At 49.7% G+C, this 143,277-nt stretch overlaps 1 protein-coding gene and 1 pseudogene across 1 annotated transcript; both read left to right on the forward strand.

The window, feature by feature from the left end:
* Positions 1 to 35,213: 35,213 nt before the first annotated feature.
* LOC134434097 (cytochrome b-like) lies at positions 35,214 to 92,044 on the forward strand (annotated as a pseudogene).
* A 10,375-nt stretch (positions 92,045 to 102,419) lies between these two features.
* LOC134434098 (olfactory receptor 14J1-like) lies at positions 102,420 to 103,189 on the forward strand (the record flags this gene model as incomplete). Its single annotated transcript, XM_063182793.1, has 2 exons — positions 102,420 to 102,881; positions 103,148 to 103,189. Coding segments are annotated over 2 exons (504 nt in total), but the record flags the coding sequence as incomplete, so codon positions are not given.
* Positions 103,190 to 143,277: the final 40,088 nt, after the last annotated feature.

Raw genomic sequence — 143,277 nt, forward strand, 5'->3', positions numbered from 1 at the left:
ACTAAAAATCAGGCAGTTGTTTTTCCTGACTGAGGGTGTCAGGCACAACCCGGATTCTTGGCCGGGGCTTCGTGTGTTCAAGTCCCAATAGATGTAAGACCTGACGCTGGGAAGTTGGGCAATCAAGAGATTGGGCAGTTGTTTCAGTATAAAGTCCTGAGCATCAGGCAGAAATTTGAAGTTCAGTGGAGGAGGCTGGAGCTCCTCAAACAAGGGTTTTTTTAAATTCCCGGTCAGTAGAGGCACCTTTGGGACTTTTTTTATTGAGACTTGAAAAATGGGATGTTGTAGTAGTAAAAAGACCGGCAAGAGACTGAGGTATATACATCCCAATAGTCCCTTAGGAGAACTGTTAGTAAAATGGGATTCTATAGAGGCCACGGAGGGATTAGATAAAGTGAAAATGATCCATTATTGTATGGAAGTCTGGCCAGAATTAGAGGTGCAAGGAGGATGGCCTTGGTGTGGGACAAAGGATAAGTGGATGTGCCAACAAGTAAATAATTATCTGACAGCTCGAGGTGATACTGATCCTGAGCAATTACTCTATGTATCTTGCTGGGTAAAGAGCACTGTTGAGGATGAAGGGGTGCGAATTTGTAAGGTACAGAGGAAGAAAGAGGGGAATGAAGGAGGGGATGATAGGACTAGTAAAAGATGGAACCCCCTGGATTATTTGCCTCCTTCTGCCCCTCCACCTTATAATCCTCTTCTTCAAGCACTTCAAATGGCAGGTCCGGTTCCTCCCCCGGCTGCCATCTCATTGCCACCTGCTCAAACTCCTCCTCCTACCTCTTCAGCTTCTGCTATGATGAACCCAGTATCTCCTCCAGTTCCTTCTGCACCACCACAAGTGCCTACTCCACCTGCTGCATTCTCCACCCCTTCTCCAGCTCCGCTTAATATGTACTCAGGTCCCTCTCCCCCTCCTATTGCTGTCCCTTTACCTCCTTCTACCTGGGACACAAATGCCTCCTCGCCCGATAGACAGCTATCAGCAAATACACCTGCTGATGGGCAGAAAGTTCAGGGTAACCCAGATGTCCCTCAAAGTAGTTTGGCATCTGAAGATGGGCCGTACTGTAGCACCAGATCCAAGACCTCCAAGGCAGAGAGACTCTTTCCCCTCAGAGAGGTTCCTATGGGAGGAGTGGCGGGAGGTGTTGGCTTTGTGAATGCTCCCCTAACTGCTTCTGAGGTGAGAGGATTCAAGAAAGAGTTGGGGCATTTAGTTGAGGACCCAGTTGGCATAGCCAACCAAGTGGATCAATTTCTAGGTCCAAATATCTACACTTGGGGGGAGATGAATTCCATTCTGAGTATATTATTTTCCCCAGAAGAGGTCCAGATGATAAGGGCGGCTGGCATAAGAATATGGGAGAAAGATAACAGTCCAGGACCCCAGGTGCCAACAGGTGAACAGAAATTGCCACTAACGGATCCCAGCTGGAACCCTAACCAGGAAGAGGGCCATGAGGGAATATAGGTCTTTGATAATACGGGGGATCAAAGAGTCAGTTCCCAAAGGAACTAATACCCAATTGGCATTTGAGGGTACACAGGAGAAGGATGAAGCTCCTGCTGCCTGGCTTAATCGCCTAAGGCAGAATTTCCAGTTGTACTCTAGAATGGACCCAGACACCCCGGAAGGTCAAATGCTACTAAAAATTCAATTTGTTACCAAATCTTGGCCTGATATACAGAGAAAACTGGAAAAGATGGAAGATTGGCAAGAGAAGGACATTAATGAGTTATTAAAGGAGGCATTGAAGGTGTATTTAAGGAGGGAGGAAGAAAAAGTAAAGGCCAAGGCTAAGATCATGGTTGCTGTAGCTAGAGAAAGTGCAGGGTGGGCAGGTCCACCACCAGGAGGAGGCAGAGGTAAGCCAGTACTGACCGGTGCACGAAGGGTTGAGAGACCTCAAGAAGTCCCTTTGAGAGGACGACAGTGTTATTACTGTGGGGAGGCAGGACACACCAGGAGGTTTTGTAAAAAGCTCAGTCTCGATGAGGCAATAGCCAAGGAACAGGACAATTTAGGAAGGATTCTTAAGGGGGAGGACTAGGGGTGTCAAGGGCTTTTTACTATAGGAGACCCGATGAAACATCTAGAAGAGCCCTTGGTAAATTTTGAAGTGGGACCCCTAAATGAGGAATTTGAATTTTTGGTTGATACAGGGGCAGATAAGTCCTGTCTCAACAAAATACCACAAGGTATGGAAATTGGGAGACAATTTTGTGAAGTATTGGGTGCAGAGGGGAGACCATTTAGAGCATCGGTGATTGAAGAAGTGAAAATAATTGGAAACTCAAGGCAATGTAAAGCTAATTTTCTTTATCTGCCTAACTTAGAAAAAAGTTTGTTAGGAAGGGATCTGCAAGTCCATTTGGGGGTTGGGATTGTTCCAAGGGAAGGGAGAATGGTAGTACAAGTGATGAAGCTGTCTCAAGGAGATGTTGCAGAAATAAACCCTGAGGTATGGGCTGAGGGGGGAAAGAGAGGCTTATTAGACATTCCAGCGATAACAATAAAAATGCAGGATGATACCTCACCCATACGGGTTAAACAGTATCTGATTTCCCTAGAAGGAAAGAAGGGGCTTGCTATAGTCATGGAGCAACTGTTGCAGGAGGGAATTTTAGAACCCTGCATGTCACCACATAATACCCCTATACTGGCAGTTAAAAAGGCTGAAGGGAAATATAGGCTGGTACAAGATTTGAGGGAAGTCAACAAAAGAACCATTGCCAGACATCAGTTGTGCCCAACCCATATAGTCTGCTAAGCAGAATTCCACGAGAACATGCTTGGTTCACTGTCATAGATTTGAAGGATGCTTTCTGGGCATGTCCTCTGGCAACAGAATGTAGGGATTGGTTTGCCTTTGAATGGGAGGACCCGAGTACGAAAAGGAGACAACAGTTAAGGTGGACCCGATTACCACAGGGGTTCACTGAATCCCCCAATCTCTTTGGACAAGCTTTAGAGAGTTTGTTGGAACAATTTGTCCCTGAACAAGAAGTGCAGATCTTGCAGTATGTTGATGACCTGATGGTATCAGGAAAGGAAAAAGATCAGGTCAGACAAACTAGTATTAAACTTTTGAATTTTCTGGGGGAGAAAGGACTAAAAGTTTCCCAAGGGAAACTACAATTTGTGCAATCAGAAGTAACATACTTGGGGCACATAATAGTGGGGGGGTATAAGAAACTAAGCCCTGACAGGATTTCAGGTATTTTAGCTCTCCCGGCCCCAAAAACGAAAAGAGATGTGAGAAAACTCCTGGGCTTGTTCGGGTATTGTAAGTTATGGTTGGATCAATACACACAGAGTGTGAAATTTCTGTATAATAAACTAGTAGATCCAGAACCCCTAATTTGGACAGCTGAAGATGATCAACAATTGGAAAACTTAAAAAACAAATTGTCTTCTGCCCCGGTCCTAAGCTTACCAGGCCTCAGGAAGGGCTTTGACCTGTTTGTGAGTGCAGAAGGAGGTATTGCCTATGGAGTATTAACTCAAGAGTGGGGAGGGTGCAGGAAACCCGTGGCTTACATATCCAAATTGTTAGATCCAGTGGCTAGAGGCTGGCCAGTTTGTATACAGGCAGTAGCAGCAACTGCAATCCTGATAGAGGAGACTCAAAAATTGACCTTACAGGGAAAAATTAAAGTGCATACTCCTCATGATCTTAAGGCAGTACTGAGACAGAGAGCTCCGCAGTGGTTAACCGATGCTAGACTATTAAAATATGAGATAATACTAATGAATACAGAGGACTTAGAATTTATCACATCAAATGCCCTCAATCCAGCACAATTCCTAATGGGAGAGCCTATAGAGAATTTAGAACATGATTGTCTAGAATTGGTTTATCTCCAAACAAAAGTAAGAGAAGATTTGGAAGATCAGCCTCTAGCAACTGGAAGAAGCTTATTCATAGATGGCTCTTCGAGGGTAGTAAATGGAAAAAGAGCTTCAAGTTATGCCATTATAGATGGAGAAACATTACAAATTGCAGAAAAAAGGAAACTATCCCCAAGCTGGTCAGCCCAAAGTTGTGAAATATATGCCCTGAAAAGGGGACTGGACTTACTGGAGGGGGACCGGGGAACCATTTATACGGACTCCCAATATGCATATGGGACAGTTCATACATTTGGGAAAATACAGGAGGAATGTGGGTATTTAAGTTCAAAGGGAAAGAGCTTAGCCCATGAGAACCTAGTCCGATCAGTACTAGAGGCCCTACAAAAACCTATAGAAATAGCAGTGGTCCATATAAAGGGGCACCAAAGAGGAGACAGTTTAGAAGTTAAAGGAAACCGACTGGCTGATCAGATAGCCAAAGAAGCAGCTCTAGAACCAGGGGATCCAGTAAAAATTTTGAAGACAAAAATGACACCTGAAAAAGGGGAGGAACCTATATTTAGTGAAGAAGAATTAGAAGCAATAAAAGATTTAAAGTTACATCAAGGACAACAGGGAGAGTGGTTAACCTCAGATGGACGGGTGTTTTTGAATAAAGCACTGGCTCGGACAGTGCTAACAGAACTACATAAATTAACTCACTGGGGAGTCCAAGGACTATGTGATCATTTCCTAAGAAATAACCTATGCATCGGAGTATATAGCCTGGCTAAAGCTGTTACCAGAGGGTGTATCATTTGTCAAAAAGTGAACCAGAAAGTTATGAGAAAAGTAGCACCTGGAGGAAGGGAATTAGCCTTGAGACCCTTCCAAAGCATACAGATAGATTTCACTGAAATGCCCCCAGTGCAAGGATACAGATATTTACTGGTTATAGTTGATCATCTCACACACTGGGTAGAAGCCTTCCCGACCAGGAGGGAAACAGCTCAAGTCGTGGCAAAAGCAATCCTAGAGAATATTATCCCCGGATATGGTATTGTGAACACCATAGACTCAGACCGAGGTCCACATTTTGTGTCCCAAACATTACAAAATATAATTGAGGCTTTAGGAATGAAATGGAGGTTGCATACTCCGTGGCACCCCCAGAGTTCTGGGAGGGTGGAGCGAATGAACAAAACTCTCAAAAATGTAATAACTAAATTGATTGAGGAAACAAAGATGAATTGGCTGAAGTGTTTGCCCCTAGCACTATTGCGCATCAGAACAAGACCTCGGGCTGACATAAGAATTTCACCTTATGAAATGATGTTTGGGCTGCCATTCTTGTTAACACCTTATAGCACAGGAGACTATCTGGAAGGGGAAGAAGCTACCAGAAAGTATTTAGAAATAATTGGAAGAACTCTGGAGGGACTTAGAAAGAAAGGATACCTTCCTCAAACTTCCCCTCTCGACACAAAAGTTCACAACATTAGTCCAGGAGATTGGGTTTTGATAAAATCATGGACTACGGGAACATTAATGCCTAAATTTGAAGGCCCCTTCCAGGTGCTCCTGATCACAAATTCAGCTGTGCGGACCAAAGAAAAAGGTTGGACTCATATCACAAGAATAAAAGGGCCAGTCTCACCCCCAGGTACAGGACTGGATACAACATCAGCTTCCCCGTCTGGCATTGGACCAGAGTCTACACCACTCTCACCCCCCGGCGCTGGACGAGATTCATCTGCTACACAAGCTAAATCACCTGAGTACACTGTGGTAAAAGGACCAAAGGATTTAAAGTTGACTCTCAGAAGGAAGAGTCAAAAAGACTGAACTGTGTGGGAAAAAAAATGTTTGTTAAGAGTTCTAATATTGCTTAAAATGTTTTAAGACTGTTCTGTGTTAATTATGTTGGTAAAAAGTTTAAGACTGTAAATAAGTAATTCTGGTTAATTCTCCAATTTATTTCTAAAGACTCCAGGTTAATCCTCTATAGAACACTCCCCTGGGAGGGGAAACCAAAATTGGTAGGGAACAGACCAAGAGAGGTTTAACCAGAGAAACGGGTAGAAGGGACTCTGAAGAGCTTGGAAGCTTCTTCTCAGTAAAATTCCCCAAGAGGCAAGGCCGGGTGGGCAGGCTGTGTGAGATGACCCATACCGGACTCTTGGGAAGGGTAGTGCTGATGGCTCTGATTGCTGGTAGTGCTCAGGGGAGCCCAGCTGAGCCGTGCAATGAATGCTACCAACCCCTCTATGAGGAGGAAGTGAGCTCCTTGTCGAGAGTCCACATCAGTTCTAACCCTGATTGTGTTAACCTCTCCCAATTGGTCCTTTATCAAAAAAATAAGAGAGTGTATTGGATAGTATACAATACTGCCACTTTTAGGCAGCCACTCCTAGGAAAGTGCCCTATAGGGGAAGCCTGGTTTTGCTTTGAATGTGATGCTGCTGAAACAAGCTCAGCAGATCTAGTAAAAAGCAAAGAAATGGTGAAAATGGTAAGAAAAATTGTTTGTTACAAGTATTTATATGAGTGTACTGGAAAAGAGATAGACTCCTCTTGGAACACATTTCAGGGGAGCCTTAAACCCCTAGATTTGATCTCGTCTGGCAGCTGCACCGCTGGAGTGATAAAACCAATTTTCTTATTACCCAAAGAAACTGGATCAAGTTTGGGAGTTCCTATATATAATGATTTAAGAGAAATTAAACAGAACAGGCACAGTGAAATAGAAATTGAGAAAATCCAAAATTGTAAAAGCCAAATTCGGATCCCAATATCTATGTTAAACAAAGTTATCCGGCTCCAGGCAGTATTAAAAATTAAGAATTCAATTATTAGGAACATTTCAAACGAAATAAAAAGGTGAGCATGTGTAAATAATGAAGATCAAACTCCTACACTGGATCCCAGTGGGTGGGAGAACCTAAAGATTTTCAAAAAAGATGTATGGGAGAAGGTAGTTTTTCTCACTGTGTGTGTACTTGGAGGATTGCTCTTTTTACTATGCTTGTTTATCTGTTTTAGTAAAATAGTACTGGCCGTGCAGACCAACATGAAGAAACCAAGGAAAGTAACAAGGTTAAGTAACCATGACCACCAAAGTGCACAAGGGATTTATAGTAGATTCAAAACAAAACATTGGGAGTTGATGCGAGCTTAGAATTTAAGCTCGATCAAAGAAAAAGAGGGGGGACTGTTATGAACAAAAACTCGGTTAATATTTTTTTTATGAGAAACAGTTTCAAAAAGGCAGCCAGACCACTGGCCCTGCCCAAGTTCTGTGTGTTTTGTTATTGTAATCACGGGTCGTTGAGGCTAATCGCTCCTTTTGTATCAACAGAGCCTTGCCCGAGGCTAAGTTTTACCTTTCTCAAAATAGAGAAGACACCTGAGAAGGTGGGGGGGGTTATGCAAAGTGACTCCAAGACCAATGCAGCATGGTCCTCTACTGTACTGAGAAGACCCCAAAAACAACGAGCCAAATAAGAGTTGAGAGACTAGAGTGATGTCTGGATGTGAGGAGCAGAGCGCTGGGCCTGCAGAGATGCGGGAAACCTTCATCGTTCCTCACCCTGTCCTCGAGATCCCCCGGGCCAGGACTGGGAGGTCTGGGAGAGCCGGACCGAGGTACCATCTTATGGGATCAGGAGACCCTGAAGGCTCCCAAGAGGATCTGATCCCCAGCTCTGCCCCTGGTGGACAGAGCTGTGCATATCCTCCTCCTCTGAGTCGCCCTGGGAGAGACGACGGACGCTGCAGACCCGTCGAGCTGCCCAATCCTGAGCTGATCACTTTTTAATAAAGGCATTACACAGGAGAAGAAGTCTCCTGGCCCTTTTTGTTTATTTCAGGTTTGCTCCACTATTTGCTATGGAAAGTAGGGTAAAAGCTTTAAATTCCCAGCAGAAGCTGACTACCAGCCCAGACAGACCTGAATGAGGCCCAGGTGGGCTTGCTGCACGCTGGTCCAAGGGAAAAGCTGGAAAAAAGTCCCCTTGTATTGCAGATGGGCTGTCTGTGGTACTACACGGCAATCCAGCCAGAAACTGTGGATATGAGAGTTCCAACAGCAACCTGCTTCTCCAGGGTGAGGGATGACGCCGGTCCAAAAGCCTGGAAGGTGCTCTGGGCACTGGAGACCGCCAGGCTGTCCTTGTGCAGGGATGGCCTTCAAAGGGTACCTCACACCTTGTGCTGCTGACCAAGGGCAGCTGGTGCCCTTCCACAAAATGCTTCTTTTGTCCAGCTCTTGGAATAGTTCCAGCCAGCAACAATTCCTGCTGCTCACACCAGCCCTTTCCAAGCAGGAGGAATTTCAGCAGCAGCCTGACAGCTTAGTGGCAGGAGAATAAAATACTCAGCTGAGTGTTATCAACTCTCTGTCAGAAGCCACATCCTCAGCCCCTCATCTCCTCCAGTTGTCTCAGACGTGGAGGAAGCAGCAGGAAATCTCTGATCCTGGAAGGGAAAGCAGAAGGAGGAGAGGCAGTGGCTGGTCCCTGGGGCCTTGGGAGCAGTGAGAACCATCCAAAACAGGATCTCTCCTGGGCTGTGGAGATAAGAGTGGCCAATCAGCAATGCCCTGTGTCAGACTGGAGCCATCTGTGTCGACGGAAGGGAACCAGGACATCAATTTGATCATCACAGGCTCAATTTTATTGATCAGTACGGCGGGTTAAATACAGTTAATAATGAGCTTCATACATATTGCAAAAGTTGAGCTCAGGATTGGTCAGCTTGCATATCAGCACCTATGCCTACTTCTACATTCCTATGGTTCTACTTTTGATACTTTCTACATATTCTTAGGATGTATTCAGGACTAATCTCAACTCCCTATCCTCATGTTGCAGCAAGGTCGCTGCTGACTCTTCCTTTTAGCTTGCTGACTGCTGACTTTTCTCCTTCAGTTTAACCAGTGGCATTATATCAGTGTGGCCTTTCTCAGCCAACCAATTATTAATAATGCTCTCCACATTTCCCCCGTTTTCTTCTTGTGCAAGGAGATTAGTTTGCCATGTTTTTGCTATTGAACGGCTGACCATGTTTTGGATACAGTTAAAGATACAAGGCAAAATAAGCAAAAACAGTAAAATTACACCCAGCAATCCTATAGCATAGATCACAAGGTTCCTCAGCCACGGTCCGAGTCCCAAGCCTTTAAGCCATTCGTCAATTCCTAAACCGTCTTCTTCTTTAAGTTTGTGAAGTCCCTGTTGTAATTCTTTTATCTTAGTGTGAATGGACACTGAATGATCAGACAGATTCGTGCAACACATTCCCTCGAACTCTTCACATCCATGCCCTTGTGCCAAGAGCAAAAAATCTACAGCAGCTCTATTTTGCAAAACAGCATGGTTAACACTTTGCACATCTGCAGTTAACATGTCTAGAATTTGTGATGTCTTGTTCAGCTCATCCCTTGCCCAGCATCCTAATTGTTTTGCCAAATTCATGGCTTTATTGGCAGATCCTCCTGGTAAGATAGTTGAAACCACCACCTGTTTGAATGTGCCCCAAAACCGTGGATCTCCTATCTGGCTGCAGTCTAAGTCATGTATGCTACGTTTTCTCCTGTTTGAATTTCGACTCAGCTGCATTAGCAAGGACACATTAGGATGAAACAATGACAATTTTCCCAAAAAACAGGGTCCACCTTGTGGTTTAGCTGGTATACCATTCCATGCCCTGTCTCCACAAATCAAAAATATTCCTGTGGGTAATTTCATTGGTGCTGTGATATTTGTGCTGTTACATTGACTGTAATGCTGTGGAGAGAATTCACTCACATTCAGGGATGAATCTAGGGTGGCCCATGTTTCTTTAGGTTGGTTTAAATTCTGAGCACCCGAAAGTTTGAAGCTAAACCATCCACCAGCTGTAGTGTTAGATATGCTGGCATTTGTACTTCCAAAAAGATCCAATTCTTCAGGAGGAGAATGCAAAGAGGTGTTAAGTGATTGGATTAGTAAGCATTGACGATAGCCATCACTCTGACCTGCAGTATACCCCTGTTGCACTGGCAATGTGATGTTTAACATGTTAGACATACATAAGGTTTGATTGTTTATCAAACTGCAAAATTCTCCAGGAGACCACACCGGAAGTCCCACCAGGCATGTTCGAAATGGGTTAGTGACTCCTCCAAGACTAAGACAAAGTGATGATTGGTTAGTTTGATTAGCAAGCGTTACCCATAAATTTTCCCTTAGTTGACTAAAGTGTGTTACTCCTACTGCTTCACTTGCTACAGCATTGAGCAGTATTACAAAAACAAACCTCATTTTTCTTTCTGCTTACTTTGCTTCTCCTTTTCTTCCTTCTGCTTACGTTGTTTTTTCTTTCTTCGCTGTCTTTTCCCTGGTTTGCTAGATTGTCTATTGTAAGGCTGAGTCAATTTTTGAATATACTGATCTAATTCTAAATCAGCATCCTTGCTCACAAGTATAGCACGAGGTAAGTTTGAAGGCAAATCAGCTTTGCAGCGAGCTGCTATGATGCGTGAGGCTTTAGTAATTTCAAATATTCTAAGGTTTTCCTGTAACTTCCACCTAAGATATGCTATAACCACCTGTTCTGCACTCTCAAAGAGCTGTAATCCTGTCCGTCCTGGCAGGCCAGTACTTTGTTCAAGAGCTCTAACCCAGATATGATTTCGAATCCATTTTCCAAAACAAGATGTACACCATAAATATCCCAATGACTTCTGTGAATACCAATAAACCTGATTACAATCTGCACAATGCAAAGCTACCCATGCATAGCATTTATCTTTATCCCTTTTGCAAACATAACAAGGAAGCGAATGTAAGTAAGGACCAGTATAAAATTGTGTATCTTCAACCCAAAGCAACCAATTCAATGGTGGTGATCGCAAAGCCTCTTCAGCCTTTTTACTATATGAGGCTAACAGCTCAAGGTCTTTCTTTAACACAAGGCGTATCTTATTTCGTAATCGTAGTTCTTGTTCGTTATCCTCCTCAACAACTATATCCTCCCGAGGGTCCCACAACAGTAAAATTGTTCTAATCATAGAAAATTAATTAGCAATCACTGATACCCCTTTTCAAATGAGACCATTCCCTTTTTTGCCTTCTTTTTCTTATCTGTCTTCAATCTTGCTGCTCCTAATTTCACTGGTCCTGCCACTTTCAAACTTAATTTTTTCAACTTATCAATGCAGCAATCTAATGCTCTATCAGGATCCCCTTGGAAGGGTCCTACAACTGAATGCTGTGTTAAAGGCACTAATTTCCTACACCTTATAGAAAATATACGTGATTTACTTTGAACCTTAATTCTGTTTACAATACATTGTATTTCCCATCGATAATAAGCAAGAACCTTCTGTTCAGGAGACTCATAAAGATTTAAAGCTATATATGCGTTTTGCCCCGTTTGTCTCCTTAATTCATCTTGCCAGCTTTTTCCCCACGTATGCTCGTGTTCACAAGTATGACACCACAAATCCCGTAATAATGATTGTTCTATCCAAAAAGTTCTTTTACAACCCCCACAACGTAGAGCTATCCAGGCAGCACAATGTGGATTGTGACAGTCAAGGCAATGTAGTTTCGCTGGATCTGTTAAGTGAAAAGTTGATAATGAGTCAATGAAACCAATCAACTCCTGGGCTGTCCGATAGTGACGTGTCAGTGCTCTGTCCACCGCTTCCGAGTACCCCTTCAATTGTAACAGTAGTGGTTGTAGGACTAGAAGCAGTTTCTTCCCCAGTCGCTCCTTGTCCTCCTCCGTAAGGTGATCCACCAGAGGCTGCATCAAAAACAGGTTTAGTCCACTTAGCAGGCACCCACAAAGGCCCTGTAGGTGAGGAAACACAAAGATACCCCCGACCCCAATATAATACTTTTGCAGGTTTTTCCCATAATCCTGAACTTGGGTTCTTATACTTAACCCAGACCTCTGTTTCCTTAGTATTTTCCTGACCTGACCTCGGATGATGTTTCATTGCAGGGGGGGTATCATCTTCCCCAAAAATGCATAAATGATTAATCACATACAAAACCTTAGCCAAACATGCTTGTGGATCTGTCAAATCCTGATGTTTCTCAATATACTGCTTAAGGGTACCATTTGCTCTTTCCCGTAAAGCTTTCCTTAACTGTATCAGTAACTCATACAATCGTTTATTATTCACTTCCTTAATTGCTGCTTCCTTTATTCGTTTGACTACTCCTTCAACATACATAGAGTCTGTGACCACATTTAAAGGCTCCTGTAAGTTGGACACCGCCCATACTACTGCTAACAATTCCAAAGTTTGTAAGCTATCTGCAGGGTCTGCTATGAGGAGTTGATGCTTCCATTGTCCTTTTTCTTGCCAGGTAACAGCAGCACGCCTTGATTTCTTTCCTGCATCTGTAAAAACTGTAATAGCTCCTTCTATGGGGTTTTCTTCTCTCAAAGGTCGAGTAATCCAGTTCCATTCTGTCATCCATTGCAAAACTCTAGGCACTAATTTACTAGTCTCTACTTTAGCAGGTGACATCAATAATGCTTCTTGTAAATTCTTTGAATTTATCAAGTACCAGTCCAAGGTTTCTTTTTCCATAGGCAATCTAATAGTAGCAGGTTCTCTACCATCCACTTCAAGAATTCTGAGACGCCCCTTTTTGATTAATGCAGCCAATTGTTCAATTTTTGAAGATATTGTTTTCTTATGCTGTAGTGGTGGTGACAACCATTCCAACACCCGTATCTCCCCCGTTTTCTTTTGCAACTGAGAGAGAGCACCAAGCAAGTGGCAAGGGCTATTCCAAATAGTAAGGTCAATGGGGTGGTCGAGTTGTCGACGAGACACATACCCTTGCTGTACACAGTTACTAATTTGCTGCAAGGCAAGATGATGCTCCTTTGTCAGGTGTACAGGAGTAGTAGGGTCCACACCTTTTAACAAAGGCCGTAGGGCTTCTAATAAGTGATTTGGTATTCCCACAATAGGCTTCAGCCACTGTAAGTCTCCCAGCAACTTCTGTGCATCATGTAGAGTTTTAATGTCCAATTGTAATTCCAATTTTTGTGGTATCACTATTTGATCCGCCAAGTCCATCCCAAATATTTCCAGGGCTTTGTAGTCTGAATTTTCTCTGCAGCAATAACAAGTGAATACGCAGCAAGAGTATTTATAATGGTGTTAATCTGTAAAGAGGAGAATGGCTGTTGCTGTGCAAACAAAATATCGTCCATGTAATGATATATTATAGTTGCTGGCCATTTACGACGTAGTGGCTGTAATGCTGCATCAACATAAAGCTGACATAAAGTGGGAGAGTTGCGCATGCCCTGCGGAAGAGATGTCCATTCAAATCTTTTATCTGGTTCCCCACGATTTATTGCTGGTAAAGTAAAAGCAAATCTCTTCATGTCATCAGGATGCAGGCCAATAGTGAAAAAACAATCCTTTAGGTCAATAATTAAAAGTGGCCAGTGTTCTGGGATCATAGCTGGATTTGGAAGACCAGGCTGTAAGGCCCCCATTGGTTCCATTTGGTCATTTACAGCCCTCAAATCATGTATCAAACGATATTTCCCTGATTTCTTTTTGATTACAAAAATAGGTGTATTCCAAGGGCTTGTGGACAGTCGAAGGTGTCCCTTTGTATATTGTTCCTGTACCAATTCATGGGCATGCATAAGACTCTCCCCTTTTAATGGCCATTGCTTAACCATCACCGGTGTATCCGTTTTCCAGGTGAGTGGAATGGGGAAAGTCCAAGCAATGGCAATTACCCCAAAGGGTGCTGATTAGTTAACACCACTCCCAATTGTGTTAAAATGTCCCTTCCAATTAAGCAGGAAACTGTAGGAGGCAGTTGAACAATTGAAAACACAGCAGATATTTGTTGATTCTCAATGCACACAGACAAAGACGGCGACCTGCTTGCCAATGTAAATCCTCCCACTCCTGTGAGCATGTTTGATGAGGGAAATAGAGGCCAATGTTGTGGCCAGGCTTCTGGAGAAATGATGCTAGTATCTGCTCCTGTATCCAATAATCCATAAAGGGTTATGCTTTGATGCCCATAGGTAATTTCAACTTTTTGTTTTGGTCTATTTTGTAAATCCACAGTTAAAAGTGTAACACCAGTAGAGCCAAAACCCTTTTCATCCCGTGCTTGCCCAGTAAATGATTGTATTCCTGATGTCATTTGTGACAGTGGTACCAATTGTGCAATGCGTTGTCCTTTTGTAATTTTAATCGGAGGATAAAGGGTGTAAGCCATAATTTGTATTTCCCCTGTAAAGTCCGCATCGATAACACCAGGCAAAACAAATAATCCCAACATAGTTATAGAGGAACGTCCCAGCAATAATGCTCCACATGTTTGTCCATTTAGTATAAGAGGACCCTTTATTCCAGTGGGTATCCTCTCAGGCCGGTTCGTCATTAGTGTGACGTCTACTGCTGCTGATAAGTCCAAGCCGAGGCTCCCGGTTGTTGCAGGTTGCAGACAGGAGGTAGCAGCGATGTCACGGCAGCAGCTGGTGTCTCCGATGTCACGGCAGTAACTTGTGTCTGTCCCTCATTGCCGCATCGGTAACACTTGATGAATGGTCTCCAGCCTCTTTACGTGACTGCCATTGAGCCGCTTTGGAGAGGAGCAAGAGCAGCTAACACCTGATTTTGAGTAGACTATGCTTTTGCAACCCTAATCCTAATTCCTTTAAGGCTTCTGCTATAAATGTCTGTGAAGCTGTTGGCATTAATGCCATTCACTCTAATGCTTCCTCAATAGTCCAATTTGCCCCTAAAGTAGCTAACACTCTTTGGGTTGCTGGATTGCTATTTTGCAAGGCACACCTGCTTCAATAGCGCCCTGCAACACCAGCCCGATCTATAGCAGTAGCTGTTCTATCGATAAAATTTCCAAATGATTCTTCCCTTCCTTGCTTAATACCCATATAAGCCGGTAACCCTCCTGGCTCTTTAACCATATCTATTGCAGCACGCACTAACCACATAGACTCTCTAAGTTTATCTTCTCCCGATATCATCTGTGCCTCTGTACGTAAAAATGCCTCTAAGCCCATCAGCTCCTTTACTGTTAGTCCATGTAATGGGTCGTGTGCATTAAACAATAACTGCTGATGCTGAGTGAATATCAACCGAACTATTCCTCTTAAATCATTAGGAAATAAAACCTGAGTATTAAAAAGATAATCTAACATTTGCTTAACAGGTTCACTTTTTACTCCAAACTGACTAACCGTAGAACGTAGCTGAGTTAACAGCTTCCAATCTAAGGGAGTATATTCTGCTATATTATGCGTAAGGTTCCCCTGTGCATCATACTGTGGTGTGTATGTAACTGGACATGCAAGACTAGAAGCTATTTCCACCGCCTCACCATCCCCCATTTGCATTACTTCTTTCGCCAAAGCAGCCCAAGCTTCCCTCCTCTGTTTAGCCATCTCCCCCCATGGATCACGGTGTGCCTCTGGGATGGGATCTGGCCCTTTAAGGGTGCTATGCTGCTGGCGCTTCGGTGCAGACACCGAGGTTTCGCGCGGGGGGGGCAGTGAAGCAGAGGCTGGCTCGTGCGGGGGAAGCGGGAGCCCCCCCTCCCCCGCTGGAGCTGACAGTGAAACCGGAGCCGGCTCACGCGGAGCCAGCCTGCGAGGGGGAACCAGCCCCCCCGCTGGAGCCGGCTCGGGCGGGGGAGGTGACCCCCCCACCGAAGCTGTAACCGGAGCCGGCTCATTGAGGGGTAGCGGCGAAGGCAAGGCTGGCGGCGGAGGCGAAGCTGGCTTGCCCCTCCCCCCACCATCCGACCCGTCTGAAGCTGGTGGCGGAGGCAAAGCTGGCTTGCTCCTACCTCCACCATCCGACTCGCCCTCCCCCTCTGACAGAAAAGGTGCAGACGGTTCCACTGCGCCTATAGAGAAATCCTCCACACCACTTTGCTGGGGACTCTTAGGCATAAGTACTTTAGTTACAGAGGGTGCCAGGAGATCATCTTCACGACCATACCCTATATTCCTCTTATGAGCTTCTGTTGCCCTTTCTGCTGCCTTTCTCTCAGAGACCTGCTGAAGTAACGTGTTATACACCACCCGCCATAACTTCCCGAATTTCTTTGCTGACTTATCATCGTCTAGTACTGTATCCCACAATATTTCCCCAAACTTTCTCCACTCTGATAACTCATGAACTGTATGAGGATTAGAAAAGATACCCTTAGCATGGCCATAAGCTAATAACCCTGGTAACTCCTTTTTTAAATCTAACCCTTTTATCCCACGCCGCTCTAAATAGGCGGTAAATAAATCATATGCCGCTTGCCTATCCATACCTATTAATCAGCGCGCGCTGTTGCAGCTCTCCAGGCTCCGGCGACACGTATTGGCTTAAGTCACAGTTGTGAACCTTAAGGGTGCTTCAAATTCCGGCACCGTCCCGGCTGCTGGGACCCAAACCCAACTTCCGGACCGTGGCGTAATCCCTTTTTCTTTTAATCTGAGAAAAAGGGCAGAGATTCGGTTATGCCCGCATTCTCCACCATTTGTCGACGGAAGGGAACCAGGACATCATTTTGATCATCACAGGCTCAATTTTATTGATCAGTACGGCGGGTTAAATACAGTTAATAATGAGCTTCATACATATTGCAAAAGTTGAGCTCAGGATTGGTCAGCTTGCATATCAGCACCTACGCCTACTTCTACATTCCTATGGTTCTACTTTTGATACTTTCTACATATTCTTAGGATGTATTCAGGACTAATCTCAACTCCCTATCCTCATGTTGCAGCAAGGTCGCTGCTGACTCTTCCTTTTAGCTTGCTGACTGCTGACTTTTCTCCTTCAGTTTAACCAGTGGCATTATATCAGTGTGGCCTTTCTCAGCCAACCAATTATTAATAATGCTCTCCACACATCTGTGAAAGTGAGCATGGAAATCTGACCTTGCAAAACAGAGGAAAAGGTGTCCTTGGGTATTTGCCAAAGCTTGCAGGGGCTCTGAGCCACCTGGTCTAGTGGAAGGTGTCCCTGCCCATGGCAGAGGGGTTGGATCTAGATGGTCCTTAAGGCCCCTTCCAACTCAAGTCCTTCTGTGAGTCTGAATTACAAACCCACAATGACAAAGAGAACACAGCAAACCTGGCCTCCACTGCATTATTGGAGGTTGCTGCAGTCACTTGTGTCACCTGGAGACTAGTTTGGATCTGGAGACATTTTCATGGTCTCACAGTATTTCAGTGTGACTTTCCTGGTTCAGGGCCCCAAAAGATGCCAGAACAGATTATGTGCAAGCACAGAATTGGTTAAGCTGCCCGTGAACCTGATGGGAGAAGTGTATTCATGTTATTGCAGCATTTACCCTGTACAGGTGATATTTGGTTTCCATTTTGAAGATGCAATGTTCTTGCACAATGCTTGTATATGCAAAAATACTGGTTTTAAATCCTAATTCCATCTTCACACAAGGATGTGTAATCCATCAGAAATGTTTAACATGGAGCCATATAAGCTTTGGGCTCGGTGGTATGGGTTGTTTAAAGTGTGTGATGAGTAATGGCAGCTCTTACAAATACCCCTCTTGTTAATTTGGGTCTGCCCTTTATCAGCCCTGTTGCATAGAAATCACTTCTTTACAGCAGAGACTAAATGAAATTCCTTCATACAGATGAGAATCATGCAATTCAGGCTGATTAAAGGGGAAGTTTCCTGTTATTAAGAAAGGACAATCTAGATAACCTGCTTGCTGTTCATCCTGGAGGGGCTTTGCAGTTAAGAGTGAAAAGGAAAAAGACATTTCTCTTAAGAAGTGTCTTGAAGGAGCTTTTTGTATTACCAGAAGCAGTTACACTGATATTGACCTCCACAATTAGAAATGCACAACAACCACTTAGGTGACTAAATCTGGCCATGACTTTTAGCTGCAATTCCAAAATCTCATCAAATATGTTGCTATCCTTTAAACAAGGAAGGACAGCACAAATACCAACAATTCTCATCAGCCTTCTGGGTTGGAAAGACCATTTAATTTACGCTCCCTTAGCTGTCAGCCTAAACTCTGCTGTGCAAACCTTAGGTCTATGTTGGACCTTATAAACTTCTTGAGCATCAACTTAGGTGCAACCCTGCTACAAAACCCTTCAGGTACCACACTGATTTAGAGTGGCAGGACTTCACTGTTCTAGCAGAGAATTTTATTTACTTGCTCCTGCAAGTCATTTCCAGAGTGGAAGTGAAATCAGTGCCTTGCTATCTGGATGTGATAGGATGTTCCTCCTGTCCCAACAGACAACAGGGGAAAAGATTTGTTTCTATTATACCATTACATCTAAATCTTTGGTTTGAGAGCAAAAGGAAAATGCTCCTTTAAGAAGTAAGTTCTGCCTGGACTTTTTGGCATGAAGACAAACTGTGGTGTGTTGGCAGGAGCAGCACTGTCCCTGTGGGTGCAAACCCCCTGAAGGATGAACAGGCTGCTGTCACTGGGGCCACACCTGCAGCATGAAAACCCACCATGCCATTAACTCGATGCAAACTAAACACAAGTGACTCAGCTCTGCATCCTCTGCAAGGACTTGCCTCTGCAGAGATGTTACTGACAAACTCAGCTCTTGTTTGCAAGGGCTGTTAGATTGTCACACAAATCAACCACCTCTCCCTCTCTTGTCCTTCTTGGCGTCCAGCTGCTGAGCTGCTGCTGAGAAAGAAGAGGCAGAGTCCTTCAGGGCAAACGGGGACTTTCCAATGGGCAGAAACTTCCTCCTTTCTTTTGGTTTCAGTGACAACAGAGGGGTTTGTCATCAGTCCCTGTGTCAGCAGGGAAATTGTGCCTGCCCATCACACCTAGGTGTCGAAGGAAGGAGAACAGGACACAAGATTGTTCCTCACAGGTCCAGTTTATTGAAGAAAGCATCAAACACTTATACAGCAAATAATAAGCTTATGAATATTCTGTAAGCCAAGCAATCTATTGGTTAAACTATACCATTAACTCTTCCTCATTCCTTAGGGGCTACATCTCTCTTTTCTCGTGTATCTTTCACTCTTTGTTATCCTACTACAGCTAGGCCCAAGGACACACTATCTAGCAGGTGCAGAACTTGGAATTAGCCACGGCTTTGTACTTTTCCAGTCTCTAGTCAGCTAAATTTGCCAACACCTAGGATCTGAACAGCCTGGATTTTTATTGGTGTAAAACCCACAGTGACCTGACCTTCTGCAGGAATATGGAGAGAAGAGTCAAAAGGGATTCCTGGAATGTTGCAATAAGCAGATAGTGGTATTAAACATATATAGATAAAAAGGCATAAAAGCTCATAAAAGCTCATAAAAGCATCTGGAACTGATGTAAACCTAATAAAAAAAAGCATTTTATTGTAATAAAGAGTGAGGGTTGCAGACCACAGTGTGAGAAATAGCTACCCACTTTTCATAGTTTAGGAAGGTTTATTAAAGCTTATCAAAAATGCAACAGAAGATTGAATGAAGAAAAAAGGTTACAGCACCAGGAGCAAAAGATTTTCCTCGCCGTGTGCTCAGCCCCCTCACAATGGAGGTTTTCCCTTTTTAACCCTTTAACCCCTCCTGAAGTTCTGTCCATCAACCCCTTCTTCGCTGTCCACTGGTGGAGATCTCTTCCTCAAATCCTGACTGGGGGTCAGGTGTGGCCATAGCGACACGCCAGCCCTCCCAGATGTCCCAACCCCAGCTGTCCCTTGATAACCATGTGAGGGGTACAGCACAACTATAAATCTATAAACTTTTCTTAACCTATATACATTGTGAAAAATGCCAATCACTTGTTTTTAAAATTTTAAAAGTTTAATAGTAATAAAATGGTTCTAAAAATAGTAATGTGATTAGAATAATTTGGCCGAGTTGAATTAGGACAATATGAGACAATAGAGACAAAGAGTTACGGATGTCCGGGTACCTTTTTCTGGGCAGCAGGAGCCTGAAAAAGGACCCCCGTTAACGAAGGATTAACCCTTAAAAACAATAACCCATTGCATATTCATACACTTCACACATGATGCATAAATTCCATTCAAATACAGGATTCTGTCTGGTCATCATCAACTTCTTCCTTCTAATCCTTACACTGCCTTCGAGGCAGGAAGAAGTTCGTTTCTTCTGATAAGAGAGCAATAAATTCTTTTTCTCTGAAAGATTCAGGTGTCCTGTGGCTGCTATCTGGTGCAAGTGCCTCATTCCCTCCTTAAAAAACTCCCACTGACATAGTTCTTATTTTAACTACAAAAGCTACCTTTTAATTACAAGACTACATTTATCATATTATTAAAATGTTAATACAGCACTACTAATCAATACATCAAAATACATATGGTAAATATCTGCATAGAGCCATATAATATGCGTTTTTCACACACATTATCTTTCTCTATTAATTGTGAGAGTCAATCATCACATGACTCAACTGCCACAACAGGAAAAGAAGTTTCTGGTGGGAGGAACACTGGTTTTTAAGGTAGGACCTGTTCTTGAGGTTTGATTTGTTCCCTCTTTCAGATTATAAGGAAGTCATGGTGTTCCAGAGTAGAAGCTGGTGCCAAAAGTTTGAGAACAGGGTGAGATAAGATCACCAGAGTATTTTATCTGTATCTAGGAAGAAGCCCTGCAGAGCTTCTTTTTGCCTTTTCCTGAAAGTAGAAGTCCTATTTTTACCAAGAATTTTGATCTCTTGGTGTTTTGAGGAAGGAAAAGAAAACAACAAAGTACCTGAAGTGTGCATTGAGGTGAGGTATATCACAGAGGGCTGAGGGCTCACCAAGGCAAGAGAGACCCTCCTGTGACCGTGGTGACAGGGGTTTTCAGGTGAAGGGAGAGACGAGAATATTGACTCCATGTTCAGAAGGCTTTATTTATTATTTTATGATATATATATTACATTATAACTGTACTAAAAAGAAAAAGAAGGTTTCCTCTCAGAAGCTAGCTAAGCTAAGAATAGAAAATGATAACAAAAGGCAGCTCTCTCGGACTCTGTCCAAGATAGCTCGGTCCTTGATTGGCCATTCATTATAAAGATCCAAGATGGGCCAATCACAGGTGGACCTGTTGCATTCCACAGCAGCAGATAATCATTGTTTACATTTTGTTGCTGAAACTGCAGCTTCTCAGGAGGAAAAATCCTAAGAAAGGATTTTTCATAAAAGATGTCTGCAACATGTCACCTTTTTTATTTAGTTAAATTAAAAAGAAAAGTGTTTGTAATTTTCTCTGCTGGGCTCATGCAGAGGAAAGGAACAACACTTGACAGGTTATCTGTTGCCCATCAAACTTCACTCAAGTGCTCCTGTGGAATGAACAGGGAATTTCTTCACCTGTAGAACATAAAATTCTATTATATCACTAAAACAATTTTACAATATAAGAAAATGCAAAAACAATGCAAAGAAAATCCAAGTCCAAGGAGCTAAGTTTCAGGAAAAGTCCATGGACGGAATATGTTCCTCTTTGCCATCTCTGAAAGTCCCTTTTGGTCCTGAAACAGGCTTGCTACAGAAAAGTCCATTAATAGTTATCAAAATCCGAGAAAATTTCTGGAACGTGGAATGTCTTAGCCATAGCCCTTTACTGAACAACTTGGGCTGAAGCTCATTTTTGGCCCCTTCAATGCCTTTGAGCTGCTGCCAGCTCTTTCAACACTTTTTATTTAAATTTTTTTTTTTGTTTTTTTTTTTTTTTTTTGGTTTTTTTTTTTTGGTTTTTTTTTTTTTTTTTTTGTTGGAAAGAGCAGCAGCAGAGCAGCCAGAGAAAGACCCTGGGGGCCCTGGCCCATGTGGAAGGATCAGGAACCCCAGGCCTGGCCCACAAAACGGTGTCCCAGGACCAGAAGGGGGAAGCAAAACCCCCAACCCATCAGGAGGCCGGGAGGTGGCCCTGGCCCAGGGACCCGAGCCCAACAGCCCAGGCCCAGCCCACGAGGCAGGCTCGGCCTTGCCACAGGCCTGCACCCTGCTGCCAGGACGATGGCAGAACGGATGGGGAGACGCTTCTTTTCCCCAAAATCACCAAGGCATGCCAGCAGCGGGGGAATTGAAGCTGCCCCAAGGATCTTCATCTCGGGTCTGGAAATGTTTGTTCCCCACAATTGTTCTTTTTATGCTTTTCTGCAGAAATATTGTCATCATCTATTCCTTCCAAAGAATCTTTTCCTACTTTTTGGAGAACTCCTTTTGCTGCCCTCCCAGATCAAGCCAGTTCCCAGGGTTCCTTCCCAAAGTGAGGTGCAGCCCATGGCCTCCACTCTCCAGCTAGAACAGAAGGAAGCACAGAGTTTGCTGTTGTGGGAGAGGAGCTTCTCTTTCCTGCCTGCTTTTCGCTCTGGGACAGGTTGGTGTGTGCTCATTTGATAAAGGCAGGTTTAAACCCTGAAGCAGTTGGGTTTCAAACTGCTCACTTCTCCAGCTCTTCTGTGGGTATCCTGGTTTCTGGAGGTGTCCAGAACTGGAAGTGGCTCCTTTTCTCACCTGCCTGCAGAAAAGGAAGTTGCAAAGTGGGAATTTCATTTGTGGAGATGGCCACCAGGGGTGTGTGCCAAGAGATGGGCTGGCAGAGAGGCAGGTCTCATGCTAAACTGGCTGTGTGTTTGTTTTGATGGTGGAGAGGGTCAGAGATGCAGACACACCAGCTGAAGGAAGAGTGTGATTTCCTGTAATGCAGAAGTGCAAAAAACAGTCAGGAAAGGATAAGCTAAGCAATGCACCTCAGCATTATTACAAAAGGGTGCCTCTGGTGATTAAGTAAGATCCACCACCAGGTAGCCCAATGGTTTCCCCTTCATCCAGAGCTGCACATCAGCTGGGGGAAGCTGTCCCAGCCCAGCCCTGCAGAGCCACGGCCGGGAACCGGGAAATCCTGCGGTGCCTCCACCTTTGGCGGCCACGAGGCTCCCGAGTGCGCTGTGAGAGTAGCCCGGCTCTGACAGTGCTGGACGAGCAATGTGCCAGAGCTTCTGCTGGGGCACAGCTGGTGTCAATCTCCTCTTGGTTTTCTCCCCGAGCCTGCCCAGGGCTCAAGGAGGAACCAAGGCCAGGTGTGGCCTTGTCCATTTTCCTCATGCAGAAAGGTGAAGACGTGTTTCACCAGTGAATGGATGCAACATTCCTTTTGATAATAACACTTGGTTAAGGAGCAGGTACATAGAACATTGGGTTGGGAAGGTGATCTAGAGGGCAGCTTTGGCTCAGGTCCTGTTGTTGAGGCTTCAGTCAGGAACTGTTGTTCAGGCCTTAGTCCTTCAGTATTTTGTGGTGCAAATTACACCTGTGCAGAGCTGCAAACAAACAAGTCTGTCCATAGCACATTTGAGACAGGAACAGCATTAGCCCTGCAAGGCCAGGCTGGGGCCAAGAGCAGAAGGCCAGCATCCTGCTTTGCCCACAGGCAGCCCTGCAGAGCAAGCAGCCCCTCCTGCCCAGGGGCTGAGGTGCCCGAAGCTGCCTCCCCGCTGTGCAGCTCTGCAGAGCCCGCGGGGCGCAGGGTCCTGGGCAGCCAGGGCAGCCCGGCTGCCTTGGAGCACAAGGAGTGGCCCAGAGAGAAGCTGCTGCCCTTTGCTTTGGAACTGTTCCTCAGAGTCTTGCCATTAATCCACAGTGTCTGATGTGTTTTCCTTTCTTCTCCCAAATTTAACACAGCTTTTTGAGAAAATTGAGTGATGTAGCTGGTGCTGGTGGTGGTGCTTTTGTCTGCAGGTGAGGGCAGGTGATTTGGACCAAGGACAGAGTCCATTGTTAACACCCCAGCTTTGCCAAGTCAAGAAAACCATTCACAATTGGGCTACCACTACTGAGCTGTTTTCCTAGGTTTTGGAAAGCTACCACCTTAAGAAACCCAACAGATTTTTTTCTCCAGGAGGACACCAGCAGTAGCATGATGCCAATGTTTTCCACCCTTTTCTGTGTCTTTTAAGAGTTCCGCAGTGCCCAGCAGGAATGAAATGACCTGTGATAATGTGATTTGAGATCTCTGTGTTGTTCATTGCCACATGAGTGTTCATGACAAGCTGGACATCCCACTCGTGGCTCTGTTGAGTTAAATTGATCCCAATTGTGTGCAAACAGCAGCCATGAGATGCTGAGAAGAGCAAGCACAGTGGGTGGGTGTGCATGCACGCCCCCGGGGGCTGACTGCTCTGTGGGCAGATGGTTTTGCACTGTTGTAAATCTTCACTCTCCCAAGCTTAAAGACTATTTCAAATATATATCTTTAATGAAAATATATATAAAAATATGAAATTGTCCAAAAATACATGTGCATTAAATTTCATGCATATTATATATTATATATTTTGATTAATATAATAATAACTTAACATAACATAATATAATGTAATATAATATAATAAATGCATGAGATCATTTTTGAAGCCATTGCTTGTGGGGGATATTAGATGATCTCCTAGTGTTTGTACATTTTAGTTTCTGCTACTGCTGATCCTAGCAGCAACTCCCTGTCAGTTCCTCCAGGTCACTTGACACATAGGGATTCCATCATTTCAGTGCCTGTGAGAGCTTGGCACTGAAATGCCAAGTTGATTCCCAACTCTCCAGCCTCCCTCTGGATTTTGGGGCATCTCAGCACTTGTGTCCATGGCCCTTCCTTCATCCCCAGCCTGCAGCAGTCACAGTCGCTGCTGCCTCCCCCTTGCTGCAGCTCATTTGCCAAAGTGCTGCCAAAGGCAGCAGGGCTGGCTCAGGATCCCTGCTGGCTTCTGGTCTCTGGGATGAGCTTCAGGGGGACACTTGGAGCACTTTCCTAAAGAGCTGCCTGTGGGATGAGAGATTTGTCCTCCCTGGGTGGCTCCTGCTTGGATTCTGTGCTCAGTGGAGCCCCAGAGTTTTCTCAGCTGCCTCTGCAGCGAGTTCTGAGCCAACGTGGGGCTCTGCTGCCAGCCCAAATCTGCGCTTCCCCTGCCCAGCCTGAGTGCAGGTGGGGCAGGTGCTGGGCATGGCCGGAGATTGGCATGGCCAAAATCCTCCAGCATTTACACCTGCTCATGGCTTTGGGTAGGATAAATCTACACTTACTTCAGCTGAAACACTGCATTTATTGCAGATAGTTACACCCGCACTACTAATGTACAAATACACAAACATTAACTTACGTTTAAAAATGAAATTTATTTTAAATTAAAACACCTGTGTTACCAATATAGAAACACAGAAATATCAATTTATGATTAAAACTTAATTTATTCTGAGAATTGTGCTATGTAAATATATAGAGATATCAACTTCAGTGAAAAAAAAATTACTTCATTGCAACCCTCTGCAACAACTCACTGTACACAAATATTGAAGTTACTGAATTGAAGTTTAACAAATAAATTTATTACATATTACTACAACTGTACAGCCCATATACAAATACAGAAACATCAATAACCCTCTTTAAAAAATCTCAGATTCAGAACTAAATAAATAGAATTTTAGAACTATACAACTCCATACATAATAAATAGAAGTAAATGTATATATAGGCATAACAATATAGAGATGTAAACATGCATTACATATTTCATGACATATAACATGACAATATAATACAAACATAACAAACCTGTCTATAAGTACACAAATATCAATGGACCAATAGAATATTCTATACATCCCCAGCAATAGAAATGCACAGCTACAGAGCTGTACAAGTATGTAAACAGATGAATATACACGCATCAATATAACAATATACACACATACTATCCCTACACAAATATCAGTCTGTGTATATAAATATCCCTATACTTGTAACTATCCAAATCTAGCTACACATCCATAAACAGCGCTAGATCAGGAGGGATTGCAGCCGCCGATGTTCCCAGGCTCTCGCTCGGCTCCTCCTCCCGAGCAGAGCAGCTCTCCTGGGCAGGGACAGCAGATGGGACATCAGGCAAGCACAGGGAACACTGAGTGAGTGTGGGGACGTTTCCCTTTGCAGCAGCTGTGCTTCCATCAGGGAAGAGGAAATGTCAGAGCCTCCCCAGGAGGGTCAGAAGGAAAAGCAGCCGAGCGGGCCAGGCTGTGGTGAGCTGTTCACTTCTTTCTGGCATCCCAGTTGCTCTGAGGGAACTCCCTCATGTCAAGTCATTGAACCACCTCTGCACTTACCAAGACTGTGGCCCCCAAATCAATCAGCATTTATGTCTCCAGCTGCTTGCACCAATGACAGGGAATGTCCTCTAACAGTGCTGGGGCACAAGGTTACCTTGCACAGATCATCTGACAGGGCCTTGTTCTTTCTCTGCTTCCTGTCTTTCTCCCTACCTTCCACTTGGAATTTCTACAGCATTTCTTTTTCTTTCCCCTTGATCAGTGCTGAAATGCGTGTTTCTCTTCCAAGTTTCAGATTGTTCAGTGATCCTGTCAAGCCTTTTCTCAGAAACTTTTATCATGGAATTGTGTGTTAATTTCAGCAATTTTGGTGATTTTCTGTGAGATTTATGCGAGTGTCCTGTTCATTGGGCACCATTTAGGAAGGTACAAAAGAGAAAAAGGATGCTCTGTAGGTCAGTTCACTAGTGGAATATCCATGGATAGAGAGAGTGATTAGCTGAATTTTACATCTACTCCTAACCTGAAAGTGCAACAGGTAATTTGGGGAGAAATTTAAGCCCGATTTCTGCTTCTACCAGCCTGTATTCAAATGTAAAATAGAGCAGGGTGAGAAGGTCAGTGTTCAGTTCCTGAAGTGCCTTATTAAGGTGTTCTTAAAGTAATGGAGATAAAATCTGGGTGGGCATTCCTAATTTCCAGCCACTCATTGTCAATTTCATTGACTCTGAAAACAGCAGAGATGAGCACATCATACCTTATCAATCCATTTGGGGATGTTTTAGGTTCAGATTCTCTGAGGCTTTAGATTTTTAGATCTCTAGACAATGCTTCCAGCAATCTAAATAGCATTCAGAAATTGAACTTTTTTCCTTTTTTCCTCAGTCTTTGCACTCGTGCACCAGAGACCTTCAGTGAATGGATTCCACTCTAATCCATCTCCAAGCTGGATCTCCCAGCTGTGTTCACACTGGTGGTTCGTGTGTCTCTTCTGTACAGCGCAATTTTAAAATCTTTGTTCCTTATTATCTCTGCCCTTCTTTTTCTGTTTTAGCTTGCAAATGCATGCAGATGTATCAGAAATGATACATCTAATTTCTGATGCATCAGTTCCTGTCTGGCAATTTCATTTTGTCCTGTTCTGATGTTCTGCTAGCCTTATATGTTTTATTCTAAGTGGACTCCTGTTTTCTTGCATGTGGAAGTTTTACAGCGCAATGCTCTCATTCACCTGCTTTCATGAAACCCTTCATTAACATTAGCACAAGTAACTGTGTGGTTCCCTTCTGCTTTGTAGAAGATTTGGGAAACTCAAGTCCTGCTCAGCTACAGAAAAACATACATGGTGCTTGGTCATTCCCCTAAGGGCTTAAGCTAATGGTAAACAACTGCAGCTTATTCATTTCACAGAAATTGGGAGAAAAACATTGCAAATATTGAGGAATGTAGTGCAATATTGATGGGCATCCCTCAGTTATCCAGACAGACTGATGTCACTGGCAAAATTCTCTCTTTTCCAAAGGTTTTCATTTGCTTTGGCTGTACTTCGTATGGCTGCAGGTCACATTTCCCTTGATTTAAGGAAGTATCTTGGCAGGTATTCTTGGTGATATATCTTGCTAATTCTGCCTTGGAGGAATTATTCAGTTCTGCAGTCCTTATTACACGCCCTGTTCTGTTTTCCCTCTCTCTGTGTTTTCACACTTGTTCAACAAGGTTTTCTTTCTAAGAATATTAATCACAATATCCCAAAGGATTAAAAAATGCTTAGGTATTTTTTTCCTAAGTATCTACTAAAGAAAAATAATAATAATAAAAAACCCTGTATCCATGCTGGATGTAAAATACAAACAGAAATAAACTTGAGAGTTCTCCCAAAAACCCTTAAGAAAAAAACACCATGTATTCTATAAAATCCAGAGTATTCATCTACAGAATACAAAAATGGGCATGCTCTAGAAGAGAAAATTTGTGCAACGGTTCTACACAGAATTCTATGCTTTCAAGCTTTTTGCCCTTCAGGGGCAGTGCCATTCTCTGAACTGCAATGCTCTGAGCATGTTCTGCTCACCATGGCAGCTTCTGCTCTGCCCTGGTACAGATCATCCTCCCAGCAAAGGGGGAGTGCAGCCACCACAACTCGCAGCACCTTCCCACACAGCAGGAACCTGAAGGAGAGAAATGGCTTTCACCAGCTGCTGGCGGGTTTTAATAGTGCCACCTCTCAGCTGCTGAAAGCCTGAATTTCTGTGTTGCAGTGTATTAGTTTATTGAGTCAAATGTTCTGTTATATAGTGGTATGTTCAAGTGTTCCCTGAGATATTACAGTTAGCTTCTCCCCTGTGTTGTGCCCTCCTACCCAAGTGTCCCTCAAGGAATCCCCTCCCTCCTCACCAGATTTTTCCCTGTCTGTCAAGACAACCTGGCCCCTTTGCCCCATCCCTCAGCCCAAACCCTACCCTTTGTTCCAGAAAGTTTCCTGTCCCTCACCCCAAGATCCAATCCCTATCCCAACGCTCTCTTTTCCCCTTGTTCTGATTTGTTGTAGCCCTCAAAATCACACCCCAAGTGTCACTTATTGGTTACTATATGGTGTCCACCCCCTGTTGTGAAAGATTTTAAAAATGCATGCACAGGGGTGGTGGAGGTTCTTTCAACATCTGTTCTGTTTGGGAATTCTCTCCTGTGAACCTTTGCCCCGCCTCTCCTGATGAATTTGCTGCACTTTACGCCGCAGAAGAGCCTCCTCTGCTTCCTTCACTCGGCCCTCCAGGGGTCTCTACTGCTCGGCATTTGGCCTAGAGGTTCTGGCTCAGGCAAAACCCCAACCTAGCCAGTTCCCTGCTCTTGCCATTGTCCCTGGAGCATCACAGAGCTAGCCAGGGCTGCGGAGGGCAGTGACAGTGACCCATGCCCTGGCATGTCACAGCCGCCAGAGCCACACCTGCCAGGCCACAAGCCCCAGCCCTGGTCCCCACTGCCGGCCTCAGGGGCTCCTGGGCATCCTCACCCTGAGTGCAAAGGCAGCCTCAGGAGCCCCCTAGGGCACTCTGGATCCAGGCTGCAGACACCCTAAAGCCAGCACTGAAACGGACATGGATGGGGACTGCAGCTGGATCTTGCAGTGCTCACCGCTCCTGACTACTCTCTAAGTGAACCCAAACCTCATTGGCAGCACCTTGAGCACATTGACCCTGCTCGCCCCTCCTGGAATGTGTTCTCACATCATACAGCAGCCCTTTGCAGGGAGTGACCAGCTCCCAGCTGCTCTGCTACCCTGGCCTTACTTTCTGTTTGCCAGCAATGAACTTAACAGATACGCTCCTGAGAAACCTAGCACAACATTTGCTTCTCAGGAGCTCTTTGGCAAAAAAACTCCACTAATCCCTAGTTTTGCACTGAGAAGGAGGTCCTGACATAAGGCACAGGCACAGGCAGGGCTCTGGCATACGAATTCCTGAGCCACAGGATTCCACCCATTGTTGTTCCTAGCTGCTTTGCTGATATTTTAGAGCCAGTTCTGGACAGGGGCTGCTGCTGACAGGGTAGGAAAATTTGGAGAAGAAAAGGTGCAGGAGACAACTAAAAACAAACAAGGGGGAAAACCCTTAGAAATACAGAGCACAACAGAAGTCCTTGGAGATGGTTCAATAGAAAATGCCAGCAGCAGTGAGCAGAGCCCGAGGTTGCTCACTGCCACCCCAGGGACTCCTCATTCCCCGTCTGATGCAGCCCTGCCTGGAAAGGGCTCCAGGCTCTGGTGTTCCCAGCTTGCTCCAGGCTACATTCTTAGCAGCACTGAAAGAAGAGGTGAAACAAAGAGACATTTTCTGTGCTGCCTGCAAACTCTTCTCCTTCAGTGCCACTGCCAGAGATCATCCCTCTGTCAGCTTGGCACTGTGCCTGCTGCATCCTCGTCCCTGTCCCTTGCATCAGCTCCTGCACCTCATCAGGACTCACTGTCCCACATCATGAACAGAGAGAGCTGTGTCAGAAGAGCAGGGAGTGCATTTTCTTGGCCTTTTTAACAGACACAAGAAGCATAAGTCCAAATAACTTTGTTGTTTGTTCTGCCCTCCTTTTCTATAACTCTTTACTCTTTTTTGCTTTAATGTAAAAGCCTCTTTTCCTGCATGGATGGAATGATCTGGAATTGGCAGTTGCCTCAGGCTGTCAGGCACCATGGGAGTTTTCTCTTGTCTCTGATGAGGATTTGGTGAATTTTCCATTGGTCCCTTGGTGGTGTCACCATGGGCTGAGGTCAGCGGCCAACTCTGCTGTCCCCAGGGGATGCATTGGAACGCCAAGCCCCTCAGGGCTGGGATTCGGGGTTGGGTGTGTTATGTTTTGCCCAATTACCCCATCATAAAAAAACCAAACAATATTTAAGGTAGCAGCAATTTTAATTGAATAGTTTAGGAAATATATAAATATGGGAGAGTTTGGTTCCAATAATAGCGCATAAGCAAAAGATATTGCGTGGTACGGAGGGCAGAGTTCAATGACCCTTGCCACTTCACGTACAAGCTTGCCAAGTGAAAATCACCCCTTATATGCCATATGTGAATACCATTTCCTCCTATTTTCGGTTCGTCACTTTTCTGTCTCTGCCCTCCTCACCACTTTACCACACATGCGCCATCACTCGGTATGGTGGTCGCACAAGTCTTTGCTGGTCATCACTGATGAAGGCCCTGTAGTCTTCTTCGTTGTCCTTCAATTCACCTTTGGGTTACACATGTGCACCAAGCCAGTATAATGTAAGCCAAAACTAACGTATCACTGCATCTACATATCAAGGCAATAAATCCCTTATAATTAGCATTTTTTGGGACCGAACCAGGTTCTTGGTCATTTTTAGCAATTGTATCTTCAGCTTCTTTCCTGTGGTGCTTGATGAACATCTGCTGGGAAGGGGGGGGGTGGGGTGGAGCCCCTATAGCCCCTATAGCCCCTATAGCCCCTAATAGCATTACTATTTTTGACTTATTTTATTATTTCCAGATATTAGTTACTGTACCAATATTGATTACTGTTTCAATTTTTATCAGCATGAATCATACCTCTTTACCACAGGTGGGCTCGGAGCGCCTGGAGCCTGGGCCTGTGAGGAGCTGCTGCTGGCGTTGGCTGTGCTCAGCCCACTGTGCCGAGCAGCCGCGGCCATGGAGAAACAGGCGGGAGCTGTGGCCGAGGCCGGCAGGCGGCCCGGGCCAGCTCTCAGCTGCAAGGACGCCGGCAGCCTGTGCCCTGAGGCCGAGGCTGTGGCGGGCGGTTTGCGGGCAGGGCTTTTCCGAGCCGGCCGAAACGTGCTGCCTCCCGTGTGGGCCTGGCTGCGGCAGAGGCAGGCGGGAGCGCGGTGGGGCTGGCAGCGGTGGGCAGAGGCCGCAGAGAGCAGCAGCCCGGCCGGGCCCGCTGAGCAGCGGCAGGGAGCTGCCGGGCAGCCCTCGGCCGTGTCTGTGCGCACAGGGCAGGAGCAGAGGCCGCAGCAGAGGCAGGAGCCGCGGCAGGAGCCGGCCATAGCGGCAGCTCGCCGTGCCCAGGGCCGCAGCCGCAGCTCTCCCCTGCCGGCCACAGCAGCAGCCGCTCGCCTCCGAGGCTCCAGCGCTTCCTGAAGACGAGGGGCCCGGCCCAAGCACGCCCTGGAGCCCCACAGCGAGAGGAGCCGCCAGCGCCGCAAATGGCAGCGCAGAGGGTGCAGGGTGAGGAGGAGGACATGAGGCTCACTCTGGGCTGCGCTGGGGCAGTTCTGCCCTATCAGCCTTTGCCTTGAGCCCTTTGCTTCTTTGTCATGAGCCCTGATCCCCGTCCTTGGCCAAGGGCCCCCACAGCCCTTTCCAGGGCTGCAGGAAAAGCTGCCTCAGGCACAGAATCACAGAATCACTGGCTTGGAAGACAGACACTCTCAAGATCATCGAGTCCAACCCATGCCCTAACATCTCAACTGAAGCACGGGACCGAGTGCCACATCCAGTCGTGTTTTAAAGGCTTGCAGGGATGGTGAGTCCACCAGCTCCCTGGAGGGGTCTGTCCCAGAAAGAACCAGGATAACACTGGGGCCTTCTACCCCTTGCCACTTGGAGCTCTGGAAGTTTGTCTTTCTGCTTAGGCAAAGGCCATGGAAAAGGACTGGGAAAAGTAGTCACAAATCGAGTAGCCTACAGAGCTCTAAATTTATGTGCAAGGAATACAGAAAAGATAGAAAAGAAAAAATGGCCAAACCCAAATGGCATCAGCAAAGTCTTGTGCATGAACACATAGCTGCAGAGGGTCTTCTCCGCCCTATTTCTTTGTATTTCTGGGAACCAGAGAAATCCTGCTTGAGCCTCTGGGGAGATGGGTTTGGGAGGTAAAAGTTCATTTCTTTTTTCTCCTTGGGGCAGCTCCTGTTCCTAGCATCAGCTGAGCCTCTCTCCAGCCTGATGCCTGTTCTGATTGTTGCAGCAAAACAACTGATGTCAGACAGAAGACACTGCCGCTTGCAGAGATGTGACTTTTTCCAGTGCCAGCTGTGAGTGGGAGTCAGAAGAAAAACTCCTGAAAGCACAACTCCATTGGAAGATTGCCTTCCTTTTCATTCCCATGCTCTAGATCCACTTCTGAATTGTCAGTTGTTCGTTAAGGATTGGAAGTTCTCTTTCATTATTTTTTTCATGTGGTTTGGAAGTGGAGGAAGCTCTCGTTCATTCACAAACTCCAGACCAAAGTGCCTTTGGAAGATGCCCCTCGTGGCAGTTTTTGCCCAGCCATGGTACTTGTGGATATAAGAAAGAAAGGGCAATGGTATTTGCAGCCAAAACCCAGCAAAGCTTGGCTCAGCCAAAACATCCTGGGGAGATAGAGGCCTCCAGCTGTTCCTAGAAATCAGCAGAGTTCCAGCAAATGGTTGTGTAGCACTAAGTGCAATCTCTTTGCCTGGATCAGAGCCTTGCTCAGCTGAAGAAGCAGAAAGATCAGCAAGGAGCTCCCAAAGGCCTCTCACATCATTTTGATTTTGCTCATCTTGTGTAAGTTCGCAACTAAACGTGCATTTGCATTTGAGCTAACGAGAGAAAAAAAAAAAAGTGAAATGAGGCTTTATGGCAGGGCCATGACATTGCACAAGAGGAATCACTGGTGTGCATTTCATTGGACCTCTCTCAATCCTATAAAAGTATTGTAGCCCTGATTTGAAATAGGCTGGTATGAACCAACTTGGAGAGACAGAGACTAAAATGGCGTATGGGTTTTTTTTTTTAAAGTGAGAAAAACTACCCAAAGGGTGTTGTTTTGTGACATTTTAAAATATATTACCTCAAAATTACAAACTGCAATAAATTAAGAATTTAAAAAGGTGTGTTTTGGTATATGAATAATAAAAACTACAAAAATGTGCAGATATGAATGCATGTTTTCATAAAAATAATGAAATTCTAGACAAAAAAAAAATACATGCCCTGAAATACAATACAAAGGCAGATAGAACTGTACTTGAATGATCTCTTTTTAGATTGCTGGAGTTTATTCCTTGTGAAGAGAAGCTAGGGTATTGCTGAAGAAAAGTGGCACAAGCAGGACGGGGCAGCGCACCGTGCTCCGTGCAGAGGCTGCCAGGGGCTGCCCGAAGAGTGCCCTGCTGCAGCCAGAGCCCTCCTGGCCTGGGGCCCGGGAGCAAAGGGCCAGGGCAGCCACCTCCTCCTCGTCCTGACCCTGCCACCGCTCCCTGCTGCTGCTGCTGCTGCTGCTGGGGGAAAGAGAAGACTCTCCTAAGGCCCCATGAATGAATGCACTTACACAGCCCTGGGGATGCCAGCGAAGGAAACCATGTGTCATGTAATGCATATGTGACCAGAGTCACCAAACACCACCTAAACATGGAATTGTTGCACCTCTCTCGGACAGGCAGAAATTTAAAGAATTAACTGGAGACTTCAGGGCACAAGAGGCCAGAGGAGGGAAACAACTCTGAAGGGAAAAACCATCATATCTGGAGGGGAAAACATCTCCGCCTGCTCAGAATTGGTTGAGGGAACATGTCTCTAATCCTCTCCAGAAAGGGATGCTTTAGGTGACCTTTGCACCTCCAACTGCCTTGGACCAGAGCCAGGAAGATTCAATTATGTAAATGTTACATAGATAGATAGATAGATAGATAGATAGATAGATAGATAGATAGATAGATAGATAGGTAGATAGATAGATAGATAGATTTCGTTACTGAAATCTCTCTTTACTGTCCTCTCTGTTGCTACAGATATCAGAACTTGGTAGCCAGTGCCCTGCTCAACTACAATCCTGAGATTGCTCTCCTGTTGCTTCAAAAAAGCACACTCTTGGGGAATGTGGAGCATGTAGGTCCTTACAGAAAGGGATCAGACCCAGAGCATTGCACTGGGAACGGCACTCTTTGTGCATCTGTGCTCGGGCAAGTTCTTTTCTTGGACTTGACCACACTGGTAGAGCTAAACTGGCTGGAATCAGAAATGCAGCCCAGCCCCTTCCAGCTCCTGTGACCTCTGAGGAGCAGCTGGAATGCAAGGGCATTGACCTCCTGCTGAATTCCCAAACACTGATTCCCTGGGCTGCAAAAAGGCATGAGCACTACTAAGCTCAAAGTGATCTGTAAGGCCATACTGGCTGGCCTGGAACCACAACAGTTCCTTCTGCACCAAGGTCCCTGCACAGAATGATGTGTTCTCATGCAAAACTACTGCATTCTCCAGAAGTGATACCTTGGAAATTAAAATTCTAGCAGACTCAGTCCCAGTGCTATAAAAGGGCAGAAAATAATGATGAAAAGAACTTCAGCTGGGAGAAGAAGAAAATGAACAGCCTCTTCCTCCAAGCAAACAAACAAAAAAAAAAAAAAAAAAAAAAAAAAAAAAAGAAAAAAAGAAAAAAAGAAAAAAAAAGGGAGAAAAGTCATTTCCAAAAGTGGCTCAAATATTTGGATGCACTGAGGAGATGCTGAAGGCCCCTCATGAGGCTCCTGCTCCTGTTGTCCAAGCTAAAGCTTTCTCATCCTGACCAAACAAGCCCCCTTCTCAAACTTCTCAACATCCCTAGGATACTTTAACCCCCTATCCCACCGCCTAAGTATAACCAACTTCCTCAAAGGAGGACAGAACATCGCATCCCACCTAATTGACCTCTCCTGATACAAAACAGTAGGTCCAGAGGGGCTAGCCAGCCTACAACTTACAGCAACCAAAACTGCCACCACCCTCCACTGAGGCCTAATCAAAGCTTACTTAGGATCATTCACCTTATCCATTCTCAATATCCTCGTAGCCACATACAGAAATAACCAATGGCCCTCAACCTTCGTAAAAACCACCAAATCCTCAAAATCATCAACAAGCCCTAATCGACCTCCCAGCGCCATCAAACATCTCAACATGATCAAACTTTGGGTCTCTAGTAGGCGTTTGCTTAATTACTCAAATCGTCACAGGTCTTCTGCTAGCTATGCCCTACACAGCAGATACCAATCCAGCCTTCTCCTCTGTCGCTCACATATGCCAAGACGTACAATTCGGCTGACTCATCCGCAACCTCCACGCAAACGGAGCCTCCTTCTTCTTCATCTGCATCTACCCACACATCGGCTGAGGACTCTACTACGGCTCATACCTAAACAAAGAAACTTGAAACATTGGAGTCATCCTCCTCCTAACCCTTATAGCAACCGCCTTCGTAGGATACGTCCTACCATGAGGCCAAATATCATTCTGAGGAGCTACTGTAATCACAAACCTATTGTCAGCCATCCCTTACATCGGGCAAACACTAGTCAAATGAGCCTGAGGAGGGTTCTCTGTCGACAACCCCACACTGACCCAATTCTTCGCTCTCCGCTTCCTCCTTCCCTTTGTCATCGTAGGCCTTACTCTCATCCATCTCACCTTTCTCCACGAAACAGCCTCAAACAACCTGCTAGGCATTCCCAGAGACTGTGACAAGATCCCCTTCCACTCATACTACACCATCAAAGACATCCTAGGATTCGTACTAATGCTCTCCCTACTCGTCTCACTAGCCCTATTCTCCCTCAACCTCCTAGGTGACCCAGAAAACTTCACCCCAGCCAACCCACTTGTCACCCCTCCTCACATCAAACCCGAGTGATCTTTCCTATTTGCTTACGCCATCCTCCGATCCATCCCAAACAAACTAGGAGGCTTACTAGCTCTAGCCGCCTCAATCCTCGTCATATTCCTCACCCCACTACTACATACATCAAAACTACAATCAATACCCTTCCGCCCCCTATCACAAATCCTGTTCTGAACCCTAGTCGCCAACGTCCTCATCCTAACCTGAGTAGGCAGCCAGCCAGTAGGACACCCCTTCATCATCATTGGCCAACTAGCCTCATTCACATACTTCACAATCATTCTAATTCTGTTCCCTCTGATTGATGCAATTGTCAGTGGGCTGTTGCACACTCACAGGAGCCTTGCTTTTTCCACTGTGTGAGCACAGCCTGCAAACTTGCAGGGCAGTGTTAAAATGATTGAGTGAATTGCTCCTTTGCTTTTCGCTGCCTATGCCATTACTTATGGTGCCTATTTTATGACACATTTCACAAGTAAGTAGATGTTTCCTCTCTACTTAGGTTAGGGTGTATCCTTACCTGGCTTTTGTATGTCTTCCTGCTCTTTCTTAGTGACTGAGTTTCTGATTTTGAAAGAGAAAGAGCATTAGGATGCCACTGGTTTGGTAAAGCTCCTGTCAAGGCGTTCAGCTAAAACGGGGGTGTCTGTAGCCACAGGGGCAGCTAGGTATATACATGCAAGTATCCGCGCTCCAGTGTAGGTGCCCTGGAAACCCCAGTCAGGCAGATAGGAGTGGGCTCTGACACTCAGGGCTTCCGTGCACCAAGGCAACCTTCTGATGTCACTACAAGAAGGTGGCAACCTTTAGGTTTTTAAAGATTTATTAAACCTTAAGAAAAGACTGTAAAAGGAAAGATTGCAGCACTGGGAAGTCTCCATGATTAGCAGCCACATGCTCATCTACAAAAGGGATACCCTGCTTTTTTTACCCTTAGCCCCTCCCAATGTTTTGTCAGTCAATTCTTTCTCTGCCGTCCAGTGGTGGAGATTACTTTCTTGCATCTTGATTGGAGGTCAATTGTTGTTACACCCCGCCTGCTGGTCATAAGCCAGCCCTCCCCAAATGCCCTGACTACCGAGACTATTACAAGGGGGATAAGAAAGAGGACTATGGGAGGACATATTACAATAACAGCACTTTACATTTGAACATAATATCTCTCCACATAATATCTGTCTCTTAATTGTGAGAGCCAACTATTACATTACTCACCTATAATGCACAGAAGCAGGAGAGAAGGCACTGGCTTGGCATAACAGCTGAAATAATTGCTAACAAATCTCCCCACATATTTGCACCTTTATTGGACATGACCTCCTGTGAATGTACATCTCTGCCTTTCTTCCCCTTTGGAAGCAGTCAAACTGGCAACTCGTGGGGAAACCAAGGGCTTTCTGGGGGCTGCATTGCTCTGCACACACCCAGGCCACCCGTGGAACAGAGCTTTGGTGCCTAAAAAGATCAACCAGAGGAAAACAGCTGAAGGAGGTTTCATTTGGACCTTTCTTAGCCGCTAACAGAAGTTGTCAAAATGAAAATGACCAAGCAAGGCCTGATCCCTGCTGCCAGCTCAGGGTTAGAAAGGAGGCATTACTTGATTTCAGTGCTGGGTGCGCAGGGAATCACTTCCCTAAGCCCTGCACACCCAGCAATCTCACCTAGTAGTTTGTATCCATGGAACTAAGACACATTCAATACTTTGCTGAAACTTACTGGCTAAACATTACCTCCAATTTTTTGACATATTTCAATCACTTCTCAGAATTTATTGACATCAGAGTAGGAGTGTCCTGTAGCTCCCTGCTGGTCATTGTCACAGGTTCAGGTGACCCATGCACAAAATAACCCAGGACAAAACTGGGCTTGCAAAGCAAATTCATTCTATTAGTTGCAGTAGCATATAATACATACTGACCTCTGGATTCCCAAAAATCCACTGAACAGGAGAAGGAGTTGGAGCGTGGTGCTTCGCAGCAGGAGCAGGTAGGCAGTGCACTTCCAGGACATCCCCTGGATCAAAACGCTGTGCATCTCGTCCTTCTCCACCCTTCAGCCCAGAACTAGGCCTTGTATCTCCTGCTTAGGAGTGGAATTTTACAGCAGGAGTTAGAGCAGCAGCTCACACATGCCTGGCGTGTGAGATGAGGCCATGATGGCTCAGGATGACTGCATGACTCCCTGCCACCAAGGGCTGCATTGTGCATTGTTCTCCTTTCAAAGCTTGACTGCTCACCCATTGACCAATCCATTGTTTCTCTTTCAAGGGTCATGGTCCCACCTGCTAAACAAGACACTTTTCTTCATTGTCTTGTCAACCTGCTCAAACATGGATCAAATATGGCAGGGCCTGGGACATGACTCCAGTTCCTGACACAGTCATTTGGGAAATATTCCCATTCCTCAAAGTCTCCTTTGGTGGTCAAGAGCCTCCTAAAACACTTTCTTCCTTTTGAATGCATTCCAGCTACCTTCTTAGCAGGACCACTCTCCTTATTCTCAAGGCCAAGATAGCCACTTGCACACAGTAAGCACTGCAGTGGGGGAATACATGGTTCAGCACTCCTGTTAAAGCTAAAGGAATTCAAAAGACTATGCCCTGTTTGTTAGACTAAATGCCTCTCCTTCCTATTCTGAGAATCAAACATCAGTGTTTCATCAATACACCCTGCAGGTGCTCTTGCTGAGTGAAGCCACATTGCTGTGTCAATAAAGCAGCCGGGACTCAGTTTCTTCATGCAGGAAAAGCCAATTCTTTATTCACATAACTAATTTTTATACTGTTTTCACAGACTTGTGTTCAACTTCAACTGGCTGGTAGTTTCCTTGCCACACAATTTATTGCTTAGAAGGTGTATTAGTGTGTACATGTTAAGACTCTCTCTTTTTAAGACTCACTGTTACTCAGGTGATTACATTTTTCTTTCGTGGATGCTCATGGGACAGGTTTCTTGTTTATTACAGATGCAAACAGTTTTCTTAGCACAATAGCTTGTGCTAACTGCACTCATGACTGTTCCCATGGGAAGTTAGCTGGCTGCACGTAGAAGATGGAACAGGCCAGCTGGGAATTTACCACAGTGTGGTAAATAGGTATGATTCGTGCTGATAACAATTGAAACAAGAATCAATATTGATACAGTAATTAATATTTGTAAATATTAAAACAGGTAAAATTATTAATGCTGAAGAAAAAGGGAGAGGAGGGGAACCATGCCCCCCCCCCCCCCCCCGCAGATGTTCAGGAACAGGAGGAAAGCAAGAGATAATGGTTGCTAAAAATTAACAAAGAAGGAACTCTGGTTGTGTCCCAGGAAAATGCTAATTATAAGGGATTTATTGCCTTGATACTCTGTTGAAGGAAGGAGGCCAGGACACCAGATTGTTCATCACAGGTCCAGTTTATTGAAGAAAGCATCAAACACTTATACAGCAAATAATAAGCTTATGAATATTCTGTAAGCCAAGCAATCTATTGGTTAAACTATACCATCAGCTCTTCCTCATTCCTTTGGGCCTACGTTCTCTACTTCTCACGTCTCACTGTCCATTTCTTTATCATACTCAGCTAGGCCCAAGGACACGTTATCTTGCAGGTGCAAGATTTGGAATTAGCCACGGTCTTGTACTTTTCCATTGTCTAGTCAGCTAAATTCCCAACAGACACCTGCCTGCAAAAAGGCCTCTGCCCTAGTTAGGACATCTTTACCAAATTAATTCAGCTGTGTCCTCTCTCCTCAAGCCACTCTTTGACAAAACTCTCCAAAATACTCAGATGTAGTAATTATGTTAGTTTTGGCTTACATTGTATTGGCTTGGTGTAACCCAAAGGTTAATTAAAGGACACAGAGGAGGACTACAAAATCTTCATCAGATGACCCCCAAAGACTTGCGTGACCACCAACCAAGTGGTGGCATATGGATGGTAAAGGTGATGATGAGGGCAGAGGTAGAAGTGTGAAGAATCGAAAATGGGAGGAGACGGCATTGACACATGGTATATAAGGATGAATATTCACTTGGCAAGCTTGTATGTGATGTGGCAAGGGTCCCAGAGGCCTGCACTCCGTACCCCGCAGTTATCTGTTGCTTATGCGCTATTATTAGAAACAAATTATCCCTTATTTTAATCAAATTCTATTCTATCCAATTTTAGATTTTTATATTTTAAATATTCAATTAAAATTGCTACTACTTTTAATATTGTTTGGGGGTTTTTTTATGATGGGATAATCGGGCAAACATAACAATAGGTAGGCCTGATTTTATAAGGCCTTTCTTTTCTAATAACCCTACCTGTGTGCAACACATTATGACTTTCTTTCAGAAATTAATGAAGAAAACGCAAATAGCCTGCTGAAACCCTTCTGCTCCCTTCCAAATCAGTTTACTCCTCAAGCACATGCCTCAGGCACATCCCTGATGTGCCTCTCTCCCAGCAGCTCAGAGCTGCATTGCACAGCGCTTGCTGTGTGCCACAGAGCACAAAGCAGGCTGGCCTGGTGGGCCTGAATATTTCTGCCAAACACTCTGCATCTCTCACCTTTGCTTTGGCTCAGTGCAGAACTGCAGGGTTGCAGGCGCTTCCTCCCAGAGCTGCGTGAGGCACTGGCTCCTGCAGATGGGCCCTGCCAAGCTGTCCCTGCCTCACGCTGGCCTCGCTTCCCCTGGCACAAGTGCCGGGCCTGAAGGAGCTGCCCTGTGTTCCAGCCTGCCGAGCAGCCCGGCTCCCTGCCCCGGTGCCCAGAGTGCTGCACACACTGCTGGCCTTTGCCAGGAGTTGCAGGGCAGCCAGCAGAAGAGGAGGAATCCTCACCCAGCCCAGCGGCCCGCGGCTGCCCTTAGCCTTTCTCTGCTCCTGGGCACATTCCAGATGGCCATGGCCCCCAGGCCGGGCTATGCCCAGCACGGCTGTGCTTCCCCTCGGCAGCAGCCAGCTGCCACCTGGGCTCTGAGAGCGGAGGATTCGCCCGCTCCCAGCAAGAGGCACCCAGGTCTCGGCTGCTGCCTCTTACAGCTCCAAGGGCCTCCTTCCAGCCTGCCTCTGCCGGGGCTCCAGCCTGGGCAAGGCCGGGCCCGCTCTCGCCTCACAGGCGCTGACAGCTCTGCACCACAGGAGACCTCCCCAAGCACCCTCTCTGATCTTTCTGCTTTCTCACTTGAGCAAGGCTCTCCTCCAGCCAAAGAGATTATTGCATTTAGGCAGCCCAAATGCTCTCCAGTCACAGCTGAAGGCCTGCATCTGTATAAGATGTTTGGGCTGCCCCATTCTTCCTGTGCTTTTGCCTTTAAATGCCATTGCCCTTTCTGCCTAAAATAGAAGTACCAAAGATGGCCGAAAACAGACCAGTGGGCCATATTCCAAAGGCAGTGTGGTCTGGAGAGGATGAATGAAGAACATCCTTCCCCACTTTCACACCATGCCAAAGACACTGTTTCACTTTCCACCTTTAAGAAACAACAGACAATTCAGAAGGAATTCTCGAGTTTATTCGCAGAGTGAGAAGGAAGGGAATCTTCAAGGTGAGTTGTGGTTTCAGAAACTTTATTGATTCTCAATCCTACTCTGCAGTCCTATTAGACAATCCTACTCTAACCCTAACCCTTACCTTAACCCTAATCCTTATCCTTATCCTTATCCTTATCCTTATCCTTATCCTTATCCTTATCCTTATCCTTATCCTTATCCTTATCCTAATCCTAATCCTAATCCTAATCCTAATCCTAATCCTAATCCTAATCCTAATCCTAATCCTAATCCTAATCCTAACCTACAATCCTACTCTAAACTGATTGAGGAATAAATGGTCCTGATGTGATTATCACATTCTTGTCTCCCTCCTCTTCTTCACTGAAACAATCAGTGGCACCAGGCTGGACGCAGGCTCAGCAAATCTTACAAATGGATGCTGCCCAAAGGGAAAAAAAACAGATCAACAAAAAACAATGAACAATGACTTTCCAAACTCAGTGCTTCACAGGATTCCTCCTGCTCCTAGAAGGATGCAGGAAGAAGAACAATGGGACTGTCTACACCTCCATCTTTATGTGCAGACTTTTCCATCACAGGCAAACCTGGCCCAGAATCCCACTCATCCATTTATACAGGTGTCTTCATCTTGCTGAGATTTTAGCCCTGCCAGTGCTCTAGAAATGGTGCTTTCTGTCCTTGGAGTTTCTTCTTTTCAGGAAACTCCAAAGCCTCTCATTGGTCCCTCTCTTTGAAAGACAGGCACTGTGCTGATTGCCACAGGGACAGAAAGCAGTGTCTGCCTTTCCATGCCCTGCCCCTCGTGTGCTGGATGGCACCTTCCTTCCCAGCAGGGCCAGCCCAGTGGCACTGGGCCCTGCAGTTCCCTCTCTGCCACACAACCTGCCAGTAACCCTGGCACAGTTCCCGTCTGCTTGAGCGTGCCAGGCCGCAGATGGGGCTGGGACAAGTCCCTCCCAGCTGTCCCTGTTTGCATGGCAGAAACCTCTGAGGGTGGGCTGGGGGGCACCAACCAGGGCCCCTCAGAGGCTCACAGTGAGCCCCCCACAGCCCCTCCTGCCCACAGCCAAATCTCTGACTGCTCAGCTGGGACTGGCTTCCTTGGGTTCCTCCACCACCATTTCATGTCTCTGTACCCTGCATTGCTCTACTTCAATTTTTTTGCCATTACATAAAACTGAACACCCCACCAAATTACAAAAGAAGGTGACAGAAACAGCCAGAGGACCTCTCTGACTCAGGAAATGCAGAGAGAGGTGGGGTTGCTCAGTTTTGTGAAGAACAGGCCCCAGGGAGACTTTATTGCCACTTTCCAAAACTTCAGAGTGGCTTTGAGGAAAGTAGAGGACATCTTTTTTAACAGGGCCAGTTACAATAGGATGTGGATGAATATTTTTTAACACAAATAGGATCTAATCAGAACTTGTTTACTTGGAGCATGGTGTGACCCTGGCACAGCTTGCCCCAAGAGCTTGTAGGTGCCCCATCCCTGCAACCATTCCGGCTCCAGTGGGAAAGGGCTCTGAGAAACTTGATGTCTTTAAAGATGTCCCTGCTCATTGCAGGACACTTGCACCAGAGGACATTTACAGGGCCCTGCCAGCCCAGCCCAGTCTAGGATTCCTCACTGTTTTCATTTGAAGAGCACCAAGAGTGGAGGTGAGGAGGAAGGGGGCTCATCTGCTGCCTTGGGCTTGAGTGGAGGAGGAGCCCATCCCTCAGAGCCTGTTTCACCTGCAGCCCCTTCACATTTTACCTGCAGGAGCTCCTTGGCAGACCAGCGCCGCGCCTCGTCTCTCTGCAGGCAGCAGCTCAGGAAGTCACGCAGGCAGGATGAAAATAGGTTGGGCTGCTTCAGCTTTTGTCTTCCTCCTGTGGCTATCAGGAGTTGGGGCTGGGGAAAAAGGAGACACCAGGCTCCACCTGCTTCTTTCCCATCTGTCACTGCTCTCCCAGATCCCACTGATTAAGCTCCACTCTGTAGTGGCAGTTTCTGCCCTGGCAGAGACCCAGAGATGACTTTCCTTTACCAACCGAAAAACCCAAACCCTGATGCAGCCACAGCCTCTCCAACATCTCACAGATCTTGCCTTGGCAGCTGATTACATTGACTGACCTAATTAGTGGGAACTACATCAGCACAAGCACATTTCCTTCCCTGAGGATTCATACCAGCTTGAGAGGCTTTTTCGAAGAAGGACTTTGCTATACTAACTCTACTGTATCCAAGGGTTAGTACATGGAAAGTATTTCTGCAGTGCTTGTTGGTCCCTTAAGCACCGCTGCCACAAAACAAACCTAATCAAGCTTTTTGCTTTGTTCTTGAAAAGAATGGGAATTGGAGGGAAAGAAAGGAAATCCACCAGGTATTCCTCAGGTAAGGAAACAAATCTTTGGAATCTCATCTTCAACACAGACACATTATGATCCATGCACAAATGTACTGGGATGAAAACGCCTGCTTGGACACACAGGAGCCAGCTGCAGCTCTGTTTCTCAGCAGTCTGAAAATTTCTGCTTTCCTTACATGGAAAAGAAAAACCTTTCATGGTCAAATCAGAAGGAGAGGTTCCATCCCTATGATCACCCTCTACTCATTTGGCTACTCAAGTCAATGCATGAATGCTAGGCCCATCCCAGAAAGTGCCAGGAAACAAATGGGAGGTTTTGGCAGGCTCTCCACATCACCAGGCTCTGGCTTGGTGACGTGCAGAATGTGGCTTGGGCTGGGAGAGAAACACGGTCACTGAGTGTTTCAGCAGCACTGCACAAGAAGCAGAAGAGACTCTGTGGCTTTTACACCCTCATGCCCAGGTTTCAGGCACGTTTCCCAGTGAGAAGAAACTGCACAGGGGGTTAAGTTCCTCTCTAAAAACCAGTGCCTTAGCAACTTTCTTGTGTTTGGGCTTCTTTTCTTCATTTCTGGAAATGTAACACCAGTTCTGAGAGGCTTGCCTTGTGGTTTTAGGGGCATCTTCACAGACAGACAAGTGGGAACAACTTGAAACCCAAAGCAAATGTTGCCTGAGAAGAGCTGGGGAGTGTTTGCCTGTGGTGAGGCTTGAGCTGTCTGGCAATCCCCTTCCATGATGTGCAGAAACATCCAGCTGCTCCCCAGAACTCAGTCCCTCTGGGCACGCAGGCCTCTGGAAACACCTGACGATTCCAGCCTTTCTCCTGCTCAAGAGCATCTAACCTAAGCTGAGCTCCAGTTTCTTCAGCAAGGCCAAGGATGCTCACTTCCATGCAGCTGACAGTGTCCATGGAGCTCAGCAGGTCTTTCTGATACTCCTCAGGCCAAGGAATTACAGTGTAGATTGGCAAGACATTGGCTGATCATTATCCAGTGTGGTTCATGTGGAACCAAGCTCTAACACGCTGACAAGTCAGAAGGAGAGAGCTCATTCTGCTTTTGCAAGATGGTATTTAGAAACATAAGACACCGACTTGGAACTATTCAAACCTCAACTTGCAGAATCCATCTCAAATAGACAAAAATAACAATGGCAAGAGGCCTTGGCGTCTCCATAAAAATGCCCACCACTGTCATGATAACTCTGTGCTCATGGCACTGAAATAGATGGTGACCAAAGAGACTTTGCTATTATCCTCTTCAACCCAAAGGAGAATTTCAAAGCCAGAAATGGCAATGCACTCCCCTTGTGTACAAATAATTTATGCGGCTTTCTGTCCTTTTCCCATAAAACCCACACGAGGGTTTTATCCTGACTCTCAGCTGAGCTCAGCCACTGGCCATGGTGGGGAGCTGGAGCCCTCCCTGTCATTATAACAGTGCAGGCCAGGGATGGCCCTGCTCCTGAGGTAAAGAAACACAGTACTGGTGTCAACTGTCCACGCTGGATCCCAGCCCAGGCACCTCCCTGCAAGCTCATCAACTTGTTAAAGTACCAAGAAACAGCCAAGGGTTTGGCAAACAATTCTAACTGCAGTCGGAGAAAAACACATCCAAAACTTATCCAGGCCACCCACACATGTGACTGAACAATGTACAGATGACTTGAAAGCCTGAAAGTTTCAACAACCACAGGATTTGGAAAAGATGCTACAGAATGGAAGAGAAGAGCTGCATTTAAAAAATGAAAAAGCAAGCAGAACTGCTTGGGCATTTCTTTGGTAGTAGGTTTTTTTCTCTTTTCCTTTTTTGTTTACTTTTCTTTTTCCTTTTTTCCTATGTTTTCTATAAAATTGAAACTGGGAAGGTCTAACCTCTATTTCTCAGGATATTTATCACATGTCTACCCTGTCCACTGAAAAATTCTTGTCCTTCAGAAACAGAGTTCCAACATTGTTCAAAAAACAAGTGAGAAATGCCAGGCATGGCTGGAGGCCAAAATGGCAGGTTTCTGAACTGGTTAGGTATCTGAACCGCCACTTCCCTTTCTGATACAACCAAAGCTACAGCAGATGCTGGTGTGTTGCAGGGGCATTTTTAGAAGGGGACCTTGGTGGAAGTGGTGCCAGCAGATGGCAATGGGATTTTGTCCAATGGCACACAGAACACGGGACAGGTGAGAAAGACAGTGGGATCAGTGAGTATTTACACCTTACCAAGACAGGAGTTGCATTCCAGGAAGGAACTTCTTGTTCCACCATTTCGATGCCCACAATTCCCAGAGACCATATGTCCACTTTGGGGCCACATGGTTGACCTGTCACCACTTCAGGCGCCAGCCACCCAGCAGTGCCGGCCACGGAGCTCCATCTGCCCTGCTCAGGGCTGAGCTGAGCAAAGAGGCCAAAGTCAGCTGTGGAGAAAACAACAAACCATGAAAGCCAGCTCCAATTAGGAAACCAAGCAAAAGAATTCCTCACTCTCAGGCTAAGAATGTGCTGTTGAATCTCCTGGAGAACTGTCCACGCTCGATTTCCTTGGGGCTTTAGCCAAGGGAGTATGGAATTGGCCACTTCCAAAAAAACCCAGGTTTCTTAATGCTGCTTACAGCAGTGGACTTCATTCCCCTGAAGCTTTAGATTGTAGATCCCTCTGTCTAGAAGGGACACACACAGAGCAAGGCCACTCTTGACTGCTTGTGGTTCCTTATACCTCTGTGCACGTTCCAACTGTGCCCTCAGCTCGCAGCAGGGGTCCCTGCACTGCCACCAGCACCATTTTTGGGGAGCTGGCAGTCACGCCAAGCAGCCCCACACCCACATCCCTGGAAAGCTGCACCTGACCAAGAATATACTGACCCAGCTTGACAGAACCGTCAGTTCTGAGAAGGATGTTGCTGCTCTTCACATCTTGGTGGATGACATGGTTTGAATGAAGAAAATCCAGTCCTTGCAGGCACTGAGCGAGAAAACAGAAACAGGAGGGCAAAAATGAGTGATGTGATTTCATCACACAAGAAAGGAGACAAAGAATCGAATGGGGGAATGGGGAGTAATGGCAGAACAGTCATGGCCACTGAGAGGAAGAGCTTGCTGCTCCAACACTTGCAGAGCAGGACCTTTCTGAGGAAAGGCACATCAGCTTTTGAAAGAGCAACAGCACCTGCTGTTGTAGGCTGTCCCCTGCAAACCAGCCAGGACGACTCCTGCTGCAGTGGACCTGCTTTTTCCATGCAGAGGACAAAGGAGGGGTTTGGAAAGGAAAAGTCCCTCCCTTTGGTGTTTAGTGGATCACTTTTGTGTGGGAGGCTGCATGGAAAAGATTTTCTTGATGGCCTCAGCACAGGCTTGGAAGTATCACACCAGTCACTTTGCGGAAGCAAAGAGCATTTTGGCTGCACTTCTATCCTTTTCAGCTGAGGACTGTGAGAAATGAGTCTTTTTTCTTTGCTGGTCTTTTCAAATCCTGCCACCAGCACTTTGCTTTTACAGGCAAGGAATGCAGCGAAGACAGACTCCAGGCAAACATTTAGAGAGGCAAGGTAGAGAACAGAAAATACAAATAAAAATACAAGAGACAGAGCGAGAATACAACAGCAGGAGATAAGAGTACTGGCACTGAGTACAGGGAGTGCAGGGGCACTGGCAGGCCTTTCCCTTGAGATGCTTTTACTTGCCCATAGCATACCAGCAACACAGAAACAAAACTCGGCACAGGAAATCACTGCAGCTCTGAGCCCGTTTCCCAGACAATCCTGCCCAAGCCCCTGGAAACACAGATGGGATTGCTGACCTCCCGACTGATGGCTGCCATCTCATCTTCCGACAGGTAGGTCTGGCTGATGACATTGCTCAGAGTGCCTCCATCCATGTACTCCATAACCAGGGACAGTTCCTCACCCACAAGGTAGCTGAAAGAAGGAAACAAGGGCATGGAGATGAATGTACATGGCTAAGTTGCTGTTTGGAAAAGACAGGTTGGTTCTTCTTTTCAGGTCCCTTTGAGACAAAGACAAAATAAAGGAAGAGACATTCCCTCTTGGCTGTGCATTGTTTGCCATCTGTGCAGTCTCAAGGAGAAAGGCGCAGCTGCAAAAAAGGAGATGTCTTAGATGGGCAGCAAGCAAAATGTGCAGTTTAGTAACAGCCCAGATAAAAAAACCTGTCATGCATGGTGTTTCTGGAAAAAAAGTATCTAGTCTTCCTGGCATGCATAGCAATGGAAAACAGTGGCAACAATCCAAGGGAAATCCTTGTTAGTTTAGAAGACACTTGAAAAAAATCAAGCTCCAAAACAAAGTGGTGGCTGTGAATGTAGAGATCATTGATTTAGTAAGACACAACTCATCCGGGTTTTTGAACAATTTTCAAATACCATGTGCCAGCGAAGACTAATGCAGACAAAATGCAATCTCTTCCCACCCACTGGAGATGAAAAGAGCAATAATAATTAGCCAATAATTACAGCTCTATTTTCTGCCAGTGACCAAAGTGGGATTTTACCTTGCATGTTTGCAACATGCAAACAAACATTCATGGGACAAAAGCACAACTCACCTGTCTAAACAGTTGACCAGGTTGGGATTTCTATTCACCTTCATGACCATGAGTTCGTTGACTTTTAGTTCCTTCTTCCTCAGTCCTTCAAGCTGTATTTTCTTGATGGCCACCTAAAACGACATTGAAAATCAGTAACTTGAGACGTTGGTGGCATGAGACCACAAGGCACGTGGAGCAAGTGATTTTGCAATGACACAGCTGAGCTGTGCCAAACTGCCTTGTGATTAGGCACTGCAGTAATCAGGAACTGACATTCCAGCAGCCCATTTCTCTGCTCCCTTGGGAGCCAGTTACAGGACACGTGGGGCCACTGACATTTTGCCTTGACCACTTGGTAACAGCAGTGTCTCAGTTATCACCCACAAACCTCTGACCACACTCTCTGCTGCTTTCTTTGGGACTCAGAACTTAATAATCTGTGGATACATCTTGGGCTATGGGCAGGGCTTAGGGCTTTCAGGGACACCTTGCAGATCTCTCCCTATGTGCAGTTCCCAAGTGCAGCACTGCAGGTGGCTAAGGAACTACCAGTAACTTTCAGATGGATTTGCTGGCAGCCAGAAATGAGAATTCAGGACTCCGAAGCTGTAGCCCCAAAGAGCAGTGAGGTGCTTGCAGGCACCACCTTTGTTTTAGCAATGGAGAGCGAGTGAGCGCGTCCTTCTCTGAAAGGAACTGCTGCCCTCCGTGCCTTCCTTCCAGCAGCTGAGGAGGACAAAGTCCCAAATGTGTTCTGTGGGCTGGCACCAGTCTGTGCTTCTTGTGCCTTTTCAGCACAGCTCTGCCCAAAGCTCCAGCCACAGCTCACACCAGAGGGGAAAGCCCTCAAGTGCAGCAGAGTCTGCAGGGGCTGTTGACATTTACCTCTCCTCCTGTGGCAGTGTCAAGTGCTTTACAAACATCTCCAAAAGTCCTAGAAACAAAACAGAAGCAGAGAGAGGAGAAGCCATTTAGATCTTGCAGTGAAAGCCAGCCCACACAGGAGATCTGTGCTGTAAATACCGCAGACCTGCAGGACACTGGAAACATTGAGATGTGTTTGACAATGCCTTCTGAGCACACTTAGAAATTCTGATCAGCACTGACAATCTAAGCCCAGTGCCTGAACACATTTGCAGCTTGTCTGACTTCACACTTGATACCTATTCCGCCAGCAAAACATCTGATGCATAGTTTTGTAAAATTAACATTGCTTGGACTCACCCACTGCCAATATTTTCCAGTTCAGTGTATTTTAGAATAGGATTTTCCATCTTCACCATTCTCCCTGAGGGAAACAAAATGCAAGATGTTCACTTCAAAGCAGAGATCTCACCTTCTAGGAGATACAAAAGGCAGCCCCACTGTCTGGAGCTCTGAGCCCTCCCTTTGTGGACAGCTGGCTAACAACAACAGGAACAGCAACTGGAACAACAAGAAAAGAACAGCAGGCCCACAGCACAAGTGGCTGGCACAGAGACTGATTTCCAGCATCCTTTGAAGGGAGAGACCTCTTGACAGCAGGCACACAGGGAAGCACAGGGAGATACATTCAGAGGAGACTGAGGCCAGAAGAGAATGCCTACCAAGGCAAGTAAGTTGGTCATCTAGAAACATTAAGGAGAGCTGGAACTAACAGTGCCTTTGTTTTCTTGGGAATAAACACTGTGAGATTTATAAAAGGTTTCCTACTTGCTAAGATTAAGTGCACCAGGACATCTAGAATCAATTCCTCTGAACAGATGCCAAGTTCAGGACAGGAGGAATATTGCCAAGTGTTCCCATCTTTTCCACCTTGCAGCAGTTTGCCAGAAGAATGCCTCTGTGTTTGTAAACCAGAGCAGCTCATGCTAGAACCAATCCCCACGGGGCTTTCAGCATCAGGACCCTCGCCCTTTATGAGCAGGCTGAGCTCAAAGACGCCCTTGCCCGTGCCCCGCATGAAGAACCGCGCCGCTTCTCTTCACCCTGACAGCGCGGATCAGTCACTCCCATTGCACTCGCCCTCTCGGCACTGCACACGTCCCCATCTTCCCAACTCGGCACGGCGGGCATGGGCACAGAGGACAGCAGAGCTCCTCAGGCATCCCTGTGACACAGAGAGCTGCCCAGAGGAGATGCTGACCCTCTGGTGAGTCCAGGCCGTGCGAGGCAGAAGCCGGCCCAGAGAAGCGGCTGCAGCCTCAGGCAGCTCCGCGCTGCAGCAGCCGGGCAGCAGCGGGACCCTCCCAGCTAAGGAAGGCTCCAGCCTCTGCATTCCCACAGCCCTCAGGGGCAGGGCAGTGACCACAGCAAGGCTGGCAAAGCCCAAGCATGAGCACTGACAGGCACTGATGGGAAGAAGCCAGAGTGAGCCTGAGCCCCAGACAAGCTGTTACCCCCATTCAGGACACAACAGGATGGGCTTTGAGATCAGCCACACCCAGGCACAGATCAGTGCCCTTTTTGTCCCAACAGGTGATGGTAGACACAGAATCCACTGGGCTCTCTTCTCAACCCTACCAGATCTTATCTGAGAGCACAGCACTGGCAGCTGTTAAGGGCAAGAAGCAGATTCATTGGGTTGTGCTGCAGAATCACAAAGGGCTTGATGTGTTCTCCTAGAGACTGATCTCAGCAGGGCTTCTGCCAGTGGCTAGGACTCAAGCAGTCACCGCCTTCTGCTGATCCAGGAACAATCCCTGATTCTGCCTTCGGCAGAGAGGGAAGCTCAGGCAAACTCCAGCCAGTCTAAGCTGCCCTCAGAGGCAGCAGGAACACCCAGAGCTCTCTCTTGCTGCCTCGGAGCACTGCCAGCACTTCTGTGACACTAAACTGATCAGAACCCTTGGTACAGCTATGCTGACATGTGCACACAACACACTGTCCCTCAGATAAGAAAGACACCAGATGTACTCTGCTGCTCCAGGGAGTCACCTGCCATCTCCTGTTGCTGAGCAGCAGCTGGGTCAGCACGGGAGGTGAACCAAGGGCTCAGGCTCCACTTCTTCAGCTGGAGAGCAAAGGCTCCTTGGGACGGCACTGCGGCTTCTGCAGCAGCTTCAGTGTCAGAGTCGGTGTAGATCTGAGACAAGAAATGAGTTGATGTCAGGAAGGTGTGACAGAGATTGCCCTGAAATGCAAGAGAGATTGCCATTTGAAATGCAAGCTCTTAGGAAGCTGCTGTCAGCCACATGCAGAGCTCTTCAACTGGATTGCTTTGGATGTCCCCTTGTGAAACCAAATGGTCAAAAGCAAAGGCTGGTTTGACTCGAGTTCATAGCCAGTTTCTTGTTCTAAAGGATGACTGCAGCAACGACCGCTCCACTTCTCTCAAAGACTCCTTTCCCCCTCCTAGGTCTGCAGATACATTTGCAGCTCCTCATTCTAATATTCTACCTCCTGCCATGAAATTCTCTTTTTCTGCACCTTCCTCGGGACATGCTTATCCTGCAGCATCTCTGGGTGGGTCAGTTCCTGGGCCTCATGCCAGCCTCGGGGCTCTTGGTTGCCCGTCATTTGCTGGAACTCTCTGCAGGCTGCCAGGTAGGATGGCGACACTTCCACCTCAAGTCAAACAGAACAAAGCAGTCAGAGACTACAGCTTGTCCCCGTCAGCCAGGAGTCATCGACTGGGAAGAAAGTAAAGGCCAGGAGCAGATTAGCAAGGAATACAGACAGCTTGTAGCTCGTATTCCAAATCTATGTGAGTGACCATGTTCACCTGCAAAAACACCTCAAGAAACAAGGCCACCTGGAAGAAGCCAGCAGGAGTTCATTCGGATGACTGCTGGCTAAATGGCCAAGGGAGTAATGCCACTGCCTAGAGCATCAGCTGAGATCCAGCAGAGCAGGAAGTGTCCTTGAGAGCAGCTCTGACAGAGGCCTCATCAGGATGGCACTCAGAGGCATAACCCACCCCTGCTGCTCTGCACTGGGAAGGCAAGGAGGGCAGAAACCACTCCTTGGGTGACTGCAGTGCCTAGTGCTATTTCACTCGCTTTTCAAGAGCCTTTTGCTCCTGAAGGAGGTGATTCATTTTCTCTTTGATGATTTTAATTTTTTCATCTAGCCTCTTCTTCCTTGTCTTTATCCTAGTCTCAGTTTCTTGCAGCTGTGCCTCCATCTGTTCGTCAATTTTCTGTAAACAACAATGGAAAGCACTCTCTTTCATGAGTGGAGTGGCTGCCATTCCTTCATTCACCTGTTTTTGTTGATTGCCCCTCTGCATAGGGAGATTCTTCTCCTCTTGGATGTCTTCATTCCTCCTCTTCACTGCCATGATGTCACTCTGAGCTTCAGGCAGCTCTGCTTGTGGCTCTGCCTTGATGTTCTGTGCACACAAAAGCAGAGCAAGGGACTGAGAGCTGCCATCAGGCTCAGCTTTTCCCTCTTTTAGCCTCAAAATCACATTTATTCAGCCCCATCTTTCTGCTTTTCCACTCAGCTCTGCTTCCACTGTAACCCTCCTGTCCTGGTGCTGATCTCTGCAGATTCCAAGGCTCTGTGCTTCCAGTGCCTGTGGGACTCCTGGCCTCCTCAGTCCCAGGAACTCTGGTTTGCACCCCTCTTCCTGCCCTTCCCTCTGTCCCCTGGCCAGTCAGGCTCACCTGGCCATTCTCCTGTGGCTCTTCCACCTGCTGCCTGAGCTGCTCTTCCTGCTCTCGGGCAGGGAACAGCTCTCCCTGAGTCTGGCATGGCAGCTCAGATGAGGCAGTGTGCTCCTGCTCTTTCTCTAGAAGCACCTGCACAGAAAGCAAGAGAAGATGGGTTTCAACTTCCCATACGCCCTTTGTGGGCCAAGACTCACAGACTGCTGGGCTCACACGTTCCCAAAGCACTGTGCTGCTGCTCTCCTGGGTCGTTCTCTGCCCGAGGGGAGGCACAGATTCCAAAGTGACCCTGGCCCTACAATCAGGGGCCATCTGGGACTGAAGCTCCAGCAGCCTCTCAGGCAGCTGACAGGGAAGGGGTGGCATTTCTCAAGGGTCTGGTGAGGGCCTCCCTCTGCTTCTGCCATGTCCTCCTTGTCTTTCAGTAGTGACTGACACCCCGCCCTGTCCCACAGCTCCATCCTGGCTCTGCAGGGGCTTCCTGGGTGAGCTCACTCCTTGTGAGAGAATCTTCTGAAGTTCACGTTCTCTTCAGGCCTGCACCAGCATTCCTCCTTGCTGACATCCACACTCTTGTTAGAAAACCGGGTCATTCAGGAGATAAGGATGCACGCAAAGATCTCTGATGGAAGTCAGAGAACCCCTATGGCCACCTCAGTATATGGAAGAGGACCAAGGTGTTTCTTCTCCCTCTTTTGTCAACGGAGAATTCTGACCAGCACTAACAGAGTTTCTCATAAGGCCCCATTAATGAATGCACTCACACAGCCCTGGGGATGCCAGCGTAGGAAACCATGTGTCATGTAATGCAAACCATATGTCATGTATGAGCAAAGTCACCAGACCCCAGGTACAGCATGGGATAGTTCCACTCCCTTAGGACATGCAAAAATTTAAAGGATAAAAAGAAGGCTTCAGGGCACAAGAGGCTGGAGGAGGAAAACATGAGGGGAAAAAACAACCATCTCTGGAGGGGGAAACATCTCTGTCTGCTCAGGATCAGTCAATGGAACTTGTCTCTACTCCTCTCCTGAAAGGATGCCTTTAGGTGAGCTTTGCATCTTCCACTGGTTTGGAGCTGAGCCAGGAAGATGCAATAGAAAGATAGATAGACAGATCTCACTTTTTAAATCTCTCTTTACTGTGCTGGGGCATTTACATTCTTTGAATACAGAGAGATATAGTTCCTCTCTCTCTCCTAGGTTTTTTTAAGGGAAGGTAGTGAGAAACTTAGAGAAGAAGAGAAAACAATTATCTCTACTGGCTGTTCTTTTTGTTTACTACATGTAGAATGTGTAATAGTGATTGTTTACTGAAAGTGATTTGTTAATTGGATTTTAGTGGTAGTTGTTTAGCTTGATTAGCTAATTAGATAAAATCTGTGTTGTGACTGTCTGGAGACAGTCACGAATTTTTCTTTTGTAGCTTTTTAGTATAGTATCTCAATAGTATAGTTTTAATATAGTACTAGTGTAATATACCATAGCTTAAGAAAGCATTTCTTTAACCTTCTAAATCATAGAGTCAAAGCACATTATTCACCATGTGGGGGTCACCCTGAATCAATTCTGTCCTTTCTGTCGCTACACACATCAGCACTCGGTAGCAGTGCCCCAATCAGCAGCCATCCTGAACTTGCTCTCCTGTTGCTTCAGTAACCCACACTCTTGGGGAATCTGGAGCGTGTTGGTCCTTATGGAAATGCAATCAGACCCAGAGCATTGCACTGGGAACTGCACTCTTTGTGCATCTGTGCTTGGGCAAGTTCTTCTCTTGGACTCGACCACACTGATTGTGCTAAAGTGGCTGGAATCAAAAATGCAGCCCAGCCCCTCCCAGCTCCTCTAATCTCTGAGCACCAGCTGGAATGCCAGGGCATTGATTTCCTGCTCAATTCCCAAACACAACACACACTGATTCCCTAGACTGCCAAAAGAGACGGGAGCTGTTAACCTGAAAGTGATGTGTTTCTGCCAGTGCTGGAAAAGGGCAGGAAAGATTGAGTAAAAGCTCCCTTGCTCCCTGGAGAAGGAGAAATTGCACAAGGCTTCTCCTTCTAGCAAACAAATAAACAAAATATGCAAGTGTTACCTACTCCAGTGTCTAAAGCAGTTGGATGCCGTGAAGGGATGTTTGGCAGGGAAACAACCCTTGTGCTGAGCATTGGCTCTATGGATCTAAGGCAGGGATCTATGGAAGTCTGCCTCAAGGTCCCTCATGAGCCCCCATTTTCCAGGCTAAAGCTCCCTCAGCACCTCCTCACTGGCCTTGTGCTGCACCCCTTGCCCAGCTCCCCTGTCCCTCTGTGCCCACGCTGCAGCCCCTCCATGACTTTCTGCTTCCCAGGGCCCACAGCTGCACACAGCACTCCAGCTGTGGCCGCAGCGCTGCCCAGCACAGGCCACGCTCCCTGCCCTGCTCCTGCTGCCCCACTGCTGCTGGCACAGCCACCGTGCCCTTGGCCTTCTGGGCCCCCTGGCCCCACGCTGCCTCATCTTCAGCTGCTCACGGCCGCCAGCCCTGCGTCCTTTGGGCCCACGCAGCTCCCCAGCCACAAAGGTGCCCATTGCACTTCAGATACTGCAGGCACCATTGCAAGATGGCCTTCCTGTTCTATAACCACATCTTCTAAGTAGATATCATAAAGTTTGATAGGAATAGAATTCTAAGGGACTCTGACTAAATTAAAATGGTCTAATTCAACTGTACAGGAAATTGCTCCTAAGTAAATATTCCACCCTATCTGTCGTCAGCAAGCAAGGTTCTCTCTTCAAAACTAGGTTTGTAGTTCTTCAAAGCTCTGATATAGAAATTTAAAATATCCATTTCGCACTTTGTTATTTTTCTTCAGGCATGAAAATGGATTTTCTTTTGGCCTTCCTAGCTGGCCCTCTACGCTCTACTGCTACTGGCCCAGCTCACATCATGTTCTACAATTCTTAAACACCAGGAGCATGAAATGTTCCTTTCTCACTCACCTCAGGATCTTCAGCACTGCTGAATACACGCTTCAGGTGACCTGTAGTGGGAAGGGAAAATGAACCAGATGCTGTCAGAAAACTGCCTGGGCTGCTGAATCCCACAGAACAAGTCAACCCAAACAGAGATGATTTCCCGTTTCACAACATCCCTCCAGCAGACACATTTCATTCACACAGCCAGCAAGGGATCAGGACAATATTCTTGCTTGTGCGTACAATTTGGCCTGTTTTGCCAGTAAATGAATACAAATATGACCAAGAAAATGCAAATTGTTCTTTAACACTCAGTGCTCCTGTTCTACCAAAGACATAAAACAGCTTCTGAAATCCTCTCCTTGAGGTTCTTTTTTTTTTTTTTAATCAGTTGCATGCACCGGTTCTCATTAACTTGCTTGAAACAGTTGCTCAGAAAAGCTTCCCTAAAATCCCCCTGAGCTGTGGCAGACACTCACTGCTTTGGAGTTTGCCTTTCCTTGCAAAGGGAATCACTATTTTAGTACTTTGAAAAAGGTCAATTTAGACAGTCAAATCCTTTCATGACAAAATTTAAAAAGAAATAAGCTTTCTCTGATATCTGGGAACAACTGCAGAGTTTTTAGAAGGCCTTCCAAGAAGCTCTGCCAGTCTACAATCTCAAAGGTGTCCTGCTTGTCCCAGCAAACTGAGGAAATGACAGACTCTGCTGCCACAGACTCTCCCCTGGAGGGAACGGAAGCCCTGCAGGTTCCCCTGCAAATGCTGCCCCTGTGGCTACAGACACCCCCTTTTTAGCTGAATGTCATGACAGGAGCTTTACCACACCAGTGGCATCCTAATGCTCTTTCTCTTTCAAAATCAGTAACTCAGCCACCAGCAGGAAGACATACAAAAGCCAGGTTAGGATACACCCTAACCTAAGTAGAATGGAAAACTCTACTTACGTGCAAAGTGTGTAACATAATACGCAGAGAAACAAACACCATAAGCAGCAAAAGCTGCTGTGGCCAGATGGTGGATCATATTCCCAGAGCTGTGCCAGTCTTCTCCAACACTAGAAAAACAAATGGCCTCTCAGAGTGCAACTACCCACTGACCAATGCTCCAACCAGGAGGGTTCTCCTGATGTGAGCAAGGCTGCTCTGACACTCAGGCCTTCTGTGCACCAAGGCAACCTTCTGATGTCACCACAATGATGTGGCAACCATGCCGTGACATCACAAAGCAAAGTATGACAAAGAAAAGCATCACAAAGCATGTTAGTCTGTGAATTTATGCAAAGCAATAATCAACCTTCCCTACAGCAAACACAAAAGAGCCTGGGAAGTTCTTCTCTGTCACAAAGCAGCACAAATTCCCCTCATGTGTAAAACCCTGTTGTTGAGGGGATCCAAGGGGAACTCCAAGGGTGCCCCAAGCACCTACAGCCTGTACCCCAGCTGAGCACTCAGATGGGACCCAAGCAAAGGAAACCAGACCAAGATAATGGCCCATAGTATTGCACATGTGAGAAATGACTCTCACTTTTAACATTTTAAAGGTTTAGTAAACCTTAACAAAGGACTGAATAAAGAAAAATTGCAGCATTGGGAGTCTCTGTGACTAGCAGCCACGTTCTCATCTACAAAAAGGGGTCTCTGCCTTTTATACCCTTAGCCACTCCAAAATTTTTGTCAGTCAGCTCTTTCTCTGCTTTCCACTGGAGGAGATTACTTTCTTGCATCCTGACTGGAGGTCGGGTGTTGTTACACCCTGCCTGCTGGTCACAAGCCAGCCCTCCCCAAATGCCCTGACTACCCAGGCTGTTACAAGGGGGACTGGAAAGAGGACTATGGGAGGATATATTACAATACCATCACTGCACATTTGAACATCCACATAACCTCTACTTCTTAATTGTCAGAACCAACCATTGCATTACTCGTCTAGAACACACAGAAACAGGAGAGAGGCCACTGTTGGCATCACAGCTGAAATGTTTCCTAACAAATCTCCCCACATATTTGCACCTTTATTGGACATGCCCAGGGCTCCGGTGCCTGTACATCTCTGCCTTTCTTCCCCTTTGGCAGCAGTTGAACTGGCAGCATTTGCCCACCAGCAGCAGCTGCTCCAAGCTGGGAACGCCGCTGGCCGTGCTGATTTCCAGAGGCTTCTGTGTGCCAGGGGAAGCCAAGGAGGGAGCGGGTTGAACGGTGCTGGCGCTGCTGCTGCTCTGTGCCAGAGAGCCCCGGCTGGGCAGGGCACGGTGCCCACTGCGCTGCGGGCTCCTTCTCCTGCCACAGCTGGGCACACCTGGCAACAAGGCATGACAACCTGTGGGCAAGCCAAGGGGTTTCTGGGGCTGCACTGCTCTGCACACACTCAGCACACCTGAAGCACACAATTTTAACCCTCAAACAGGTAAACCAAAGGGAAACAGCTGGAAAATATTTCATTTCAACCATTCTTTATGCTTCAATAGAAATGACCAAAATGAACGTCACCGAGCAGGGCTGATCCACACTGCCAGCTCAGTGTGAGAAAAGAGGCATTACTTTATTTCAGTGCTGGGTGCGTGAGGAATCACTTCCCTGAAACATGCACACCCACGGGTTAGTATCCATGGAACTAAGACATTACTTTCATTAATTTTATACATTCCTTTGCTCAAACTCACAGGCTAAACATTCTCACAAAGTGTTTGACATGTTTAAATCACTTCCCCAAAATTACTGACATTTAGAGTAGGGGTCTCTTGAGGGTCTCTGGTGGTCATGGAGTGAACATCCCATTCCTCAAATTCTCCTTCCATGGTTAAGAGCCTTCTTCTCCTTGAATGCATTGCAGCTACCTCCTCATTAGGCCCACTGTCTTTATTATCAAGGCTAAGACATCCACTTGCACACATTAACCACTGCTGTGAGGGAAGGTACGACTAAGCACTGCCTGTTAAAGCTTACAAATTCACAATTTGTTGCAGGTCAACACTTCCCCAACATCTCTCGTTCCTTCTCTGGGAATCAAACACAAGCATTTTGTGATCACTGAGCCCAAGGCCGCCTCCAACCCTCCCGTCACCCAGCAGCCCTTCTCTCCTCACAAACAGCAGGCCCAGCAGTGCCTTCCCTCACTGGCTCAGTCACCAGCTGTGTCAGGAGTTCTCTGTCACACACTGCAGGACCATCCTGGACTGTTTGCTCTCCGCTGCACTCTGTTGCCAGCAGACATCCCCACCCTGTTCCATGCCCCTTGCAGAACCCTGCACCTGCTGTCCATGGGCACCTGGCAAGGGGAGGCACTCACGGCAGAGATGCACCAGCTGCACTGGGCAGGAACCAAAACCCTCTGGCGGCACAGCTGCTGGCCTGGGTCTGGCACAGCTCTGCACGCCCCACTCCTCACAGGCTCTGGGCTGGAAATGCAATTGCACTTTCTGCCCCATGGAGAAACAGCAGGGCTGCACAAACAACGGCCAGCAGGCCACATCCCAAAGGCACTGCAGCATGGAGCTGAGAAGGAAGAAGACCCTTCCCCAATTCCTAACCATACCAAAACCACCATCATTGGGACTTTTAATCTTCTGAATGTAGAGTTGATTCACAGGGTGACAAGGGAATCTTCCAATGGAGTTGAAGCTTGGTAGAGTTTATATTCTGAGTCCTACTCAGACTGTTGACTTGAAAATTTATTTTAAAATATTTTTTAAAAGTCTGTGCAGTCATATGGTTTTGTTCTAATACCAAAATGGCTAGATGAAATGTACTGGCATTTTAATTGCATCCAAACTGATTAGTCTGTAAAAGCTTTCCTGCAGAATAGCCACTAAAAAAGAAATGAAAATCTGTGGACTGTTGACTTTGCAAATTTCTACTAAACTTTTCAGACAATGAGGCATTTTTAGGTAGATCATTAAGCAAATTATTTTCTATGGATAACTTGATTTGGATAAACCTGTTGATTTCAAATTAAATTCAGCAGCATCGAGTGAAAAATCCTTTGTTTGTTTGGAAGAGGATTTTATATTTTTTTTATCGACATTACAGAAGGGAGCCTGCCTTTGTGCAGGCACAGGGAGAGTGAGTGTTGAACCAAATTGACTTCCAACACAATGGGCCAACCCCCAAAAGAGTCCAATTTTTTCTGTTGATTCCTTTACAAACACTTGTTGCCTACCAGTTTGCATTATTCCCATTTATGGTCAAGACTAAGGAATTTGGGATTTTAGATTGCTGCTCAGTCTGGTAGCACCCATAACCTGCCTTGGGCTATTGAAAACAAAGAGTTGGCATCACTGAATCTCTGGTCGGTTTCCATTTGTAAGTTAGGAAATGTTCCCCTAAGCCTTGGTAGCAGTGATCCTGGTTCTAACTTGTGTTTTAAACAGGGAATTTCCTGCTTTATATTCTAAAGATTGATGAGGTTTCTCTATGTCATTGTAGGGGATGGAAAACCAGAAGGCTGAAGGCCCATCTGTCAAGGAGCCGGTGAAGGAGAGGAAGGATGGCTCAAAGGAGCCCCAGGCCACATTGTCTGCTGGCAAACGATACTGAGCGCTTTTATCAGATGTGACAAAGCACATGACAGGCTTTACATGTCTCTTCCTCAGGAAAAACTTTCTGGCAGAAATGACCATTGCCACAGATTGTTTCCTTTCCCTACTCTAGGATATGCTCTGGGATAAAAAGTGCCTACTTGTGCATTGTGCTGAACACAACTTCTCTGGAGGGGTTTCCACAAAAATGGAGAGACAAAAAGACACCCATTGGCTGCAGCTCAGACGATCCAGTGCAGTGGCAAGGGCAGTGTTGTGGAGGCTGGGAGAGGGCCAAGTTTCTGCTACCTGACTTGGGACAAGTAAATTCAAACAGTGTTGTAATCATATTGTTGTATATCATATTTGCAGAGTCTCATACCTTCTGGGTGGTTTTCCCAGAGCAGCTCTTCACAGCAGTGTGGTTGTTGCTTCCCAGCCAGGGCTCCTCTGCAGCCCTCCCTGAGTGCCTCACCCCCTTTTATCCCAGCTACCTCCACGGGCCAAAGCTGCTGCCCAATCAAGGACATCACAGCTGCAGCCCATTTACAATAACTAGAATCAGGGCAGGGTCACTTATACAATACAGAGATCTTTTACTGCCATACATATATTTACTCAGGCCCCTATAAAACAGGGCTTTTTTTTCATCTGAGTAGAGTCATTTTCAGATGGGTGTTTTGATGAGAAATCTCAGTCTGCAAGCAAGATGCCATTCCACAAAGATGCAGTTCTCATCTGTGAGGTTTGGCCTGGCAGAATCATGGTTTCCTTACCCTCAAACAGCACCAAGTTTGAGTAGTAAGGAGCAAGGCAATTCCTGAACAACTTCAGTCAACAGGTGTCTGAATGTGGACTTTATGCCTTGATATTCCTGTCCTTCATGTAATTTGCTTGATGGACAGCATGTTTGCTTTATTTCCCCCTGTGCTGCAATCAGCATTTAAGACAGGGATTTGCTCCTTGCTGTCTCTTCATGGCAGTGCAGAGCTACTTGTACCTGTTCTCCTTTGATAGCAGAGGGGATTTATTTAGCTCTGTCCTGCTCAGCAGTGGCAGGAAAGTGACCACATGCCTCAGTAGCACAGCTGGCATCTTCCCGTGCTCATGGAAGAGACAGGTTGATCAGGAGAATTGCTCCCAGTGGGGTTGTGAAGCTGTGCATCTGGTCTCCAGGGAAGCAATTGAAATGTGAGCGTAGTTCTGGGATGTTTGGCTTCTGTTTTTATCTCTGTTACTGATTTTCTGAATCCTTCAAATATGGCCCTGTTTATCTGTTCAGATGCATCTGAGCTACTTTTCCAGATTGTCATGCCTGGTTGTAGAGACACTTCTCCAGAGTGATGAGTTTCCTTATTCTAAGACACACATGTCCCATATGAGGAGGCATTTAAACTTGGCAGTAGTGTCTCTCTTTCTCCACAAAGCAATGTGACCTGTGTGCCCTGGCAGCCATCTGAAGATAGATCAGATGCATCTCATCCTTGGTTTTCCTGAGTGAGCACTGGTGAGAATGTCACTTGCAGATTGTCTGCCATAATGATTATCATGAGGTCCACGTTGTTCTTCAGAGCCTCATGATTTTCCAGCTTGAAATCACATAATTAGAAAGCTGCTCAAGATGTTTTGCTCACAATTATTTGAAGGTATTGTCTGTGGCTGCAGCTCTCTCCATAGAGAGCAGCAGGCACAACTTTGCCAGGCATTTTCCTGGGGAAGGATGTTAGAAGATCAGAGAAAAGGATGAGAAACAATTCTTATCTTCACTTGCTGCACCTGTTGTTGTGAACATGTGCAATGTGCTATGGAGATTTGTTTACCAAAGGGTAATTTCTTAATTGGCCACTGGTGATGGTGTTTTGGATTCCATTGACCAATCTGGTCTGTCTCTATCAGACTGTCTGTAAGGGCGATGAGTTTCAGCATAGCATAGCATAGCATAGCGATTGATCAGCCTTCTGGAATCATGGAGTCAATGCTAATTATTTCCTCAACGAGGATGCCATGCTACGATAATTATAACCACCAGGTCCTCATTTGGTTTTATTTTCCAGGGTGAAATCTCCCTCTGATGGACACCTCCTACACTGTGCACAAGCCCAGGTCACGTCACCTCCAGCTGTGGAAGAAACGGAGCTGCTCCAGAAGCTTTACCATCTCCTGGAAGCCAAGGGGTTTCAGGCACGGATGGAAGGAGTGAAACTCCTCCTAGACCTGTGCAAAAACAGCCCCCAGCTCATCTCCACTAACATTGCCCAAGTATGTAGGGTATCTTCACTGATCCTTTCCTTTAGCTCCTTTCCTAAGCCTGTAGCAGTAAAGTTGATTCAGTTTGTCTTGGCACTCTGTCCTGGCTGTTTGGGACATCTGGTCCCTCTTACCCAGACAAATTTTAATTCAGGTCCAGGCTTCAGGACAAGTTGTTTCAGTCCAGCTGTATTTGTCTGGCAGGTGCCTATTGATGCTGTTCATCAGATGATGGCAGAATTTTCTGCTGGTGTAACTGCTGCTCTCTCCTACTCCCAGCTGGGTGAAGTGAAGGGAATCCAGCCCCTGAAAGCATGGCAATTGTTCTCTAGACCAAAAATGGGTTTGCAAAGGGAAGAGAAGTATCAGGCTGGGTTGGTTAAAACCCAGTTTCTTTTTTTAAGAACACTTCTATATACTCCATCTTGTCTTACACAGGCACAGCTCTGGCTACTCATTTCCATCCTTGTTCCTATTCTTCTTGGTAAAGACAGTGCTCGCCCTTCTTGGGGGTCTTTTTTTCTCTTTGGAAAAGGAGGAAAACAGCTAAGGACTCATCTCTGCCTTCTCCTCCCAGTAGCTGCTTTTTCCCTTTTTCCAGGGAAAGGTGCCTGATAATGAGGCTGTCAAGGGACTGAACCTGCTCTAATGAGAGCTGTACAGCACATGACATTTTAGAAGTCCACCTGTTACTTAGAGAAATGGTCTGGATCCTGGAAGAGCTGATCATAGCCCTGCACTTCTCCAGACACTGGCTCAGAAACAAACAAAAGAAAAGTTAGATCTTCTCCAGCCATAGTTTTGGCAAAATCATAATTGCCCTCAGTACTTGAGGCAACTGTATAGAAAACCGGGCATTGTAAACATCTGCTTCCATTCAAAGCAAATGTACTCTTTAGCATTAATAAATGGAATTAATTTAATGATTTATAGATGGAGAGAAACACCAAATGAACTATTCTGTCCCCAGCCAAACCTCTTAAAAACAGAAGAAAATCTTTCAGCATGAAGTTGTGCCACCATCCCAGCCAGTGGCCCACAGGAAAACAGTGAAATTGTGCAAGCAAGTGCTGACCTGACAGAAAGAATCACTTTCATCTTTGATATTGCTGACTGCTACAGCCACTCTTCAAACAAGGACATTTGAATCCAGCTTTCACGTTGCTTGTTCTCTTCACAGATTTTTGAATATTTTGTCCTGAGAATATCTGACAGCCACAAGAAAGTGAAGCAGAGGGCACTGGACATGCTGGCTGAAATCACAGGAGCCCTGAAAGATGCCTTGAACCCGGTGATCATTGGATTGGTGGAGGGAATAACAAAGAACCTGAACTCAAAGGATCCCAGGGTTGGTGGGGCAGCTGTGAAAGCACTGGGAGAATCCATTGCTCATTTGGGTAAGGCTGAGCCCTGGCAGGGACTCTCCTCAGCTTCGTCTCTGTCTCTCCTGCACAAGAGAGCGCTGAGTGCCTCGACAGCTGCTCTTGTCTGTGGAACACTCCAGCTGACACCCACCAGAGGCTGTGCAGGTGCAGTCCCTATGCACCATCCCCAACAGGCTGGAATGGGATCAGCATTTCCCAACAGTCCCAGGAGCCCTTGGCTCTGTGCTGCTTGTCTGAAGAGCAAGTCCTGGACTGCAGCTCTGCAACAGTTCAGAGGCAAAGGGGGTTTGGAGTTTGCTTGGGCCCCGTCTGACTTCCCAAATTAACAGCTTTGCTGTTGGCATGAAGGGACACTGACCCATCAGAGCTTCTGCAGAGCAGCCACCTGGGAGGCTCTACATTAGAGGCATTAACTGCCTATTTTCCACTTTTCTTCTTTGTCTTCTATTTTCAAAGGGGAACTTGTGATTCACCAAGTCCACTTCTTTAGAACAAACAGGTATAAACCCAGCTGTCAATGATGCCTTGTTCCACCTGTTGTTTTGCATGGGGCAAGATGGCCACAGCAATTAACTACATAGGCAAGGGCTGCTCTAAATTCCTTTGCCACACACATTTATGTCAGCTCTGAAAATTCCATAATGGGGGAATATGCCGGAACAAAGGAGTGTTGAAGAGGCAGGTCTTCAAGGGGAGTTTCCACTTTCTCCTCCCCAGCTGCCCTGTGAGCTCAGGAACTGCCTGACTCAGTGCCTTTCTGTGTCCCAAGTATGGGGCTCTTCCTTTTTGCTCTGGGATGCAAAACCTTTCACTGCTTCCATGTGACTGAACTCCTGAGGTCCCTGATGTGAAATGTTTTAACACAGCTCCTGCTACAGCAGGCAAGTTTGGATTTACAACTGTGAAAGGAGAGCTTTTCTTTTGGAATTTAAAACCCTGCCAAGTCTGCTGGAAGGAAAGAAGAATAGGATTCAAACATCTGCAGAAATGTGCTTGATTTTATAAAATAGGGTTGGCCCTGCCCTTTCTCCTATGACCTGAGAAAAGTGAGCAGAAACGTGTGTTTCCCTTGTAGATAAAGTGTCCCTGCTGAAAGTTCAGCTACCAATGGAATCACCTGAGTGGCCAAGCCCTGCTGGATGTCACCGAGCGTATCACAGGTTTGGCCTCCCCTTCTGAGCCCAGAGCTCTTCCCAGGGAGCATTTACAGGGAATGCCTGTGAGCAGACAGCAGAGCAGCTCCTCCAAACCAGGAGGTGCTGAGCGTGTCCCTGCTGCCCCATAGCCAAGGCAGGTGGGTTTGGCACGTTTTCCCTGGCTGCTGCAGAGCTGGGCAGCACCTGAGATGGGGGCAGCGCTCGGCCTGGGGCTGAGCTCTCACTGGGGCATCTCAGAACCACCTCCAGCAAAGGGAGGGCTAAAAATGCCCCAGCTGGCTCCTCTCTGGGGAGCTCAGGGACATCTGTGATCTTTGAGGGGAAATGGTGGTAAATGCTGTTTCAGGGCATCAGTTTGTTTTGTCCTCACAGAATTCTTGTTTTCCTCTTGGAAAGTTTTGAGGCTGAACCGTGCAGGGCCTGGGGGTCACAGCTTAGGCCAGAACTCAACAGAGGTACCAGAGGCACAGGTTTAGTGCAAGGCAGCCTCTGGGGCACAGGGACAGAAGCAGAGTGCTGAGGCTCCCTGCCTGTGCTGTCAGAGGGGCCTTGGACTGAGCCTTTCAGGGTGTGCAAACAGTGTCTGCCTGTGTCAGCGCTGCCCAAAATGCTACAAATGCAGCTGATAATTGATTCCTCAGAGGAGCTTGCTGTGTCAGCAATAGCCAAGGAATGGAAAAAGGATAATCACAATATATAGTAGAGAGGATGATTGATAGCCTTGCTTTAACGGGCTAAATCCACTGCTAATTATGCCAACATCTTGAAATGCAAGGTTTAATACACTTTGTGTCTTCATTAGGAATCTCAAAAGGGCATGTTCAGCAATTGGGAATGTCAAAGGCCCTTTAAAGAGCATTTGAAAAATATAGATCTCCAGCAATAGGGCATTTAGTTTAGCACTTCTTGATCTCTTTTTCAAATAAAGGAATTAATCATAAATTAGGACTACTTTAGAAAAAGCAGATGTTCTCTCTGAGATTTAGCAGGACCGGACAGCTGTTCCTCACATTCAGTAGTCAACGATGTCTTTAATTGCATTTAAATTCAAATGAATTCCCATTTTAAAATGGGTACCATAACCCTTTCCTGCTTAGCAGAATTGGTTTTGGGTACTTGCAGGAGGTCTTTCAATGTTGATGTCTGCAGGTGGATTAACAGCATAGAGAAAATCAAGTCTCTTCCGCCACAGAATATTAAATTGCTGCTGAATAACATTTTGTCCAATCAGAAAATAAGAATGGTCTCCAGAGCATTTCAGGTTTTCATCTCTTAGCCAAATCTGCCTGTTGCAAGGAGCCTGTGGGTATTAAACATTTGTCCATGTTTGATACAGTTCAGTTCAGAAAATGGGCAGAGAGATTTCAGAGACAATATGAGAAAACACTCATGTTTTGGTTACATTTCAGTCCCCTGTGTAGCATTTTTCTTTCTCTATGCCCCTATTTCAGTGGACATATAAGAAAAAGTGCCATTAACATTGGGAGGGGAAGTGGCATTAAAATGTGGAGATGCCCAAATGCCAAGGCAATGGGGTCTGGGTAATTCTCTAGAGATGCCCTGAGGTTTGAAACAGCTCTTTGTAGGAAGCCCCAAAAGCATTCTGCCAAAGACCCCAGCTGGTCACTGATATTTCTCATCCAGCTGTCAGGCAGCAGCCATCTCTGGTGGGCTGGAGTTTTGAGGTGTGTTCTAATCCTGCCCTTTGCTGTGTGCCACTGAGCAAAGGGAAGAGCCAGATGAGGCATCTGGCACTTGACATCAAAGTTACAAAAATGGAATCATCCCTTTTATTAGAAATCTCTCCATTTCCTCTCTATGGTACATTTCCAAATCTTCAGTGCGGGTTTAGACAACTTCTTAATGGAAATCAAAGGCAATTGGACATTTCATTCATTGTTCATGCAGAGACTGTGAAATAATTTAGTAAAGGTAGGAAGTCTGCCGCAGGGACAAGGCTCTGGTTGGAGCAATTAGTGCTGAGGGGTTGGTGGTTCTGTTTCCAGGATGATCAGCTGCTTTGCCCGTTTCTGGACCAAGGGGCTCTGGGTGCTATTTTGCTGCTCTTGGCCAGAGAGGCTGGCAAGAAGCAGAAGCAGAGGTAGATCCTTGTTTGCAGTGAGGCTGGTGGGTAAGGAGCTGTGTCTCTGTCCCGGCAGTGCTTGTGCAGGGGGTTCATGCCAGGAGCCCTGAAGTCGCCCAGTGTGATGTCCTGCCCGTGCTCTGGTCCTGCCTGGGTGTGGAGGATTTTGTTAACAGTTGGTTAGCTGAGAAAGGCCATGTTGACATAATGCCGCTGGTTAAGCTTGAAAGGAAAGTCAGCAGTCAGTGACCAATGATAGGCAAGGACATGATGCCCTTGCCGCAACATGAGGATAAGGAAGAGAGATTCTTGCGGAAAATATGCAGAAAGTATCAAAAGAATAACCATAAAAATGCAGAAGTAGGCGTAGTTGCTGATATGTAACTAACCAATCCTGAGCTCAGCTTTTGCAATATGTATGAAGCTTATTATGAACTGTATTTAACCCGCTGTATTGATCAATAAATCGGACCTGTGATGAACCAATTGGTGTCCGGGTCTCCTTCCATCGACACAGGAGGGTGCATGTGCAGCTGAGCCATTCCTGGAGAGCACAGGGCTCTGGGCTCCCTGCTGTCCCAGGGCAGCCCAGAGGCCAGGCTGGGCCTGTGCCAGCTCTGGGCAAGTGGCTCAGGGTTTGCCCTGGCCTGCCTCAGTATCTGCCAGCAGGAGCATGTTTCCCTGTGCAGCTGTTTGGACATTTCCAGGAAATGTGTCCCAGGAATTATGGAGCTTCAGATGCTTTAGGTTTACATGGTGGCCTCCGTTAAACTTTGCCTCTCTGTTAAACTTTGTGTCTCCATTTTGCAGATCTGGCTGGTTACAGTCTTAAGGCGAAGTTTTCTCTGGACACTTCTGATTTTCCCTCACCCACAAAGTCCTCGCCTCCCATCCAGAAGAGCTCTCTTTCCTCCAAGCTCAGGAAGAAGCTGCCGCCTGTGTGAAGAGTGTTTGAAGAATAGGATTGATGTGTTAGCCTTGATAGTTACAGCTGTACATATGTTCTGATCTTTAGATGTAGTTTTGAACTAATGTCTTTTGATTCTGTCTTTAAGTTTTGATGACATATTTTTAATGGTATATATTTTATTTTGATGATGAAAAACAAAAATAAATAAATAACATTTAAATAAATCAGGAGGAGAATGTGAGACCATGACCTGCTAGCCTAGAGATTATGGGAGTGCATCTCATTCAGTGTGCCAGTGTCTCACCACATCCTTTCCTCATTGGGCCTCTCCTCTTCCTCTTTGGCCATGGTTTCTTTGTGTCATTTGTGCTGCTGTTTTCAACTTGTCATTGTAACAGGGCCACACATTGACATGTTTGGGGGACAATAGATCCAAAAGATCCTATCTAGTCAAAGGTTTTCTACCTAGGTGTGTTCTGTGCTCACCAAAGGCCTGAGCAAAGAAACCAAGAGAAGTGTGCCCAAATCCCAAAGCTTTGCTCCTTTGCAATCTCCCACAGATCTGCCTCACAGGTGTCTTCAATCACAATTCCATAGGTAAGAAGAGGTCATGGATTTCACTGGGAAATGATGCACTGCTTTGGCAAAGTCACCTGTATGTATATTTACCCAGGACAGCACTGCAGCTGTGTTGTTTGCACCTTGTTTGCAGAAGGATGAGTGCACTGGGAGGCCAATAACAAGTGACAAGGGTTCCTCAGATCTGCACTGCAGCCTGGGTGCCATTCAGCCCAGAGCTAGGGGATCATTTGTTCCCATGGACCAGTGCTTGCCAGTGGAATGAATTCCTGCACAGCTGGAAGAAGCAATTCTGGATTCAGCTCCAGCTCTTGGTAGGCTGCATGATCATTGACAATGATGCCCTTCCAGAAATGATTCTGCAGTTTCCTTTCATAGTCATTTGAAGCTTTTAAACTTCACATTTCAATTTGCTTTGCCTTAGGGAAAAACACTTCAGGGCCCAGTGCAAACTGTAACCTTTTGGCAGCAAAGTCCTCAGGGTTGCCAGCTTCTGATGTTACAGAATGTCACCTGGCTGCATGAGTTTGCTTAGCTCTGGGTCTAGTCCTGGTCTAGTATAACAGTTGGTAGCTCTATACCTTCCTTTCTCTTCCTCCCTCTTTTTCCTTATTTTTCGCTTTTCCCCCAGTTCCTCCTCAATGCATTTTGCTGTGGTTATTCAATAAAGGTACATTTGTTTTGGTTATTAGCAGCAACTCCCTGCACCGTGTCGGTGTTTTTTGCACTCTGAGATCAACCCACAAACTACCACAAAACCCGTTTGTAAGGATGGATCATGACATTTTTATACATACTATAAAAACCTTCTATCAAGCCTTAAAAATTCTCTACAAATTCATTTCCAACATTACTGGGCCTGGCACCGCCCAGATCTGGTGTTTGCTTCCACCACCAGTGCCCAGATCTGGAAATTCCCTTGTTCTGGCAGAGCCAAGTCCAGCAATTTTCTGGTAAAGAAAGCCAAAATCTGGCAATTTCTGCTGCCAGCACCGGCAATGCCAAGATCTGGTGTTTGCTGCCACTGCCCGTACCCCAGTCTGGACATTTCTTATTCCAACACAGACGAAGTGCAGTAATTTTTTGGAAAAAGAAGACAAAAGGCAGCAATTTCCTGGTGCCAAGACTGTCTCCACCCAGACCTGGTGTTTGATGGCACCGCCCATGCCCAGATCTCGAAATTTCCCTGTGCCAGCACAGCCCAAGTGCAGCAATTTGCTGGCACAGAAAGCCAAAACCTGGCAACTTTCTGCTACTGGGTCTGGCACTGACCACATCTTCTGTTTGCTGCCCCAGTACCCAGATTTGGAAAATACCTGGTGCCAGCACAGCGCAAGTCCAGTGATTTGCTGGCACAGAAAGACATAATTTTGAAATTTGCAGGTTCTGGCTCCAGCACCATCCAGCTCTGGTGTTTGCTGGGACCGCCAGTGCTCAGATTTGGAAATTTCCTGATGCCTTCACAGCCCAGGTCTAGCAATTGGTTTTAGCTAGCTTAGGCAGAGAAGTTCCTTTGGACTGTGACTTTCCTTTCTCTTGGAATTGTTTAAACCTGCTCTGGACTCAAAACCCAGAAAAACACCGGCAGCAGCTCACACCTGTGGCCCCCCAAGCTCTGGGACACTGCATTCCAGCACCAGAGGGACTCAGGAGAGACCAAGTGAGCCAATTACAACCCACAAAAAGAACTTTTTGAATTTGCCATCTCTTCAGCACTGTCAGAGGTTTTATTTAATATTATTCATTTTTCATGCTTGTGAATACTTTACTTGTGAAATAAACTGGGGATTTTTCACTTTTCTCAAGGGAAGTCTTTTCCTGAACTAGTAGGGGGACAGGCCGCTTGAACTTGCTTTCTATACGGACTCCTTTTGGAGATTTCCTCCCAAAATTTGCCCTAAGCCAGCACAAACAGTCGCAATGAAAATTTCACCAGTGGCATAATTTCCTGGTGGAAAGTCTTGTGACCGAAGCTCGACCTTGCTCTCCATGACAGATTCTTGGGAAGAGCAGACAGGAGAAGATTCCTGGAAAACTGAAACAGCTTTCCGGAGGGAAATGAAAATGGAACAAACAATCCAAGATGTTTTCCTCTATTAATTTCTATGCTCTCCTTTTCCATGTTGCACTACTTCTCCACCCTAGTAATTCCAGATGCACTGCACCTCTAAGATCTGTGACTTAGTGATTTTTAGATGGTCTAAAATACCATGAGCCACACACAGTTTTCCTTCCCCTGTTTTTACAGGAAAGCAACACTGGAGGTGTAAATGCAGTCCTGGGGTCAGGTAGGAATCCTACCCCAAGGGAAGGTGGCCCGACAGCGTTTGCCCCTCAGCAAGGACAATGCCCAGCAGCAAGCGAGGGGATCGCTGTGCCAGCGTGCAGGAGTCAGGGCTCTGCATCCGGGCTCAGCACTGCAAAGTTCCCGTGTTTGGGCAGACGGAGGGGCTGTCCCCGGGGCGCGCGGGGCTCGAACGTGGGGCTCGTGGGGCGAGCGGGGAACGGACACGGGGACGAACGGCCCCGGTGCTTCAGTTGCAGCGGCGGCAGCGGCGGCAGCAGCAGCGGCGGCAGCAGCGGCGGCAGCAGCAGCGGAAGAAGCAGCAAAAACAGATTCGTTTTCTCGCTTTCTTTCTCTTATTCTCTGTCTTTCTCTCTCTCTCCCTTTCCCGCTGTCGGGCACCCTTCTCTCGAGGTCCCTTGCCCGGCGTCCCTCCCCTCTCCCCGCCTCCCTCTCCCCGTGATGGGCCGGGCCATGCCCCCGGCCCGCCCCCGGCCCCGGGCGGGGCTGCCCCGTGCCCGGCCCCGGCCATCCCGCCGCGGTCTCGCCTCCGCCCGGCTCTGGCCGTGCGGGCGGTGGCGTTGCCGGGCGGGCATCGGTGCCGGGGGCCGGGGCGGCACCGCCGCCCTTCGGCTCCGCCTGGCCCGAGCCCGGCCCCGGCCCCGAGGCAGGCTCCAGTCCCGGCCCCGGCCCCGGCCCCGGCTCCTCCCGGGGCCCGCGGAGCACACACGCGGCGCGGCCGCTCCCGCCGCCTCCGCTGCGGCTTCCCCGGCCCGAGCTCCGCCGCTCGGCAGCGCGGCCGCCGGCCCCGAGCCTCCCGTGCCGCGTTCCGGAGATGGAACGCCGGGGCATGGCCGGCCCGGGGCGGGTGAGGGGCGCTCGGGGGCCGTTGCTGGCCCCGGGCCGAGCGCTGACCGCCGCGTCCCGCCCGCAGGTGAGGCGCAGGAGGCCCTGCAGGAGCGGCACCGGCTGGGCTCGCTGCTGGGGCGCGCTCCAGGCACAGCCATGGAGCAGAGAGCCCCGAGAGCGCCCAAGCTGGCCTGGGTGGAGAAGGAGGAGGAAGAAGGCCCTGGAGCTACCCCAGCGCAGGAGATTGAGGAGGTGGTGCCGTTCATTCCACCGCAGGAGGGTGAGTGGCAGGGCTGGAGCCTGCAGCCAGCTTGGCCCCATCCCACCCCATCCCATCCCATCCCACCCCATCCCATCCGATCCCATCCCCTGGGGAAATGCCCACAGACAGGACAGAAAAGGGGCCAGGCAGACACCCCACTGTGGCCGCGCTCCATCGCCCTGGAGCATCCCAGAGCTCTCCCTGCCGGGGCAGCACAGGGCTGGGCTGTATTCTCTGGCCTCTCCTGCAGCCCCTCAGCTCTGGCTGTGCTCGCTCTTTGCCAGATGCAGCCCTGGAGCGCACACAGGAGCAGGAACGCACCCGTGGCCTCTTCCGCAGCACAGCGCAGGTACCTGCAGCCACCCCCACCTGGGCTGGGCTTGTTGTCCCTGCTCAGCCCAGCACCATGTGTGCAGCACTCCATGCAACATCCCTGGCTTCTTGCCCTTCTGCTACAGATTGTTGGCAAATTCATGAAGAGGATTCGGGAGGAGGAGACCAGCGTCATGGGCACTGTGCTCAGAGCATACCCTCCCATCTTCAAAACCAACACCAGTGCTGCCCTGCTGGATATGCTTGTGGAGGAGGGTCCTTCCAGTGCAAAGCAAGTAAGCAGCCTGTGGCCTGACTTCCCAGCAATTGCTTGGCCTCCCAAGCCACGCCTGCTGCTTACTGTAAGCCTTGAGGCCATGGCAGTGTGGTGGCAAGGGAAGCACTTCTCTGGGGCAGCTGGGCACATGACTCCCTCTGGCAGCTTTCCAAGTCTCCCCTGCCTTCTCCAGGTGCCTGCCATGGTGAGGTACATCCACCAGTGGCTTGTGGCCAATGATTCTGCCGAGCACAGGCTGGACAAGGCCCTGCTGAATCTCACCAGAGAACACCCGGATGACGCAGTAGTGACGCTCCTGCGTGTGGCCCCGTCCTGTGACAGGTATGGGGCCCACCTGCCCAGAGGGCTCAGGCCTCCCCTGCCCATCAGCCTGTACAGCCTGGCCCAGGTGTGTGACCAACAGAGAGTTCCAGGGCCCTCTGGCTGCTGCTTTTCCCACCCCTGGCACATCAGCCCCCAAGCCTGCTGCCTTGCTGCCTTGCTGCCCCTCAGGGCTCTGTCCCCACAGGGCTGGGCTGCCTGGCTGCTGCTGGCCAGGGCCAGTGGGCAGAGGCAGCGCCGGTGGTCAGCCCAGGCCCCTGGGGATGCCCAGGCCACGGTGCTGTGTCTGAGACCCGCCCTGAGACAGAGCTCTAACCCTGCAGAGCTGCCATCACCATGTGGAAGACCATCCTGTGCTCGCCCAGGACTGCAGAGCCAGTGCAGCTGATACTCCTGGATGTGCTGGGGAGCTGGCCAGAGTGCAGCACGTGCACCTCCGATGGGGACAAAACGGGTGTCTTTGGCCTGGCTGTGAGTTTCTTTAACTGGCCTTTGCTGGCCCCAAGGCTGCCTCTCCAGCAGCTCTCCATCCTCCTTCCCCCACTGCATCTCCCTGCCTCAGGCGCTGGCCTGAAACCTGGCCCAGGGGCAGCTTCAGGCCCACCAGGCCCCGTGCTCCCCCTGCCAAGGTCTCTCCGGGTCTCTCCCTCCCCTGCTCGGGCCCTGCCACACGGACACCTGGGCACTGAGCGCTGTCTCGTGGGGCTTTGTCCCTTGCAGGCAACCGTGGTGATGTGGAAGATCCTCCAGGAGCCCCGTGTCCCACGTGTAGTGACGCTGTATTTCCCCCACCTGTTTGTGCATCTGCTCTTCCAAGTGTTCTTCAGCACAGAAGAGATGCCAGAGGAGGTGGATACCTTCTGGAAGAAATGCCAGGAAGAGCACGGCCTTGCCACCAGCCCCAACAGGTGCTCCATCCCACTCCTCCTGTCCCTGCCATGTGGCCTGCAAAGGAGCCAGTGCTGCCAGTGTGACCTGGGCTTTGCTCTCTGCCCACAGGTTTGCAGTGCAGACCCTGCAGTCCCTGCTCTGCCTTCTCCAGTGTGAGCAGGTGGTGGTTTCAATGGAAGGCAAGTGTGGCTGGGACAAGCTGCTCTGCGTCGATACCCACCATTCTGCCGTGGCTCTGCTGGCCGGGTGAGACCCCCCTTCTCCCCATTGCTCCTGGCATTTGTGCCCTGTGCCCGGGCTGTCCCACACAGTCCCCGTGGCTGGGGCCAAAGGGACGAGCGACAGCCAAGCAGACTGGAAAAGGCTGGGAAAGGGGGTGCCCAGGAGCGGCCACACCTCAAAGGGCCCAGGTCCCCTGGCAGTAGGTGGTGGGGAAAGACAAGAACCATGTGAGTCAGTGCTGGGAGAGGCTTCCCCCCCCTGCCCCCTGGCTCAGGATCTTAATGCCATTTTCTGCCTTGCAGGGAGATGTGCCATGCATCCAGGCCCTTGTGTAAAAGCATCTTATGCTGCCTCCTTGACATGCTCAGTGAAGAGATGCCATACTGGGATTTCCCTGCCCTGGCATTCCTTGCGGAGGTGAGCCTGAAGGCCAGCATGACCTGGCTGAGCTGCCTCCCAGCTCTCTGCCCTCTCAGATGCCTGGGACGGTGCCCGTGCCCTGCGCTGCTGCCTGGGCCCAGCCCCGTGCGGCTCCGGGCTCCTGCCGGCCGGCTCCCCCGTCACTGCCCTGTGCCTTGCAGGTCCTCGAGTGCCTGGACTTGAGGGACTGCAGGGACAGCATCATGGATGTCTTGTCATGGCAGCTGGGGAGGGAGCGTGCAGACATTGGCAGCCAGCTGCTCAGGGTCCTCCTCCCGCGCAGGGACCATTCCCCACTGGTGAGAAGGGGGCAGTGGCAGAAGCCGTGCAGGCAGCGTGGGGCTGGGCAACGCAGTCGCTTGGCCCTGCCTGGGCTTTGTGCGCTGGGGCAGCTGCCCCCAGCTCTCCTGCCTCCCGCTTCAGCTGCCCCAGTGCTTCAGGACAGGCCTTTGGCCTCTGGGCCCTGCGGCAGCAGGGTGGCCTTTCACAAACTTGCCTTCCACGCAGGCCGAAAGAATGCGGGGCCTGACTGAAGGGCTCGTGGAGCTCCCGCAGGTCAGGGTGACCACCATGCTACTGGACTATCTGTTCCTGGATAATGGTGCCCCAATACCCAGCCCCATGGCCCTGCAGCTGGCTAAGGTGTTCCTGCCACTCTTTGACAACGTAAGGCTCTGTGCCCCCAGCCACGGCCACTGGCTGCTGCCCGGACACTTGGTGCCCTGTGCAGATGCAGGCCTGTGCCAATGTGGTCCAGAATCAGCTGCTGCAGAGCTCTTGCTGCCTTCCTGTTCTACAGGGTGACAGCCAGGTGCAGCAGCTCTCCATGACTGTCTTTCAAAACTTGATGTCTGCTGTAGAAGAAGAAGGAAAACCGCTCCTGATGACACAAGTGTGTGAGAGCCTGCTGCCACTGCTCTTCCATTGCCATAATGAGAATCTGCTTGTGGCACAGGTGAGGACTCGTGGGCTGCTGCTGTCCCCCTGGCAGGGGGCTCGGCTGCCTCCTGCCCTGCGCCTGTTGGACTGCAGCCTCCTCCAGGCTGCAGCTCCTGTGCCCTGGGCTCTGGGGCCATCTCCGCATCTCTGCTGTTCTCCAGACTTCTCGGGAAACGCTGCTTTGTGCGGTCAAGTTCCTGAAAAGGAAAGCTCTTGAAAAAACTGTGAAGAAAGAGAAACTCTCCAAGTTCACTGAGCTCCTGGTAAGGATGGCCTGCAAGCCCCAGCCTCAGCCGGAGAAGCCCCCCGAGCGCGGTGCTCAGTGTGCGGGGCTGGCAGCTGTGCCGCGTCCCGGTACTGCACGCAGAGGCCGCGCGGGCTCTTCTCCAGGCTCCCGTGGGCCCGAGCCGGGTGCCCATGGAGCCCCGGCCCGGCGGGGCTGCGGGGCGGGCCGGCACCGCGGCTCCCCGGGCAGCAGCCGGCCCTCTGCCCCTTCCCCTCGGGAGCCCTTGGCCAGCGGCTGCTGGCCGCGCCTCAGGGCTGTGCGGGGAGGGGGGGCCGGGGCTGGGCGCAGGCAGCGCCCGGCCCAGGGGCTGAGCCCGCGCCAACCCTTCCCTCCTGCCGCTCTCTGCAGCTGGCAGAGGACAGGAGCCGAGCGGCCGAGCACCTGCGCCAGGCCATGCGCTACCTCGAGAGCCCACAGGAGCCCCAGCGAGAGGCGGCCGTCAGGTTCATGGGTGAGTCCCGAGCCTGGGCTGCCCCTCCCCTCCCCGGCCCGCCGCAGCTCGGCCCCAGCCCCACCTGCTGCCCCGGCAGCGCCAGCCGTGCCCTGGGGCGCCGTGGAGCCCCGCCTGGCCCGGGCAGTGCTGCTGCCGCCCTCTGGCAGCCATGCCCTGGGGCGGCAGCGTGCGGCAAGGGCCCGGGCTGAGCTCTGCCCGGCCAGCAGCCCGTGTGGCCACAGCGCCGGCAGCGCCGCTGGCAGGGAGCTGTGCCGCTGGGGCCGTGACAGGCTCTGTGTTCACAGGCATGGCCGGGCGGCGCCTGAGAGGGCAGCAGCAGGAGCTGCAGCTGATCTGCACTGGTGAGTGAGGGCAGCCGGCTGACAGCGGGGGCTGCCGGGGCAGCTGCAAGCCCTGCCCCGGCTGCGGAGGGCTCTGCTCCCGTGGGCAGAGCACACGGAGCTTTCAGGGCCACGTGGGCCATTGGTGGCCAGCAGCTTTGGGCTGATCCCCTTGCTCCCTGCTCCCTCCTGGCCATGGCAAGACCCGGCTGGGATGGCCTTGGCAGGGGGCCCTCCTGGGCTCCCCGCAGATCCGGCTCTGACTGTGCCTCTGTTCCTCCCTCTTGCAGCCCTGAAACCCCTGACAGAGGACACGAGCAGTGCCGTGTCGCAGCTGGCACTTGAAACACTGCATGTCCTGAGGGAAATACAGCGTGGGCGATATTCCACCATCTGGAGGCTGCATGATCAGCTGCGCAGGGCATGGCAGAGTCGGCCTCGCCTGTCGGGGCTCGGCTGCTGCACTGCCAGATGACTGAGGAGGAGAGCTGATCTGGGAGGCTGTCTTTGCTGGGGCAACCTGAGCCAGGGGTAATTTTCCTTTTCTTGAAGATTTTTCTTTTCTTCTTTTCCCTTTTTTATCTAGTTTGTAAATAAATAATATAGAGTATATGTCATGATATATATTTGTATATATTATAGATTATTGTAAATAATTCAATTCTAGAATGTGTTATGATACACAGACTGCCAGGAGCTTTTCTTTGCTGCCCAGGGTCTGCAGGGCAAGAGGCAGGAAAGGGTGAAAAGGGAGCTTGTGCTCAGCAGCACAGCAGGCTGAGGGGTCCTGAGGCCCTGCAGGGGGAAAAGGGTGCTTGCGCTCAGCCAGCTGCCCAGGCGTGCAGTGGGCAAGGGAAAATGGCCAGAAGCCCCTTGGCCTTTGGTGATTCTGCTGAAGCCTTTGTGCTGCCCACAGAGCGGCTGGGCAGGGCCCGGGGCTGCGGGGATCCCAGCCAGAGCGGTGCCTGGAAATGGCCACAAGCCCTGTGCCAGGAAGGAACCACCCTCTGTATCCTCCTGCCCGTGTGGTGCTGGCTGCCTTGCTGAGGGCTCCCAGGTGTCTCTGGATGGGGCTGCTCTGGAGCTGCTGTGGGGCTGCGGCGCTGCTGCCGGGCAGCTTGGCTGGGCTGGGGCAGCCCCTGAGGGGCTGGGGCGCTGGCAAGCCCTGAGCAATGGGCTGTCAGAGGCCATAAGCAGCCCTTGTTTGCTTTGGGATCACTGTGATTTTGGGGGGCAGTGCAGGGGGGAAGAGAGAAAATGTGGGCTTTCCTCAGCCATGGCTGGGTTTTTCCCTACCATGTAGGAGTTGGGCCTTCCTCAAGGCACTGACCGAGATAAGAGTTTTTCCATTTTTCCTTGTTTTCCCTTTTTGCATCTAATCTCTTTTCAATAATGTGTTGTTTGTTTTTCCAGAGGAAGCATTCCAGGTGGTCCAGTGTGGATGGGGAAGTGCTGGGGAGCAGCTGTGGCGTGGATGGGCCGTGCCCTTGGAGAAGGCTGGGGCCATGGTTTGGGAGCAGCTTTTCTTGCAGCTGTGGCTGGCGTGAGGTGGGTCCCTGTGTGCTTGGCAGGGTGGGATCAGAGCTTTTGGGAGATGGCAGCGAGCACAGGAACATCCTGCTCTGGGCAGCTGCTGAGGGCTGGATGTGCCGTGGCTGGCTGCAGGCTGGGCACATGTCCTGCCCTCCTGCTCTGTGCCAAAGGCAGCAGGGATGGGCAGCTCTGGGCACAGCTCTGGGCACAGCTCTGGGCACAGCCAGCATGGCCTGGGCACCGCAGACCTTGGCACAAGGGCACAGGAGCCCTCAGCTGACGGGCGCTTTCTGCTTTCTCTCCTTGCAGCCGGGCTCTGCGGGTGCTGAGGCTGCTCTGGGCTCTGCCAGGGCTCTGCTGGGCTCAGCCCTGGGCCCAGCTGGGCTGGCTCTGCCCTCACATTGCTCTCACAGCTCTGCATCAGACGAGCCCATTGTGAGCACAGCGCCTGAGCTTTCTGCTTTGGCAGGTGAGTGAGACTCTGCTGCAGGCCCAGAGATTGCAGCTGGGGACACACATCCAACTGGCAAGGACCCAAACTCTCCACAGTCCCAGCTGAACGCCTGGATCTGCACAGGGTGTTTTGTCTGTCCCATTCTTCCTTCTTGACTGGCTGGAACTGTGCAATTGCACTTTGTTCCTCCTCTAGCAGTGCCACGAGTGGGCCAAAGCTGGCGAGTGGGCCGTGCTCCTGAGGCAGTGCAGTCTGGAGCTGGTGGATGGAGAATTGCCCTTCTGCACTTCCAAACCAGAGCAAAAAGCCGTAAGTGGGATTTTGTGACTCTAAGAAACTCTTGGCAGTTTCAAAGGGAATGTGCAGCTCATTCCCAGGCTGAGAAGGAAGGTCATCTTCTAAAGGATTTGGGCTTTGACAGAGTTTCCATTCCCAGTCCGGCTTGGAGCTGGAAGGGCACAAAGCAATTTCCTCTTGCTTTGACCACAATTTCAAATACCAGTGTTGGGAACAAAGCCCAAAATCTTTTAAGAGGCTGCTGAGGTCAGTAAGATGGATCCATGCCATCAGCACATTTACAATGTAAAGAACTGAGTTCTCTTTTGAAAAAGATCATTTACCTCTTAATGCAAAGAATGTATCTTTGCATTTATATTTTGGTTTTTTCACTAACATTGTGTTATGTTTTTTCACTAACACTTGGATTTTATTCTTATCTTTTAAAATTTACCTATTTTTTTCCTTTTTCCTTTTTTTTCCCTCTAAATAGAAAACATGTCCTACAGAAGAAATGTCCTTTGCTCCTGGTTCCCGTGTGGAGCAGCTCCCTTCCTGCTGGCTGAGCTGCTCAGGCAGAGCCCGGCAGCTCCTGGCCCTGCAGCGCTGAGGCTTTTCCCCGTTGCTGGGCACAGACTGATGGAGCAGCACTGCTGAACACGGGCACACAGAGGGACCAGCAGCAGCTGCCTTTGGCCACCTGAGGCTCCAAGGCCCAAACTCTGAGCAGCCAGGGCTGGAAGAGACTGGCAGGATCGGATCCCTGACTCTGGGCCAGGGCTGCACAAATGACCCCACAGCAGCAGCAGCAGCAGATGGAGCTGACTTTGGGCACAGCCCCTGCCCCTCTTCCCTCCCGTGTGCAGCGGTGTCACAGCAGCCTGAGGCACCTGGGAGCCCCCAGTGCCAGCAGGGACTGGAGATGGCAGCCCTGGGCTCCTGGAGGCTGTGCAAGGAACGGAGCTGGGCACTCCCTGTGCATGGGGAGCTTCCAGATGGAAAAGGCTGCTGTGCCCAGGCAGCTGCAAGGGCACAGAAAGGAGGCTCTGGAGCACTGGATCTGTGCCAGTGCCACAGTCCTGGGCAGCAGCCAGTGAGCCCTGGGGGAACAGAGGGCACAGCAGGAGGGACAGAACCAGGCAAGGGCAGAGACTGGAGAGAGCCAGGCCTGGGAGCAGGAGCAGCTGCTCCATTGCACTCTTGGAGAAAACTCTTGGCTGGTTCAAAGCGCTGAAAGGCGTAAAGGGCAGAGAGGAGGCCACAGCAAACAATGCTCCTGTTTGCACAGCCTCCCCTCTCTGTGTCCCAGAAGGAATTGCATGGACTGTGTTCTTCTCTCCAAGCCGTCTCGTTCAGCATGAGCAGCTCAGCACCAGGAGCTGAAGGAGCTGAAGCCTCAGGCCACAGGAGCTGGGCAAGAGGGAACTTTTGGAGCAAAGGAATGCTGCTAAAATAGCCCCAGCTGTATGCAGTGGATATAATCATGGAATCACAGAATCCTTTCTGTTGGAAAAGCCCTCTGAGCTCACCCAGTGCAGCCGCTCACCCAGCAGTGCCAAGCCCAGCACTAAACCACGTCCCTGAAGTGCCAAGGCCTGGACACCAGCCCTGAGTGAGGCCTGGACAGCAGGCCCTGAGCCAAAGGTGGCCTCTGGATGAACCTTCCAAGCAAAGGTTATCTTTGTATCTGCTCCCTGATGAAATATGCATGGTCATTAGGCCCTGTAATAGATGTAGCCACTCATTAGTGAGACATGTATTGACCTTTGTGTATTTAGAAGCCAGACAAGGCCATGAAATCTGACATCTGGCCTTGTTTGGGGCTGAAGGATCAAAGTCAGCTCCCTTGGTTCCTCCTTGAGCCCTGGCCAGGCTTTGGGAGGGACCCAAGAGGAGGGTGAAAGCAGATGTTGCCACACTAGCAGTGCTGTCAGTTTGTTCATTCAGCACTGTCAGAGCTGGGCCCTCTCCCAGCGGGGTTGGAGCCTCACCTGGGGCTGGAGGCACCTGCAGGAATTCCCAGTGCCCAGGAGTGGCTCTGCAGCCCTTGGCTGTGACAGCTTCCCCAGCTGCTGTGTGGGTCTGGGGGATGGTAAAGGCTGAGGGTAAATGCTGCTGGACCTTTCTTAATCACTGCAGGCAATCTGTGGTGGGGATGGTTGGGTGCATTGCTGAGCTGCTCCTTTTGTGATTCTTTGCTGCTTGGAGCTGCAGTGAATGACACTGATTCCTTCAGTTGGAGTCAGTGTCTTTGGTGCTGACTTTGCCCACTGGTAAAACAAAACTGGCCCAGTCTGGCCAGATCCCAACAAAATGTCACTTGTTCAGTGTAAATGTGAGGAATCAGTGCCATCAGAAATTCCCAGCTGGGAAGCCCTTCCCTGGAGTTCCCTGGCTCTGGAATGGGCTGAGGTTGGAGCCCTGTGTGGGCAGTGGGGCAGTCGGGTAAAAGAAGCTGCACCCCTGGATGGCTTCAAATGCACCCAAAAATTGCAAATGGAAAAGGAAAAGACCTTGTGGGTTTAGGCAGACAAAGATAAATTTGTTAAGAGTCCATTGGACACAGCACCTTCAGAAGGAACAATTATTGTTGGAATGCTCCCACATGGAGCAACAGAAGAAGGTTTTAATGTTAGCTCATATGCACCTGTGCAAGTGAAATAATAATATAATAAATAAGTATATACATATTTATAGGATAATAAGACCTTCATGTTTATATTTATGGATTTATATATATATGTGTCTATATCTACATATCTATATCTATATTTCTATAACAATATGTACATATAAAATAAGAATAATGTGAAATAGTGCTGACAATACTAATTTGGTATCTTTGGCTGCTCAAGGATGTAACACTAAATACCCTACAGAACAGGATTGGCCAGGACCTTAATGTCAGTTGCCAACTTTGTGAGATTGTATACAATGAAAAAGGAGGAAGGTAGGAAATTGGCTATTTTTACAGGGTATGCTGAGTCTGTGATGCAGAGTGCTTTGTCTGTTCCTATGAAAAATACAGTGATTAAGCCTGCAGGGTTTTTCATGTACCAGATTATGCACAAGCTGCAGGATTGGTTGCACGGGTGAAGGGGTAGTTAAAAGAGCAGTTGGAAAAATGAGGAGATGGGAACCTTTGTCCATGGAGAACCCATCTCCCAGATGTGCTCCATGCCCTTCACAATGGCCCACTGGGGAAATGGAACCCCCTGGCTGTGCACGGCTGCCCCCAATTTGCAAATCCAGCCATGGGCAGTGAGACTTGGGCTGCCTGGGAAATTGTTCTGGCTGTGATGGCCCCTGGCAGGGCCAGCCCAGAGGCTGCAGGGCTGGGCCTTCATGCATTGGAATTAATGTCGAGAAATTCAAAGCAAATGAGAGCTATCAGTACTGAAACAGGAATTCAGATTCCTCCAGGACACTTTGCTTTGGTAACTGCTCCCTTGGAGCTTGGCCTTGCAAAGTGTTCCTGTCATGGCAGGAGGAATTGATGCAGAATATCAAGGAGAAATTACAGTAATTCTGTCAAACTATAGTGACCAGGACTGGATTATTCAACCCCATGACAGAGTAGCACAATTACTGATCTTGCAATTTTAAGAACGATTTTGAAAAAAGGAGATTCCGCTCTAATCACCACCGTTTGTGGAGATAAAGGGTTTGGATGCAGCAGCCCTGATAATGGAGCCAGAGTGTGGGTCCAGAGGCCAAAAGGCCCTCCAAAGGCAGCTGAAGGAGCAGCTCCTAGGAAAGACAACTCTGAGTCCTGAACCCTGGGCAGGAACAATGGGAATGTGTCCCTGCAGCCAGGGATTCTGAGTGAGAACAAGGAGATTTGACAGGATTTTTACACATCCTGCCAGACCAAATCTCCTTGTTTGCCCCAAGGGCCCTTGTGGAAAATGCTCTGATCCACGGGGCTCCATGTGAAGGCTGCTGTGACACTGAGGGACTTGCACAGGAATTCCATCCAGGAGCCTGGGTGTCCCTCAGGGCCTGGGACCCGGCCCCTTCCAGCCAGAGGGGAAAGGGCCCCCCAAGCCTTGTTAGCCACAGACAGCATGGGAAAGCTGAACAGCAAAGGGCCTCGGGGCATTATTCTGGAATTAAAAAGGTGCCCAGCTCCATGCACAACAGAATTCTTGTTCCTAATTGGATTGAGAAAAATGAATGAAGAACAGTGTCACTAAAGTACTCCTGATGTCTGTAAGGTGTACCTTGATAGTCAGCCAGAATCTTTGTCTGTCACAAACACCTCCAGTGTTTCACCAAGGGATTGGTCATCAAAATGTAATGATGAGTTATGATGGATTGCTGACTTATTCTTTTGTAAATCTTTGCTAAAGATCATGTGCTTTGCTGAGCTTATCCTTTTGTAATTCTTTGCAGCTGAGCATGATATAAATGACACAATTCCTTCAGTTGATGTCTGTGTCTTTGGTAGTGACCCTGCCCACTGGGGACACAGGGGCCCCTCTCTCCTAAGTGTTCCCTGGCAAGGCAAAAGCCCTCCCTCCAAAATTCCCCCCTTCACACCCTGAGCATGATGTGCCCTGGTCTGGGCTATGCCCGGGCTCAGTTGGGGTCCCCTGTCCTGGCTGTGTCCCTGCCCAGCTCCCCTGCAGCCCCAGCCCCTCCCCAGCGTGGCTGACGAGGGGCAGGACAGGCCTTGGCTGTGCTGCAGCTCAGCAAGAACAAAACCATCTCTGTGTGCCCAGCCCTGTGCTCAGCACCCGGCCCAGCAGTGTCTCAGTGCCAGGGGCTGTGCCCTCAGTCCCTGCCAGGGGTTTCCATGGCAACTGCCAGGCCAGGTGACCCAGGTGTCCCCCCAGTGCCGGTTGCCATGGAAACAGTGCCCAGCCCTGCCCCTTTCTGTCTGGCTGACCTGGCCTTTGGCCCTGGCAGTGCCGGTGGCTGCTGGTTCCTGGTGCCTGAGCGGCCAGCGCGGCACAGGGCAGGTGGCCATGGCACAGCCCCCAGCAAGGGATCCCCTCTGGCTCTGGGCACTGACACCAGCCCTGAGCACGGGCCCAGGGCAGCTTTCCATGGCCACCAACCATCACAACGGGGCCGGGCATTGGTTGCCATGGCACCAAACCAAGGAAGGGGTCCCTGTGGCCGTTGCCATGGCACCTGGTGGCACCAACGAGTGTCACTGGAATTGTACCTGGAACAGCCCTGGCACCGCTTTGTCCCAGGGTTGCCATGGCAGCTGGGGACAGCATGGCTGGGGCTCTGCAAGGGCCCTGGGGCAGACGGGAAGGAGCAGCAGAGCAGGGGCTGATTCATCCCCAGTGCGCTGCACAGCCCAGGGCAGCGTCCCAGAACGTCCTCATGGAGCTGCCAACAACATCCCCCCTCTGCAGCCCTGGCCTCTCCCCCAGCTCACACAGGTGCCACATCCTTGCAGGCACAGACACGGCAGCACTGGCTCAGCAGCCCCTGTTTGCATTGCACAGAGCAGGGGGAGCACCCCCATGCTGTTGCTGTGGGGACATGAACCTGAGGGAGCACAACTGCCATCAGCCCCTGGGGCCAGCAAGGGCTGGGGGACACCAGGGAAACCACTCAGCTTTGTCCTGGCCTCTGCAGTCAGCCAGAAAGTTTGTTCCCATCAGCTGGGAGTGCCCTGTGAGTGCCATCCTGTGGGTGTCCTGGGATGGCACTCAGGGTGATCTGTTCCATAACCTTGCTGGGCACCCAGGTCAGGCTGACAGGCCTGGAGGTCCCCAGATCCTCCTTCCAGCCCTTCTTGGGGATGGGCTCACACTGGCACCTCCAGTCCTCTGGGAGCTCCCTGCTGAGCCAGCACTGATGGTAAATGATGGAGCGCAGCCTGGGGAGCTCATCTACAGCTCCCTCATTGCCCTAGGATGGATCCTGTCTGCTCCCATTCACCTGTGAGCATCTGAGTAGCTCAGCAGGTCACCCACTGCTTCCTCCTGGATTCCAGGGGCTGTTCTGCTGCCTGTGCCCATCTACCAGCTCAGGAGAACACTTGTCCTGAGGATATCCTCCCCTAATATTGAAAATTGAAACAAACTAGGGGTAAAGTAGCTCAGCCTTTTCCTTATCTTGTGTTACTATATTCTCCTCTGCAACCAATAAAGAGTAGAGGTTCTCCTACTCCTCCTTTTTGCAATTATTTTTTTATAAAAACATTTTTATTCTTTTTGCAGAACCCTCCAGGTTAAGTTTTAATAGAGTTTTCAACTCTCAGCTTTTCTTTCTGTATGACCCAGCAACATCCTTAAAGACTTCCTGAGTTGCTGGTCCTTTTTCCAACCCTGAGTCTCCAGAAAAGCTCCATGGGCAGCCAGGCCAGTCATTTTCCTCACTAGCTCATCTTCTGCCGCACTGGGACAGGCTGCTTCTTCCCCCTTATGATTACTTTCTTGAAATGTGTCCATCCTTCCTGGATCCCTTTGTTGTTAAGGGCTGTTTCCCTTAAAGCAATCAGTACCTTATTTGGTATTCCCCAAATCTGCAGCCTAAACAGGCCAAAGTCTGCCCTTCCTATTTCCAGTGCAGAAGTTTTGTTACTGCCCCTCCCTCTTTCACAGAACATTGAACACTTCATTATTTCATGGTCACTGTGCCCCAGGCAGCCCCACATCTGCCACCAGCCCTTCTCTGTTTGTGAACAGCAGCAGACAGAGCTTTCCTTGGCAGTGGGAGTGTTACCAAAAATTTAGTAAAACAGAAAATTCCTTAACCCCAGTGTAGCATTAAGAAGCAGCATTCTTTATTCAGCTGGATGCACAGGGGAGAGCTCCTCCAAAAGATGTGCATGCTGAGTACAGGAAAGTTTCTGTTTATATTCTGTATTTTGCATACATATTCATTGATTGTCCTGGACTAAAAATACATATGATAATCATTTCCCCAAAATCATTAACATATTTCCCCTCCCCTTTACCCATGCATTCTCCTGTCCTGGGGGTCTCCCTGGTGGTCCCTGGTGGTCGTGGATCCCAATGTTCCAGTGGCCCTGGCTGAGCTGGCAGGACACTGAGGCTGCTGAACTTGCTGTTCCCCTTCTCACACAATGGGCATTGTGTGGTTTCCACAGGCCTGGGGTTGTGGAGAACAAGCTCCAGGCGTCAGCTCACCTGGTGGAGACAATTTATCATCTGGTAGCATGTGGTCACAGAGTGGGCTATGACATCACAGAGTGGGTTAGGTGAGGTCATCGAGCAGCCATGGCATCATAGTCTGCCTTTGTGACATCAGAGATCCAGCTGTGACATCACAGGGCAGGGGTCTGACATCACAGTGCAGACTATGGCATCACAGACTCTGGTGTGACATCAGAGACCAGCTGTGTGACATTGGAGAATGGGCTGTGACATCCCAGAGCAGGCTGTGACATCCCAGAGGGCCTGTGTGACATCACAGAGGGGCTGTGTGACATCCCAGCAGGTTGTGTCAGGTCACTGGGTTGGTCACTCTGCCCGAGCTCCCCCTCACAGTTTTTCCCAACAACTCCAATGCTGTCCATGCCCAGCAGGGTCCCTGTCTCCCAGGATCCCCCCAGCCCACCTGGAGCCACAGCCTCCACCAAAGGATGTTCCACAGGATCCACCCCAGAGCTTGACAGGGGACAAGGGGCCAGGGCTGTGTGACCAGGACATCAAGGACTGGGATTATCCAGGTCACTGTGGCCTGGATTGGGCTCCCCAGGGCAGGAAAGATGTCTGGCAGCTGGAGCAGGGTCTGGGAAGGGCCTCCAAGGTGGGGCTGAAGCCCTTGGGCTGTGAGCAGAGGCTGAGGGAGCTGGGCTGTTCCAGCCTGGAGCAGGGAAGGCTGAGGGGCTCCTCATCCCAGCCTGGCAGTGCCAGCGAGGAGGGGATGGAGAACACAGAGCCAGGCTCTTCACCAGGGGGCCTGGTGAGAGACAATGGGTGGAAGGGTTGGATGAGGGAAATGTTGGGGAGGGGGTAGGGACAAAGTGTGATTGATTGTCAGCCATGAGGAGTCTTGATTTTCATATCGGTTCAAAATGCATTAGAAGGTGTTGGGGGCCAATACAAACTGGACATTGCTGATATCAACCTAAACTGGAAAAGACAACTGAACAGGACAAAACTGTTCTCTCTTCCTTGTTTTCAATATAGTATATTCATTTTGAATACACTTCTGAAATGTCACTAATTAACCACAGAAGAATTAGAAACTTAAATGATTCCCTGAGACGTCCCTTGTTTGGTTATTTTCAACAAATATTTATGAGCTTTTCTAACTGAATTCCTGAAAAGCTCAAGAAAGAAGAGGCCTCTGGAGCAGTAAAAATCATCATCAGCCTCCAAGTGGCTGAGGATCCATCCTGATCAGAGCAGCAATGAACAGAAATGGGCACAGCTTTGTGGCTGCCCCAGCTCTGGGATGGGCCCTGGGCCTGGAGCAGGAGCAGCACTTGAGGGCCCCAAGGCCGGGGCTCTTGTGCTGCCCTGGGCAGATGGGATGGCAGCAGGGGCTGCAGAGCTCTCAGCACCTCAGCCCGAGGGGAGCCGGGCAGCCAGGGAGCCTCCTTTGGCCTTGGCCAAGCACCTTCCCCCATGGCTGGGGCTGAGTCCTGTGGCAGCTGCAGCTGCTGCTGTGCCCTTGCCAGGGGCTGAGGCTGTGGGCAGTGCCCAGAGCAGCCTAGCCTGAGCAGAGCTGTGGGGCCAGAGCTGGCTGGGCTGGGCTGGGGAGAGGCCCTTGGTGCTGCCCAGAGCTCAGGGCAGCTGGCAGAGCTTGCAGGGAGCTGGGCTGGGCTCAGAGAGCCTGGCCCAGAAACCATCAGTGTCCATCCCAGCCTGGCTGAGCGTGCAGGGGCAGGACTCAGGCCAGGCCTTGTGGGGCAGGGCCAGCACCTGTGCAAGGCATTGCAAACAGGCAAGTGGCCCAGAGAGGAGGCTGCTCTGTGCCCTTGGTGGCATGGAGAGAGCAGGGAGGGGGTGCAGGACATTTGCCAGCACCAGCCTCTGAGCCCATCCCTTGGCAACCCTGGCTGCTGAGCTCAGCTTTGGCCTGGGCTGAGTTTGGCTGTGGCCCAGCTCCTTTGTCTTGCGGGGTTCAGGGCCTGTTCCCAACCATGGCCAACCCTGGCTGCTTCTCTGCTGACCTAGAAGCAGGCAGAGCCTGGGGCAGGGCTGTCTGTGCAGCCCCACAGGTGCCACGGGCTCTGCAGGAGCTGGCAGAGGCTGCCTAGCAGGGAGGCCATGGGGCACAGAGCCCCAAGGCTGCTGTGGGCACCTCGGCACAGGGGCCGTTCCCACCTGCAATGCTCCTGGCCTGGGCCTGCACAGGGGCCGGGCCACCATGGCTGGGCCAGCACAGGGCCACAAAGGGGCCACGCAGCCGCTGCCAGGGCTGACAGCAAGGCCAGGCAGACACAAGCAATTGCTGAGCATGGCCTGCGCTGGCCAGGCCTGACTGTGCCAAAGGCAGAGCTCAGCTTCCCTGGGGCCTGCAGGAACACTCCAGAGCCCAAAGAGCCTCCATGGCTGTGCTGGAGACCAAGGCTGCAGGAGGGAAATGCAGGGCTGCTGTGGGATGGGCAGGGCATTTATTTCCAGCACACACCTCAGCTCTCTGATGATCCTGGCACCATGCTGGGCCCTGTTTCAGAGTGGAACAGAGCAGATGTTGATGGGACAGGAGCCCCACATGTCTCTCTGTGATCTGCAGCTTGCAAGGTGCTCTGCTGTCCCTCAGGTGCTCTCAGAGAGATCCAATCCCAGCTGGGCACCTGAGGCCACAAGTGGCCCTGCCTGCTCATGGGCACAGAACTGATGTCTGCCTGGAAAGAGGCACAGGTGTTAATATCTGTTAGTTTCAAAATAAAAAGGAAATTTTTATTCTCTGAGTTGTTTGAGTACTTTTAAATAGTGATCACCAATGATCAGTCTATTATTTCCTCTTTCTCTTCCTTCATGTGTTTCCATCTCTCCTGTTTAAATGGCCATGTCTAAGGACATCTCTTCACTAGACTAGATGGAACTATGCCTTTTCCATTGCTCTCAGAATTCCTCGTCCAGATGCTCTCTGGTCATTCAAGTGCCTCTCAATTGACTGGTTTCATGCTTTGAGCTGCAGGGAGTTGCGAAATCTTTCTGATGTTCAAATAAATACCACATTAGTCAACATCTTAATTGTGCTTATCACAGAATTGATGATCATATATGTCTTTGTCTATAACTGCTCCTGTCTGGAAATCTCTCTGGGATGGTTGACATGTCAGATGCTGCTGGGACATCCCAGAGAGCTCAAGGAAGAGCTGTGATGTTTATTAAACTGTATCATGTACAACTTGTGTTTGTTGGCAAGAAACCTTCCTGTGCCTCTGAGTATCACCAGTCCCTGAGCCCAAAGGACACAAACCTGATGTGTTGTGATTCCCAGTGCAGGGGCTGCACTTGGACCTTGGCTCTGCACAGGAGAGCTCTTCGTCCCCTTTCTCTCTTTTCCTCCCCCTGGTCATGGAGGGAGCTCCTGACTTCAGCCTGTGACGCGTGTGTGCAAAGAGCAAATCTGGGCAGAATCGGGGCAGGGAGGGTTTGGGGGGATCTTGGGACCTGTGCTGGTCACAGAAAGTGTTTTCCATTGCTCTGAGACTGTCTGCTGGGGAAAGTGGATTTAATATCCTGCAGAGGAATGACTTTTGCATTTGATGGAACTTTGACTTCTCTTGGCTTTGTTGGCTGACAATAAATGAACAGCCCTCTGTGTCTCGGGCAGCTCCTTCTCCAAGGAAAGCAGGTGGGAGTTGGAACCAAGGAGCTGAAAGCTGCAGGTGCAGCCTGGGCTGGAGGGAGCTCAGATTTGCACAAGGCTGCTCTGAGTGCCAGGGCTTGGATGGGGGAAGTGGTGGGGTGGGGGTAGGGACAGAGTCTGATTGATTATCAGCCATGAAGGGTCTTGATTTTCATATCCATTCAAACTGCATGAAGAGGTACTTGGATTCAATGTCAATTGGAGACTGCACATATCAATTTATTAACAGGGAAAAGAACTTAAACAGGACCAAAAAAAAAGTTTGCTCAATGTCTTTGTAAATATAATACATCAACTCTGACTACTCTTCTGAAATCTGTCCAATTAACCACAAAAGACTTGGAAACTGAAATATAATTCTTCCAGAGGCTTGGCTTGTTCAGGTGTTCTGAATGTCAATAAGCCTTGGGACACTGAATTCCTGCACTGAAGAGCTGAAGGCTGAACAAGGCTCTGCAGCAGGAAAATTCAGCAGCAGCCTCCAAGGTTGATGCTGAAGGATCAACCTGAGGATGTCAGCAGCCCCCACTGAGGCCATCCCTGCCCAGAGACCGTGGGGGAATGGGCAGACAAGGAGAGCGTCCCTGGCGCTGGGGCAGCACAACTCAGAGGCACCAGGGGCTCCAGCTGGGAAATGGAGTGTGGAATGTGGCTGGGAAAGCCCTGCCTGGGCTGGGCCAAGCAGGACACACAAGCTCTGACTCCCCCCAGAAAGCTCACTCAAAGAGACATTTTAGAGGAATTACAATTGTTTGTCTCCTCTGAGTTCAACTCACTGGAGAAATACCAGCAAGAGATTCTCAGGGGCTCAAAAAAACAAAAAAAACAGCCTTTACTGAGAACTTTAGACAATGAGAGAAAATTTGGCAAATGGTTTATTATGACATTGTAGTGGTTTTGGTTTGGTTAATTTAACATTTTTCTAATCTTGAGATTTCTTAATTAATGTATTGATGAGTGTAATGGGTTTTAGTGTCAGTTTGTTATTTATGTATTTATTTTGTTGTGAGATAGGATTAGGAGAAAGGTAAAGTAGGCCTAACATTTTAAAAGGCTATCAAGAAATTTTTATTAAAAGTAAATTCAAAAAGAAAAAAGTAGTAAAAATTAAAATAAATTCTTTAGAACACTGTTTTTTCTTTTTAAAGTTTTCTTTTTACTGCCAATGTACAGTAAACTTAAAATTTCTAGGTATTTACTATTTCTAGAATAGTCTTCTTTAAATTTACTTTGGGAGAGAAGTTTTTCTTGTAAATGTATGGAGATTTTTTTACAAGAAGAAAAATTGTTTTTTTTTTTGATTCTTAATTCTGACATGGATAACATTTGTCTGAGGAACTCTTTTATTGTGAAGTTTTTGTTGCTACAAGCCTTTTTATAGCTTATAGATGGGCCATGTTGACTTATGGGGTATTTTTTTAAAGATGAGTTCTTTAAGTGTAAAAGTTTTTATTTTTTACTTTTTAAATTATTTTTATCTCTGCAAATAGAGATCTTCTCTTGGGGATACTGGACTACTTTTTATTTTTTTTCCCCCTGTTTTAATGTACTATGGAAATATTGCTATTTTAACATTTGTTTAATTTTAGCATGCAGGTTTCTGTTTGATATTATTTTTTAATGTTTTTTTGTACTATAAAAAAAAGTTGTTTTTCTTTATAGTTATAAAAGGATTTTAGTTTTATGATTAAGGTATTTTTCCTTCTTTTTTATTTGGGATTTAATTTCTTCATTACTGACTTGGATGGTTTTTTATTGTTTTTTTAATATGCATGCATTTTGTTGGTTTTTTTTTTCTTTTACTTGAAAGAGGATTGAAGCATTGAAAGGACTAACACCTGACCTGCCGGTAACTTGTGGTGGAAGTTGTGGTTGGGTTGTGTAAGGATTGGTTTTATGGTTGGTTTTTGGCTTTTTTTATGTTTAAGTTTTTAGTTGTAAGGTTATTTTGTATGGGTTGTAGGTTGTAGGGGTTTTTTGTTTTAGTTGTGTTGGGGGGAGGGGACTTGGTAAGATTTCAATAGCTGTGTCTTGCTTTGTTCTGGTTGGGGTTTTGTATCCTCTTGTTTTCCTGTTTGGTAGTTGTTGGGGTTTGGTTTGGTTAGAATGGGGCCAATGTGGAGAGGGGCAGCCTGGGGAGGGAATAAGGGGCTCAGCCCATGGCAGGGTTGCTTGATTTGGTTGGGTTGGGTTTAGTTTGGTTTGGTTGAGATGGGGGCCAGGGCCAGGGCCTGCTGATTCTTTGTTGACTGGCAAAGAAAGAGGAGGTTCCTGGACTTTTTCATCTTTAACATTTGTGTTTCACAGAGATGTGTTCAGTATCTCAGCGGTGTAAGAGATTGTCACTTATACGAAAAAGTTTTACTTTTGAAAATTCTTCTCATCTCAAATCACAACAGACATTAAGTCAACATAAAACACTTCTCAAAGCATTGACTTGAGCCATTCAACTTCACAAATTCTAAGCCTGTTCCATTTCATATTAATCAAAATTTGCCGTAGCACAGAAACAGAAGAAGACACAGAAAGAGAGCAAGGCAAAAAGATGCAGAGAAGCACACACACAGTTACCAACTCCTGGATTCCAGCACTGTTCAGGTGGAAATTCCAAGAGGAGGTAGGGTCAAGATGTGTGCTTGCCTTGTGGTCAGTCTTCAATACCACTTGTTCTTCCTGGGCCCTTCCTTCAGGTGGGACTTGGGGTCATTTGGTCCCTCAGGAGCTGGGCTGGGTCTGCAGAGGTGGCTGTGGAGCATTGCCTGTGCTGTGCCAGGGACTGGCAGACACTGCTGGGCTGGGATAGAGGCTCTGGGGGGATTGGGGCTACAGGGCAGGTCAAGGCTGGACCTGCCCCTTCCTCCCTCACACAGGAAATGTTTTGAGCCAAAAATCTCCTCCAGTCTGACACAACAGGCAATGTTGGAGGTGGAACCCCAGTTCTGGCCATGGGCGCCTGGAAGGGAACGGCAGTTCTTTTCCGTAGGAAGGAAAGCACAGAGCCCCAGTGTTTGGAAGGCTGGTGAGAGCCTCACAAGGCCAAGGCCAGCCAGACTTCTCAGGAATGGTAGATTTTGTCTGGGAGCAGTCTTTGGATTTAGGGAATTTTGGAGGTGAAAACACAATCTCGGCCATGGACACCTGGAGAAGCAGGACAGTCCTTTCCCATAGGAAGGAAAGCACAGAGATTTCCCCAATGTTTTGGGGACAGATGGGAAGTGACCCTTGTGAAACCACTGCAGCCAGATTTGTCCTGGCAATATTCCTTTGGGAGCAATCCCTGGATATAAGGAAATTCGGAGGAGAAATCCCAAATCTGACCATGGGTTCCTGGAGGAGAAGGAGAGTTCTTTTCCATAGGAAGGAAAGCATGGAGTCCCTGTGCTTCAGCAGCAGATGAGAAGAGATCCTCAACATGCCAGGGTCAGCTGGACCAGTCAGGTGGCCCCTGGGAGGCCAAACCAACCAGACCTGTTCTTTGTTCCTTTGGTTTTTTGGGGCCCCACACTGCCACAATGGTGCCTTGAATCTATGAGGCCCCACAGTGCCATAATGCTGACCTGTTTCTATGGGGTCCAGCAGTGTCACAATGGTCCCTTGATTACAAAAGACCTGCAGTGTCACAATAGACCCTTGGTTCAATGGAGTCCAAAGTGTCACAATGGCCCCTAGGTTTCAGAAGGCCCCACAGTGTCACAATGGTCCCACTGATTCCATCAGGCCTTGCAGTGTCACAATGGTCTCCGTGGTTCCCCAGGTCCCACAATGTCATGTAACTCTTCTTTTCCATGAGCTTTGCAATGTCACAATGGACCTTTGGACCCTGGGGTTTGCAGTATCACAATGGTCTCTTTGGTTCCACCGCGTCATAATGGACCATTGATGACAGGAGGCCACTCTGTGTCACCCTGGAGCTTTGGTTCCATGCAGGCCTGCAGTGTCACAATGAACCCTTGGTTCAATGGAGTTCCACAATGTCACCATGGCCTCGAGGTTCCGTGAAGCCCTGCAGTGTCACAATGCTTTGCTTATTCCATGGGGCCTCATAGTGTCACAATGATCTCCATGATTTCATGAGTCCCCTCAGTGTCACAATGGCCCCTTGGTTCCATGAGGCTGTCAAGTGTCTAAGTGAAGTTAAATGCTGCTAAGAGTTGTTTTTTTGCTAAGTTTTAAGTTTAATATAAGATATAAGCTAAGTTAAATATTGTTAAGTGTTAGTCCTCTTTTAAATTGCTAAGTCATAGGTTATAATTTAAGTTAAATACTGTTTAGCAGCATTTAAATTCACTTAGACCTTGTGACTTAACCTTACCTACAGGCCTGACTGATTCAGCTATCCAAGGCACTCCAACCCCTCAGAGAGCAGCATTTCTGCCACATTTCCCCAGCACAGGCACTCCTGTGTGCACACAGACACAAAGAGTCAGTGCAAGGCACCTGTGAGAAATTCCCCTGAGGGCAGGCAATGCTCACTGTTGATCCATTGGCATCTACCCAGGGGGTGAAGGGTTGAGCCTGGAGGAGTGGGGGGATCAGCCCAGGCTCCGTCGTTGTTCAGGATCCCCGAGTGCAGCAAACGGGAGAGTTCCCAGCTGGGAGCGGCCCCACTCAGAGGGAGTCGCTGGCCCAGGAGTGTCATTATAGGACACAAAAGAACACAAGCTCACATCGTTGTTCTCAAGGTGAAGAAAAAAGGGCAAGTTTCTTTTCTGACTCCAACATTTACAGTTTTCCAAAAGTGACAGTGGATTGGAGGGTGACAGTGACACCTCTCCAATGACACTGGACAAACCAAAAGTCCATCAACTGTCTCCTCCTCCATAAAGGAATGCGAAACAATGAGTTACTTACAGAAAGTGTGTGAGAAAGTTCACTACAAGAATGTCAACACGAGAAGGCTTAGAAAATCTTAAAAAACCAGGATGACACAAATTGGGCTAAACTTGACCTCTGCTGACTGCCTCTCTGGTGACTGCCCCTGCACCACTGGGGCTCACTTGTTTCCTTCCTATGGAGACCATTGTGACACTGCGGAGCATTGTGGAACCAATGGGCCATGGTGACACTTAGGGACTTGTGGAACCAAGAGGAACATTGTGACCCCGCAGGGTACCATGGATTCCAGGGGCCACTGTGACACTCTGGGGCCTCGTGGAACCAAGAACATCTTTCTGTTCTCATCGAACCAAGAACATGTGGCCCAGTTGGGCCTCACAGTTCCAAGGGGCCAGTGTGAAGCAGCAGGACTTTGTGGAACCAAGAGGCTATTGCTGCATTTCAGGGCCTTGTGGAGCCAAAGGCCCATTGTGATCCTGCAGGGCACTGTGGATCTATGGAGACCATTGTGGCATTGCAAGGCTCCATGGAATCAGGGAGACAATTGTGACCCTGCAGGGTCTCATGGAAGGAAGGGGCCATTGTGAAACTAAGGGAAGTTGTGGAACCAAGGGAATCATTGTTGCACTACTGGGCCCCAATGGAACCAAGGGGCCATTGGACACAGCGGGACTTCATGGAACCTATAGACCATTATGGCACTGTGGGGCCTTGTGGAACCATGGAGTCCATTAAGATCCTTAAGGACTTGTGTAATCAAGTGACCGTTATGACACCTGAGGGCCTCATGGAAGCAAGGAGCCATTGTGACACTGCAGGGCCCTGTGGAACCAAGGGAACATGAAATAGATGTGGCTGCCTTGGCTTCCCAGGGGTCACCTGACAGGTCTGCCTGACCTTGGAATGCTGAAGGCCATTCCCATCTGCCCCTGAAACACTGGGGCTCTGGGCTTTTCTTTTTATGGAAAAGAACTATCCATTTTTTCCAGGCATCCATGGCCAAAGTTCCGATTCCACCTCCAAATATCTGTGTATTCAAGGATTGCTGCCAGACTAAAGTTGCCAGGACAGAAAAGTCTGGCTGGTCATTGACTCCTGAGTGGCAGCACTCATCTATTTTCCAAACACTGGAAAGGGCTCTGTGCTTTTCTTTGTATGGAAAAAAAAATCCCTCTTTTCCAGGCACAAATGTTCTAAATTAGGACTCCGCATTTGTAATTTCAAATATCCAAGGGTTGCTCCAAGCAAACCTGCCAGGACAGACAGGTCAGGCTTGCCTTGGCCACTGATGGCTGCCGTTCATCAGCTCCTGAAACACTGGGTCTCTGTGGTTTCCTTCCTATGGAGACCAATGTGACATTTGAGAGCCTTGTGAAATGAAGGGGCCATTGTGACACTGCAGAGCTTTGTGGAACCAAGGACAGCATTGTGGCTCTGTTTGGCCGCATGGTCCCAAGGGGCCAGTGCAAAGCAGCAGTGTGGGAGTTAGCCCAGCTGTAACTCAGAGTCAGACAGATTTTACCCTGGAAGAACTGGGCGTGAGTTTTAAGTTCTGGGAATCATTCAATTTACTTAGTGAGAGCTTGAGACTTTTCCCATAAGCCTTTAGTGTTGTTATGCTAAGTTGTCCAAGTTCTACTCCCCTATTGGTTTATTGGTTACTTATTTCTTCTATATGATTATTGTTCTAGTTTTCTATCCCCAAGTTGTTGCTGCTTCCCCTTTGTCTCAGATTTTAGGATCCTGCCCCTTGTACTGTGCTGGATTTCTCCATGTTTATTATTTTTCACCCTGTTATTAAAGTTCCTTTTAAACAGCTCCATTGATCCTGCTCCTTTTCATTTTCACCACACTCACCCTGAACTCAGGGAGCCAGGGATGTTTGTCACAGCCACCCTCATTGGGACATTTGGCGCCCAAATAGGGACCATGACATTCAGGGATCCCTGTGTCAGTCACGTCAGCTGGGGTTAGCTGATGGATAGGCCAGTGCTCCCTGGGATTTTAGATTGTGCCGGGCCTGGCAGATTCATCGTTGCTTCAAGGGACCTTGCCCAGGATCAGCAGGGACAATGACGGTTTCACCTGTATAGGATTGCAGGTGGGTTTGGGGAAATGCAAGATATTTATTGCCCATTTTGCCACTGTGTTTTTACAGTATGAACCCATGTCCCATAATTAATTTGAGGTGTTGCGGTGGCTCTTCTCCATAAGGCAAAGAAAGAAAAATGGCCAGCCAGGTGTCCACAGTAGAAAGGAGTGTATATGGATGCTTTAATTCTCACTGGTCATGATGAAATATTTTCAAAGAACGAATAAAAATCAATCACGAGGTGGATCATTAAAAAATTTCCAGACACCTCTGGTGTTGAAATAATCCATACCACTGAATTTTGAGACTAAGTGGAAGTTAAATTGTACAACCTTTTGATCAAAAGGGACTCCATTGCATCCCACATACTCCCCATCATCCACACCACCCTTGAGACCCTTCACCAGCCAGCAGTGTGTTGAAAACTCAATCCATTGGTCACTCCTAACTCGGGACCTCGCCCCAAACCTGCCTTTATCAGACTTTCCACGATGGTCCAAGATGGTGATGGCCATGCCCTCTTGGAGTATCATGCCCTGGAGAGTTAAGATGGAAGGAGCCTGAACGTGGCTCGAGAGCCCAATCATCCTCCCTCCATCTTGGCTCTTCCATTTCCTGCTCCCACAACCTTCTCTTCTGCCCTGAATGAACCTCCAGACTCCACCCCCACAACTGTGGGTCACACCCCCACGGTCAATCATTCCACCTCCACCCTGGGCCATGCCTCCAGAATGCCAGCCCAGTTGTTTGCCATCCTAAATCAAGGCCCTTCCTCCCCAACACCTGACAAAATGGCAGTGCCCTTTGCCTCACCCTCCGGCAACAATATGACCCCATGGTGAAAGATACTAAAGCCAACTGTCACACTGTTTCTAATCCCAATGTTTCTCCTCCAAGTTATTCTTCCTCCTTAGAAAATAGTTTGCATTCTCCAGAGCCACCTCACCCCTTTGACCTCAGAAGATCCCTGGGAAATGATCTGGAAATAAGCAGTTAAGGAAGGAGACTGGCAAATAGTCTCGAAACTACTTGTTGCCCCGGTATGTTATGAAAGAAGGGGGCAGAATCCCAGGTATCAGCCATTGGTTTGAGGGGAAATCAAGGATCTGTGTAGGGCAGCTAAAGGCCATAGGAGGGACTTCCTTTGTTTTAATGGCCTAATGAGGCCCATGTTTACAGCACATGTCTTAACTCCCTATGATTTAATATATATTATGACTATGTTGGTGTCACCTACAGAATACAGAATACTGTGAAAAGGGGGATGGAAGTGTTTACTAAATCGATTAATAGCGACTATGCCAATAATGAGGCAAGAGCAGAATCAACCATCTAGCTGGAGAAGGACAACACAGCCTACCAGATGACCAAGCAGCAGGTATCCCTAGAGAGGTATTGGATGATATCAAAGACATGGCTTTGCAAGCTTTAATCCAGGTATTTGATGGTAGCATTCCCAGTGTGGACTACCTTGGGTGGCTGCAGCTAAAGCTTTAGGACAATTAGACCATCTTGGGTGCCTGTTAAGTAAGCAAACCAATGCTACCTCCCTCACATTGAGTGGCCTGCTCTCAGACATAGAGACCATCAGACATGCCACCTTGCAGAACAGTGATAGAGTTTTTACTCTGGGCACAGGGGCATGGCTGTGTAGACTCTGAGGGCATGGGTTGCATGAACCTCTCCACCCACAGTGAGTCAATCCACAAGAGCATTCAGGTACTTGAAGGATTCAAGAAGCTTCAAGTGGAAAAAAAGACTGGTTCAATAAACTCTTCCAGTCCAAGAGACTAAAGGGTTGGATGATGTCTATCTAAAACAGGACATTTATTTTCTTAGCTGTTGTTGTATTGTTAATTGTCTCATGTTTGTTTGGATGCTTTCAGAAAGTCTTACAAAATTCTTTCAGTTCCATCTTGGTTGTAAAACAGAAAGGGGAAAGATACCCAACACAGGCTCCTCATGGACTCCTTGGAGGAGAGAATTGGAGGCCAGGATGGCACAAAAACCTCTCAGAGACTCAGGAAGGGAAAATCCTTAAAAGTACCTAAAAGTATTCTTAAATCCATAAAGTACCTTAAAAACCTTGAGTACCTCAAAGCATTAATGAGCCCTGCTAAGTTTCAGTACAAAGCTCTCAAGGGACTCGTTAAAGCAGATAATTGGGGCCATGATTGCACAAACCTCTCACAGAGTCTGTATCAAAAGGGAAACACCAAGTACTTTGAAAAAACTGAAGTACCCTGAAGCATAAATGAGCCCCACTGAGTGGTGTTACTGACAAAGCCTCTCCAGGGACTAATTATAGCAGTAATTGGAGCCCATGATTGCACAAACCTTTCAGAGACTCCAAGGCAAAAGCCAAACCCAAAGTCCTTTCAAAAACCTGCACAGAGGCTCCTGGCACAGAGGCAGCTCCTGGCAAGGGCAGCGCTGCAGAGAGACAGCTCTGCCCAGGAGCAGCTCCTGTGCACAGCGCAGCAGGGCTGGGGCACTGCCTGCAGCCACCCCGGGCACAGCACAGGGGCACAGAGGGGTTAAACTTAGCCTGGGCTGGGAGCACAGAGCAGAGCTCACTCAGGGCTCACTAGAGCAGAAATCAGCCCAGGTTTGAAGCAGTCATTCCCTGGCTGTGGGAAGAGAAGCTGCCGTTCCTGTAGGGATCTCCTGGAACTGGCACATCCCACAGGTTTGAGGACCTTTCAGGAGGACTCTCAGAGCTGCTCCAGGGCAGGGCTGTGTGTGGCCCTAGGGCAGGGCTGGCTTTCCCTGCTGCCCCAGCCCAGGCACAGCCCAAGGCGGCTCCTGTTGCCAGGCTCTGCTGCAGGGCTGAGCAGCCGGGGCTGCAGCCAGGGGTGCCCAGGGCTGTCCTGCAGAGCAGGGTCCTGCAGCCCAGGGCGCTGTGCTGGGGCAGGGACTCTGCTGCCTGCCAGGGACAGCTCTCAGCCAGCCCTGGCAGCTGCTCCCAGTGATGGGGAGAAGCTGTGGGGGGAAGGAGCCAGCTGAGAGGGGCTGGGTGGGGCAGGGCTGCTCCCAGCTCCAGACCAGCCTGGGCACAGCTCCAGAGGACACTTCCCAAAGAAGGTAAGCCTGGGATTGCTGGAAAGACCAGGACCTTTCCTGAGAGTGTTTTCAATTACCTGCTTGGAGAAGGATGGGAATGTTGGGGTAATTACAAAAAGATTTTTCCATTTTATAATTTTTTATATATTCATAGCTCTGTAAATTACTATTATATAGTTATGATACTATCATCCTTACTTAATTCTATTAAACTCCTAATTAACTATATTAAACTACAATTATATACTTATATAACTTTAATCCTTCTTTAACTCTAGTTTGTTTCCTTATCTTTCTCTTAGATTTTAGAACACTAAGCTGACTGTCTTAATACATTCCTGGAATACTATATAGTCTTATTATCAGGAAGAGGACCTACAAGAACAGTTTGTTTTTTCACCAGAATGTGAGCAGTCATAAGCAAAAAGTGAAGGCAAAGAAACCCTTGGACCTACTCCAATGGGTTGAGCCAGGGGTGTGTAACTGGGGCGCCTGAATCTCCTATTGGATGCTCCTGTTAAATATCCTAATTAATCAACCTTAATAAATCATTGAAATCAGGCCCCGGGTGTGCCCCATCCCCACTGGGACACCTGGAAGCTTCCAATTAATGTCTGGTTTTTACTTTACTGTTCTAACACTGTTGCAAGGGTTTTGTTTTTTTCTGTCTTGATTATAGACAACAGGGGAATGAGAGAAGCAGAACAGGAATTGTAATCCCAGAATCCCAGGACATTGGACATTCTGAGTTGAAAGGGACACACAGGATCATCAAAGGAATGTTTGAGCATTTACGGGGACTCCAGAACTGTAACTTTGGATGGTCTGTCTCTCTGCTGGGAGCCTCCCAAAAGGCCACCAGCCTCTCCTCAGCCCTGGACAGCAGCAGCATCACCTCTGCAGGGCCCAGCGGGGCTCTCCTGAGCTGCCCTTGCCCAGCTGCATACAGAGCCCGCCCCAGTCAGGGCCCTGCACACAGGCAGGTTTCTGTAGGGCCCTGGCCAGGGCACACAGGCTGGGATGGGCTCTGTGAGCGCTGGCAGGAACAAGGCTCCTCTCAGGAGGGAATGTGCAGGCCCAGGGAGATGCTCAGGGAAGGAGAGGGGGCTGAAGAGAGCAGAGCTGGGGCAGGATGAGGGCACGGTTGGTGTGTGGGAGGTGCCGGGCACAGCTGGGCACGGGAACACTGTCCTGAGTGCCCGGCTGTCTCTGCCCTGCCCTCTCAGGCAAAGCACCACAACATCTTCTCTTGGTTCTGCCCTGCCCTGATATTGTCACTGTTTTCTGCTGCTCTCAGGGAGGCTCTGGCATTTGCAGCAGCTGAGTCAGGCACTGCCCTTGGCATTCCTGCCAGGCAGGGGTGTGTCCATGGGAATGGGGTGTCCAAGCTTCCCTGGCACCTGTGGGGCTGTGGGCAAAGCAGTCCATGGGAAAGGGGAATGAGCTGAGCCCCCTCCCTGAGATCCCATCATGGGCACAGCCAGGGATCTCCTTGCTGTGCCCTTCCAAGCTCTGAGCTGCCCTCCTGGGTGCAAATCTGTGCCAGAGCCTCTGGGAGTTCCCTGAATGTCCCACAGGGAAGGGCAGAGCTGCCAGAGCTGAGGAAATGCTGTTGGGTTTGCCAAGGGAGCCATGAGTGTCCTTGGCACAAGGAGGTGCAGAGACCTTTCCCAGAGACCTTTAGAGAAGGTGAGACATTCAGGGATCCCTCTGCTCTGGGAAGGGTCTGGTTTATCCCAGGCTGACCCAGGAGTGTGATTGTGCTCTGGTTGCAGTCAAAGGTGCAAAGCCAGGGCAGCTGGGAACAAGCCCATCCAGCCCCTCACCTTCCCTCAGCCGCAGGGAATCCTTTGCCTCTCTCATCTCGCAGTGGCAAACTCTGAGTGCAGCAGGAATGCTGGGGATTTCTGACCTCAGAGAGCCAGGAATGATCTGTGGGTAGGAAAAATATCCTTAAAACAGCTCCTGTAATTCATGTCCTAAAAACCTAGGAGTGCAAATGCTACCAAACCTATCTCCATTCTGAGTGATTCCACTGAAAAATCCTGACTATCCAGGCTTGTCCCTCTGCCACATGGCCACAAACCCAGGGCAGTAGGGCAGGGATGGCTCCTTGAGGGCCCCCATGCACAGGCCTGGCTGCTCCTGGCACACTCAGGCAGCACAACTGGAGCTCAGGCAGGAACCTGGGTGAAGGATTTCCCAGAGCAGGAACAAGAGTGGGTGAGTCCCAGTGGGAAAGGCTACAGGGAATGGCCCAGGTTTGGCTCCAAGCAGCTTCTCCTGACTTGTCACTTTCCTTTCTCCATGAACAGGTCCCCATGTTCAGCCCCAGCAAATGTCCAACAGCAGCTCCATCAGGCACTTCCTCCTGCTGGCATTGGCAGACACGCGGCAGCTGCAGCTCCTTCACTTCTGCCTCTTGCTGGGCATCTCCCTGGCTGCCCTCCTGGGCAACGGCCTCATCATCAGCGCCGTAGCCTGCGGCCACCACCTGCACACGCCCATGTTCTTCTTCCTGCTCAACCTGGTCCTCAGCGACCTGGGCATGATCTGCACCACTGTCCCCAAAGCCATGCACAATTCCCTCTGGGACACCAGGAACATCTCCTACACTGGATGTGCTGCTCAGCTCTTTCTTTTTTATTTCTTCATCTCAGCAGAGTTTTTCCTCCTGACCGTCATATGCTATGACTGCTACGTGTCCATCTGCAAACCCCTGCACTATGGGACCCTCCTGGGCAGCAGAGCTTGTGCCCACATGGCAGCAGCTGCCTGGGCCAGTGCATTTCTCAATGCTCTGCTGCACACGTCCAATACATTTTCCCTGCCCCTGTGCCATGGCAATGCCCTGGGCCAGTTCTTCTGTGAAATCCCACAGATCCTCAAGCTCTCCTGCTCAAAATCTTATCTCAGGGAACTGGGGCTCATTGCAATTAGCGCCTGTTTGGTATTTGGTTGTTTTGTGTTCATTGTTTTCTCCTATGTGCAGATCTTCAGGGCTGTGCTGAGGATCCCCTCTGAGCAGGGACGGCACAAAGCCTTTTCCACCTGCCTCCCTCACCTGGCCGTGGTCTCCCTCTTTGTCAGCACTGGCATTTTTGCCTCCCTGAAGCCCCCCTCCATGTCCTCCCCATCCCTGGATGTGGCAGTGTCAATTCTGTACTCAGTGGTGCCTCCAGCCCTGAACCCTCTCATCTACAGCCTGAGGAACCAGGAGCTCAAGGCTGCAGTCTGGAGACTGATGACTAGACAATTTAAGAAACATTAAATTGCTGGACAGTTTCTGAAAATAATTTCTAATAAAAGTTGTCTTGATACTTCTTGTTGGTTTCATTTTGGAGCTTTTATTTGGTTGTTTACCTTTTTTAGTGTTGTCCCTAAATGAAAGCAATCAATTTTGCCATATCTCATTTTGTTTCTCCACACGTCCACTGTGACCTGTAGACTGTGTCAGCGAGGAGCTGTGGTCTTGATACCTTTAAATGAAAAAAAGGATTTCTTTCATATGAAGCTATCAAGAACATAGCTCCTCACTGCCACAGTCCAGCAAAGTTTTCTGTAGAGATGCCCTTTTGTTTCCTTCTCTGGAGCTGCAGCAGCAATGTCTGTGTGCAGAGCTGGGGGCAGATCAGTGCTGGCACAGCAGCTGTGCCCAGCAGCAGCAGCACTTGGTGTTGCCAGTGCTGCTGCCGTGGCCCTGCCCTGCTGCCCTGGTGGCCCTGGTGTTGCTGCAGGGCCTGAGTGCTCTCGGGGCCGGGCACAGCCCTGGGGGTGGCAGTGCCAGGGCTGCAGCAGGGACAGGCCATGGGCACTGCTGGGGCAGCGCTGACGCCTCAGGCCAGGGCCTGGGGGCTCCAGGCTCCTTGCCCAGGCTTTCTCAAGAACATGGCCAGGCCAATGCTCAGCACAGAAAAGCCCCGTGAGCAGCCCCAGGCTGGCCGTGGGCAGGCTGGGGGCAAACAGCATGGCTGGGGCTCTGCAAGGGCCCTGGGGGAGACGGGAAGGAGCAGCAGAGCAGGGGTAGATCCATCTCCAGTGTGCTGGCCTCTGCAGTCAGCCAGAAAGTTTGTTCCCATCAGCTGGGAGTTTCCTATCCCACTGCAGATGCTGTTGCTCAGAGCCAGGGCTTCCTGGCAGCTGCCCCCAACAGCCCTGAGCATTTCCTCTGCTTCACATTTGCTTTCTTTGCACCTCCTGCTTCACATTTCTTCTAATTGCCCACCCCAGGGGGCCCACAACTGGACACAGCACTCGAGATGCTGCCCAACCAGTGCCCTGCACAGGGGAAGAATCACTGCCCTGCTCCTGCTGGCCACACCATTCCTGATGCAGGCCAGGAGCCATTTGCCTTCTTGCCCACCTGGGCACACTGCTGCCTCATGTCCAGCCTGCTGTCCATCAGTCCCTGCACGTCCCTTTCTGCCTGGCTGCTCTCCAGCCGCTCTGTCCCCAGCCTCTAGCACTGCAGGGGTTGTTGTGGCCAAAGTGCACAACCCAGCACTTGGTCTTCATAAACCTCACCTTTTTGGATTTGGGCCCTGGATCCAGTCTGTCCCAGGCACTGTGCAGAGCCCTCCTACCCTCAAGCAGATCAACACTCACACCCAGTTTGGTGACATCTGCAAAGATGTCCTTGGTTCCATGGGGCCCCAAATATGACAATGGTCTCCTTGGTTCCATGGGGCTACACAGTGTGACAATGTTCTCGTTGGTGCTGCAGTTTCACAGGAGTCCCTTGGTTCCATGGGCCTCCGCAGTGTCAGAAAGGCCGTGGAGTGTCCCAATGGTCTCCTTGATTTTGCAGTGTCAAAATGGTGAAACCCCTTGGTTACACAAGGCCCTGCAGTGTCACAATGGCCTCTGTGGTTCCATGAGGACCCCGAGTGTCACGGCGCACTCCCTGGCTCCATTTGGCCCCAGAGCACCACAGTGGACCCCTGGTTCTGTGGGCCTGCACGGTGTCACCATGGTCCTCTTAGTTCCATGAGGCCTTGCAGTGTCACAATGGCCCCAGAGCGTCCCAATTATCACAGAATGACAGAATCAAATAGGCTCGATAACACCTTTGGGATCATCAAGCCCAACCAATACCCTAATACTCCCTTGTCACCCAGATCATGGCACTAAGTGCCACTGGAGAGGGACAGTGACTCTGCCACTTCCCCCCTGGCCAGCCCATTCCAATGCCCACTTACCCTTTCTGTGAAGAATTTCTTCCTATTGCCCAGCCTGAACCTCCCCTCGTGCAGCTTAAGGCTGTGTCTTCTTTACCTGCCCTCCGGCAGATCCACACTCACACCCAGCTTGGTGCCATCTGCAGTTTGTGAAAGGTGGACTCGATCCCCTCAGCCAGATCATCAGTGAAGATATTAAAAAGGACTGGGCCCAACACAGATCCCTGGGGGACAGCACCAGTGCCTGGACACCAGCTGGGTGCAGCACCATCGCCACCACTCTCTGAGCCCAGCCTCCAGCCAGTCTTAAATCTCCCAGCGAGGAGGGAACCTGCCCAAGCTGTGGGCTGCAGCTTTTCCAGGCAATGCTGTCAGAGAGTGTCAAAATCTTTGCTGAAATCCAGGCACACAACATCCACAGCCTTTCCTGCATCCATAGGTGGGTCACCTGGTCATAAAAGGAGACCAGGTTGGTCAGGCAGGACCTGCCACTCCTAAATCCACGCTGGCTGGCTCTGATCCCTCGGCCATCCCGTGGGTGCCCTGTGATGGCACTCAGGGTGATCTGTACCATAACCTTGCCGGGCACCCAGGTCAGGCTGACAGGCCTGGAGTTCCCCAGATCCTCCTTCCAGCCCTTCTTGGGGATGGGCTCACACTGGCACCTCCAGTCCTCTGGGACCTCCCTGGTGAGCCAGCACTGATGGTAAATGATGGAGAGCAGCTTGGGGAGCTCATCCACAGCTCCCTCATCCCCCTGGGATGGATCCCATCTGATCCCACACACCTGTGAGCATCTGAGTGGCTCAGCAGGTCACCAACTGCTTCCTCCTGGATTACAGGGGGCTGTTCTGCTCCATGTGCCCACCTACCAGCTCAGGAAAGCACTTGTCCTGAAGACAGCCTGCCCTAATATTGAACATTGAGACATACATGGTATTAAGCAGCTCAGCCTTTCCTTATCTTTAGTTACTGTATTCTACACTGTGTCAAAAAAAAGAGTAGAGGTTCTCTTTATCCCGTATTTTGCTAAAAATTTATTTGTAGAAACATTTACTACTATTTTGCACAGAAGTGGCCAGGTTAAGTTCTCATTGATCTTTCACCTCTCAGCTTTTATTTCTGCATGACCTATCAAGATCCTTAAACTTTTCCTAAGTTGCCTGACCTTCTGTCCAATGTTGATGCTCTTTCTTTTTTCCCCTGAGTTCCCACAAAATCTCCACGGCCAGCCAGGCCAGTCATTTTCCTCACTAGCTCATCTTTTGCCACACTAGGACAGGCTGCTCCTTCCCCCTTAAGGTTACTTTCTTGAAATGTGTCCATCCTTCCTGGATCCCTTTGTTTTTAAGGCCTGTTTTCCTTAAAATAATCAGTACCTGATTTGGTACCCCCCAAATCTGCATCCTTAATAGGCCAAAGTCTGCCCTTTCTAATTCCAGTGTAGAAGTTTTGTTGATGCCCCTCCTTCTTTCACAGAACAATAAAAACTTGGTTATTTCATGGTCACTGTGCCCCAGGCAGCCCCACATCTGCCACCAGCCCTTCTCTATTTGTTGACAGCAGGAGACAGAGCTTTCTTTGGCAGTGGGAGTGTTACCAAAATGTCACTAAAACAGAAATCTCCTTAACCCCAATGTAGCATTAAGAATCAGCATTCTTTATTCAGCTGTATGCACAGGGGATAGCTCCTCCCAAAGCTGTGCATGCTGAGTACAGGAAAGTTTCTGTTTATTTTCTGTATGTTGCACACATATTCATTGATTGTCTTAGACTAAACACACATATGGATAATCATTTCCTCAAAATAATTAACACATTTCCCCTCCCCTTTACTCATGCATTCTTCTATCCTGGGGGTCTCTCTGGTGGTCCCTGGTGGTCACGGACCCCAATGTTCCAGTGGGCCTGGCTGAGCTGGCAGGACACTGAGGCGGCTGGACTTCCAGTTCCCTTACCACACAATGGGCATTGTGTGGTTTCCAGAGGTCTGGTGTTGTGGAAAACAAACCCCAGGTGTCAGCTCAGCTGGTGGATGCAATTTATCATCTGGTAACATGAGGTCACAGAGTGGGCAATGACATCACAGAGTAGGGTAGGTGAGGTCATGGAAAAGCTATGACATCATAGACTTCCTCTGTGACATCACAGAGCCAGCTGTGAAATCACAGGGCAGGGGTCTGACATCACAGAGCAGATTATGACATCACAGAGTGGGCTCTGACATCAGTGACCAGCGGTGTGATATTAGAGAATTGGCTGTGACCTCACAGAGCAGGCTGTGACATCACAGAGGGGCTGTGTGACATCCCAGCAGGGCTGTGTCAGGTCACTGGGTTGGTCACTCTGCCCCAGCTCCCCCTCACAGTTTCTCCCAACAAGTCCAATGCTGTTCATGCCCAGCAGGGTCCCTGTCCCCCGGGATCCCCCCGGCCCACCTGGAGCCACAGCCTCCACCAAAGGATGTTCCACAGGATCCACCCCAGAGCCTGACATGGGGACAAGGGGCCAGGGCTGTGTGACCAGGACATCAAGGACGTGGGTTCTCCAGTCACTGTGGCCTGGATTGGGTTGCCCAGGGCAGGAAAAATGTCTGGCAGCTGGAGCAGGGTCTGGGAAGGGCCTCCAAGGTGGGGCTGGAGCCCTTGGGCTGTGAGCAGAGGCTGAGGGAACTGGGCTTGTCCAGCCCTGAGCAGGGAAGGCTGAGGGGCTCCTCATCCCAGCCTGGCAGTGCCAGCGAGGAGGGGATGGGGAACACAGAGCCAGGCTCTTCACAGGAGGCCTGGGGGGAGACAAAAGCCAGTGGATGGAAGGGGAAAGAGGAGAGATCAGCCAGGGCATGAGGAGATGAAATGAGTCAGGCTGCTTTCAGCATTTCCTCAACAGCAAGAGCAGCCTGACCTCCCATCTCCATCCACCACTGACAGCTTGGCAAATCAGGAATTGTTTGAGCTGTTTTGCACCCAGTCCAGGATGAGCATCCTGATACAAGAACTTATTTGTTCTTTAGTCTGAAATTAATTTTAGTAAGGAAATCACCTGTGAATGGTGGACTCATCAGATGCTGCTGGGACGTTGCACATATCTCAGGGAGGATTGTGATTGGTTTGAAATGGTGTCCTGTTCAACTGGAGCCTGTTTGCCATGAAGAGAAATTTTCTGTGCCTCTGAGTGTCACCGATTCCACACCCCCCAAAAGAAAGAAACATGATGAGTTGTGGTTCCCACTCCAGTGGTAGCACTTGGACCTCCCTCCATAGCCAGAGCAGAGCTCCCTTATCCCACAAAGTCCCTGGCAATGCAGGGATGAAGGAAACAAGACAGGCTGTAGGGATCAGGGGCAGGGTATGGTCAGGGATTTGGGGTGGTTGTAAGCCCAGGGTAGGACCCGGCCCTTGGCTGTGGTGAACCTCATCCGATTGTCCTGGGCCCATGGCTCCATCCTGTCCAGATCTATCTGCAGAGCTTCCTGCCCTCCAGCACAGCCACACTCCCACCCAGCTTGGGCTCACCTGGGAACTGACTGAGGGTACTCTCGATGGCCTCATCCAGATCAGCAATAAAGAGATTGAACTGACCTAGCCCCAGTTCTGAGCCCTGGGGACACCCCTGGATGTGACTCCTTTCCTCAGCTGCTCTGAGTGCCCGGGGTTGGATGAGGGAAATAGTGGGGAGGAGATAGAGACAAAGTGTGATTCATTGTCAGCCATGAAGGGTCTGGATTTTCATATCTGTTCAAACTGCATGAGGAGGTGCTGGGGGTCAATATCAATTGGACATTGCTGATATCAATCTATGAGCAAAATAAGAAAACAGGAAAAAACAATTCTCTCTGCATTGTTTTAAATACAGTATATTCACATTAAATAGACTTCTGTAATCTGTCTAATTAACCAAAAAACACTTTTATTATTTCCAAGGGCTTTTCTTGTTAAGGTGTGTTTGGAACAAATATTTATTAGCCTTTTACATTGAATTTCTGAACAGAAGACCTCAAGAAAAAAGAAGCCTCTGGAGAAATAAAATTCATCATCAACCTCCAAGTGGCTGAGAATCCATTGCCATCAGAGCAGCAATGAACAGAAATGGGCACAGCTTTTTGGCAGGCCCCAGCTTCGGCATGGGCCCTGGGCCTGCGGCAGGAGCAGCTCTTGAGGGCCCCAAGGCCAGGGCTCTTGTGCTGCCCTGGGCAGATGGGATGGCAGCAGGGGCTGCAGAGCTCTCAGCACCTCAGCCCGAAGGGAGCAGGGAAGCCAGGGAGCCTCCTTTGGCCTTGGCCAAGCACCTTCCCCCATGGCTAGGGCTGAGTGCTGTGGCAGCTGCAGCTGCTGCTGTGCCCTTGCCAGGGGCTGAGGCAATGGGGCAGTGCCCAGAGCAGCCTGGCCTGAGCAGAGCTGTGGGACCAGAGCCGGCAGGGCTGGGCGGGGGAGAGGCCCTTGGTGCTGCCCAGAGCTCAGGACAGCTGGCAGAGCTTGCAGGGAGCTGGGCTGGGCTCAGAGAGCCTGGCCCAGAAACCATCAGTGTCCATCTCAGCCTGGCTGAACGCGCAGGGGCAGGACTCAGGCCAGGCCTTGTGGGGCAGGGCCAGCGCCTGTGCAAGGCATTGCAAACAGGCAAGTGGCCCAGAGAGGAGGCTGCCCTGTGCCCTTGGTGGCATGGACAGAGCAGGGAGGGGGCCCAGGACATTTGCCAGCACCAGCCTTTGTGCCCATGCATTGGCAGCCTTGGCTGCTGAGCCCAGCTTTGGCCTGGGCTGAGTTTGGCTGTGGTCCAGCTCCATCCTCCTGCGGGGCTCAGGTCCTGCTCCCAGCCATGGCCAGCCTTGGCCAGCCTCTCTGCTGGCCCAGAGGCCAGCAGAGCCCGGGGCAGGGCTGTCTGTGCAGCCTCACAGGTGCCAGGGGCTCTGCAGGAGCTGGCAGAGGCTGCCCAGCAGGGAGGCCATGGGGCACAGAGCCCCAAGGCTGCTGTGGGCACCACGGCACAGGGGCCGTTCCCATCCACAATGCTCCTGGCCTGGGCTGGGCCCGCACAGGGGCTGGGCCACCATGGCTGGGCCAGCACAGGGCCACAAAGGGGCCACGCAGCCGCTGTCGGGGCTGACAGCAAGGCCAGGCACACACAAGCAATTGCTGAGCATGGCCTGTGCTGGCCAGGCCTGACTGTGCCAAAGGCAGAGCTCAGCTGCCCTGGGGGCTGCAGGAACAGTCCAGAGCCCAAAGTGCCTCCATGGCTGTGCTGGAGACCAAGGCTGCAGGAGGGAAATGCAGGGCTGCTGTGGGATGGGGAGGACATTGAATTCCAGCACACACCTCAGCTCTCTGATGATCCCAGCACCATGCTGGGCCCTGTTTCAGACTGGAACAGAACAGATGTTGATGGGTGAGGAGCCCTGTGGGGTTGTCAGGGACCTGCAGTTTGCAACGTGCTCTGCTCTCCCTCAGGTGCTCTTGGAGAGATGCAATCCCAGCTGGGTACCTCAGGGTACAAGTGGCCCTGCCTTTTCACGGGCACACAGCTGATGTCTGCCTGGAAAGGGGCACAGGTTTTAATACCTGTTAGTTTCATCATATACAGGCAAAACTTTATCATCTGGGTCATTTGAGTACTGTTAAGAAATGGCAAAGTTTTCCCACCACGAACAGGGTTTTCCTGGAGGTGTACAGATAGCAGGAGAAGAAATACTGATCTTGCTTTCTACTGGTGTCACCAGTATCCATTCTATTATATAAATCTCTCTTTTCCATTTGGGGTTTCAAGCTCTCCTATTGAAATGGCCATGTCTAAGGACATCTCTTCACTAGACGAGCTGGATATTTATGCTTCCCATTGCTCCCAGATTTCCTCATCCAGATGCTCTCTGGTCATTCAAGTGCCTCTCAACTGACTGGCTTCATGCTTTGAGCTGCAGGAAGTTGCCCAATCATTCTGAAGTGCAAATAAATATATCAATAATCAACATCTTTATTGTGTTTATATCTATCACAGAACTGCCTTTTCTTATGTCTTTGTCTAAAACTGTTCCTGTACAGAAATCCCTTGGGGATGGTGGACATGTCAGATGCTGCTGGGACATCATGGAGAACTCTGTTTGCTGCAATGTTAAACTGTATCCTGTTCAAATTGTGGTTTTTTGGCAAGAAACCCTTCTGTGCCCCTGAATGTCACCAGTTCCTGAGCCCAAAGGACACAAACCTGATAAGTAGTGGTTCCCACTGCAGGGGCTCTGCACAGGAGAAATCTTCATCCCCTTTCACTTTTTTCCTCCCTCTGGGCATGGAGGGAGCTCCTGACTTCAGCCTGTGACTTGTGTGTGCAAAGGGAAAATCTGGGCAGAATCTAGGCAGGGAGGGTATGGGGGGACCTTGGGATCTGTGCTGGGCACAGAAGGTGTTTTCCACTGCTCTGAGACTGTCTGCTGTGGAAAGTGGATTTAATATCCATCAGAGGAATGACTTTTGCATTTGATGGAGCTGTGCCTTCCCTTGGCTTTGTTGGCTGACAAGAAATGAACAGCCCTCTGTGTCTCGGGCAGCTCCTTCTCCAAGGAAAGCAGGTGGGAGTTGGAGCCAAGGAGCTGAAAGCTGCAGGTGCAGCCTGGGCTGGAGGGAGCTCAGATTTGCACAAGGCTGCTCTGAGTGCCAGGGCTTGGATGGGGAAATGGTGGGGTGGGGGTAGGGACAGGGTCTGATTCACTGTCAGCCATGAAGGGTCTTGATTTTCATATCTAATCAAACTGCATGAGGAGGTACTTGGATTCAGTGTCAGCTGGAGATAGCACGTATCAATAAATTGACAGGGAAAAAACCCCTAAATTTGGCCTAAGTAATCTTTTCTCACTGTCTTTTTAAATAGAATTTATTCACCTTGAATAGACTCCTGGAATTCATCTAATTAACCACAAATGATTTGAAAATTAAAATCAAATTATTCCCAGAGGCTTGGCTTGTTAAGGTGTTCTGAATGTTAATGAGCCCTGGGACACTGAATTCCTGCACTGAAGAGGTGAAGGCTGAACAAGCCCCTGCAGCAGGAAAATTCAGCAGCAGCCTCCAAGGTGCTGAGGATGTCAGCAGCCCCCACTGAGGCCATCCCTGCCCAGAGACCATGGGGGAATGGGCAGACAAGGAGAGCGTCCCTGGGGCTGGGGCAGCACAACTCAGAGGCAGCAGCGGCTCCAGCTGGGAAATGGAGTGTGGAATGTGGCTGGGAAAGCCCTGCCTGGGCTGGGATAGAGGCTCTGGGGGGATTGGGGTTCCAGGGCAGGGCAGGGCTTGGGTTCCAGGGACGGGCAGAGCTGGACCTGCCCCTTTCTCCCCCCCACCCCTGACAAAATGTTTTCAGCCAACAATCTCCAGTCTCTCACAACACGGAATGTTGGAGGTGAAATCCCAATCTTGGACATGAGCACCTAGACTAGAAGGACAGTTCTTTCCCAAAGGAAGGAAAGCACAGAGCCTTCCCCAGAGTTTTGGGGACAGATGAAAGGTGACCCTTGTGAAACCATTACCAGCCAGATTTGTCCTGACAATCTTCCTATTGGAACAATCTCTGGATATATGGAATTTTGGAGGTGAAATCCCAATTCTGGCCATGGGTGTCTGGAGGAGAAGGCCACTTCTTTTCCATGAGAAGGAAAGCACAGAGCCCCAGTATTTCAATAGCAGATGAGGAGACTCTCAATGTGCCAAGGTCATCTGGACCAGTCAGGCACAATCGCCTGTTGATTACAAGAAGACCTGCAGTGTCACAATAGACCCTTGGTTCAATGAAGTCCAGCATTGTCACAGTGGTCCCTAGGTTTCATAAGGCCCAGTGGTGTCACAATATTCCCAACAAATCCATGAGGCTTTGCAGTGTCACAATGGTCTCCGTAGCTCTCCAGGCCCCACAATATCACATGACTCCTCTGTTCCATGAGCCCTGAAATGTCACAATGGCCCTTTGGACCCTGGGAGTTTCTAGTGTCACAAGGTTCTCCTTTGGGTCAACAGTGTCACAAGGGACCAATTATGACACGAGGCCCCACAATGTCACAATGGTTGGTTCCATGCAGCCCTGCAGTGTCACAAAGGCCTCTTGGATTCACAAGGCCCCACAGTATCACAATGGTCCTCTTGGTTCTGTAAGGAACCCCAGGGTCACAATGGTCTCACTGGTTCCATGAGGCTCCTCAGAGTCACGGTGGACCCTTGGTTTGATGGGGCCTGCAAGTGTCACAATGATCCCTACATTCATGGACCACACAGTATCACTACAATTCCCTTGGTTCCATGAGGCCCAGCAATGTCACAGTGGTCTCCATGATTCCATGAGGCCCCACAGTGTCACAATGGTCCCTTTGTCTCACAGGGCCCTACAGTGTCACAATGGTCCCTTGGTCTCACAGGGCCCCACAGTGTCACAGGGGTCCCTTGGTCTCACAGGGCCCCACAGTGTCACAATGGTCCCTTGGTCTCACAAGGCCCCACAGTGTCACAATGGTCCCTTGGTTCCATGGGCCCTGTGCTGCTGCATTCCCCCCTCCCCTTCTCAGGCCGCCCTGCCAGCTGAGAAATGCTCCTTGGGCCTCGGCCTTGGCCAACAGCCCCTGGGCTCAGCTCCTCTGCAGCTCATCACAAACACTGTCTGCTCCAGGCACTGCTGCTGCCCAACCAGCTCCTGCTTTCTGTAGGAGTAGCCCTGGGAACTGTGTTTGTTCCCTCAGTGGCAACACACACCCTGTTCTCATCCTGCCAAAGAAAGCTGGTGGTGCCAAGTGCGGCCAGGATGAGCCATTGCTGGGACTGAAGGCCCCTCCTTGGGGCCCTGCAAACAGCGCTCCAAAAGGAGCCCTTGGAGCTCTCCTGGGCCAGCGACTCCCTCTGAGTGGGGCCTCTCCCAGCCGGGAACTCTCCTGTTTGCTGCACTCGGGGATCCCCAACAACAACAGAGCCTGGGCCGGTCCCTCCACTCCTCCAGGCTCAACTCTTTGCCCGCTGGGGAGATACCAAAGATCCACAGTGAGCATTCCCTGCCCTCAGGGGAATTTCTGACAGGTGCCTTGCACTGACTCTTTGTGTCTGTGTGTACACAGGAGTGCCTGTGCTGGGGAAATGTGGCAGAAATGCTGCTCTGTGAGGGGTTGAGTGCCTTGGATAGCTGAGCCAGTCAGGCCTGTAGGGAAGGTGAAATCACAAGGCCTAAATGAAGTTAAATGCTGCTGAGAAGTTTTCTTTTGCTAAGCGGTTACCTTTAGTATAAATTATATGTTAAGTTCAATATTGTTAAGTGTTATTCCTCTGTTAAGTTGCGAAGTCATAGGTTTAAGTTAGGTTACATGCTGTTATACTCTGCTCTTTTGCTAAACTGTGAGGTTGAAAGTATCAGTTAAGGTTAATGTATTAGTAAAGTCCTGTTAAGTTTGAGGTCTGTTAAGCTTTCAGGCCGTGTTCCTTTTATCCTTGCCCTTGCTGTCCTTGTGTCACACACACACACACAGGGACACTTCTAGGTTAATTTCTGGTTTGATTGCCTAGATTCTGTTTGGTTTTGTTTTTGCTTTGTTTCCTTGGTGTGCCTGAAGTGCCCAGTCAGGAGCAGAGTGACTCTTGCGGAGGAACTTTGTGCTGCTGTTGGTTAATATTAAATCTGGTTTTTGCTGCTCCCTTGCTGGGGATTTTTTCAGCCCTCTCAAGGCCTCGTTGGTACCAGGGTGAAGGAGCCCTGGCCCAGGCTCTGGCCTGGGGGACATGGAGACGCTGCCCGGGGGTCCCTGTGCTACCCCCAGGGCCCGGCCCCCCGGCCCCGATTCAGGCTCTGGGGTCGATCTCGTGGAACATCCTCTGGGGGAGGCTGCGGGGCCGGGGGCAGGGGGACCCGGGGGGAGAGGGGACCCCGCTGTGCACGAGCAGGGTTGGACTGCTCTGGGGGAACTGTGAGGGGGGCCACAGCAGAGTGACCTCCCCAGTGACCTCACACAGCCCCTGTAATGTCATACAACCCCTGTGATGTCACACTGCCCCCATGATGTCACACAGCCCCTGTGATGTCACACTGACCCTGTGATATCACACTGACCCTGTGACATCACAGAGTCAACTCTATGTCACCCTGTGATTACAGCTGTGCTGTGACATTGCAGAAGACTGATGTCACAAAGTCACCCTGTGATGTCACAATCTGTTCTGTGATGTCACAGCCTCCTCTATGACGTTACACAGCCACCAGGTGATGTCACAACCCATTCTCTGATGCCTCAGAGCCACCCTCTATGATGGCAGACACTGCTCTATGGCCTCCCAGCCAGCTCTGTGATGTCACAGCCAGCTCTGTGATGTCACAGAACCCTCAAGAACCTTCAAGAACTCAGTTCTATTGAAACACTGAAGTTTCTTGTACTGTCGTGTACAGGGAAACGACAGAGAAAGTGTCCCCAGGCCCCAGGCAGAGCAGAGATCTGCAGGCAGTGCTGATGGGTGGGGACAAAGAGAAGCCAGTTCTTGGTGCCCTGGAGCACAGTAGCAGGGTCTGTGCCACCAAGGGCTGTGAGGAGACACCTTTTCCTGAGGCACTAGGGCCTCCTGGCACAGCCCCAGCCAAGCTGGGCACTGTCAGTCCCTTGTCCTGCCCTCAGCATCCCCCCCTAGACCACATCCCAGTGGCCTCAAGGATCTGCTGGAAGGAGTCCCTGGAGAGCCTTGCTCAGCAATGGCTCTGGGGGCTCCTTAATGCTCCCAGGGCCTGCCGGTTTTTGAAAGGGCTTTGGGTTTTGCTTTTGCCTTGGAAACTCTGAGAGCTTTGTGCAGCCATGGCCTCCAATTATGTGCTGTAATTATCCCCTGCAGAGGCTTTCTCAGTAACACCACTCAGTGGGGCTCATTAATGCTTCAAGTTACTTCAGTTCTTTTAAGGTACTTGGCGTTTCCCTTTGGATACAGACTCTGGGAGAGGTTTGTGCAATCATGGCCCCAAATATCTGCGTTAATTAGTCCCTTGAGAGCTTTGTACTGACACTCAGTGGGGCTCATTAATGCTTTGAGACTCAAGATGTTGAAGGTGCTTTGGATTTTCCTTTCCACACTGTCTGAGAGGTTTTTGTGCCATCCTGGCCACCAATTCTCTCCTGCAAGGAGTCCATGAGGAGCCTGTGTTGGAGAGGGACCTCAGTGGGAGCCATGAATGCCTGGAGATACTTTGGGTGTTTCCTCTGCCTTTGACTCCTGGCAAGGTTTGTGCAATCTCCTCCCAGGCCCTGAGGTTCCAGGGCTCACTCCAAATGCACAGTGAGGCTCATGAGGATCAAGCACGTCCTGACAAACCCTAGCTCTGCCTTGATTTCCCTCTGCTCCAGTGTAGTTCATTAGGAGGTTTTCCTTTGACAGTTATGGACTAATAGTTCAAAGAGCTTCCAGGAAATATGTAGTCCTATTTTAAAGGGTGTCTTTTATTGCTGTTCCTATTACACAAGAGGTGATTGCAGCATTCAGTGATTGATATTGATCCAGGGACTCTCCTAAGGAGGTCTGGCCTGCGCAGAGAAACAGTGCCTTGAGCTCTGAGCCAGTGTGGACAACCTTGCTCCACTTTCCCCAAGCCCATTGTGTCTCTCCTCACTCACCTGGAACCTGCTTTGCTTGGAGAAGTGGCTGCACACAGCCAAAGAGGGATTTGCCTTCTTTGATTTTTGAAGCAATCTAAAACTCCTGAGTTTCCCCATTGCAAACAGACATCCTCCTCAAGTGTGGGCCAAGCCCGAGGTGCCACCCAGAGCACTCCAGGCCTGCCCTGGGCCAGCTGTGAGGGTGGATCATCATCCCAACACACAGTGGTGCCATTGCAAGGGACTGTTGCCATGGACACTGCAATGACCCCACTGCTGGGTTTGGGTGCCATGGCAACCCCCATCAGTTCAGGTTTCCTTGGAAACCAGCCCAAGGAGCCATTTCTGAAGCCAGGTTCCATGGCCAATTGCCTGCCGAGCTGTTGCTGTCCTCAGCGGCCATGGCAACCCTGGGACAAAGCGGTGCCAGGGCTGTTTCAGGTACAATTCCAGTGACAATTGTACCTGGAATTGGTGCCACCAGGTGCCATGGCAATGGCCACGGGGACCCGGTCCTTGGTTTGGTGCCATGGCAACCAATGCCCGGCCCTGTTGTGGTGGTTGGTGGCCATGGAAAGCTGCCCTGGGCCCTTGCTCAGGGCTGGTGTCAGTGCCCAGAGCCAGAGGGGATCCCTTGCTGGGGGCTGTGCCATGGCCACCTGCCCTGTGCCGCGCTGGCCGCTCTGGCACCAGGAACCAGCAGCCACCGGCACTGCCAGGGCCAAAGGCCAGGTCAGCCAGACAGAAAGGGGCGGGGCTGGGCACTGTTTCCATGGCAACCGGCACTGGGGGGACACCTGGGTCACCTGGCCTGGCAGTTGCCATGGAAACCCCTGGCAGGGACTGAGGGCACAGCCCCTGGCACTGAGACACTGCTGGGCCGGGTGCTGAGCACAGGGCTGAGCACGCAGAGATGGTTTTGTTCTTGCTGAGCTGCAGCACAGCCAAGGCCTGTCCTGCCCCTCGTCAGCCACGCTGGGGAGGGGCTGGGGCTGCGGGGGAGCTGGGCAGGGGACACAGCCAGGACAGGGGACCCCAACTGAGCCCGGGCATAGCCCAGACCAGAGCACATCATGCTCAGGGTGTGAAGGGGGGAACAAGGAGGAAGGGGGGAATTTTGGAGAGAGGGCTTTTGCCTTCCCAGGGAACACTTAGGCAAGAAGGGGCCCTGTTTCACCAGTGGGCAGGGTCACGACCAAAGACACAGACATCAGCTTAAGGAATTGTGTCATTTATATCACAGCTGCAGAGATTTACAAAAGGATAAGCTCAGCAAAGCACATCATCATTAGCAAAGAATTACAAAAGAAGCTCAGCAATCCATCATAACCCATCATTACATTTTGATGACCAATCCCTTGGTGAAACACTAGAGGTGTTTGTGGCAGACAAAGATTCTGGCTGACTATCAAGGTACACCTTATAGACATCAGTAGTACTTTAGTGACACTGTTCTTCATTCTTTTTTTTTCAATCTCATTCCAATTAGGAACAAGAATTCTGTTGTGCCTGGAGCTGGCACCTTTTTAATTCCAGAATCATGCCCCCAGGCCCTTTGCTGTTCAGCATTACCATGCTGTCTGTGGCTAACAAGGCTTGGGGGGCCCTTTCCCCTCTGGCTGGAAGGGGCCGGGTCCCAGTCCCTGAGGGGCACCCAGGCTCCTGGATGGAATTCCTGTGCAAGTCCCTCAGTGTCACAGCAGCCTTCCCATGGAGTCCCGTGGATCAGAGCATTTTCCACAGGGGCTCTTGGGGCAAACAGGGAGATTTGGTCTGGCAGGATGTGTAAAACAATCTCCTGTCAGATCTGCTTGTTCTCACACAGAATCCTTGGCTGCAGGGACACATTCCCATTGTTCCTGCCCAGGGTTCAGGACTCTGAGTTGTCTCTCCTAGGAGCTGCTCCTTCAGCTGCCTCAGGAGGGCCTTTTGGCCTCCGGACCCACACTCTGGCTCCATTATTAGGGCTGCTGGATCCAAACCCTTTATCTCCACAAACGGTGGTGACTGGAGGTGGATCTCCTGTTTTCACAATCGTTCTTAAAATTGCAAAATCAATAATTGTGCTACCCTGTCATGGGGTTGAACAATCCAATCTTGTTTGTTATTGTTTACAGAATTACTGTAATTTCTCCTTGATATTCTGCATCATTTCCTCCTGCCATGACAGGAACACTTTGCAAGGCCAAGCTCCAAGGGAGCAGTTACCAAATCAAAGTGTCCTGGAGGAATCTGAACTCCTGTTTCAGTACTGATAGCTCTCATTTGCCTTGAATTTCTCCACATTAATTCCAATGCATGAAGGCCCAGCCCTGCAGCCTCTGGGCTGGCCCTGCCAGGGGCCATCACAGCCAGAACAATTTCCCAGGCAGCCCAAGTCTCACTGCCCATGGCTGGATTTGCAAATTGGGGGCAGCCGTGCACAGCCAGGGGGTTTCATTTTCCCAGTGGGCCATTGTGAAGGGCATGGAGCACATCTGGGAGATGGGTTCTCCATGGACAAAGGTTCCCATCTCCTCATTTTTCCAGCTGCTCTTTTAACAACCCTTTCACCCGTGCAACCAATCCTGCAGCTTGTGCATAATCTTGTACGTGAAAAACCCTGCAGGCAAGATCACTGTATTTTTCACAGGAACAGACAAAGCACTCTGCATCACAGTATCAGCAAACCCTGCAAAAATAGCCAATTTCCTCCCTTTCTCCCTTTTTCATTGTATACAATCTCAAAAAGTTGACCACTGACATGAGGGTCCTGGCCAATCCTGTTCTGTAGGGTATTTAGTGTTACATCCCTGAGCAGGCAAAGCTACAAAATTAGTATTGTTAGCACTATTTCACATTATTATATAATTTTATACATAGATAGTGATATAGAAATATAGATAGATACAGACATAAATAAATATATATAAATAGATATATTGAGGTCTTATTATACTATAAATACATATATAATTGTTATGTATATAGATATTTCAGTTGCACAAATGCATTTGAGCTCAGGATTAAAACGTTGTTCTCTTGCTCCATGTGGAAGCATTCCAACCATAATTGTTTCTTCTGAAGGTGCTGTTCCCAATGTACTCTCAACAAATTCATCTTTGTCTGCCCAAACCCACAAGGTCTTTTCCTTTTCCATTTGCAATTTTTGGATGCATTTGAAGCCATCCAGGGGTGCAGCTTCTTTTACCCGACTGCCCCACTGCTCACACAGGGATCCAACCTCAGCCCACTCCAGAGCCAGGGAACTCCAGGGAAGGGCTTCCCAGCTGGGAATTTCTGATGGGACTGATTCCTCACACTGACACTGAACAAGTGACATTTTGTTGGGATCTGGCCAGACTGGGCCAGTTTTGTTTTACCAGTGGCCAAAGTCAGCACCAGAGACACAGACTCCAACTGAAGGAATCAGTGTCATTTCCTGCAGTTCAGAGCAGCAAAGAATCACAAAAGGAGCAGCTCAGCAATGCACCCAACCATCCCCACCAAAGATTGCCTGCAGTGATTAAGAAAGATCCTGCAGCATTTACCCTCAGCCTTTACCATCCCCCAGACCCACACAGCAGCTGGGGAAGCTGTCACAGCCAAGGGCTGCAGAGCCACTCCTGGGCACTGGGAATTCCTGCAGGTGCCTCCAGCCCCAGGTGAGGCTCCAACCCCGCTGGGAGAGGGCCCAGCTCTGACAGTGCTGAATGAACAAACTGACAGCACTGCTAGGGTGGCAACATCTGCTTTCACCCTCCTCTTGGGTCCCTCCCAAAGCCTGGCCAGGGCTCAAGGAGGAACCAAGGGAGGTGACTTTGATCCTTCAGCCCCAAACAAGGCCAGATGTCAGATTTCATGGCCTTGTCTGGCTTCTAAATACACAAAGGTCAATACATGTTTCACTAATGAGTGGCTACATCTATCACACTGCTAATGACCATGCATCTTTCATCAGGGAGCAGATACAAAGAGAACCTTTGCTTGGAAGGTTCATCCAGAGGCCACCTTTGGCTCAGGGCCTGCTGTCCAGGCCTCACTCAGGGCTGGTGTCCAGGCCTTGGCACTTCAGGGACGTGGTTTAGTGCTGGGCTTGGCACTGCTGGGTGACCAGCTGCACTGGGTGAGCTCAGAGGGTTTTTCCAACAGAAAGGATTCTGTGATTCCATGATTCTATCCACTGCATTCAGCTGGGGCTATTTTAGCAGCATTCCTTTGCTCCAAAAGTTCCCTCTTGCCCAGCTCCTGTGGCCTGAGGCTTCAGCTCCTTCAGCTCCTGGTGCTGAGCTGCTCATGCTGAACGAGACGGCTTGGAGGGAAGAACACAGTCCATGCAATTCCTTCTGGGACACGGAGAGGGGAGTCTGTGCAAACAGGAGCATTGTTTGCTGTGGCATCCTCTCTGCCCTTCATGCCTTTCAGCACTTTGAACCAGCCAAGAGCTTTCTCCAAGAGTGCAATGGAGCAGCTGTTCCTGCTCCCAGGCCTGGCTCTCTCCAGTCTCTGCCCTTGCCTGGTTCTGTCCCTCCTGCTGTGCCCTCTGTTCCCCCAGGGCTCGCTGGCTGCTGCCCAGGACTGTGGCACTGGCACAGATCCAGTGCTCCAGAGCCTCCTTTCTGTGCCTTTGCAGCTGCCTGGGCACAGCAGCCTTTTCCATCTGGAAGCTCCCCATGCACAGGGAGTGCCCAGCTCCGTTCCTTGCACAGCCTCCAGGAGCCCAGGGCTGCCATCTCCAGTCCCTGCTGGCCCTGGGGCTCCCAGGTGCCTCAGGCTGCTGTGACACCGCTGCACACGGGAGGCAAGAGGGGCAGGGGCTGTGCTCAAAGTCAGCTCCATCTGCTGCTGCTGCTGCTGCTGTGGGGTCATTTGTGCAGCCCTGGCCCAGAGTCAGGGATCAGATCCTGCCAGTCTCTTCCAGCCCTGGCTGCTCAGAGTTTGGGCCTTGGAGCCTCAGGTGGCCAAAGGCAGCTGCTGCTGGTCCCTCTGTGTGCCCGTGTTCAGCAGTGCTGCTCCATCAGTCTGTGCCCAGCAACGGGGAAAAGCCTCAGCCCTGCAGGGCCAGGAGCTGCCGGGCTCTGCCTGAGCAGCTCAGCCAGCAGGAAGGGAGCTGCTCCACACGGGAACCAGGAGCAAAGGACATTCCTTCTGTAGGACATGTTTTCTATTTAGAGGGAAAAAAAGGAAAAAGGAAGAAAATAGGTAAATTGTAAAAGATAAGAATAAAATCCAAGTGTTAGTGAAAAAACATAACACAATGTTAGTGAAAAAACCAAAACATAAATGAAAATATACATTCTTTCCATTAAGAGGTAAATGATCTTTTTCAAAAGAGAACTCAGTTCTTTACATTGTAAATGTGCTGATGGCATGGATCCATCTTACTGACCTCAGCAACCTCTTAAAAGATTTTGGGCTTTGCTCCCAACACTGGTATTTGAAATTGTGCTCGAAGCAAGAGGAAATTGCTTTGTGCCCTTCCAGCTCCAAGCAGGACTGGGAATGGAAACTCTGTCAAAGCCCAAATCCTTTAGAAGATGACCTTCCTTCTCACCCTGCTAATGAGCTGCACATTCCCTTTGAAACTGCCAAGAGTTTCTTAGAGTCACAAAGTCCCACTTACGGCTTTTTGCTCTGGCTTGGCACTGCAGAAGGGCAATTCTCCATCCACCAGCTCCAGACTGCACTGCCTCAGGAGCACGGCCCACTCGCCAGCTTTGGCCCACTCGTGGCACTGCTAGAGGAGGAACAAAGTGCAATTGCACAATTCCAGCCAGTCAAGAAGGAAGAATGGGACAGACAAAACACCCTGTACAGATCCAGGCACTCAGCTGGGACTGTGGAGAGTTTGGGTCCTTGCCAGTTGGATGTGTGTCCCCAGCTGCAATCTCTGGGCCTGCAGCAGAGTCTCACTCACCTACATCAGAAAGCTCATGCACTGTGCTGACAACGGGCTCATCTGATGCAGAGCTGTGAGAGCAATGTGTGGGCAGAGCCAGCCCAGCTGGGCCCAGGGCTGAGCCCAGCAGAGCCCTGGCTGAGCCCAGAGCAGCCTCAGCACCCGCAGAGCCCGGCTGCAAGGAGAGAAAGCAGAAAGTGCCCGTCAGCTGAGGACTCCTGTGCCCTTGTGCCAAGGCCTGCGGTGCCCAGGCCATGCTGATTGTGCCCAGAGCTGTGCCCAGAGCTGCCCATCCCTGCTGCCTTTGGCACAGAGCAGGAGGGCAGCACATGTGCCCAGCCTGCAGCCAGCCACGGCACATCCAGCCCTCAGCAGCTGCCCAGAGCAGGATGCTCCTGTGCTCGCTGCCAGCTCCCAAAAGCTCTGATCCCACCCTGCCAAGCACACAGGGACCCACCTCACACCACCCACGGCTGCAAGAAAAGCTGCTCCCAAACCATGGCCTCAGCCTTCTCCAAGGGCATGGCCCATCCACGCCACAGCTGCTCCCCAGCACTTCCCCATCCACACTGGACCACCATGAATGCTTCCTCTGGAAAAACAAACAACACATTATTGAAAAGAGATTAGAGACAAAAAGGGAAAACAAGAAAAATGCTATAAAGTCTTATCTCGGTCAGTGCCTTGAGGAAGGCCCAACCCCTGCATGCCAAGGAAGAACCCACCCACTGGTGAGGGAAGCCTACAGTTTCTCTCTTCCCCCTGCACTGCCCCCCAAAATCACAGTGACCCCAAAGCAAACAAGGGCAGTGGAGCAGCCCAAGCCCTTCCTTGCCTGCAAAGCAAAGCAGCTGTGCACAGGTTCTGGAGCCCCACCTCTGCTCCCACCATGGGGGTTTGTTTGTGTCGGGCTGGCTGCCCCAGCCCTGGCCCCAGCCTGGGGCACGGTGGGTGCTGGGGGCTGTTGGCAGAGCCAGGAGCCCACTCCCATTTCGTACCCACACCAGCCCATCCTCCCAGCCCTGCCAAAAGCAGCTTGGCAGCCACTGAAGAATGAGTTGCATCTGCCCCAGAAAAGGGGGAGCCTTTGGCTCCCAGCCAGGCTGGGCAATGCCCAAATCTGGCAGAATTTCCCCGGGTGGGGACTCATCTGCAAATTCCCTGTGGAGTTTGGCTTTGAAGAAGGTGCCAGAATCAAAGTGCATCACCTTCAGCCTCCCCTGGCCAGGCTGAGGAAGAGCTTGTCATCCCTGATGTCACCCTCGCTGTCTCCAGCAGCAGCAGCAGCAGCAGCAGCAGCAGCAGCAGCAGCAGCAGCACCCCCACCCGGTACAGCTTCTCCAGGGGCTCCTTCTCCTTCCCTGGGTGCAGACCAGGCTCTCAGGGCTCTGCCCAGGGCCCCAGCTGTCAGGGAACCGGGACAAGCAAAATCAGCTGGGATGGCAGCCACCAGTGCTGGGCAGAGCAGCTCAGCTCCAGCACAAGGGCTGTGTGTTCCCATCCCATGACCCCGGTGCAGTGACACTGGCAGCACAAAAAGCTCTGGGTTCCTTTGCTTCTCATTGCCAAGGCATATGTGGAGCAGGAACTTACCAGGGCTCTGGATCAAAGTGTGCCTGTGGCTCTCTCCCTTCTTCTATGGCAGAGGAATATCCTGCATCCAAGGATCACAGAACAGGTCTTCCAGTGCGGGTCTGTCCAAGGAGTTCACAGATAAACACCACCTGATCAGGTCTTTGCACTCTGGGGAGAGAAAGCAGAAAGTGACGGTCAGCCAGAGAAGGCTCCTGTCTGATTTAGCCCACTATTCCCATGCCCAGGCCGTGCTGGATGTGCTCAGAGCTGGGCCTAAACTTTCCCATTGACTCCCTGTTTTGGAGGAGAGCAGGACATGTGCCACCCCCTCAGCAGCTGCCAGAGTGGGATGCCCACGACCCCGCTGCTGGCTCCCAGCACTGGGATTCCCCCCGTGCCCAGAGAAGAGGATCCACCTTGAGAGAGCCGTTGTGGCAGCGGGAGCTGGCCCCAGCTGAGGTTCTGGCCCCTCCTGAAAGGGTGCTCCCCGCAGACCATCTGGTGCAGCAGGATGCCCAGGGACCAGATGGTAGCTGGCTCGCCATGGTACCAGCCAAAGTCGTTCCATTCTGGGGGGCTGTACGACAGTGTTCCTATGGAATACAGATGGAGTTCATCAGGGGGATGCTGCTGCTCCCAGAGCCTGGCGCCAGCATCCCTGGGTGTGCGGGGGCTGCATCAGGGCCACACAGGGTTACCACTGCCCTCTCGCCAGCACCTGGGACTTGTACACAAAGTTAGGGTTGGAAAAGAAGCCTCTGGTGCTGGAAGAGGGCAGCCCTAGCTAGGCCCCACCATGACATGCAAAGGAAAAATCCATGCTGGGGAAAAAACATGCCCTTATCCTCCCTGCCTGCATTTCCCCAAAAATATTATGAAGCCAAGGGAAACAGGGTGAGTGGAGCATCCCAAGCCCTTCCTCTCATCTGCACAACAAAGTGGCTGGGGCACAGGTTCCACCCTCCCTCTCTGCTACCCCACCCACGGGGGTTTTGGTCGGGCTGGCTGCCCCAGCCCAGCCCCAGTCCTGGGCAGAGTGGCTGGCAAAAGCTGCCAGCAGGGCTGGAAGATCGCTGCCCACCCAGCCCCGCTCTAAAGCAACTCAGCTGAAGACTCAGTGCCCTGACTGGCAGCAAAAGGGAGAATCCCCGCTGCCACAGCCAGCTTGGACTGGGAGATGTTGGGCCATGAGATGTCAGCAGCGGGAGCACAGCCCTGTGTAGGCTCACCTGCAAAGTGAGTGTAGACTGTGTCCTGCAGGTAGGTGCCACAGCCAAAGTCAATGAGTTTGGCCTGCCCGGTGTCCAGGTCAACCAGGATGTTCTCTGGTTTGATGTCCCGGTGCAGGACCCCGCAGCTGGTGCAGTGCCACACGGCCTCCAGCACCTGGCGGAACAGCTCCCGCGCCTCCTCCTCGGGCAGGAACTGCCGTGCCCGAATGAAACGCTGCAGGTCCTGACACTGCTCTGGCCGCTCCAGCACCATCACGATGCAGTTGGGGAGCTCGAGCCACTCCAGCAGCTGGACCACACCGGGGAAGCCAGTGGACACCTTGGCCAGCAGCACGACCTCCAGGGGTGCGCTGGTGCCGTCGGGCTGCGGGAGGAGCACGATGCCGTCAGTGGAGCTGATGCCGTGCCAGGCCTGGGGAAGCCCTCAACCAGCCCGGGATGCTCTGCGCCCTGCGCTGGCCCCACGCCCGCTCTCCCTCGGGGCGTCCTGACGGCTCCCACCGTGCCGGGCCCCGGCTCATCCCTGGCCGGCAGCCCTGGCTGCTGGCCCCGCTCACTCACCAGCTCGCCCCAGTGCCGGACGCGGTTCCGTGGCACCCTTTTGATGGCCACCTGCAAGCCAAGGGCAGCAGCGGGGTGAGCTCGCCGCCCGCACTGCGAGCCGCATCCTCCGCCCTCCTCCTCCTCCATCCCCTCCTCCTCCATCCCCTCCTCCTGCGCCCGCCGCCGGCCCCGCCGCTCACCGGGGCGCCGTCCGAGAGCCGCGTGGCTGCAAAGACTCTGCCGAAGCCGCCGCGCCCCAGCAGCGATCCCAGCCGGTACCGCTCCAGCAGGGCCTCCTGCGCCGTCCCTGCGGGCGGGACGCGGCTGTCAGCGCTCGGCCCGGGGCCAGCAACGACCCCCGAGTGCCCCTCACCCGCGCCGGGCGGGCCATGCCCAGGCGTTCGCTCCCGGGAACGCGGCACGGGAGGCTCGGGGCCGGCGGCCGCGCTGCCGAGCGGCGGAGCTCGGGCCGGGGAAGCCGCAGCGGAGGCGGCGGGAGCGGCCGCGCCGCCTGTGTCCTCCACGGGCCCCGGGAGGAGCCGCGGCCGGGACCGGGGCCGGGGCCGGGGCCGGGGCCGGGGCCGGGGCCGGGGCCGGGGCCGGGGCCGGGGCCGGGGCCGGGGCCGGGGCCGGGGCCGGGGCCGGAGACGGGACTGGAGCCTGCGTCGGGTCGGGAGCCAGGCTCGGGCCAGGCGGAGGCAAAGGGCGGCGGTGCCGCCCCCGCCCCAGGCCCTGATGCCCGCCCGGCAGCGCCACCGCCAGCACGGCCAGAGCCGGGCGGAGGCGAGATCGCGGCGGGACGGCCGGGGCCGGGCACGGGGCAGCCCCGCCCGGGGCCGGGGGCGGGCCGGGGGCATGGCCCGGCCCATCACGGGGAGAGGGAGGCGGGGAGAGGAGAGGGACGCCGGGCGAGGGACCGCGGGAGAAGGGTGCCCGACAGCGGGAAAGGGAGAGAGAGAGAAAGAAAAGAGAGAAGAGAAAGAAAGAGAGTATTCAAAATATCTCTTTTCTGCCGCCGCTGCTGCTGCCGCCGCTACTGCTGCCGCCGCTACTGCTGCCGCCGCTGCAACTGAAGCACCGGGGCCGTTCGTCCCCGTGTCCGTTCCCCGCTCGCCCCACGAGCCCCACGTTCGAGCCCCGCGCGCCCCGGGGACAGCCCCTCCGTCTGCCCAAACACGGGAACTTTGCAGTGCTGGGCCCGGATGCAGAGCCCTGACTCCTGCACTCTGGCAAAGCGATGCCCTTGCTTGGTGCTGTGCATTGTCCTTGCTGAGCGTCAAATACTGTCGGGCCACCTTCCCTTGGGGTAGGATTCCTACCTGAGCCCAGCAGTGCACTGCACTTACATCTCCAGTGTTGCTTTCCTGTAAAAACAGGGGAAGGAAAATTCTGTGTGGCTCATGGTATTTTAGTGCCTAAAAATCACTAAGTCACCGATCTTAGAGGTGCTGTGCATCTGGAATTACTGGGATGCAACATAGAAAAGGGGAACATAGAAATAAATAGAGGAAAAGATCTTGGATTGTTTCTTTTATTTTCATTTCACTTCTGGAAAGCTGTTTCAGTTTTCCAGGAATCTACACCTGTCTGCTCTTCCCAAGAATCTCTCATGGAGAACAAGGTCAAGCTTCTGTCACAAGATTTGCCTCCGGGAAATTATGCCACTGGTGAAATTTTCATTGTGACTGTTTGTGCTGTCTTAGGGCAAATTTTGGGAGGAAATCTCCAAAAGGGGTCCGTCTAGAAAGCAAGTTCAAATGGCCCCTCCCCCTACTAGTTCAGGAAAAGACTTCCCTCGAGAAATGTGAAAAAAACCCGTTTATTTAACAAGTAAAGTATTCACAAACATGAAAAATGAATAATATTAAATCAAACCTCTGACAGTGGTGAAGAGATGGCAAATTCAGGAAGTCCTTTTTGTGGGTTGTAGTTTGCTCACTCGGTCTCTCCTGAGTCCCTCTGGTGCTGTAATGCAGCATCCCAGAGCTTGGTGGGCCACAGGTGTGAGCTGCCGGTGTTTGTCTGGGCTTTCAGTCCAGAACAGGTTTAAACAGTTCCAAGAAAAAGGAAAGCCACAGTCCGAGGAACTTCGCTTCCTAAGCTACCTAAAACCAAATTGCTAGACCTGGGCTGTGAAGGCATCGGGAAATTTCCAAATCTGGGCACTGGCGGTCCCAGCAAACACCAGAGCTGGATGATGCTGGTGCCAGAACCTGCAGATTTCCAAATTTTGGCTTTCTGTGCCAGCAAATCGCTGGACTTGGGCTGTGCCGGCACCAGGAAGTTTTCAGATCTGGGCACTGGCACTGCCAGCCAAGACCAATCTGGGTGGTGTCATTGCCAACGACAGAAATCTGCCAGATGTGGGCTCTGCTGGCACTGAGAAATTTCCAAATCTGGGTTCTGGTTACATGAAACACAAGATGTGGGGGCAGTGCCAGACCTAGTAGCAGGAAGCTGCCACAGGTTTTGGATTTCTGTGCCAGCAAATTGCTGCACTTGGGCTGTGTCAGAATAGGGAAATTTCCAGATCTGGGCACTGGCAGTGGCAGCAAACACCAGGTCTGGGCACCTGTATTGGCATCAGGAAATTGCCAGATTTTGGCTTTCTGTGCCAGCAAATTGCTGGACTTGGGCTGTGCCAGCACTGGGAAATTTCCAGATCTGGGCACTTGCCCAGCAAACACCAGACCTGGGCGGTGCTGGTGGCAGGGCCGGGAAGCTGCTGGGTTCTGGCTTTCTTTTCAGAAAATTGCTGCATTTTTTTCAGCCAGGTTTTGCTGGCACTGAGAAATTGCCAGATTCTAATTTCCTGTGCCAGCAAACTGCTGGAATTAGGCTGTGCAGGCATCTGAAACATTCCCGATCTGGGTACTGGCAGTGTCACCAAACATGAGATCGGGTTGCTGTAGGTACCAGGTCTTTGCTTGGTTTTGACTTTCTTTGCCAGCAAGTTGCTGCACTTGGGCTGTGCCAGAATAGGGAAATATCAAAATCTGGGAACTGGCAGTGCCAGAAAAACCACATTTCAGGAAGGACTGGATCTGGACCTGTTCCCTCCCTGCCCACCTCCCTCAACAAGGTGCCAGAGGGGCTGGAGAGCAGCCAGGCAGAAAGGGACCAGCAGGGACTGATGGACAGCAGACTGGACATGAGCCAGCAGTGTGCCCAGGTGGCCAAGAAGGCCAATGGCTCCTGGCCTGGATCAGGAATGGTGTGGCCAGCAGGAGCAGGGCAGGGATTCTTCCCCTGCACTCAGCACTGCTTGGGCAGCACCTCGATTGCTGTTTGTAGTTCTGGTGCCCCCAATTTAGGAAGGACATGGAAGGGCTGGAGCGTGTCCAGAGAAGGGCAACAAGGCTGGGGAGGGGCCTGGAGCACAAGGGCTTTGAGGAGTGGCTGAGAGAGCTGAGGTTGTTTATCCTGGAGGAGAGGAGGCTCAGGGGAGACAAGGTGGTGTCAGGGCACAGGTTGGACTTGATGATCTCCATGGCCTGTTCCACCCTTGCTGATTCTGGGATTCTCTGAAACCACCCTTGGAGCAGTTGCAGGAGGAGCCCTGGGCCTCCTCTTCAGGAGCTCCAGCAGCCCAGGTCCCTCAGCTTCTCCTGCCAGCCCCAAAGCCCATCCTGTCAGTCCTGCAGAGCCTCTGCAGCTCCTCCTCACTGCCCAGAACAGGGAGCCCCAGAGGCAGACACAGCAGCCCAGATGTGCCCCCCTGGCCTGGGGTGCCTCTGGCAAGGGAGCAGTACCAGGCACTGCAGGAGCCTGCAGACAATTGATCTGAAGGCCAAACCTCCTTAGCTCCCTCTGAAAGAGCAGGAACAGTTCCTCATTGCAATGAGGTGGAATGCTGGGCACCACAGCTCCAGGTGAGGACTGGACACAAGTTTGCTCCCACTGAGTGCTGGGATGGGTTCTGCAGGAGCTCTGGGCTCCTGGGCTTGCCAGGCACAATGAGGAGAGAAGGAGCCAAGTGCACTGATGTGGGAAATGGATATCTAGAAAGCTTTTAGGGCCTAGTAGAATGCCCACAGAGTATGAATCTGTAAATAAACCTTGAGACAAGAAATGCTAACTTAAAAATGCCATGGAATAGGACAGATATTGTTGAGAGAGAAATGGACGTGAAAAAAAGTTCCAAAAGATGGCCTTGCAAATAAGATTTTGGAAAAACAGAGCTATGAAAGATGCATTGTAGTGAGACCCACGAGGGGCAGTTTTAATAATTGGCTTTAAGGTATTCACAACGTGGCATGGCAAAAGGCTGATAGACCAAAAAAACTAATTATAATGTATTATAATTAGGAAATAGTTTGCTTCTGATTGTGATGGCGTGAATTATAACATCTGTATTGTCTCACCCTTCTCATAAGACTGAAAATGGAATAAAAGTTTTTAAAACACCTCTCAGTGTCCCCATCTCTAGGTCAAGAAAAGAGTATTATCCAACACACTGAAACACATTTGCCTCGAGCATAACCCAGCCTGGACCAAACACACTGCAAGGTTTCCCCTGTGGCCCATGTCTCGAAACATCAGGTCTGCTGTTTGACAACTCAGGTTGGTTTGGTGTCAAGGAGTTCCCTCAGAAATACTGGGTTTGTCTTCCTCTGTGCCTTCCCCTCAGCAGCCTTGGGGATGCTCCTGTGTGAAGCCATCTGTCTCACACAGTTTCAGACAACTTCAAACAGGATATTGTGCAATAAATCATTTCCTCTGAAGTGTTCCAACAGTCCATTTCCAGCAATAGGAAATTATTACTGATAGATGAAAGTGGAAAACCCCCAACAGTTTATTATCAAACAGAATCCCCCCATGACACGCGTTACAAGAAGGCGCCGGGGTCTCTCTCGGAAGAACAGGAGCTGTCACGGAGCAGTTCCAGCAGCTGATGGAAGCTCGGGGACTCATCCGGCGTCGGCTTTCTCCCATGGCAGAGCTCCATGGAGCGGGCAGGGCAGTGAAGCAGCTGGGCTGGAGCCCCTCGCTGCCTTTTCTCCCCGGCGTGGCTCAGCTCACAGACTCTCGGGCTGGGAGCGGGGCCGCTCCGCTCCTGCCGGCACTGTGTCCCTGGCCTTGGACAAACAGTTTCCTGCCAGGAGAGCCCTGCACACTGCTCCACAGATCTTTCATACAGGCCCAAACCAACTCCAAACACTCTGTCAGCTGCAGCTTTTCACAAAGGGCTGCAGCAATCCAGGACAGCTGCAAGTGAGTGTCGGAAGGCTCTTGTCTTGTTCCTGACAGCAGAATTCTTGATGATCTTGTGCAGTTTTATTCAGATGTAACATGAGAGCTGAGGTTTTTTTGTTAAAATATTTAATGCTGAGTAACAAGCCTTGGGAGCATGAGGTTCAGGACTGATGTGTGAAAGCATGAGCATATCCTCCAAAGTGGCCAGTTTAATTGTCCATTTTATTACTCTTGTATTTACTCCACACTAATAAGGAAAACCAAGCTCTGCTTGGAGGCAAAACAGGCATGGGATACACTCTGGTCCCTCACAGGCTCCGCAGGGCTGGCAGTGACACAGCAGGCAGTCTGCTTCATTGTGAACCACTACAGAGCTGCATCCCAATCTGGTTTAAGTAGCGTGGTATTATTAAGAGCTCCTTTTCTGCATGAGATACAAAAAGGAGATCCCAAATGATCTTCATGCAAACATGCAGTAAAGAACTGCTCCTGCTATCCTAATGAAGCGTTTGCTTTGGCAATTACACTCTTCCCATTCATCTTTCGATGCAGACACCTCAGGTTTTCCCCTACACCCTTGCAGGGCTGGCAGTCGCTGTTTCCCAGTTCCTGTTCTTCCCTAGAGATGGTGCAGTGTCTGCTTTGAAACAAAGAGCCCTGAGATCTGAACAGCTTGAAGGAGCATGAAGTGCTAATTAAGTGCTCATATTGGTAACACCCAGGTCTGCACTGCCCAGTGCTCTGCAGCAGCAGCAGCAGCAGCAGGACCATGCATCATTCCTGTTGGTTGATGTTCATGTTTCTCATGTGCAAGAGCAATGACTTTGAGGAGGGACAAAAACGCCCCTCTTCAAAGAGTGGGTGTGCAAGGAGATGTGAAGTTTCACAGCCTTTCCTAGGATATTTTAGAAAGATCTAAGAGAATATTGTGGCATGGGGTAGGTCCCTAATTTTGTCTCCAGAGGAATCCCCACAGGGCACATTCACCCTGCTGCTGATGGCAACCCCATAAGCTCATGGACCAATTTTCCCTGCAACGTGCCACCCTGCCTGGGCTTTACTAGGCCGGGACTAGACCCAGAGCCAAGCAAACACATGCAGCCAGGTGACAGTGTGTAACATCAGAAGCTGGCAACCACCAGGACTTTGCTGTCAAAAGGTTACAGTTTGCACTGGGCCCAGAAGTGTTTTTCCCTAAGGCAAAGCAAATTGAAATGTGAAGTTTCAAAGCTTCAAATGACTATGAAAGGAAACTGCAGAATCATTTCTGGAAGGGCATCATTGTCAATGATCATGCAGCCCACCAAGAGCTGGAGCTGAATCCAGAATTGCTTCTTCCAGCTGTGCAGGAATTCATTCCACTGGCAAGCACTGGTCCATGGGAACAAATGGTCCCCTAGCTCTGGGCTGAATGGCACCCAGGCTGCAGTGCAGATCTGAGGAACCCTTGTCACTTGTTATTGGCCTCCCAGTGCACTCATCCTTCTGCAAACAAGGGGCAAACAACACAGATGGAGTGCTGTCCCGGGTAAATATACATACAGGTGACTTTGCCAAAGCAGTGCATCTTTTCCCGGTGAAATACACGACCACTTCTTACCTATGGAATTGTGATTGAAGACACCTGTGAGCCAGATCTGTGGGAGATGGCAAAGGAGCAAAGCTTTGGGATTTGGGCACACTTCTCTTGGTTTCTTTGCTCAGGCCTTTGGTGAGCACAGAACACACCTAGGTAGAAAACTTTGATTAGACAGGATCTTTTGGATCCATTGTCCCTCAAACAGGTCAACAGGTGACTCTGTTGTAATGCTAAGTAACAAAGAGCAGCACAAATGACACAAAGAAAACATGGCCAAAGAGGAAGAGGAGAGGCCCAATGAGGAAAGGATGTGGTGAGACACTGGCACACCGAGTGAGCTGCACTCCCATAATCTCTAGGCTGGCAGGTCCTGGTCTCACTTTCTCCTCTTGGTTTTTTCAATTTTGTTTATTTATTTACTTTTTTTCATCATCAAAATGAAATATATAGAATTAAAAACATGTCATCAAAACTTAAAGACAGAATCAAAACACATTAGTTCAAAACTACATCTAAAGATCAGAACATATGTACATCTGTAACTATCAAGCCTAACGCATCAATCCTATTCTTCAAACACTCTCCATACAGGCGGCAGCTTCTTCCTGAGCTTGGAGGAAAGAGAGCTCTTCTGGATGGGAGGCGAGGACTTGGTGGGTGAGGGAACATGGAAAGTGTCCCGAGAAATCTTCTCGGTAAGACGGTAACCAGTCAGATCTGCAAAGCGGAGACACAAAGTTTAACAGAGGCCACCATGCAAACCTAAAGCATCTGAAGCTCCGTATTTCCTGGAACACATTTCCTGGAAATGTCCAAACAGCTGCACAGGGAAACATGCTCCTGCTGGCAGACACTGAGGCAGGCCAGGGCAAACCCTGAGCCACTTGCCCAGAGCTGGCACAGGCCCAGCCTGGCCTCTGGGCTGCCCTGGGACAGCAGGGAGCCCAGAGCCCTGTGCTCCCCAGGAATGGCTCAGCTGCACATGCACCCTCCTGCTCCTCTGCCTGCCCCACAGCTCAGCAGCCCCACTGCTCCAGGGGCACTGGCAGCAGCACAGCTCATTGCAGGGGCACGTGCAGGGCACAGCTGTTCCCTGGCAATGTGCACAGCCTCTCTGGGCTGACACAAGACCCTTCCTGCCAGCAGAGATTGGCCCAGCTCCCCCCTCACCTCTGTGTGAGGCTGAGCCATGATTGCCTTCACCTTGTCCTCAATCTGGAGCTGCTTCAGGCCCCCCATGCCATGAGTAGGAAGGGCAATGGAGAGAACAGGGGCAGATGCACACCACAGAGACCTGCAGCAGGACTGAGGCTCTTTTCACCCATGTATCCCGAAATCTGCAGAATTTTGGAAAACAACAAATGCAGGGAAAACACGTGGTGGGCTGTGAAGTTGCAGAATATCCAGCAATGCAGCCTGTTTCTTCTGTGGGGCTTGGCAATGGATCCATCTGCATGTTTTACCCTATTGCAAAGCTGAGGAAAGGGTGGCAGGCAGTTTAGCCAGGCTGTCCTGTTCTAGAGAGTGTCTCTTGGGAACTATCAGGCCCAGCACCAACATTTAAGGCAGCATTTGCTCCAACTGTCCCATGGCATTCAGCCTGTGAAGGTGCCTGTAAAGTGATTTATCATCTCAAGGCTAACATGAAACATCAGTTTGAATAGAAAGTAGAGCTCTAAGGCCATGACAGTCATACAAGACTCCTTTGGCAGGAGCTGCACCTGCTGTGCAGGCTGTGCCACACCCAGCAGATTGTCCCCCATGTGCTCCATGAGGGCAAGGATGCTCTTCGTTTCCCAAGTTAGTGGCATCATGAGGAGACGTGGTTTTCCCAGGGCCTCAGTGGTTAGAGCTGTGAAATACCAAACACTGCTCACAGCTGCAATTGCAATTGTCCCTCTCCCCACAAAAGCACAAGGCTCTATCCTTGGCCTTTGCAGGCACTTTCCCTTCCCCATCAGTCACCACATCTAGGAAAATCTGACAGGCTGGGAGAACTCCAGGAAGCAGCAGGAAGCTGAGTCAGAGGAGCTTTAGTTTGGACATCAGGAAAAAAGGTTTTTCACCCAGAGGGTGATTGGGCTCTCCAGGGCAGTGGTCACAGCACCAAGTCTGACAGAATTGAAGAAACATTTGGACAACAGTCTCAGGCACTTGGTGTGACCCTTGGGCTGTTCTGGGCAAGGCCAGGAGCTGGACTCGATGGTCCTGATGGGCCCATCCAACTCCCCATATTCTACACTTCTGTGATTCTGAGAACTAATGGGCTGCAGGAGGGCAGAAATAGGTGACAAGAGGAAAGAAGTGAGGTTGGTTGGAGAATTAAGTCACTGAGTTCACAGAAGATGCAGGATACAGGACCCTTCCCTCCAACCATTCCCATTCTCTCTCTCATCCCTTCTCCCTCCCACACACACAAAGGTGAAGAATTTCTAAAAGAAGAACCTGCTTGCCTCCCATGTCCATGAGAGCAATCATTGCTCGTGCAGGAGTCACATTCTCCACCATGATCCCCAGGGTCTGACTGCCTACCTTCTGAACAAATTCTGGGGAGCTGGACACCATCTGGAGAAGGACCCGAGCAACCTCATCCACCTCAGAGTCCATGTCCTTCTTCAAGGTCACAGAGAGCTCTCCCAGAGTGACAATGGCAGAGCAGGACACCTTGGAACAGAGGTTGGTCACCTGGGGAAGCCATGAGGGGAAACATAAGAATCACCTTGAAAAGAAAACCAGTTGTCTTCAACAGAAGTCCCAGGAAATGACAACACATCCCACCGTGTCCAGAGGAACATAAAATTACAAGAAGAGCAGGAGAGCACAAGCACAGAAAGGCACTTACTCTGCCACCAATTTCTGGCCTCAGAACTTCTCACTGCAGGCCTAAAATAAAAGTTTCATTCAGTGTTCTACTTAACCCTTCTAAAATGTCCACAGCTTTGATTTTAGGCCCTTTTACTAGAAAATTAAAGCAAGGGCTGCTTTCAAATCATAAAGGGACAAGTGATAAAGATAAAAGAGTCAGGTGCTCCTTTTCAAAAAGCAACACCAGCAGCTGAAGCACTCAGCCAGGAAACAGAAAACACAGGCTCAGGTCTACAGAATAATTTGCAGTGTTGAATCACAGCTTGGGCAGAGACTGGGACTCTGGCAAATAACGTCATTAGTGTCTCAGTTTCTGCATTTGCACATTGCATTATAAAGGCTCCACACTCAAAGATGAGTGTCAGATACCCGACCTGCCAGTAAATACAGCTGCATGTACCCACAGATCCTACAGACAGCTGACAGACATTAGAAATATCAGGTCTAAAATCAGAAATGAAGGCAGACTCTGAGCACACATGGAGATGAACAAGCACATACCTACTCTACCCGCCGTGTATGAAGTATGGGGGACAATTCAGAACAATGTTCTCACCTCGCTGGTAACTGCCAAGCAAACCTCACGAAGTCTACAAAGCAGGACCTCTGAATGGGACCCAGCCAGGTGTCTGATGGTGAAGAGTCCCTCCTCCTTCAGCTCCCTGAAAGGCAGAAGATTGATTTTTCTCTCCACCAAGGCAGCACCCTCTGAAATGACCAGGCTGGCAGCTCAGTTGAACAATGGGAGGTGCTTTTCAAGGAGCGCTTAATGAAATCGTGGAACGCGTTGCCCCAGGATGCTGTGGCTGTCAAAAGCATTCACAAACCCAAGAGGCAAAGAGAGGGGTTTCAGAGTGGCCATTTGAGAAGACAGCCTTTCTGAAACCTCTGGCACATGAGCCCCTCTGTCACTGCTTCCTAGAAGCTGTGAGACCGGGCCATGCTGCTGTTTGTTGTCACCTCCCTGTACCTGTCCCTGAGACACAGTGCCACCGGGCTGTTATTGGGGCATTTTCCTTCTTTGTCAGCCCCAGCAGGCATTCAGCAGGGAGAGTCTGCACTGCCACTCTGGAGCTGAGTTTCCACTCTGTGATCTCGGCCTCTCTGTCACCCCCTCCACTCCCCCTCACACATTCCCCAAAAAAGCAGCAGGATGTCTGCTTGGACCACCTCAGCCTGCAGGAAGGCAAAGTGGGTCCTGGCCTCTCCTGACCCACAGCACAGCTTTCTTTCATCCCAGCATGGAAATATAAAAACTGTATTATCACATCACACAGAGGGCCAGGAGCTTTTTATTTTGTCTGCAAGTGTGCACAGGGCATTGGGGAAGAGGAGAAAAAGAGTGTTTTGCAGCAAGCAACCCGGCTACTCAGGCAGGATGGTAGGAAAAGTGTCTGGAAGCTGCTTTGTAGGACTTTGGTTGTTCTGCTGAAGCTTCTGACAGAGCTTATGGGCAGATCCCAGAGCTGTGGAGAGTTCCTGGGAAATTTGTCCTTGGATATGTCTATGAATGCTCTCCCAGCCATGAACTGCCATCTGTGTCCTGACCATATGTTACTGCCTTGACTGTTGAGTGTCTGAGGTGCTCTTGAGGCTGCTATGGACCTCCTTCACCAAGGAATGGATTGTGATACAACATCCCTTTCTGCTTATGTTTGGGCACTGACAGAGCCTGGACCACTCTGGCTGGAGCTTGGGCTCTGGCCAAGCAAGATTGCTGATGAGAGCAGCTCATGGTCCTCAGCTCTTCTCTGCTGCTGGGACAGACAGACATGGCCATGGGGACAGAATGGAGCTGCCCCGTCTTCTAGGTCACTAAGAAGGACGTAAATTTTTCTCTGCCCCGTCACCACCAGTTCTGCCTGGGCTGCATCCTGCAGTGGGCAAAGAGAAATCCAGTGTGCCCACTCTGCAGAAGAATGATAGAAGCTGTCAGGTTTTCTGAGTAGGATGAAGAGGACTACATACAATTTGCCATCAGCTCCCCCAAACAATTGCTAGAGTCCAGCAGGGAGAGAGCCTGGCCACCTTGCTGAAAGCAGCCCCCCAGACCCTGTGATGGCTGCTCCATCTTCCCCACAGGGAACACTGTCCCCAGCTGAGCAGGGGCTGCAGGACCAGAGCCTGTGGATGGGCTCCTGCCCAAGGAGTGGGCCGAATTTTTCAAATAACAATGTCATCTACTGGACCAAAGGTGGCCCTGGCTGCACCAGAAGCTGGAGGGAATATGCCAGCACCAGAGATGGCTGGTTAAGGAATCCATAGAGCAGCATCCTGCACGCCCTCTGTGCCTATGGTCAAGTTGCCAAAATCTTGGTGCCAGTACTGCAGCAGTCTGTAGCAGTCTGTAGCAGTCTGAATTGCTGCTAGCACAGTCCAGGGTAGAGAAGCAAAAAGGACCTTTGCATGATCTCCACAGATGTTTTATTCAGCTGTGCAGGGAGATGTTCAGCTCCCAGCACCCACACACAGAGGGTCTCACTTTGTCTCCACGGGGGCCTGGGGGCTGACCCTGATCTCAGGGCAGTACAAAGATAAGGGGGCCGATCAGGGAATAGGGAAGGTGTGGCTCAGGAACACAGGAACAGACACAGGAACAGGGGAAGGAGCCAATGGGGTCTAACAGCTTTTTGGGGGAAGCTTCTTGTGTCTCCCTAGACCAGGGAATGCCCCCCCAGGGTCTCCACAGTTCACCATGTTTTATATTATTAGGAAAGCTTCTCTGAAGGATCAACTGAATCAACACAAAATGACAAAAACCATCAAAAGCGCTCATAGGAAAATTGTTCAAAATGCAAACAATTCTGAGTTCCCAACGTGCCAACAGATTTCTTGGAGTGTCTTAGATCTGCAGGGTTTTCTTAGCACAGTTTATCAGGAAACTGAGTCATACATACTGAACCTCTGGTCCATGGCCTCCTCACTGCCATCGTGCAGCAAGGAGGCCCAGAGGCTGCTGTGCTCTGGTCCTGTCAGGGATGAGCACAGCGGCTCTGTGGCCAGTGCCAGCTCCAGCTCCAGCAGCTCACAAGAGGAGACTCTTTCCAGAAGCTCTGCTGGCTCCAGTGTGGCAGACCAGCAGAGCCCACTGGAAGCCACCCTCCATTGCAGCCACCCCAGCTGCGCCCATGATCACTGCAGAGCAGGAGCTGCCCCAGAGGAGCCGCGGCAGGAGCTCAGGGCAGTGGCAGGTCCCTGTGCCCAGGGCAGAGCCACAGAACCTCTGCTCAGGCTGGGACAGGGGCTGCTCACCCTGGTGTCCCACCGAGAGGAGGGATCCTGGGCCCCAAACTCTGCCCAGCCCTGCAAAAGACCACCCCGCCAGCAGTGCCAGCAAGGTTCCTGCAGCCATTCAGCCAAATCAGAGGAACAAATTTCTCTTCAGCTGACACAGTCTCTGCACACAGCTTCCTCCCCCTTCTCCTGGTGCCTTTCCCTGGCTCCAGCAAGAGCTGCAGGAAATGCTGTGTGAGCCATGATGATGGAAGAGCTACTGATAAAAACAATGGGGTGATGTTTTCAGAGGAGTCATGAATGGAAGATTGACCAACCTTCCAGCCAATGGTATGCCAAAAGTTTCCATTCTTTAAATAATAGACTGCAATAAATTAGTAAAAAGAAAGATATGGAAACAAATCTCCCACAGCTGCTGGCTTTCCTCAGGCTCCATGGTCTATGTATTGCTAGAGTCACTTCATCTAGGCAGAATATTAACTGCCCTGACTTGTTGGAGACTGACCACAAGGTCTCATCTGTGGTGGGCAGTCACTAAAATTAGCTCAGCAGAGGCATCTTCAGCTGTCCAAGTGTAGCAGAAATACATATTCTCTGCTTCATGGCTGTGTGGCAGCAGCTGCTGGTGTGGATTTGTCAGCGTTGCTTCATGGATTACTCCTGGGAAGGAATTGTGTGCACAGGCACAGTATGATGGCTTCCATCTCCTCTAATTACTCCAATCAGATGATGGCCAAAACTTTTAGGCAAAAAGCATCATAACAGAATAATTTACAATATTCTTCAAACTACTCCTGTGGTTTGGATTTTCTTACTGATTAGGTTCAGTGTCTGGCCTCAAGAAATCAGTCCAGAAAGAACAGGCAAACCTCAGCTTGCAAGCTAGAGTGCAAGTCTTTAATCTGCTGGTTTTGCAGCATGTACAAACAACTTTCCAGCATATTTGCAAAAAAACTCTTAGTTTTTGCTATACCTATCCAGAACCTGACTCTCTCCTCGTTTTATTTTGATTTGAGATCCAAGCATGATTTTTTTATGGACAGGAAGGTAAGAACCAGCTGCAAATACAGACTACAAGTGTGCATCTATACTGCAGGAACTGAGCTGTAGCTTGGAATTAAAGGCAAGAAGTGATGCCATGGTAAATGTGAACGTTTAGTGCTGGCATAGGAGCCTTCTGCAATGCCCCACCAACCCATGGTTCACATTGCTACAAATTCTCTTTCTGATGTTACAAAGAGTGTTGAAGAGCTGGTTGTAAGTAAAAAAAAAAAAAAACAGCCAGAATGTTAATTTTTGTTAATATGGCAAACAATGACTATCTAATACATCAGAGCTCATAGGAGTGAGTATTCAGATTTCCACTTAGTATGTGCTGGCAGTTTTAATTTGTAATCAACAGGTTTATCCAAATCAAGTTATCCATAGGAATTAATTTGCTCTTTGATCTACCTAAAAATGCCTCATTGTCTGATAAATTTAGTAGAAATTTGCAAAGTCAACAGTCCACAGATTTTCATTTCTTGTTTAGTGGCTATTCTGCAGGAAGGCTTTTACAGACTAATCAGTTTGGATGCAATTAAAATGCCAGTACATTTCATTTAGCCATCTTGGTATTAGAACAAAACCATATGACTGTGCAGCCTTTTAAAAATATTTTCAAATAAATTTTCAGATCAACAGTCTGAGTAGGACTCAGAATAAAAACTCTACCAAACTTCAACTCCATTGGAAGATTCCCTTGTCACCCTGTGAATCAGCTCTACATTCAGAAGATTAAAAGTCCTAATGATGGTGGTTTTGGTATGGTTAGGAACTGGGGAAGGATCTTCCTTCTCAGCTCCATGCTGCAGTGCCTTTGGGATGTGGCCTGCTGGCCGTTGTTTGTGCAGCCCTGGTGTTTCTCCATGAGGCAGAAAGTGCAATTGCATTTCCAGCCCAAAGTCCATGAGGAATGGGGCGTGCAGAGCTGTGCCAGACCCAGGCCAGCAGCTGTGCCCCAGAGGGTTTTGGTTCCTGCCCAGTGCAGCTGGTGCATCTCTGCCGTGAGTGCCTCCCCTTCCAGGTGCCCATGGACAGCAGGTGCAGGGTTCTGCAAGGGGCATGGAGCAGGGTGGGGATGTCTGCTGGCAACAGAGTGCAGCGGAGAGCAAACAGTCCAGGATGGTCCTGCAGTGTGTGACAGAGAACTCCTGACACAGCTGGTGACTGAGCCAGTGAGGGAAGGCACTGCTGGCCCTGCTGTTTGTGAGGAGAGAAGGGCTGCTGGGTGACAGGAGGGTTGGAGGCGGCCTTGGGCTCAGGGATCACAAAATGCTTGTGTTTGAGTCCCAGAGAAGGAACGAGAGACGTTGGGGAAGTGTTGACCTGCAACAAATTGTGAATTTGTTAAGCTTTAACAGGCAATGCTTAGTCGTACCTTCCCTCACAGCAGTGGTTAATGTGTGCAAGTGGATGTCTTAGCCTTGAGAATAAAGACAGTGGGCCTGCTGAGGAGGTAGCTGCAATGCATTCAAGCAGAAGAAGGCTCTTAGCCACGGGAGGAGAATTTGAGGAACAGGATATTCACCACATGGCCACCAGAGACCCTCAAGAGACCCCTACTCTAAATGTCAGTAATTTTGGGGAAGTGATTTAAACATGTCAAACACTTTGTGAGAATGTTTAGCCTGTGAGTTTGAGCAAAGTAATGAATAAAAGTAATGAAAGTAATGTCTTAGTTCCGTGGATACTAACACGTGGGCGTGCATGTTTCAGGGAAGTGATTCCTCACGCACCCAGCACTGAAATAAAGTAATGCCTCTTTTCTCACACTGAGCTGGCAGTGTGGATTGGGCCCTGCTCGGTGACGTTCATTTTGGTCATTTCTATTGAAGCATAAAGAATGGTTGAAATGAAATATTTTCCAGCTGTTTCCCTTTGGTTTACCTGTTTGAGGGTTAAAATTCTGTGCTGCAGGTGTGCTGGGTGTGTGCAGAGCAGTGCAGCCCCAGCAACCCCTTGGCTTGCCCACAGGTTGTCATGCCTTGTTGCCAGGTGTGCCCAGCTGTGGCAGGAGAAGGAGCCCGCAGCGCAGTGGGCACCGTGCCCTGCCCAGCCGGGGCTCTCTGGCACAGAGCAGCAGCAGCGCCAGCACCGTTCAACCCGCTCCCTCCTTGGCTTCCCCTGGCACACAGAAGCCTCTGGAAATCAGCACGGCCAGCGGCGTTCCCAGCTTGGAGCAGCTGCTGCTGACGGGCAGATGCTGTCAGTTTGACTGCTGCCAAAGGGGAAGAAAGGCAGAGATGTACCCGCACCGGAGCCCTGGGCATGTCCAATAAAGGAGCAAATATGTGGGGAGATTTGTTAGGAAACATTTCAGCTGTGATGCCAACAGTGGCCTCTCTCCCGGTTCTGTGTGTTCTGGACGAGTAATGCAATGGTTGGCTCTGACAATTAAGAAGTAGATGTTATGTGGATGTTCAAATGTGCAGTGATGGTATTGTAATATATCCTCCCATAGTCCTCTTTCCCGTCCCCCTTGTAATAGCCTGGGTAGTCAGGGCATTTGGAGAGGGCTGGCTTGTGACCAGCAGGCAGGGTGTAAAAACACCTGACCTCCAGTCAGGATGCAAGAAAGTAATCCCCACCATTTAACAGCAGAGAAAGAGTTGACTGACAAAACTTTTGGAGGGGATAAGGGTATAAAAGGCAGAGCATCCTTTTTGTAGATGAGAACATGGCTGCTAGTCACAGAGACTCCCAATGCTGCAATTTTTCCTTATTCAGTCCTTTGTTAAGGTTTACTAAAGCTTAAAATGTTAAAAGTGAGAGTCATTTCTCACATGTGCAATGCTGTGGGCCATTGTCTTGGTCTGGTTTCCTTTGCTTGGGTCCCATCTGAGTGCTCAGCTGGGGTACAGGCTGTAGGTGCTTGAGGCACTCTTGGAGTTCCCCTTGGATCCCCTGAACCATGAGGGGAATTTGTGCTTCTTTGTGACAGAGAAGAACTTCCCTGGCTCTTTTGTGTTTGCTGTACGGAAGGTTGGTTATTGCTTTGCATAAATTCACAGACTAACATGCTTTGTGATGCTTTTCTTTGTCATACTTTGCTTTGTGATGTCACGGCATGGTTGCCACATCGTTGTGGTGACATCAGAAGGTTGCCTTGGTGCACAGAAGGCCTGAGTGTCAGAGCAGCCTTGCTCACATCAGGAGAACCCTCCTGCTTGGAGCATTGGTCAGTGGGTAGTTGCACTCTGAGACGCCATTTGTTTTTCTAGTGTTGGAGAAGACTGGCACAGCTCTGGGAATATGATCCACCATCTGGCCACAGCAGCTTTTGCTGCTTATGGTGTTTGTTTTTCCGCGTATTACGTTATACACTTTGCACGTAAGTAGAGTTTTCCATTCTACTTAGGTTAGGGTGTATCCTAACCTGGCTTTTGTATGTCTTCCTGCTGGTGGCTGAGTTTCTGATTTTGAAAGGGAAAGAGCATTAGGATGCCAGTGGTGTGGTAAAGCTCCTGTCATGACGTTCAGCTAAAAAGGGGGTGTCTGTAGCCACAGGGGCAGCATTTGCAGGGGAACCTGCAGGGCTTCTGTTCCCTCCAGGGGAGAGTCTGTGGCAGCAGAGTCTGCCATTTCCTCAGTTTGCTGGGACAAGCAAGACACCTTTGAGATTGTAGACTGGCAGAGCTTCTTGGAAGGCCTTCTAAAAACTCTGCAGTTGTTCCCAGAA

Source organism: Melospiza melodia, unplaced genomic scaffold (genome assembly GCF_035770615.1).
Source record: "Melospiza melodia melodia isolate bMelMel2 unplaced genomic scaffold, bMelMel2.pri scaffold_32, whole genome shotgun sequence".
NCBI classification, from domain to species: Eukaryota; Metazoa; Chordata; class Aves; order Passeriformes; family Passerellidae; genus Melospiza; species Melospiza melodia.